General features: G+C 37.6%; 12 protein-coding genes across 14 annotated transcripts; 5 read left to right on the top strand and 7 right to left on the bottom strand.

Moving 5' to 3' along the window:
• The first annotated feature begins 13209 nt into the window (after positions 1-13209).
• LOC141656911 (stearoyl-[acyl-carrier-protein] 9-desaturase, chloroplastic) lies at positions 13210-16759 on the top strand. Of its 2 annotated transcripts, none has more exons than XM_074463996.1 (3): positions 13210-13559; positions 15271-15775; positions 15968-16759. In XM_074463996.1, exons 1-3 carry the CDS (start codon positions 13438-13440, stop codon positions 16526-16528), a joined length of 1188 nt encoding a protein of 395 aa, XP_074320097.1. In that variant the 5' UTR covers positions 13210-13437; the 3' UTR covers positions 16529-16759. The 2 variants fall into 2 exon arrangements, with proteins under 2 accessions (XP_074320097.1, XP_074320098.1); XM_074463997.1 differs by having other exon boundaries at positions 13373-13975; positions 14184-15775.
• A 433-nt stretch (positions 16760-17192) lies between these two features.
• LOC141656906 (uncharacterized) lies at positions 17193-19024 on the bottom strand. The gene is made up of 2 exons (XM_074463993.1): positions 18564-19024; positions 17193-17991 (listed from the first exon to the last, which is right to left on the bottom strand). Exons 1-2 carry the CDS (start codon positions 18984-18986, stop codon positions 17680-17682), a joined length of 735 nt encoding a protein of 244 aa, XP_074320094.1. The 5' UTR covers positions 18987-19024; the 3' UTR covers positions 17193-17679.
• A 1124-nt stretch (positions 19025-20148) lies between these two features.
• Positions 20149-28187, top strand: LOC141656910 (stearoyl-[acyl-carrier-protein] 9-desaturase, chloroplastic-like). The gene is made up of 3 exons (XM_074463995.1): positions 20149-20394; positions 26765-27269; positions 27461-28187. Exons 1-3 carry the CDS (start codon positions 20273-20275, stop codon positions 28019-28021), a joined length of 1188 nt encoding a protein of 395 aa, XP_074320096.1. The 5' UTR covers positions 20149-20272; the 3' UTR covers positions 28022-28187.
• Positions 28188-31414: 3227 nt separating this feature from the next.
• Positions 31415-36716, bottom strand: LOC141656909 (uncharacterized). The gene is made up of 6 exons (XM_074463994.1): positions 36591-36716; positions 35303-35693; positions 34911-35218; positions 34750-34806; positions 32780-33231; positions 31415-32124 (listed from the first exon to the last, which is right to left on the bottom strand). The coding sequence occupies exons 2-6, from the start codon at positions 35659-35661 to the stop codon at positions 31813-31815; spliced, it is 1488 nt and encodes a 495-aa protein (XP_074320095.1). The 5' UTR covers positions 35662-35693; positions 36591-36716; the 3' UTR covers positions 31415-31812.
• Positions 36717-40886: 4170 nt separating this feature from the next.
• LOC141656905 (uncharacterized) lies at positions 40887-45464 on the bottom strand. Its single transcript, XM_074463992.1, has 4 exons — positions 45004-45464; positions 43653-43711; positions 42426-42607; positions 40887-41170 (listed from the first exon to the last, which is right to left on the bottom strand). Exons 1-4 carry the CDS (start codon positions 45161-45163, stop codon positions 41101-41103), a joined length of 471 nt encoding a protein of 156 aa, XP_074320093.1. The 5' UTR covers positions 45164-45464; the 3' UTR covers positions 40887-41100.
• A 2482-nt stretch (positions 45465-47946) lies between these two features.
• On the top strand, positions 47947-49930 carry LOC141656904 (protein IRX15-LIKE-like). The gene is made up of 2 exons (XM_074463991.1): positions 47947-48451; positions 49242-49930. Exons 1-2 carry the CDS (start codon positions 48015-48017, stop codon positions 49732-49734), a joined length of 930 nt encoding a protein of 309 aa, XP_074320092.1. The 5' UTR covers positions 47947-48014; the 3' UTR covers positions 49735-49930.
• A 1949-nt stretch (positions 49931-51879) lies between these two features.
• LOC141656903 (transcription factor bHLH153) lies at positions 51880-57146 on the bottom strand. 2 transcript variants are annotated; one of them, XM_074463989.1, is made up of 6 exons: positions 56709-57146; positions 53996-54116; positions 53465-53530; positions 53263-53328; positions 52782-52832; positions 51880-52385 (listed from the first exon to the last, which is right to left on the bottom strand). In XM_074463989.1, the coding sequence occupies exons 2-6, from the start codon at positions 54086-54088 to the stop codon at positions 52257-52259; spliced, it is 405 nt and encodes a 134-aa protein (XP_074320090.1). In that variant the 5' UTR covers positions 54089-54116; positions 56709-57146; the 3' UTR covers positions 51880-52256. The 2 variants fall into 2 exon arrangements, with proteins under 2 accessions (XP_074320090.1, XP_074320091.1); XM_074463990.1 differs by lacking the exon at positions 56709-57146 and adding an exon at positions 54456-54636.
• A 2438-nt stretch (positions 57147-59584) lies between these two features.
• Positions 59585-64772, bottom strand: LOC141656902 (uncharacterized). Its single transcript, XM_074463988.1, has 7 exons — positions 64266-64772; positions 62348-62419; positions 62164-62231; positions 60796-60943; positions 60602-60685; positions 60089-60184; positions 59585-59983 (listed from the first exon to the last, which is right to left on the bottom strand). The coding sequence occupies exons 1-7, from the start codon at positions 64539-64541 to the stop codon at positions 59978-59980; spliced, it is 750 nt and encodes a 249-aa protein (XP_074320089.1). The 5' UTR covers positions 64542-64772; the 3' UTR covers positions 59585-59977.
• A 13768-nt stretch (positions 64773-78540) lies between these two features.
• Positions 78541-82750, bottom strand: LOC141656901 (thioredoxin-like 1-1, chloroplastic). The gene is made up of 4 exons (XM_074463987.1): positions 82466-82750; positions 80372-80548; positions 79636-79800; positions 78541-79167 (listed from the first exon to the last, which is right to left on the bottom strand). Exons 1-4 carry the CDS (start codon positions 82703-82705, stop codon positions 78889-78891), a joined length of 861 nt encoding a protein of 286 aa, XP_074320088.1. The 5' UTR covers positions 82706-82750; the 3' UTR covers positions 78541-78888.
• A 3931-nt stretch (positions 82751-86681) lies between these two features.
• Positions 86682-88044, top strand: LOC141656900 (uncharacterized). Its single transcript, XM_074463985.1, has one exon. It carries the CDS (start codon positions 86770-86772, stop codon positions 87859-87861), a length of 1092 nt encoding a protein of 363 aa, XP_074320086.1. The 5' UTR covers positions 86682-86769; the 3' UTR covers positions 87862-88044.
• Positions 88045-88405: 361 nt separating this feature from the next.
• On the top strand, positions 88406-93746 carry LOC141654935 (dihydrolipoyllysine-residue acetyltransferase component 2 of pyruvate dehydrogenase complex, mitochondrial-like). Its single transcript, XM_074462043.1, has 13 exons — positions 88406-88498; positions 88556-88597; positions 89211-89456; positions 89567-89639; positions 90236-90330; positions 90483-90568; positions 90656-90731; positions 91490-91557; positions 91667-91733; positions 91837-91932; positions 92027-92129; positions 93187-93279; positions 93396-93746. The coding sequence occupies exons 1-13, from the start codon at positions 88406-88408 to the stop codon at positions 93464-93466; spliced, it is 1209 nt and encodes a 402-aa protein (XP_074318144.1). The 3' UTR covers positions 93467-93746.
• Positions 93747-94726: 980 nt separating this feature from the next.
• LOC141656899 (wall-associated receptor kinase 2-like) lies at positions 94727-98410 on the bottom strand. Its single transcript, XM_074463984.1, has 3 exons — positions 97262-98410; positions 96268-96435; positions 94727-96104 (listed from the first exon to the last, which is right to left on the bottom strand). The coding sequence occupies exons 1-3, from the start codon at positions 98157-98159 to the stop codon at positions 94984-94986; spliced, it is 2187 nt and encodes a 728-aa protein (XP_074320085.1). The 5' UTR covers positions 98160-98410; the 3' UTR covers positions 94727-94983.
• Positions 98411-116651: the final 18241 nt, after the last annotated feature.

Raw genomic sequence — 116651 nt, 5'->3', positions numbered from 1 at the left:
TAACCATCATCGTCTTCGTTGTTCTTCACGCAACCATTATGTCGACCCAAACCAACTCGATTATTCCTAACCACGATGAACCAACAAAACCACTCATCTCCATCTCCTTCCCCAATTGCATTAAGCTCACCCCATCGACCTACCGATCTTGGCAATTCCAAATCACGAAACTCCTTCGAGGTTATGGCTTATTTTCCTACCTCGATGGAACAAACCCACCACCACCCACCACCATCACCCCACCCGCAACTGAAGCCAAACCCCACCCTGAACCGGTTCCCAACCCAGCCTACACTACATGGTTTAAGCAAGACAACCTCATCCTCGGAGCCCTAGCCGGAACCCTCCACGAATCCGTCTCACCCATCCTTCTTGATGCCAATACTTCTCATGAAGCATGGCAAACCCTAGCTATTACTTATGCTAACCCTTCCCGCGGCCATATACTTCAAATTAAGGATCGTCTTCGTCATATTACTCTTGGCGATGGCACGATCTCCGAGTATATGCTTGCCATCAAATCTTGCACCAACCAACTCGCCCATCTTGGTAAACCCATGGATGCCGAGGACATTATCGCTCAAATCATCCATGGTCTCCCTCTTGAGCAGTACAAAACCGTCATTGATGCGGTCCGTGCTCGAGACACACCCATATCCTTTGAAGCCTTTCACGAAAGGCTCATCCAACATGAACTCGTCGTCAAACGAGAACCAAGCAACACCACCTTTTCACCCACCGCCAATGTCGCATCTCGTGGCTACCAACCCCATGCTTCTCGCTACAACCACCATAACACCTACTCCTCGAACAACAACCGTACCTATCATCCAAACACCAACTCCAACCGCCACCAAAACACGACCCCACCTGCCCAAAACCAGAACCCACGACCCTTTAAAGGGCGTTGTCAATATTGCCGCGATACCGGCCATGTTATCAGCGACTGCCCCGACTTCAAACGTGACTACCCAATGGTCTCGTTTCCACCACCCAAACAGACCCGACCTCAAGCCCACACCGCCACTGCTGCATCCCCTTCCACCTCTGCCTATATCGTTGATAGCGGTGCCTCGCACCACATTACCAACGATCTCGAGAACCTAGCCCTTCACGGCCCCTATGAAGGACCGGATGACCTCATTATAGGTGACGGGTCAGCCCTTCCTATCACTCACCACGGTTCATTCACTACCCCATCTTCCTCTCGCTCTCTTTTGTTTAATAATGTTCTTGTCGTTCCAACCATAGCTCGAAACCTTTTGTCTGTCTCTCATTACATTTTGACAATAATGCTACTGCTTGTTTCTCACCCTTTTCTTTTTGTTTTAAGGACCGCTTGACGGGTGAAATTCTCATCCAAGGACCGTTTCAAGATGGCGTCTATCAATGGCAACCACCCATCACCAAGCCCCGCGCCTACTCCAGCCTTAGTTTGTCTCCCAGCGATTTGTGGCATGCTCGACTGGGACACCCTTCCAATGCTATTCTTAAACAATTAAACTCCATTTTTAATTTCCGTATTTCAAGTTATTCGCACTGTAATTCGTGTTTGATCAATAAAAGCCACAAGTTACCCTTTTCGATTTCCACATTAAAGTCCAATGCACCGTTGTAATACTCCGTATTTATAAGTCTTGGGGTACTCTATCGAGTGGGCCTTACTCTGTCGAGTAAGGGTATGTTGCGAAATAAAATAGTTTCTGACCTGTTGGGTACTCGATCGAGTAGCTGGGGTACTCGATCGAGTAGGGGGGTACTCGATCGAGTACCTTGGGTACTCGATCGAGTGTCCGGTTTTACGGGGAGTTTTCCCGGGTTTTGTTAATTATGCGATTAAGGTATTTAAGCTTCGTCGTCATTATTCTAAACCACTTTTACAAAACCTAAATTCTTGTTTAAGAGAGAAAGCAAACAAGTCCATCTTCTTAATCGCATTCTTAGCAATTCCGGAGTTCGGACGGTCGAGTTCTTGTCGTTGTTCGTGCCGTTGAGTTCCTTGCGTCGAGGGTAAGATCTATGTACCCTTTTCTTTATTTCCTTTGATTTGGTTAAACCCTAATTTAGGGATTTGGGGGTTTTTGTGTAGATTGTGATTCGGTAGTGTTTGTATGTTTGTATGATAGGAGGAGGTTTTGTAGAAGAGCCTTTTTGATACAGCTGTAGAGACCGTCTGATAATTATGCTTTCCAGGTAGGATTCCCTACTCAGTATTAGTCCCATAATGGGATGATTGTTGATGTGTGAGATTGATTGTTTGATATAGTGATTGTATTGTGACGGCTGTGATTGTGATTGTACATTGTTGATAGATTCAGACGATTGTTGATGTTGTGATTGTGATTGGTTGTCTATGGTTCTCGAGATGCGTTCTCGGCTGAGTGGAGTTACTTGCGGGAGTGACTTCACGCCCTAGTTTCGCCCTTCGTGGAACCCGCCACGGAAGGGGATGTGCACATTAATGGACAGGGTTATCGCTCGGTATGATGAGCGGGGCTTAGGTGGGAACGGCTGCGTCCCCCACTGGCGGCGGTGGTCCAGTGGACAATCGGTGATTGAGATTGATGGGATTGGAGTAGTTGTGTGTATGTGTGTGATTAAGTCATGCATGTGTATCTTCTTCATTGATATATATATATAAGTTGTGTGATTAGTCTTGACCCGTTTAAATGTTTTAAAAACTGTGGTGATCCATTCGGGGTGGTGAGCGATTGCTTGGGTATATCTTGGATACGCGTGGGATCTAGCTGGGGATGGAGTCATCACATATCAGAGTCTTTAGTCTTCCGCTGTGTTTATTAGAACAGTTCCTTTCAGTTGGTTTATAGTTTGAGAACAGTTGTATTTTGCTTACAGTTGGTTTTGTAATGTAATCACTTAAACTTATTTAATAAAGTATGTTTCTTCATTGTCTTATGATTATCATGCCTCGGGTAACCGAGATGGTAGCATCCTTATACCTGAGTGGTCCTGGTAAGGCACTTGGAGTATAGGGGTGTTACAAATGGTATCGAGCGACGATTAAAAAACCTGTAACCAATGAATCTAATGAATCTAGGGAGTCAATTAAAATGAACCCGGGTAAAGGTTGTAGGAGCTAATGCAAAGACTTGGGAGACGTCCTAAAGTCGCGAACTCGCCCTACAATTTTGAACCGGTCACCATGGGATATGTGTCGGGATCGTTATGTGCTTATTGTGTCTTTGTGTGTATTTATGTAGTAGTATGTTGTATGAATTGATGGATGAAAGATGATAATGACGTGAATTGTATGTTGGTTGATTGTAAAGCATGAAAGTATAATTATTGATACATGTAATTTGACATGTTATAATTACGTAAGGAAAAGTGTTTTGTCTATATATATATATAAAGCGATGTGTAAGTATACATGTTGTTGTTGTCGTGTTGAGTAAAAGTACGAAAGGTTAGGAGTATGAATTGAACATGTCTTTGGGTGAATATGTTGAACGTATATGGTGGGTAAATATGTGGTATGATGGATGAATTAGTGGAAAAAGATGAATCATCGTGGTATGATAACATGGTTCCGGATTAAGCAGGTTATATAATGGAAGTTATTTTATAGTGTTGTTATGTTAGTAACATGGAATAGGATTTGTAATGTATGAGTATGATTTGTCTTACGAAAGGCTATAGAATAAAAGCATGTGGGTAGTGCATGATGAATGTTGTTGCTTTGTTTTCGAAAATAATAATATGTGATTGGGGCTACTGGTTTCATGAGTATTGGGTTGTTTTCGTTTAACTTGGTTGTTGTTTAAGTTGTTTGGAAGTAAAAATCAAATAATTATGTCGTCGATTCACAAAGAAAAGTTCTTTAAACTGTTATAACTTGAGATGCGTAAATGATTTTAATGTGATTCCAATTGGAGGTGATAGCTTGTTCTTTTACGATTCTAACGATAGGTCACACACCCAAAACGACCAAGAAATGAGTGAGTTATGGCTTTTTACTAAAACGATCTTGAGAGAATTGGGGTACTCGATCGAGTATCCTTGGTACTCGATCGAGTAAGGGGGCACTCGATCGAGTACCTTAGCTACTCGATCGAGTATCCCTGGTGATTTGTTTTACGTGCTTCTAATCTTCACCTACTCGATCGAGTAAGTCCCTTACTCGATCGAGTGGCCTGTACTCGATCTAGTGACCCCTATTTTGGGTCATATGTTTATCTTTTGACTTCGTTGCATATTATGTTTAATTCAAAGGCGTTATTTTGCTTCTTTATGCATTGTTTTACATGTATGTTGGTCTTGACGCGTAAGTTACCCAATTTTGTGGTGTAAAGAGTGACACCTATGATGAGTATGAGTTCGGTGGGGAGGACATGATTTATATGTGTTGGGATTAGTAAGACTTAATTGAGGCATAGAGCATGTTGTGTGAGACGAGATGAGTGACATGATTGTATGTTGAGTAATGAAAATGTAAGTGAATGTGGGCAAGGCATGATGTAAGTTTAAGGAACGTGAGAATGAAAAGATTGAAAGAAAGGATGTGGATAGTAGCAACCTGAGATGTATAATAAATTATGGAGGGAGATGGCTAGAAATAGTGTTGAGTAAGAACATATGTAATGAAAGGTCGTTTGGAAATAGTGGTATATAGCGAACTTAATGGGACATGTCGCGACGTGGATTTGCGGTAGTGACCCGAGTTTGGAAATTTGTGTTATCGAGAGACGAAACTACTGTGTGATTTCCTTGGGTAATTAACGGTATTAAATGAATTATGATTTCTAGAGATGTAAAAAAGGAGATGCAATTGTTTGAACATTAAACGTTGATTCTATGGATAGATTAGTGGCAAGTGTGAGTGATAGCATAATAAGAGAAGATCCATGGTAAGAAAGAGTGGGATGATGTCGGTAGAAAATAATGGAATTTGAGTTTTGGAGCAACGAAGGGGTAACTGGATTTCTAAAGAGTTAGCTAGAAGGAATAAGGAGTTGAACTATTAATTGGTATTATTGAGTGTAAAGAGAAAAGAAGGATAAAAGTAAGCTGAGAAAAATATTCACCGGAGTTATGTGATATAAAGGTAAGGAATCATCGAAATGTGTGATATTATCATGAGGATGTTAGTTAATGGTTATATGGGAGCTTCAGGACAACATGTTTAATAAGGAGTTTCGAGAAATTAAGGAAAGTAAGAAGTTAGTAGAATATCTGCATGATATGAGATTTTGGTGGAGAAATGGATGATGATTCAATTAAGGAAAATATTGGGAAGAATGTTGAGGTAATTTTGTTCATGGATTCGATGTTCGTTGTTTGGGATGTTAACCAAAGATAGAAAAGAAATCATGATGTTTAGAGATGAGTGAACAGGTTTGATGTCCTGGACAAAGGTAGTGTTATGGTCTTTGACTAGTGGTTAAGGGTAAGGGTATATTAGAAAAGTGGCAATTCTAAAGAGGTGATTTTGTAAAGACCGAATTGATAAAAGTATGGTTGTCAGGAAGTATAAGACATAGTCTTAGGAGGTGGTTCCTCATAATGAGTGTTAGGCGTATGGTTATGTATGGCGGAAGGTCTTGGTGATGCGAATGGAAGAATGTGATGATGGGCATGCGAGTTAAGCTCGGACAACAGGTAACCTTTGTTGAGTGGTAACTTACGTGGTCGGGATTGACTAGTTGGTTGTGATTACGGGTCTATGATATGTGTAAATGTTTGTGTGAGGTTCCGACCTCACAAGAAGTGGTATGGTGTGATAATTATAAAGTTGTTTTATGAATGTTATGTAATATATATGTTGGACACGGTAGTTTAATTGAATGATATCCAAAAAGGTAATAATTTGATTAATTTGACATGGCTAGTTATAATTTTATGTGTATTAATAACACATGTGTATTCCGTGAAATGGTAGAGATGATGTTCATGAGATGCTTATCTGTTTATTCATATAATATGTTGCGTTGTGATTGAGTAAAGTGGATTTGAGTAAGTTTTCTTGTCCGAAAGGTTATTTCCGAGTCCGTATTTATGGAATTGTATGTAGTTGTGATGTCTATCGATGTGGTTGTGGTGCCTCGGGTGGTGATCCGGGCTCGATATTTAGTGTTGTGATGCGGGTATTTTCGCACTACGGTGTGGTTGTTGGTGGCGGTGTTGTGATGCAAATCACCGGTTGTGGTGGAGTAGGCGGGATGATTATGATACGAGTTTTCGAAAGTGCATACCAGTTATACATAGATTGTTGTTTTGTTTCTTTGTTGTTCTTTGTGAGTTTTGGTTGAACATGTAGACAGTTGTCTTGCTTATTGATGTTTTCTTTACCAGGTTAAGTTAAGAATGAGGTAGAGTATGATATGAAATAGAGTTGAATATGTTTTCGTTGTTGTCATGATATAGTGATGTTCTATTGATGGGACACGGTTGTGAGAGGTTATTCTGATAAATTTTGATCTTGTTCTAGATAAGGCTTTAGTAGACATGGTAATGGAAAATGATTCGTGGAACATGTGTTGTAATGATCTGAAAGCGGCGGGTAGTTCATAATCTTTTGTTGGGACAGTGAGTGTAGGGTGTTGGGGGAATTAGTGTCATATTAAGTTATGTATGAGTTTTGCGGTAATGAAGGAAAGAACTTGAGGATCTAGTGTGAGTATAAGTAACGAGTGTGGATCGGGAGTTATGCTTCGGAAGATCGATGCTTTACATAGCGAGGTATGCTGGTTTGCGGTGATAATGGAGAGTTAGTATGGTGATTTTGCTACGAGCCTTATGGTATAGGTTAGGGGTGTGCGATTGATTTGAAGTATGAGAACTGTTGAAGTAAGAGAGCCTTGAGAAATAGGAGTGATTATGGAAATGAGGTTATAGGCAGTTATCTTTGACATATGGTGGTGATGAGGATAATGAGATAATATAGCTAAGGGTTTAGTATTAGTGAGTTACGAGGACGTAACATTTGTCTTAAGAGGAGTAGGATGCAATAAAAGAGAGTTTCATGGTGGTGCATGCGGTAATATAATTGGAAGTAGAGTGTTAGCGTAGCGTAAAGGAGGGATTTGTTTTGTGGACAATACTTATAAAAGGCCATGGCCGTGCTTGTAGTAGTGTGATGCTTGAGTGTGGGAATATTTTATATAGTGTTGACGATTGAAGGATGATGTTAGGAGTTCGAGTAAACTTCGAGGACGAAGTTCCTTTTAAGGGAGGTAGAATGTAACATTCCGTTTGATGTCTATGAGTGTCTTGGTATTGGATTTGATAGTGGATGATATTATGGAGCTAGCAGCGTTAGAGGATGGTAGTTGGTTATGTATGGAGTTGGTGTCGTGAGGGATATATATGTGGTAGATACGATATCGTGAGTCATATTGTGGAAGTAAACATAGTTGGTGGAGTGAGTGTTAAGAGTTCATGTTCTATGTTCGGTCGAGTTCTTGAGTTCTTAGCTAAGTTGTTGTGTGTCTTGGTCGAGTTAGTATGGTTGTTTCTATGTATGGGTTGAACTTCGGGGACGAAGTTCTTTTTAAGGAGGGAAGACTGTAATACTCCGTATTTATAAGTCTTGGGGTACTCTATCGAGTAGGCCTTACTCTGTCGAGTAAGGGTATGTTGCGAAATAAAATAGTTTCTGACCTGTTGGGTACTCGATCGAGTAGCTGGGGTACTCGATCGAGTAGGGGGGTACTCGATCGAGTACCTTGGGTACTCGATCGAGTGTCCGGTTTTACGGGGAGTTTTCCCGGGTTTTGTTAATTATGCGATTAAGGTATTTAAGCTTCGTCGTCATTATTCTAAACCACTTTTACAAAACCTAAATTCTTGTTTAAGAGAGAAAGCAAACAAGTCCATCTTCTTAATCGCATTCTTAGCAATTCCCGGAGTTCAGACGGTCAGTTCTTGTCGTTGTTCGTACCGTTGAGTTCCTTGCGTCGAGGGTAAGATCTATGTACCCTTTTTACTGTATTTCCTTTGATTTGGTTAAACCCTAATTTAGGGATTTGGGGGTTTTTGTGTAGATTGTGATTCGGTAGTGTTTGTATGTTTGTATGATAGGAGGAGGTTTTGTAGAAGAGCCTTTTTGATACAGCTGTAGAGACCGTCTGATAATTATGCTTTCCAGGTAGGATTCCCTACTCAGTATTAGTCCCATAATGGGATGATTGTTGATGTGTGAGATTGATTGTTTGATATAGTGATTGTATTGTGACGGCTGTGATTGTGATTGTACATTGTTGATAGATTCAGACGATTGTTGATGTTGTGATTGTGATTGGTTGTCTATGGTTCTCGAGATGCGTTCTCGGCTGAGTGGAGTTACTTGCGGGAGTGGCTTCACGCCCTAGTTTCGCCCTCCGTGGAACCCGCCACGGAGGGGATGTGCACATTAATGGGACGGGGTTATCGCTCGGTATGATGAGCGGGGCTTAGGTGGGAACAGCTGCGGTCCCCCACTGGCGTGGTGTCCAAAGTGGACGGTCGGTGATTGAGATTGATGGGATTGGAGTAGTTGTGTGTATGTGTGACGGTTAAGGCATGCATGTGTCTTCTTGTTGATATATATATATAAGTTGTGTGATTAGTATCGACCCGTTTAAATGTTTTAAAAACTGTGGTGATCCATTCGGGGTGGTGAGCGGTTGCTTGGCGGTATATCTTGGATACGCGTGGGATCTAGTCAGGGATGGAGTCATCACATATCAGAGTCTTTAGTCTTCCGCTGTGTTTATTAGAACAGTTCCTTTCAGTTGGTTTATAGTTTGAGAACAGTTGTATTTTGCTTACAGTTGGTTTTGTAATGTAATCACTTAAACTTATTTAATAAAGTATGTTTCTTCATTGTCTTATGATTATCATGCCTCGGGTAACCGAGATGGTAGCATCCTTATACCTGAGTGGTCCTGGTAAGGCACTTGGAGTATAGGGGTGTTACAACCGTTTGATCTCATTTTTTCCGATGTTTGGACCTCACCTATTTACTCCATCGACTCTTTCAAATACTATATAATTTTTGTCGACCATTATTCACACTATTTTTGGCTTTATCCCATAAAAAATAAATCCGACACAACAATCACTTTCACTCGATTTAAGAACATTATTGAAAATTATTTTCAAAAACCAATTAAACAATTCTACTCTGACAATGGGGGCGAATACAAAAAATTAAACCCAACCCTCCTTGATGCCGGAATAAACCACCTCACCTCACCACCTCACACACCCGAGCACAATGGTTTTGCCGAACGACGCCATCACCATGTAGTTGAAACGGGTCTTGCTCTCCTTACACATGCTCAAATGCCGACCACATTTTGGCCCTTTGCTTTCTCAACCGCAACCTATCTCATTAATCGACTTCCCACATCCACTTTACATAACAAAACTCCTTACCAAATCCTTTTTGGTCGTGACCCGAATTACAAAAAATTGAAACCATTCGGTTGTCTCTGTTACCCGTGGCTCAAACCCTACACGGCTCACAAGCTAGACCCAAAATCAACCCCTTGTGTATTTGTAGGCTACTCGAATACTCAGAGTGCTTACCTGTGCTATGATCCCGTCGCCACTAAACTATACACATCTCGCCATGTTCGATTTATCGAACACATTTTCCCTTACACCTCTCTCCTCAAATCCACCCCGTCACCCATTGCCACCGCTGACCGATGGTGTGAGCTCACCATTCCCCTCCTTACCCCGGCCCTGCCCATCCAACAACAACCCCCACCAGACCAACCCCCTCCCTCTCCTGAGCCCGACAACAATCCCGAACCACCCTCCCCAAACCAACCCGACACTCCCTCCCCTCCCACCACTCCGTCCTCTGGTCCTACCACCACGGCCAGCCCCTCACCACCTCCCCCCCCCACCACCTCCTCCTCCACCCCCCTCCCGTGTCACCACTCGATTGTCCAACAACATCATAAAACCAAACCCGAAGTATGCTAAGTCGACCTCAACCTCCGCTGCCCACACCTCGAAACACGCCAAAACAGCCACTATCCCTACCCCTCATGCCACTCCCACAACCACCAAACAAGCCCTCATGGACCCACGATGGAGAACCGCCATGCTTGACGAGCATCAAGCTCTCCTTCGCAATGAAACATGGACCCTCGTCCCTCGTTCTAGTGCCCAAAACGTTGTCGGTTGCAAATGGGTATACCGCGTGAAGTACAACCCAGACGGCTCTATTAAACAACATAAGGCTAGACTAGTTGCCAAGGGCTTTCACCAACGCCCCGGTGTCGATTATTCGGAAACCTTTAGCCCCGTCATCAAACCAGCCACCATTCGCCTTGTATTGTCTATCGCTGTGACTCGTCGATGGCCCCTCCATCAACTCGATGTGAATAATGCGTTTTTACAAGGTAAGCTCACCGATTCTGTTTTTATGGACCAACCACCCGGGTTCACGGATACCGACAAACCCGACTATGTCTGTCACTTACAAAAGGCCATCTACGGTCTCAAACAAGCCCCACGGGCTTGGTACACCGAGCTCAAAAATTATTTATTACAACTACAATTTAAACACTCGGTCTCTGACCCGTCCCTCTTTATCCTCAATGATAAGACCCATCTCCTATTTGTTCTAGTCTATGTCGATGACATAGTCATCACCGGACCAAACCCGACACGCATCCGCGCCTTTATTGATGAACTCTCCCGTAAGTTCTCCCTAAAGGACCTCGGTCCACTGTCATTCTTTCTCGGTGTTGAGGTAACCCCGACCAAACACGGTCTTCACCTTAACCAAACCAAATACATTTCCGACTTACTACACAAATTTAATATGCATGAGTCAAAACCCGCCACCACACCCATGCTAGCACACCCGCCTCTTACAAAAGAACCTCATAATCCTGTTGAAAATATAGATGACTATAGGGCAATAGTTGGAAGTCTCCAATATTTGTCTCTTACTCGACTCGATATCGCATTTACTGTCAATAAACTTGCTCAATTCTTAACCCACCCGACCACCACACACTGGCTCGCTCTTAAACGTGTCCTACGATATCTGAATGGTACTCTTCATCTTGGCATTCATCTACATCATTCCACTCCTCTTCATCTTCATGCGTACTGTGACGCGGACTTCGCTGGAGACTCCGCGGATTACTTATCTACAACCGGGTTTATAGTTTATCTAGGCAAAAATCCCATATCCTGGTCTTGAAAAAAAAACAATGAGCATTATCTTGCTCGACCACTGAGGCCGAATTTAGAGCCGTTGCCACTGTCTCCACGGAACTTTTATGGCTTGTCTCTCTATTACATGAACTTGGTATTTCGCATTCTTCGCCGCCGGCAATTTATTGTGATAATTTATCAGCTACCCATTATTCGGCTAACCCAGTTTTTCATTCACGAATGAAGCACTTGGCTATCTCTTTTCATTTTGTCAAAGAACAAGTTCGGAAAGGTCTACTTCGTATTCAACATATTAATGGTTCCGATCAGTTAGCCGACACACTGACCAAGCCGCTGCACAAGTCCGGATTTCTTGATCTTTCTTCCAAGATTGGTCTCCGTCTCCGACCGTCCATCTTGCGGGGGAGTGTTGAACAAACAACCGCAGCTCAACGGAAGCCTAGTCTTCCTCCTATAATATAGCTACTTGTTTTTAGTTAGTTTTATTTAGCACATGTTAGTTATCCCTTCCCCTAACTTGTAGCTGTTAGTTCCATGATTATAGTAACCTAGCTCTAGTCATTTATATGTATAAAAACATGCATCCTGTACATTAGTTTCAATCAATTAATCACAAACAAATATTCACAACCTCTCTTATTCTTTACAATTACATCCAACACAAACTACAAAGACATGATACAAATTTGTACCTAGTCCTTTTCTAGTGAATAAACAATTTCGGAACACATTATTTTACTCGATAATTTTCTTAATAAACCTTAGTGTTAGACTAGTATAGTGATACTATAGTTAACAATGCCGGCCATACTAACTCAAAGACCAATTATAATCTACGTATAATATGCATATATATGACATATCAAGTAGCCATTTAATAAGAGACAAACCTAATTCTTCTACCATCAAAACAACAAAATATTGTAATTGTACAAACTTTCATATTATTGTAGCAATTTTTGTGCTATAATAAACGAAAGAAATGGAGAACATCTATATTACAATCATTCTTTTGGCTGGGGTGGGCTTGGTACTTGTGGGTTGGTGGGTTTTCATGCCCATGAGACTTAAGACCGTTTTTGGAGCCCAAGAACCACCCCAGCCAACCCTCCCGCCAGTGTTCCAAGCCCAACCCACGCAACAAGAGCTAGGTTCCATATCTCAAGTTGTGAGATCTGAAAACGTATATAATTCAATGAGATGAATGAAGAAGTATTTGCTCGATGAATAATCATGGTGATAATAATTCGAGATTATATCTTAATGTTTGTAAAGATTTCGTGGTGAATTGTTTTTAGTCGGTTGTCTATTTACTCTTCACCCAAAAGAATGTTTGTTGTTTCTTGTTTTATGATTTGGGGTGTGCCTTTTCGTTTTTCGAATGTTATATATGCTTTTTGTATAGATTAGTTTATCTCCACCTTAATGTTAGCCATGGGATTTACATAGTTACGACATTCCACGACCTCTTGCTTGTTTCTTAACTTCTTCATACAAGGTTTATGCAATCGTATGATTGGTGTCCATCTGACCATGATGTTCAATCTCGATTACGGAATTAGCTATAATTAGGCAATTAGTTAATACAAGCAAACTAGACTTCAGCCATAAATTTCATTATTGGAGACGCTACTTTTTTCACTTGCAGCCGTTATCGTTCAACCTTAATTAAATAAAATCACTAGAATATTTACATATTCTAATATTTGCATCGTTTCGCTCATATATAAGATAAAAAAAATGGCGTGTATTATTAACTTACGGAGGTGGCACATCAAAGCTAGATGGATATGGCGGTTGTTATAGGGCATAAGTTGAATGAGCTCTTTAACATAAGGATGTAGTATTCCATTACTGTCCTTTGGTAATTTATTTGACTAATCTTAAAAATAATTAAAATATCATTAAAATTTACAAAATTACCCTTGGTAGTACTCGAAATCAGTGCTACCCGATGAGACCATCTCATTTTCCATTATAGAAACATCATCTCATTTTTTGTATAAAAAGTACGATAATTAAAATCCGACACACACTCTTAAGCAGTGGCAATCTAAAAAACACATTTGTCAATTTTGTCATCATTTAACGTGGATTTTGGTAGGAAAGAGGAGCAAAAACTGAAAGTTTGAGTCAGACTTTTGAGTGTCTCTTCCACTTGTCTTTCCAACTTTGTGTGGTTGTGGTCACAACAATAACCAAACCCTTCATACTCAAACAACAGCCCAAGAACAACAACAACTGTTGTTACAAACACAACAAACAAACTTCAACAAACAAACAATAATCAAAATGTCTCTAAATCTTAATCCAATTTCATCACCATTTCAATGTCCTAATACTTTTCCCAAATTCCCTTCTTTTAGATCTCCTAAATTCATCATGGCTACTACTCTTAGTAGCCCTTCTCCTAAGTAACTCTCTTTCACTTTCTTTTTTTGTATTTTTTTAATGGGTTTTGTTTTATTTTTAGTATCGGGTAAGGTTGCGTACATCTGACCTCTTCTACCTCGCAATTTTGCGAAACCCCTTGAGGCATTGGGATTTTCTGATGTTATGTTTCTTGTAAATGGATTAATATGTTTATTAATTTGTTGGGTTTTTTGTATAATCCCATTTTTTGATAGAAAGTTAGAATCTTTTACTGTTTTACTTCTGATCTTATTGATTTTGCATGTATAATAATGTGATTTTCTGATATGGGCATCTCTGATATACTGTTACTGCAACCTGGTAGTTTCAGAAATGATCAGTACTCCACTATTTAGTACTGTACTTGTACTGTATACTCCGTCCGTCTCAATCATTTGTTTATTTTTAATAAAAGAAGGTTGACAAAAAAATTGGGACGGAGGGAGTATATGTTTATCACCATTTCTTGACGAATTTAAACATGTCTTCTACTCCCTCTGTCCTGGTCATTTGTTGTCCTTTTCCATATTAGCGCGTCTGAGCCAATTGTTGTCCTTTCTATTTTAAGAATAAACTTGATGAGCAATTTGATCATTTACACTCCATTTGTTCCGAATGTCATTTAGTAATTGACTCATTCCTCTTTCCTTGGTCTTTGTGCCAAAAACAAAGTACAACATTGAGATTTCTCCCAACTTCAGTTTTCTGTGCTCTTCACCATTGAGATTTATGATGGTGCGGAATAGATTTATCTAGTCGGTTTTGTGGAAGATCGTTGTATGCTTAAAATGTAGTTACAGTAGCGATCATTAAATGAATCGTATAACATAGAATGGGGCCGGCCGTTGTACGTGTACGTGTAAATGGTCTTTCAGAAGTTTTGCAGTCTATTCAGTAGCATTTATTGTATTCATCAAAAATTTGTTGGTAATTTGGGTCTTATACATTTCTGTGATATAGATAGTGGTAGTTGAACATTTATTTTTATTCTCCTGAAGTTAAGAGTGTAGTACTGTTTGATGGCAAATGCTAGTTGTGACTTGTGCATACATTTATTAAATTTTGTGAACAGATTATGAAAGAAGGCTTATTTATGGTAATCAAGATGTCGAAACTCACAGTTGGGATCGATGTTGATGTTGATTGTTATCGATGTTTTAGGTTTCTGTGCTTCGGGCACTTTTCAGTCACCTGGGTTTGTCATTTAAATGATAGGAGTATGTGAGGATGTACACAGTAAAAGTTTGCTTCAGTTGGCGGGTTACTGTATACATCCTCACATTTTTACTAGAGAGTAACTATTTATTGCGAATAGGTAATTAGAATTCAACTAGGGTAGAGCTTGATTTGCCAAAGTCAGTCACTAGTGAGCCGTTGTGTCATTAGGCTAAAGTGTTGTAAAAAAGTTATCTGCTTATCATTTGTTAACCCTGTGATTGATTTTCGAATGGTATCAGTAATTTGAGATTCAGGGTGCGCATGTCGGCGTATGTGTGATTGTGCGTTTCTTTTGCTACCCCGTTCCTTAGATTATCTGATTGGGAGTTTTTTGTTTACTGATGGTTGGACTTTCTAGCATTTCCGTTAACTCATCTGTGTTTAGAAATCTCGGTCATATACCTCACATTCCTTTTCATTTGCGTTGTGTCTTGCTGATAAAATTACGTGGCATATTTTGTGCCGTCTTCTTATGATATACTTTTGCCATTATAGGGAAGTAGAAAGTCTGAAAAAGCCTTTTGCGCCACCCCGTGAAGTGCACGTTCAAGTAACACATTCCATGCCACAAGAGAAGATTGAAATATTTAAATCAATGGAAAATTGGGCAGAAGAGAATCTCTTGATCCATTTGAAACCCGTTGAAAAATGTTGGCAGCCGCAGGATTTTCTTCCTGATCCCGCATCAGAGGGTTTTTATGACCAGGTCAGGGAACTCAGAGAGAGGGCAAGTGAGATCCCAGATGATCACTACGTTGCGTTGGTCGGGGATATGATTACAGAAGAAGCACTTCCAACTTACCAGACAATGCTTAATACATTGGATGGCGTGAGGGATGAAAGCGGGGCAAGCCCTACTTCTTGGGCTATTTGGACAAGAGCATGGACAGCCGAAGAAAATAGGCATGGTGATCTTCTCAACAAGTATCTCTATCTCACTGGTCGTGTCGACATGAGAGCCATTGAGAAAACAATTCAGTATCTAATTGGGTCAGGAATGGTATGTTCCGCATCTTTAAAATTGTATTTTTCTAATAGCAACTGTTTTAGGCAGAGCGTATAACGAACCAAACCTTTTACATTGAAGACCGCACAATTTATAGAGCGGTCTCACTAGAAATATGTGCGAGCCTGTCTCATTTGAGAATATGTTTGTATTGGATGGCTCACCTCACTGATTAACCTGATGTAGGACCCTAGGACCGAAAACAACCCTTACCTCGGTTTCATTTACACATCGTTCCAAGAAAGGGCAACGTTTATTTCCCATGGAAACACAGCAAGGCTTGCCAAGGAACACGGGGATCTCAAGCTGGCACAAATATGTGGCATAATTGCATCAGATGAGAAACGACATGAAACCGCTTATACCAAGATAGTAGAGAAGCTCTTTGAAATCGACCCTAATGATACCATCTTGGGTTTTGCCGACATGATGAAGAAGAAGATCGCTATGCCAGCTCACCTTATGTACGATGGCCGTGATGACAACCTCTTTGACCATTTTTCCGCTGTTGCTCAGAGGCTCGGAGTCTACACTGCTAGGGACTATGCTGACATATTGGAGTTCTTAGTGGGCCGTTGGCAGGTCGAGAAGCTTACTGGACTTTCATCCGAGGCCCAAAAAGCTCAGGATTATGTCTGTAGTCTTCCACCGAGAATCAGAAGGCTGGAAGAAAGAGCCCGAGAGAGGGCAAAGCAGGCACCTACCGTTCCTTTCAGTTGGATCTTTGATAGACCAGTTCAGCTTTGAGTTCATCAGGTACGAGTCATCAGTCATACGACTACATTTGAAGATGGACCGGTTTATTGCAAGGAGTCGGGGGTCAATTGTAGTAGTTTTGTAGATACGATTGCTTTGTCTTTAAGATTGGAATGTCGGGTCAATTCATTGTGTTGATTGTATTTTGATCTGTCTTGTGTTTCTTAAACATGATGTTTTATGGCAATTTTGAAAGTGATCATGTCACGTCTATTACCGTGATATCTAATTGTAGACGTCCCTTTTAAAAAACACGTATGACGATTGACGAGTTTCTGACATTAAGTTACTCGTTTGTTTTTTTGAACTTATTCCGTTTGTTCTAGATGAAAGTATACATAAATTGTTGCGTACACATCATAATCGAATACAACTAAATTCAAGCAAGGAAATTACAGTTTTGCCCTTACTCTAGTTCTCAGTTCTCAGTTCAGCACCACCTCACTTGCTACTTGCTACTTCCAGCCTCACCAACAACCAGCCCCTCGCTTCACCCACAACTTTGAGCAATTTCCGATATCTCACAGCCAACCGCCCCCTCAACTCACCCACAAGCAAACACCATCAACACGCACCAACAAATGCTGACACACGGACACCTTCAAGGGTCCTAGCCACTGTCGAAAAGCATCAATACACATGCACGACCAAGGAATTAAGGATGATGACGGAGGTGATGATTAATACCAATAAGAATAACACCAATCCATTTAAATAACAAAACCAACAAGAACAATTTAACAACTTGGAAAAGAAACAAAAAGATCTTCTACAACAAAATTTTCATCATCATCGCCGGAGAATGTGAGATGATGGCCTGCAGTAAAATCGGGCGGTAAGGACCCCTTGAGGCCTTGAAGCAAAGCACCATCTTGGATAACTAATCCCTCTAATGATCATCTTGGATAACCAATCCTCTCCATTTAGTTTTCTTCGCTTCATTACTAGTTAATGAGTGATTTGTTGGGAAAGAAAAACAGGAAATGGAGATCTCTAATAAAGTCTCAACCATTGATAAGTTATGGAGATGTTGAATTGAAGAGAAACGGAAATGATCTTGACTCGTGATCATGAACATGATCTCCAATATGTGAAATGGTCAATGAGTGTACATTCTCCTCATCTACCTGAACAAAGGGAACTTAATTTGTATCAGGCTCACATTTCAGATTCCACCCTCCCGGTGCAGCTTTGCGCTCTCCTCGCTTTTTTTTGTTCTTAGGAGGAACATCTTTTGTTATGCAAAGTTTTAGGGCTGAGGATTTTGGAAAAGAAATGTCATCTCCAACCATGGTATCTGGTGCTAATTTTGATTTAGAGGGGAGGACTAAAATTTTCACATCTGTCAGTTCCGGTTCTTGAAGCTCTCTGTTACCGGTTAAATGGTCAACAATTCCAAGAGGCGGGTTCTCTTCTGGCATGATATTGACTTGCATCAGAGAATTATCCAAAATCTGCAGACAATAGCACAAGATATTAGTTACAAACTTACATGAGATGGTTTACAAGTGAGACCATCTCATTAACCTCGTAACTGAATATGAAGTGGCGATGCAAAGAAAACACAGAGTATGTTCGAGGAGTATTGGTTAAAAAAAAATTAAAAAATATTGCAATAATGAGCTGATTCAAGAAAAAAATGCAACAATTAACAAGAGCAACAACAATCACATCGATAAAAGAATTGCAACTTTGGTAATTTGGTAATATACTTTTAAGGTTTATCACAATATTACTCCATCCATTCATTTGAATTCACCGCCCTTTTTTTGGCCATTTAAACCAATTCGCCACATTTCCCTTTTTGGGAATGTAAATGTAGCAGGATAATCTACCCTCGCGAAACTACGAGGGCTCCACTGTCCATCCATTTGCTTTTTACTGTATCAGGATAAAAACTACCCTTCTGACTTGACTCTTTCTAAAAACTTGCGCTATTCGGATATGTAGTGAATCCGAAAGAATAAAACTGAGTATAACATACAGTATCATATAAAACCGAATAAACTCATGAAAAAAGCCTCACATTTTCAGCAGACTCCACAATTTGTGGTTGATGTGGTGTGACATCCGCAGCAGACAGTAGACCTACAGTACTTTCTATTATGTCGGGAATCTGAGTGCCGTCAGCGTAACCAGAGACGATGTTCTCAGGTAAACCCAGGTCCCCAATATCAAAATCCAACAAGCTCTTAGGAGAATATTTGGCACCAAGAGACATATTGTCACCGTTACCAGCTGAGAAAGCAGGGCTCTGTGCAGCACTTGTCTGACCATCATAAGGCACAAGAAGGTTAAGATTCTCCGAGGAAGAGAACTTGACACCATTTTTCAACATGATCAGATCCAGATGGTTTCTAAGACCGTGAACTTGACACTGAACTGTTTCTATCTGTCGCAGAATCTGCTCCATGGAATCGTCGTCATCTTTCAGCCAATCGTCATCCATGTTAGGCTCATCGTTCTTAGAATATACATCTGAAACAAGCATCCCCACAAAGAAATATTAGAGATCGGTTTCAATATCAGAAAAGATAAACTTGAATTGATTAGATATGATCCTTGATATTGTGTTTTAAAAATGCCAATAGTCAAGACGTCAGTTTGAACTTTGAAGCAGCTAACTACTCGAATAAAATGGAATAAAACATCATTGAAATGAATGGTTATGTAGAGCCAAAAGGGTAACCCAAATGCCCGTGGGCCTAAGATCAATTCTAATAGGAATTGAGTCTAGATTTATAAAGAACTGGGGTTGCCTTATTTTCCATGGCAATACCGTTAAATGCCTTCAAAAAAGAAATATAGTTACATTCACATGTCCAACCTTGTCACTATCATTGTCAGGGCAGAGCAATACTCTCTCCTACAACTATTTACAAATTTCTGTATACGAGTACTCTTACTCTTACTTTAGTGTCTGAGGCTCCGCCCCAAACAAGCATCCCCAGATAGAGTTCCAAGTTTAGGTATGTAATGAAGGAGGTAACAGACCCATGGAGGACAATAGAGCAGTTCTGTTCAATCAAGTTCAATACATGGGTCTACCTTGGGAAAATCGAAAACCCCGTGTAAGACTAATTAGGCCTCTTTCACGAATCTCAAAACAGAGTCATCGTCCCATGATAATTAACGGCATCATAGTGATTAAATGCTACTCTTTTCATATAGCCTTTAAAGTCTCTAATAGAAATATGTCCTTGACAACATTTCAATTCCAGTAACATAAGCACACTACATTAGCTTCAATCTAGACATGGCTGATATGTAAATATGCAATACTTGAGACAGCAATATCAACATTTCAGGCACCAATATTCAAACCACAAACAGTGTTCATATTCGACATTTGCCCTCATATGCTCAGCAGGAGCGAATTATAGGATTTGTCTCAACTTTCAATTACCTTGCACAATTCCATAACTTCAAGGGCATTCCACTTTGCATATACAACAACAACAACATCAGAGGCATTGCAGACAAACCTAATATGTGGGCTTCATTTGTCAATTTTGTCATCATTTAACGTGGATTTTGGTAGGAAAGTGGAGCAAAAACTTCAAGTTTGAGTCAGACTTTTGAGTGTCTGTTCCACTTGTCTTTCCAACTTTGTGTGGTTGTGGTCACAACAATAACCAAACCCTTCATACTCAAACAACAGCCCAAGAACAACAACAACAACAACTGTTGTTACAAACACAACAAACAAATTTCAACAAACAAACATTAATCAAAATGTCTCTAAATCTTAATCCTATTTCATCACCATTTCAATGTCCTAATACTTTTCCTAAATTCCCTTCTTTTAGATCTCCTAAATTCATCATGGCTACTACTCTTAGTAGCCCTTCTCCTAAGTAACTCTCTTTCACTTTCTTTTTTGTATTTTTTTAATGGGTTTTGTTTTATTTTTAGTATCGGGTAAAGTTGCGTACATCTGACCCCTTTTATCTCGCAATTTGCGAAACCCCTTGAGGCATTGGGATTTTCTGATGTTATGTTTCTTGTAAATGGATTAATATGTTTATTAATTTGTTCGGTTTTTTGTATAATGCCATTTTTTGATAGAAAGTTAGAATCTTTTACAGTTTTAATTCTGATCTTATTGATTTTGCATGTATAATAATGTGATTTTCTGGTATGGGCATCTCTGATATACTGTTACTGCGAAATGATCAGTACTCCACTATTTAGTACTGTACTTGTACTGTATACTCCGTCTCGTCCCAATCATTTGTTTATCTTTAATAAAAGAATTAATTGCTTAAATCTTAGTTCTTAAATTCAATAATTAGTAATTCTATTAGAGATTTTCCCAACTTTGGTTTTCTGTGCTCTTCAGCATTGAGATTTATCTAGTCGGTTTTCTGGAAGATCGTTGTATGCTTAAAATGTAGTTACAGCAGCGATCATTAAATGAATCGTATAACATAGAAGGGGGCCGGCCGTTGTATGTGTACGTGTACATAGTCTTTCAGAAGTTTTGCAGTCTATTGAGTAGCATTTATTGTATTCATCAAAAATTTGTTTGGAAACTTAGGTCTTATACATTTCTGTGATATAGATAATGGTAGTTGAACATTTATTTTTATTCTCCTGAAGTTAAGAATGTAGTACTGTTTGATAGCAAATGCTAGTTGTGCATACATTTATTAAATTTTCGAATGGTATTAGTAATTTGAGATTCAGGCTGAGCATGTCGGGGCATATGTGCATTTCTTTTGCTACCCCGTTGTGAAAACATGCAGTAGGAAGCCATTGTTGAATGAGCTTGAAGCTTGATGAATATGATGATCAAACTAGAGAGATAAAGTTGTTATAGAGAGAGTAAATAAACTGAGTTGTATTGATTATGAATGAATAAATAAATTACAAAGTGTGTTTCTTGTTTATATACAATTCCAGTTTGTTCTATTCTAACTAACTGCCATGTCATCAATCCGTGTGCTTGTCAATGATTGGTTGTCATTAACCAACTCCTTGTGCTACTTCATTCTCACATCCCCCTCAAGTTGGGATGTGTATTCTAGAACAGCAGTCCCAACTTGGAAGCTAGGAACATATGTTGAGTGTGTCCTAATGGTTTTGTTAAGAGATCAGCTAGTTGTTGATGTGTACGAAGATGAGCAGTAGATATGAAACCAGCCTGTAATTTTTCCCTGACATAATGGCAATCAATGTTGATGTGCTTTGTCCTTTCATGAAAGACAGGATTAGCCGCAATGTGGAGGGCAGCCTTGTTGTCACAGTAAAGGGAAATAGGTAAGGGTATGAGGACCCTGAAATAAGCAAGAAGACCATGCAACCAAGTCAATTCACCAGCAGTGTATGACATAGCCCGATACTCAGACTCGGCAGAAGACTTTGAGACAGTCTTCTGCTTCTTCGTTTTCCAAGAAATCAAGGACCTTCCTAGAAAGACGCATTGTCCTGTAAGGGACCTACAAGTGGTCTGGCAAGAGCCCCAATCAGCATCACAAAAACCAGTAAGAATTAAATCACTGGTGGCAGGATAGAATAGGGCAGCAGCTGTTGTTCCCTTCAGATATCTGAGAACATGGACAACAGCCTGCATATGAGGCTCCCTTGGAGAGCAAAGAAATTGACTAAGATGTTGTGTTGCATATGATAAATCAGGTCTTGTAAGGTTGAGGTACAGAAGTTTCCCAATGATGCGCCTGTAACTCTCTGGATCAGAAAGTAAAGGACCTTGATCAACACTCAACTGTAGACCCTTGGGCAAAGGAAAGAGTGCTGGTTTACAGTTTACCATACCAGCATCCGTCAACAGATCCTGAACATACTTCTGTTGATTTAATACTAACCCTTCAGAGTTTCTGGTAACTTCCAACCCCAGGAAATAACGAATGTGCCCAAGATCTTTGATGGTGAATGATTCATGTAGCTTGTGTTTTAACTTGGCTAAAAAATTGACATCAGTACCAGTCAATAATAGATCATCTACATAAACCAATACAATGGAGAGCAATCCCTGAACTTGTCTAGTGAACAAGGAATAGTCATATTTGGATTGACTAAATCCCAGAGTGAGTAGGAGCTTGGTTAAAGCAAGATTCCATTGACGAGAGACTTGCTTTAAGCCATACAAGGATCTTCGAAGATGACAAACTTGCCCTGTGTTGGCTTTCATGTAACCCTCAGGTGGAACCATATAAACTTCCTCATCTAGATAGCAATGCAAGAAGGCATTATTGATGTCTAGTTGATGGATTGGCCAATTTTGAATGGAAGCAACTGCCAGTAGCACTCTGACAGTGGTAAATTTTGCCACAGGAGAAAAAGTGGCCTTGTAGTCTTTCCCTTTAACTTGGTTGTATCCCTTAGCTACAAGCCTTGCCTTGTATCTTTCCACTGTACCATCTGGATTGTACTTGATTTTGTACACCCATTTAGAACCTATTGGTTTATGGCCTTGAGGTAAATCAGTAATAACCCAAGTACCATTGTCTTCAAGAGCTGCAATCTCCTTGGACATGGCAGTGACCCATTTAGGATCATCTTTGGCTTGCTTGTAAGTTGATGGTTCAGTAATTTTCATGACATTATTAAGGGATTTCAATAAAGTTGGAGGATAAGAAGAGGGATCAAGAATAGAGAAGCTATGAGCAGTAGCATGAAGAGTAGGGCAAACAAAATCCTTAAATCTGGGTGGAATATTTCTCACCCTATGAGATTGCCTGGAATCAGGCATGTGATTATCAGTACTGACAGCTACTATAGGAGTACCAGCTGGAGTATTAGGTGTAGACTGAGAAGTGGTCCCACTAGTACTATGAGAAAGAATATCTGTAGTAGGTATGGTTTTTTCTGTATTAAAGGGAGCATCAGTATTTTGAGAAGTATTAGTGACTTGAAATAAAGTAGCTTCATCTTCATGAGAAGGAAAAGGAACAGTGGATGTAGGGATTGGCTCAGAATGAGATTTTGACTTATATGGAAAAATATGTTCTTGAAACTCCACATCCCTACTGATTATGATCCTTTGATTTTCTAAATCAAAAAGTTTGTAACCTTTCTGGCCATGAGGATATCCCAAAAATAAACACTTTCTCCCTTTAGCCTGAAACTTATCTCTCTTGCTCCTGGGAATGAGAGCAAAACACTGACAACCAATAGTTCTAAGGTGTTCATAGGTTGGGACACTGCCTAGCAACAGTTCATAAGGTGTCTTCCAGGTTAAGAGAGAAGTAGGAAGTCTGTTGATTACATGTGTAGCTGCTAACAAACACTCACCCCAGAATCTCTTAGGTAGGTTAGCATATAACATCATTGCCCTAGCTGTTTCAACTAGGTGACGATGTTTCCTCTCTACCCTGCCATTCTGTTGGGGAACCCCAGGAACACTTTTCTGATGCATTATTCCTCTAGCAGCAAACAACTCCAGACAAGTACTTTGAATGATCTCAGTCCCATTGTCACTTCTGACCAGTTTTATGGTCTTTCCAAATTGTGTATGAACTTAGTTAAAGAAACTCTCAACAGTCTTAGTGACTTGAGTTTTGTCTTGTAAAAGAAAGGTCCAGGTAACTCTAGAGTGGTCATCAACAATTGTTAAAAAATAATGAGCTCTAGTGATGGAAGCAACCTTATAAGGACCCCATAAATCAATGTGAATAAGGCCAAATGCATCATGAGCCCTAGAATAATCTCTTTCAAAAGGAAGTTTATGCAGTTTAGCCATGATGCAAGTATCACACGAATAAGATTTCAAATCTGAATCTTTCATTCCAGTAATGTATTTCAGCTTAGCATAAGAAGTATGACCTAGACGAGCATGCATAAGCTCAATAACACTATGTGCTTTACACCTATCTTCACTATTACAGAGCATACAATGAAATTCAGATGGAACTACATCATTGCTCATGTTATTATCATTCGTGGTCTTTCCTGCAGCACTAGCAGAAGACACACCAACATGCTTATTATGACTCAAGCTATGTAAGAAACTATGCTGCATAGAGTGATGCATGGACTTGTGCTGTAACTTGTATAGACCTCCATCTTTGTGCCCTATAGCCAAGATGTGGTCTTCATGGTCCTGTATCACACAGGTAATGGCATTAAATTGTATCATTAAGCCATTATGAGAAATTAACTTTCCTATGGAAAGCAAATTATGCTTGAAATCTGGAATGAACAACACTTCAGACAGGACAATTGTGGGACTTATGCTGATATTGCCAACAAACTGAACCATGTTGGTTGAACCATCAGGAAGACCTACCATAACAGGTGCATCTAATCTCTTAATGTTGGTGAAAAGATGTCTTTGGGAAGACATATGATTAGAGGCTCCTGAGTCTAAAATCCATTCAATTATATCATTACTCGGCTTTGGAAAGCAGACAGCATTAGAAGCAAGGATTTAACCTGCAAAATTGACAGTAGGAGTGGAATAATCAACTGATCCACTGAATCTTGCTTGCATAGCATTTAGAACTTGATCACAGACTGCATTAACCAAGGCTTTGCCAATTTTGCCATGCTGATGAGAAGATGAACCTTGCTCCATGGTATTAGACTGTCCCTGCTTGGTGTGAAACTCAAAAGGAGTGTCATCTTGAACTTCGACATTATTTGCAGCAGAGAAATTGTTGTATGACTTCTGCTTTTTGAACTTTGACATTCCTCCAGTTGTTCCTGATGATCCTCCATTTCTGTTCATATAACTGATCTTTTGATCCTCATTGAGATCCCAGCACGTGCTAACAGTATGTCCTTTCTTCTTGCAATGCGTACACCAACGTTCCTCGTATTTAGGCTTCTTTCCATCTCTCCTCCAAACATTCCAATTACCTTTGTTTGTACCAAACTTATCAACTGCAAGCGCACTAGCATCTTGTGCAGGTTGATTCAAAATAGAAATAGATTTCTGACTTTCCACTTGTTGAACAAATGAGTACACTTTGTTAACAGTTGGAAGAGGATCCATGGACAGAATATTAGTCTTTAGTGTATCAAATGTGTCATTCAATCCCATAAGAAACATCAACACTTTCTCACGAGATGCAGCATCAACGATTTTCTTCAAAATATTGCAAGTACATTTTCCACATGTACACTCAGAAAATCCTTCAACCTCTTCAATCTCATCCCAACGACGTTTAAGATTGTTATAATACTCAACTACAGATTGAGAATCTTGACCTAAATTGAGCAATTCTTTCTTCAATTGAAACAACAGAGGCGCGTTCGATTGTCCATACCGTTCCTGAATGTCATCCCATAGTTGCTTTGCTGACTTAGCAGACAGAAATCCACTCTTAATTTCTGGAGTCATAGAGCTGAGAATCCAGCATCTAATCATGTAATCACAACGCATCCAAGCCTTGTGTTTAGCTGATCCAATTGCAGGCATAACGATGTCACCATTAATGAAACCGTCCTTGTTCTTTGATCCGAGTGCGAGAATAACTCCGCGAGTCCAGTTAATGAAATCTTTTCCATTGAAAGGCGAATTAACAAGTGACATGTTCGGATTATCCGATGGAGAGAGGAAAAGCGGCTCATCGTAAGGATTGCGATAGGACGATTGATCAACAGACTCTGAGTTAGGCATTTTGATTTTTGATTGAAAATTCGATTTTTATGATGAATGTAAATTTGCAAGAAGAAAAGGAATATTTTGTGATTTTGTTGAATTTAGCGAGAAATTCGCAAACGAAGCTAATTAAAACAACGATTGAATGAACAAAGGAAGATCGAAACAACAAGATTAGGAGAAACGAAATACTGGATCAAGAGACAGGATTAACCTGCTCTGATACCATGTGAAAACATGCAGTAGGAAGCCATTGTTGAATGAGCTTGAAGCTTGATGAATATGATGATCAAACTAGAAAGATAAAGTTGTTATAGAGAGAGAGTAAATAAACTGAGTTGTATTGATTATGAATGAATAAATAAATTACAAAGTGTGTTTCTTGTTTATATACAATTCCAGTTTGTTCTATTCTAACTAACTGCCATGTCATCAATCCGTGTGCTTGTCAATGATTGGTTGTCATTAACCAACTCCTTGTGCTACTTCATTCTCACACCCGTTCCTTAAATTATCCGATTGGGAGTTTTTTGTTTACTGATTGTTGGACTTTCATATACCTCACATTCCTTTTCATCTGCGTTGTGTCTTGCTGATAAAATTCATAAAATTACGAGGTATATTTTGTGCCGTCTTCTTATGATATACTTTTGCCATTATAGGGAAGTAGAAAGTCTGAAAAAGCCTTTCGCACCACCACGTGAAGTGCACCTTCAAGTAACACATTCCATGCCACAAGAGAAGATTGAAATATTTAAATCAATGGAAAATTGGGCAGAAGAGAATCTTTTGATCCATTTAAAACCCGTTGAAAAATGTTGGCAGCCGCAGGATTTTCTTCCTGATCCCGCATCAGAGGGTTTTTATGACCAGGTCAAGGAGCTTAGAGAGAGGGCAAGTGAGATCCCAGATGATCACTATGTTGCGTTGGTCGGGGATATGATTACAGAGGAAGCACTTCCAACTTACCAGACAATGCTTAATACATTGGATGGCATGAGGGATGAAACGGGGGCAAGCCCTACTTCTTGGGCTATTTGGACAAGAGCATGGACAGCTGAAGAAAATAGGCATGGTGATCTTCTCAACAAGTACCTCTATCTGACTGGTCGTGTCGACATGAGAGCCATTGAGAAAACAATTCAGTATCTAATTGGATCAGGAATGGTATGTTCCGCATCTTTAAAATTGTATTTTTCTAATAGCAACTGTTTTAGCCAGAGCGTATAACGAACCAAACCTTTTACATTGAAGACCAAACAATTTATAGAGCGGTCTCACTGAAATATGTGCGAGCCTGTCTCATTTGAGAATATGTTTGTATTGGATGGCTCACCTCGTTGATTAACGTGATGTAGGACCTTAGGACCGAAAACAACCCTTATCTCGGGTTCATTTACACATCGTTTCAAGAAAGGGCGACCTTTATTTCCCATGGAAACACAGCAAGGCTTGCCAAGGAACACGGAGATCTCAAGTTGGCACAAATATGTGGCATAATTGCATCAGATGAGAAACGACATGAAACCGCTTATACCAAGATAGTAGAGAAGCTCTTTGAAATCGACCCTAATGATACCATCTTGGGTTTTGCCGACATGATGAAGAAGAAGATCGTTATGCCAGCTCACCTTATGTACGATGGCCGTGATGACCACCTCTTTGACCATTTTTCCGCTGTTGCTAAGAGGCTTGGGGTCTACACTGCTAGGGACTATGCTGACATATTGGAGTTCTTAGTGGGCCGTTGGCAGGTCGAGAAGCTTACTGGACTTTCATCCGAGGCCCAAAAAGCCCAGGATTATGTTTGTAGTCTTCCACCGAGAATCAGAAGGCTGGAAGAAAGAGCCCGAGAGTGGGCTAAGCAGGCACCTACCGTTCCTTTCAGTTGGATCTTTGATAGACCAGTTCAGCTTTGAGTTCATCAGGTCCGAGTCATACGACTACATTTGAAGATGGACCGGTTTATTGCAAAGAGTCGGGTCAATTGTAGTAGTTTTGTAGACCCGATTGCCTTGTCTTTAAGTTTGGAATGTCGGGTCAATTCATTGTGTTGATTGTATTTTGATCTGTCTTGTGTTTTTTTTTTTTTTTGAAGTAAAACCACAAGGGTTTTAACGTATATTAACTAAATCAAACGATACAAACTCAGCAATGTTTGGAGGAAGATCCCCATACCAAATTCTTCTCCCTAGCTGCCAGGGCCTCACATGAGCTAATTCGTGAGCCACACTATTAAATTTACGTCTAACAAATAAAAACTTAACCGACTCAAAGTAGGAACATAAATAATGAATATCGTCATAAATTTGAAAAATATCGCTCCTGCCAGTGCTCCTACTCTCCAAATCTCGAATCACGTTCAAACAGTCACTTTTAAGCTCCACCTTCTTTACGCCATGTCTTCTTGCTTCAGCTAACCCCAAGAGAACGGCTTCAGCTTCAAGATCTTGAGGCTCTCTTGCTTCCTGCTGCTGTAACGCCACACCCCACAACACTCCTCCCTCTGCATCTCGACACACCGCACCCAATCCCACCCCCTGACCACATATCCCTGCGTCCACATTAACTTTACAATAGCCCTGCGCCGGCCTAGCCCACCTCTCCTCCGGACAACATTCCTCCAAAACGTCTCCACCCTCCTTAGGCAACCCCGTCTCCTCCATTTCCTCCACCAACTCTCGGACCCTACATAACACCTCACTCACACACACCCTTCGTCCCTCAAAAATCATCTTATTTCTCGCTTCCCAAATCGCCCAGCACTCCGTCAACAACAATACACACTCCTTCACCGATGCACCCTCCATAATCACCTCACCCCACTCCCTTACCATAGTAAACCCAACTTCCCTCATCGTATCCAATCCCAATCCATCCCAAACTCCCCCAACCCAATCGCATCCTCGCACAACGTGTAAACAAGTCTTCACGTCAAACGAGCAAATAGGACAACCATCCGCTGCTCCACTGATCCGACGAGCTAAATTACTCTTCGTAGCTATAGCTTCATTACACAGCTGCCAGAAGAAAACTTTTATCCGAGGAAGGACCGGCACCTTCCATATCTTATTCCACAACCACTTTTCTCGTGCAAAATCCGACTGCTCTATCAACTCCTCTCCTTCCCCCTCTTGTGCCCAAAAAGCCGACTTCACGGAGTAATTACCATCCTTCGTCAGGTCCCAACACCACTCATCCGGATTGTCCCTCCTACTAAGGCGAATCTTCGAAATTCTTTCAACCTCGAAAGGCAAAAATAAACCCGCTAACACCTCTTGATTCCACCCTCCCCCATCCGGCAACAGTAAATCCGCCACCCTCATATTAACATCCGCATTACCCAATGGCGATAAAACAAACTTGGACCTCGACTCCTTGATCCACGGGTCTAGCCAAACCCGTGTTCCCACCCCGTTTCCAATCCGCTTCCTTGCAGCTAAACCGACCACATCTCTCGCCTCCCATATACTCCGCCATGTATAACTCGGGTTAACACCCAGCTCGGCTCCATAAAGTCGGTAGTAGGGAAATACTTCCCTTTTAACACTCGAGAAAGGAGTGAACACTTATCCGTCATGAGCCGCCATCCTTGCTTACCCAATAAAGCCCGATTGAATTTATTGAAATCTCGAAAACCCAACCCACCTTTTTCCTTCAGCCGACACAGCTTATCCCAAGCTAACCACGCCATCTTCCGCTTCCCACCCTCAGAACCCCACCAGAATTTAGAAACAATAGCACGTAATTCGTCACAAAAGTTAGCTGGTAATTTAAAAACACTCATCGCATATGTCGGAATTGATTGGGCGATCGCCTTTATCAACACTTCCCGACCCGCTTTACTGAGTAACATTCCCCTCCAACCTTGCAACTTCTTACTAAGCTTGTCCCTAATAATTCTTGTTACCACCTGTTTCGAGTGACCCACAACATTTGGCAACCCCAAATACCGTTCCTGAACCTCCACGACCCTCACCCCCAATACTGCCGCCACTCGTTGACGCCTTGCTACAGTCGTTCCCTTGCTGAATGAAACCGTCGTTTTATCCACATTAACCACCTGCCCCGAAGCCTCCTCATATGCCCTAAGAATATCCATCACCACCCTAGCTTCCCTCTCATGAGCCTTCACAAAAAAGATATTATCGTCTGCAAAGAGCAAATGAGACACAACCGGTGTCGACACAGACAAGCGAATACCATGAAGCGAACCATCCTCAACAGCTCTCCTCAGAAGACTAGACAACACCTCAGCACACAATATAAACAAATAAGGTGACAACGGATCACCCTGGCGTAGCCCTCTACTCGGGCTAAACATCTCAGAATTTGCACCATTAACCAGAACTTCATACTTAACCGTTCTCACACACTCCATAACCCGACCTACCCATAACTCATCAAACCCCATACTCCGCAAGAGCTCCTCCAGAAAAGACCATTTGACCCTATCATATGCCTTAGACATATCCAATTTGAGGGCCATATGCCCTCCCCCACCTCTCGAATTTTTCGTAAAATGAAACATCTCGAAAGCCAAAAGAATATTATCCGTAATAACACGGCCAGGTGTGAATGCACTCTGATTTTCAGAAACAATACTCCCTAAAAACACCTTCAACCTATTAGCTAAAACCTTCGAGACGATCTTATACAGAACATTACATAAGCTAATAGGCCTAAAATCCACTATCTTGTCCGGCGCTTTCTTCTTAGGTATTAAAACAATATGAGTAAGATTCAGATTACCTGTCATCGGCACACCATTAAGAATATTCAACACCTGACGGACTACAGACGGCCCCACGATATGCCAATAAGTCTGTCTTGTGTTTCTTAAACATGATGTTTTATGGCAATTTTGAAAGTGATCATGTCACGTCTATTACCGCGATATCTAATTGTAGACGTCCCTTTTGAAAAACACGTATGACAAGTTTCTGACATTATGTTACTCGTTTGTTTTTTGAACTTATTCCGTTTGTTTTTAGATGGAAGTTAAATAAATCATTGCGCACACATCATAATCGAATACAATTAAATTCAAGCAAGGAAATTACATTTTTGCCCTTACTATAGTTCAGTTATCACATCATCAGCACCTCCTTGCTACTTTCAGCCTCACCAACAACCAGCCTCTCGCTTCACCCACGACTTTGAGCAATTTCCGATATCTCACAACCAACCGCCCCCTCAACTCACCCACAAGCAAACACCGTCAACACGCACCAACAAATGCTGACACACGGACACCTCCAAGGGTCCTAGCCACTGTCGAAAAGCATCAATACACATGCACGACCAAGGAATTAAGGATGATGACGGAGGTGATGATTAATACCAATAAGAATAACACCAATCCATTTAAATAACAAAACCAACAAGAACAATTTAACAACTTGGAAAAGAAACAAAAAGATCTTCTACAACAAAATTTTCGTCGTCATCGCCGGAGAATATGAGATGATGGCATGCAGTAAAATCGGGCGGTAAGGACCCCTTGAGGCCTTGAAGCAAAGCACCATCTTGGATAACTAATGCCTCTAATGATCATGGAGCCACAATCCTCTCCATTTAGTTCTCTCCATCTCCCCTCTTCGGAAAGAAAAACAGGAAATGATCCTGACTCGTGATCATGATCATGATCTCCTATATGTGAAATGGTCAATGTGTGTACATTCTCCTCATCTACCTGAACAAAAGGAACTTAATTTGTATCAGGCTCACATTTCAGATTCCACCCTCCCGGCGCAGCTTTGCGCTCACCTCGCTTTTTTTTGTTCTTAGGAGGAACGTCTTTTGTTATGCAAAGTTTTAGGGCTGAGGATTTTGGAAAAGAAATGTCATCTCCAACCATGGTATCTGGTGCTAATTTTGATTTAGACGGGAGGACTAAAATTTTCACATCTGTCAGTTCCGGTTCTTGAAGCTCTCTGTTACCGGTTAAATGGTCAACAATTCCAAGAGGCGGGTTCTCTTCTGGCATGATATTGACTTGCATCAGAGAATTATCCAAAATCTGCAGACAATAACAGAAGATACTAGTTACAAACTTATATGAGCTCTCTGTTTACAAGTGAGACCATCTTATTAACCTTGTAACTGAATTAAGGAATAAATAAAAATTTGGAAAAGAAATAAAAATATAACTAGTGTTTATAAAGGAATAAGATAGGGTTGGCCAACATTAATTGCCATATAGAACCATGAATATGAAGTGGCGATGCAATGAAAACACAGTATGTTCGATGAGTGTTGGTAAAAAAAAAACAAAAACAAATATTGCATAATGAGCAAGATAAATGAAATAAAAGAACCGTCAAGAAATGATGTAACCGTTAACAAGAGCAACCATCAAACCGATAAAAGAATTGCAACTTTGGTAGTTTGGTAATATACTTGGCGTTTAAATCAATTCGCCACATTTCCCTTATGGGAATGTTACTGTAGCAGTGTAGCATGATAAAAACTACCCTCTCGAAAGTACGAGGGATCCACTGTCCATCCATTTGCTTTTACTTGGCGTTCTCCATCAACTTGACATATATACCCTTCTGACTTGACTCTTTCTAAAAACTTGCACTATTTGGATATGTAGTGAATCCGAAAGAATAAAACTGAGCATAACATACAGTCTCATATAAAATCGAATAAGGTCATGAAAGAAGTCTCACATTTTCAGCCGACTCCACAATTTGTGGTTGATGTGGTGTGACATCAGCAGCAGACAGTAGACCTACAGTACTTTCTATTACGTCGGGAATCTGAGTGCCGTCAGCGTAACCAGAGTCGATGTTCTCAGGTAAACCTAGGTCCCCAATATCAAAATCCAATAAGCTCTTAGGAGAATATTTGGCACCAAGAGACATATTGTCACCATTACCAGCTGAGAAAGCAGGGCTCTGTGCAGCACTTGTCTGACCATCATAAGGCACAAGAAGGCTAAGATTTTCCGAGGAAGAGAACTTGACACCATTTTTCAACATGATCAGATCCAGATGGTTTCTAAGACCGTGAACTTGACACTGAACTGTTTCTATCTGTCGCAGAATCTGTTCCATGGAATCGTCGTCATCTTTCAGCCAATCGTCATCCATGTTAAGCTCATCGTTCTTAGAATATACGTCTGAAACAAGCATCCCCACAAAGAAATATTACAGATCGGTTTCAATATCAGAAAAGATAAACTTGAATTGATTAGATACGGTCCTCGATACTGTGTTTTAAAAATGCCAACAGTCAAAACGTCAGTTTGAAGCGACTACCTACTTGAATAAAATGGAATAAAACATCATTGAAATGAATGGTTATGTAGGGCCAAAAATAGGGTAACCCAAATGTTTAGTGCAAGAGCTTGTGAAGCCTAAGATCAATTCTAATAGGAATTGAGTCTAGATTTATAAGGAACTAGGGTTGCCTTATTTGCCATGGCAATACCTTTAAATGCCTTCAAAAGATAAATATAGTTACATTCACATGTCCAACCTTGTCACTATATGGATCATTGTCAGGGCAGAGCAATACTCTCTCCTACAACTATTTACAAATTTCTGTATACGAGTACTCTTACTTTAGTGTCTGAGGCTCGGCCACAAACAAGCATGCCCAGGTACAGAGTTCCAAATTCAGGTATGTAACAAAGGAGGGAACAGACCCACGGAGGACAATACAAGTATAGAACAGTTCTGTTTAATCAAGTTCAATACCCAGGCCTACCTTAGGAAAATCGAAAACCCCGTGAGCCTAATTAGGCCTCTTTCAGGAATCTCAAAACAGCATCATCGCCCCCTCATAATTTACGGCATCATAGTGATTAAATGCTACTCTTTCATATAGTCTTAAGTCACTAGTAGAATTTTGTCCTTGACATAGCTTCAATCTAGACATAGCTGATATGTAATATGCAACACTTGAGACAGCAATACATCAACATTTCAGGCACCATTATTCAAACCAGAAACAGTATTCATATTCGATACTTGCCCTCATATGCTCAGCAGAAGAGAACTATGGGATTTATCTCAACTTTCAATCACCTTGCACAATTCCATAACTTTATGGGCATTCCAGTTTGCATATAATCGAGAATATTCAAAGAGTCGGGACCTAAATATTTAGTTCTTTTTCCTTGTATAAACATATTCAGGCTATATATATATACACGTAGTAGGCTAGTAGCAGTGTAAATCCACCTATCAAAAACATATCTCGGTTCTAATTTAAACACAGCAAAATTGGTGAACTGATACTACTCGCAAAATTGGTGTCCTAATCCCAAGAACACTAAACTGTAGTCACCATCTCTGTTCTTGGGATTGAAAGGATTTGAAACATTTTTGTTCATCGTAAAGAGATGCATATTATATAACAACGTTTATTGGTCAGAAAATTAATGTTTCCCAGGACCCAGAGCACGACTTAAATGGTTGAATCTTCTCTTAAGAGGGGAAAAAAAACAGAAAACTAAGAGACGGCCATATCTTCCCTTAAGAGGAACAAAAAGAACAGAAAACTAAGAGACGGCCATATATCCCATATATCCCATATTACAAAATACGAATCAAATTTCAGGTAGAATACAAAAAAAGATGGTAATAGTTTTCCTCAGTAATAAGCCATTAAGAGACAAAATCAGAATCATTACCTTTATTACAATCATCTTCAGGTGTTGCTGCGCTATCTGGATCAGCCTTCTTATTTTCTGCAATTGAACAGATAAAATTATAGCATTTGAAAGTTCACAAGTTTTACACGGAATCGTATTGAAGAGCTAAACAATACTGCAAACATACAAAAGATATGTACCAAGATAAGAGAAAAGTTGGTGATGAGACATATATGATGATATATCAGTGATGTTTTCCACGCGTTTTCTCTTTCTTCTTTTCATCGCTTTCTTCCTGGCAGAATGGCTGACAAAGGGAACCGATCTTGAACAGAAGTCTGATGTTTGTTGTTGTAGTTCTAACATTTTTGTTTCATGATTTGGTTCAAGCTCCCGGGTATATTTTAGTGCTTGTGACTCCAATTCCTTGATCTTCAATTCCGTCCATTTGCACCTCCACATGAGGGGCCTTACGAAATTCCTCCATTGAGTTGTCAATTTTTTTCTCCTATTAAGTAGTGACAGAGGATCAAGCATCTGACATGAACACTAGTTTTATTACTTTTATAATTAATGGGCTTGATATAGATACCTTGTTGGGAAGATACTACTATAACTGTCAAACATAGAACCCAACTCATTGTCAGCACGAAATTCTGACTCGACCTCGGCATCACTGGCTACAGATGTAATAGCACTTCTCGATGTAGTATCACCAAAGGAGCTAGAATTCTCTGTAGCATCTGGATCAAAGACTTCAGGCAGCTTAATGGCACTTGAGTTTGAAATTTCTGTGATATCAACGTAAGGCTCCTGACCCATTAGAGGATTCTGAAGCCTTCCATCCAGGAAAGCTTCCATTTCACGGAGAGTGTCCTCATAGCTCATGTTCGCCCTACCCTTTGGTATGGTGACAGAACTTTTAGACTTGTCACAAGCTACAGGCGTCATTATCGCATCTACCACCTTCCCAGAAAACAATTCTATACATAGTTTAGTATTGATAGTTAACAACGATTAGTCGTGCCAAAAAAACTAAGAAATTGCATACAGCAAAATTTAAGAGAGGCAAACTGATACATTTGAGATATAGCCATGGGAACACCTATATAAGAACCATGAACTTGTTCTTACTGCCAGTGGCAAAGCCAAATTTTGGACTTTGGGAGTTGGGGGGACGAAAAAAATTGAACAAGGTGAACGAGTAATGGTACAAGGTGAACTCGAAGAATAAGTTCCTAAATTCTAACTAAAAATTCCGAATTTTCCATCCTCTAGCAGGGACGAGCGCTCCTGTTCCCCCCCCCCCCCCCCTCCCCCCTCTTTTCCCAAGCTCCACCACCATAGACGGCAATTCAGGTATTCAACCACCATGTAAGATTTCCATACGAAAACATTACAGCATAGATATCAATCAACAAAACAAATAAAGATTCAATATTTTAATCTTGCTCAAGAAAAATTCAAGCTCCCCTAACAAAAAAAAACCAAGAAATTCAATCAACCCAAATCATCAAAACCCGAAATTAAATCCCGCGAATAATCGTAAACAAACATGATATAAAATCATGCGCCTCCTCTATTACATTACAGTGATTACACCTTTCATATACATGTCATTTAGTCTTGCAACAATAAAAAAAAACAATACGATCACGAAAATTAAAACAAACCCACAAAAGATAAGAACTTAATTCAGCACAATGCACCAAAAAAACATCAAAGAAAGCTGAAATTCATACATTACAATAAATCAAGTGAAAGTTCTGCTAAAAAAATAAAAACAACAGGAGAATTCATACAGTTAAGAGTAAAGAAGAGTGAATTATAAGATTATAAAGCGAAAAGAATGTAAGAAGAAGAAGAGGGAAGAAAGTTACGAGATGTAAAAATGGCGGAAGGAAGACAATGGAGGGAAGGAGGCAAGTATGTATGTTGGGCACCTCGGCGGCTACTACTACAAAGGAGGGAAACAACAAGAGGAGGTTGTCTCTCGATTGAAGAAAAAGTTAATCTGTACGATTACTTTAACTCTTTGGTGAGACGGTTTTACTCTAATTTAAGATACGAAAAATTCTTTGGTAAAACGGTTTTACTTGACATTGGAATTGGAAAAAGAATAATTGTAAGGAGAGTTTAAGGTTATAGGGTTGTATACTTAAGTTGCACAAAGTCTCGTGTAAGGTGATCTTAAAATCTTAAATGGTTTTTCTTAACCGTAATTTCAGTTTTTGGTTTTTCATTTAAATCAATACTAGTTTTAATCCCGTGCACGAAATGCACGGGTTGTCTTTTTAAATATATTTTTGAGTATATGGTAGTCGATCCTTTAATAGTTAGCCGTAATTTTTTTGATTAAAATTTGAATGACACTGAATTAAAACGATATATCGTGTTAAAGTTTCAAAGTCGTGCAAATATAATTGCACATGATTAATTGTTCAATTGTTCATCTAAATAAATAGGTATTTAAGAGTTTTGTTATAGTGAATATCAGCCGTTTAAATATATTACAAATATCCACATATTTATTTGTAAATAAGATTTCCTTGTTGCTTATTTCGATAATAAATTTGAATTATAATATGCGTAGTCTATTTCTCTATTCGTCCTAATCGTTTGTTAGTCTCTTTTATTCTTTATGAGGGTATTTTAAGCAAATGCAAATTAAAATGGAGGGAGTATATAATTTTAATGTCACGTCATTGTTGTATGATTAAATTTTTTATAATTATTTTTATAAAAGAGTAAATTAACGAAAGCAAAGTCTCAATTTATAAACCGAGTTAATGATCTAGCCTCGTAACTAAATCAGCCCAAATGTCAACACCGTATCCGCTAAATACCAACCAAATAAAAAAAAATCATCACAAATCGAGTTAATGAATATAAAATTTATCCGAACCAAATAAAAAGACATAATCCTTTGAGCAAGTCTCCTTTAAAATGGATACATCTTTTTAATTATTAAAACTGGTCAAATAACATCTCACTTGTGTATATAAGACAAATATAATGTTATTCCCTATGCACTCTAGTCTCTACTTTTGTTTTATTCTAACTATATTTGACTCGTCTTAAGATAAAAACGGATATAAAACATTTTAACTGAGAAATTTGTGTAACTCTTTCACCCACTAAAAGAGTGAACATATATTTGGGTCAACTCATACATTTACGGTACATATATTATACAATAATATTTAAGTCGACTCATTCATCTCTTATCGGTCCATATTATATACCCTAAATTTTTGCACAATATATATACACTCTCTCATTCACTAATTGCCCTAAATTTAACACTTTCGATCACTCTCTTAGTCTTTCCGCCGCTCCCCCTCTCAATAATCAATTTCATCTCATATTTTCATTTGTTTGCTCTCTCATCTCGTTGATTACCGTTACCCGTTTTATTAGAAATATGCAAAGTTCTAATCTTATCCTTCAATTTAATAGATATAACAACTATACTCCCTCTCAATATTTGGATCAATTTTTCATAAAATTATTTTTATCAAATTTTAATCTTATCACCTGTTTTGGATGGCCATGCAATTACATGATAAATAATATTGAAGAACAATATGAAATTGTGATCAAGATTTTAGTATTGTATATTATCTCAACGAAAATCGAGCTTTAGTATTTCCCAGTATTGATTTTTTAATCCTTACTCCCTCTTATCCACTCTTTTCTTCCCTATTTCCTAAAACGGATTATTCAGGTTTTCTTCCCCTTTCCTTTTTAAGAAAGTTTTTATTAATATTATACTCTTACCTCTTTCCACTCATCAAACCCCACTATATACTTTATTAATATTTAATTCTAATTATTCCTACCTCTCTCCAATAACCAAACCCCACCTATCTTCTTTATTAATATTTAATCATAATTATTCATACATCTCTCCAATTACCAAACCCCACTCATATATTTATCAATATTATACTCCCCACCCTTAATCTCCGTGCCCACTTCAAAAGGGAAAAAAAAGATGGATAGGAGGGAGTATTTTTTTTTCATTTAGTATTTTATATGATATTTTGGTTTTTTTATATATTTTTTTCGTTCCTTTTACACTAATCTTCAATAATTATGATGTCTTTCAGTCTTATTAAAATTTTTATTTTTAAATTTAATTATTGTTGTTTTTGAAGTACTTTTTCACTTTTTTTTTTGCGACTTGAAATGTATTTTCTGATATATTTTTCCCAAGAAATGAGTCTTTTTTTACCTTTTTTGATTTTAATAATTTTTCACTTTTTATTTAATGTATATTTTGCATATATTTAGATTATTAATATTTTAATATCATTATAATTATTTTTTTATGCAAGAGTTTGCAAATCTACCATTTACTTTATTGTTTGCAAATCTACCATTTAAGTTAAAGACGATATAAATTTTGTGGTCTTATTTTGTTTTTTTCTACAATTTTCAAATTCGTGGTCTTAATTTTTTTTTTATTTTTTTACGAATTTTTATTTGCCCATAAATGCTATTTTATTTTATTTTATGTTTTCTACTGATTTTATCAAACAAAACAAAACAATTTTCGATAATAATTTTTTTTTATACTTTGTTTTGATTATATTGGTAATATTTTAGGAAATGTAATTGTATTACCTATGATTCTAAATAGTTTGTATGTGATTTTATAATCTATAGTCTTACATAATTCTTATAAATTAAGATCATAAGATAAATTAGGAGATTATGCATTATTTATTACTCCGTAATAATTTATATTTACGTAGAAACATAAACATTTACGTACAAAACATGGTGGTTTTCGAGAAATTAATTCCAGATTCTTTGTTGCGGAGCCCACATTAACTATTTATAAAAAAGAAAAAAAATTGCATTTGATGACGTGGGTGAATGTGGATGCTTTAAATGTTTCTGTATTTATAAAGATAAGATGGTTTACGGTTTTACACAAGTTTTGTATAGAATGATTTGTTTATAGTAGATTAATAAAATTATTAAATCCCTAATTTTGGATCGTGTCAGAGCAATCATCTTCAAGTTCAAGTCAACTTCAAATTGCATTTTTCCGATTAGGACGACCCTGGTCTAGGACCTAGTAAGCTTTATTAGGTCTCGTTTGACACTTTGAGGTTTGATGTTCGGTATGTGGTCGAGCTACGTGTTACGGAGTAATATTATTCGAGAGTAAAGAATTGTTAGTTAATTGAAGTAAATGTTATGTAACAAATAAATTATAATGACTACTTAGAATTTGGAATGTAATGAAATTAGGTCATGAAAGTAGATAATTCTTAAATTTTGGATACAAATTGATTTAGCAAATATCAAAGAAATTATGTGTAACTTATTATATTTCGAAGCACCAAAATTGAAATTTTACCTAAGAAACTAAATAACATTGAATTAGGCCATGTTCTCTTATATTTAATTTCGACTCATTTCAGTTCAGTTCTCCCTCGTTGGGTCAAGGGGTTCGTGGGTTTCTTGAAGACGTGTATCACAGCCAAGGAGATGAATCTCCGAGACGCTTTTTTGGGTCTTGTTGTAGGTATTTCTCTGAAGCTGTACCGTTTAAAACGAGTAAAGACGAGCTTATGGGGGCTCTTTGGTCTACTGAGGAAGTATATCACAGCCAAGGAGATGAATCTCCGAGACTCTTCATTGGGTTTTGTTGTAGGTATTTCTCCGAAACTTCATCAATCAAGACAAACACAGATGGATGTCTTCCTTTGGCCAGCGTTGCTCGTCTATCGAAGATTGTAATGGATGTTTTTGAAGTCCAAGTCTGTGGCCTAAGTGCCGTCGTACGCCACCAACACATTATTGCCAGCCGATACATTTACCTTGTTGTTTTAGATTATGTTATTAGTAGTACTTTCGTGTTTTATGCTGTTGTTTATAGGTATTGTTTAGTAAACTGTACCACCACAATGTAAAACACTTTCTTTACCGTTGCCAAAAAAAGAAAAAAAAAAGGTTCTATTTAGTCAAGTTCAGTTCATTTAAGGAAACTACACTAAATTAAACACGTCTTATTGGCTTGAAGCATGTGTAATAATTATTTATTTATTTTTTTAAAAAAGTGACCAACAAACTAGATCTACATTCCTTAATATTTTTTTTTTGGTTGTAAAAAATTGGAGCAGTTTCAAAGAATCAGGAGTAGGTCAGAAGAATTGTGCTGAAGTGTCAATGACTAGTTTTTACCTTTAATATAAAATAATTTCAAATAAATTACTCCGAAAGTTTTAATAGTAGTATACATAAACAGGAGCCGGACACCAAAACTAGTATCAAAGCTAACAAGTTTACAGACTGTCTCACAAAGGCGATGCATGTTGTACTGGCTCCTTCAATAACAAGAAAACAATATAAATCTATCAGGGCGCGATATAATTAGCTTGTTGCAGATTTGAGCTTTCCTCGAAGAAATTGCAGGATGTGCTCACGTTTCCAGTTGTCGATTCTGTTAACAAAGAGCAACACAGACAATTTAGAAAAACGATGTTAAACAATGGACTGCCATAATGCCTTTCTTTAATACAGGGGAGAATTGTGCATGGAATAAAAGGTTGCTAGTATGCTACAAATGACGCACAGATGGAGTCAGTTGAGCATTGCACTTGAATTCACAGGCTTTGACGAAAAAAGTGGTAACGTAATTTAAGCAACAGGTCAAAAGAGAGTTCCTCTCATGGACGGAATCAGTCAAGAGATATATACTTCCTTATTTTGTTGCAAAGGGAGATCGAGAGCAGTTTTCATGCTAACAAGTTCAAATCCAGGTCATTCATGAATATACCTGATAAAAGGGTCATTCGGGTCAAAGGTCATTTCGTGTGTGTCAAACTTGTAATGAAACGTTTCGGGCATTGGGTCATTTGTGAACACTAATTATGAGTATCATGACTATCATCGCCACAATGACTAACATTTAGATATAGTGGACATCTGCAACGCTCACTAACCAGAGAAATCGTGGCAAGCTTTACATTACAACCAAGAACCAATTCACAAGTTCAAACCGTGAAAATTGAAGAAACTGTTTTAACATTCGAAAAATTAACTAATATATTGACTCGAATTCAAAATCTATTTCAGAAACTGTCCCAAGTAAATATTCGAGGTTTAAAATTTTCATAAGCAGGTGTCCTAAAAACTGTTATACTCCCTTCGTCCCATTTTTATTGTCCCCCTTTCTCTATTTGGTAGAATTTAACGAAAAGTAGCAAACTACCTATTTTACCCCTTAAATTTACGCGAATTGAGATATTAATCTTACGGTGGACCGGTGGTCATGGTGGTGGTTGGTTTAACTAGGGGCAATATCGGATAATCAAAGTTTTTTCTTACTAATTTTGGAAAGTGGACAATAATTTTGGAGGAAAAGAGGACAATAAAATTGGGATGAAGGAAGTAGTGTAACAACAATCCACTATGACTTTGTGAGTCACTACCTCTTTACAAAATGACAGACTTGTGGACATCCTGAACGCAACAATGACCTAAATCATAAACCTAATTTTATGATTGAAAACACTGCATATATGCAGCTGGATCACAGAACAAAAACTAAAGATTGTTTATACGGAGTATATATAAGAAGGCTATCAGTAAAAATCTACCAACTTGCCTAAAACACAACCGTGATGATAAAGCAAGCACAAACATAAGCCAAATAGTAACCTATTAGCGCTCAGAACAGATGAAGCAGCACTCACCTGATAGTTTCAGCATGTTCACCATTATCATCCAGCATGATCATCTTGGGAGGTGAGTTAAAAGAATACTGAACTTTAACAGAGGGAAATTTCTCCTTCTCTTCTTCGATAAAGCCAACAATCTCAGGGTAAAAAACCAATTTTCTCATGCAGACCTCCAACAGTGCACCAGCATAAGAAACCTGCAACATTAATAATTTAATATCATTGAACCTCAGAGTTAGCCACCTACTCACCTGGCAGGCTGACACTAGTTCCTGTAGCCGAACAGTCATATACAGTAATGTACTCCCAAAGAGTTTTAGTCAATCACTTTTGTCATGCTTAGGGGTGCTAACGAGCCGAGCCGAGCCCGAGCTTGGCCTTGCTCGGCTTGTGCTCAAGAACCAAAACTCGAACTCGAGCCGATCTCGAGCTTACCCGAGCTTCAAAAAAACGTGCTCGTTATAAAGCTTGCGAGCTTTAACGCGAGCTCGAGCCAAACTCGAGCCCAAATCGAGCCTATATAAAACTGTTTATTTTTTATTTTTTTTCTTTTAATATTTTTAATAACAAGGCTCGAAAATTATATGTAAAAATATTTCGCAAATCAGCGAGACATTTGTTATGTGTGATACAAAAATATACTCATGATAAAATATTTTTACAAAATATGAGTAATATCTTATGTAATCGCACAAATTCGAGCTGCTCGCGAGCTTTTCGAGTCGAGCCAGCCTTTGCTCGGCTTGACTCGTTAAGCTCTCGAGCCGAGCCCAAGCCCGAGTCGAGCTCGCACGAGCCGAGCTTTGACCGAGCTTTGACCGAGCCGATCTCGAGTAGCTCGCGAGCTGTCTCGGCTCGTTAGCACCCCTAGTCATGCTTAGAACTTAGAAGAAGACCTCACATAAATGACCTAATAATAGCTCACCATAAACAGACCGAGACAATGACCCTACCCAATCAAAGTCAAGTCCATAATATACACGGAATGATCCAATCGGAATTGACTAGACTCGTATAACGTCCCAGATGTCTAGTTTGCTAGTTTTATGAATTTGAAAGTTGTTCCTGCTATATAGATTTTGACCAGTTTATCCACACGCTTGGAGAGCGACAGCATATAAGAATAAATTCCTAAAAAGAAGAATATTCTAGCATAATATTTGAGGTTTCCGATGTGAGACTTTCAAGAAGTAAGGCCTTGCAACAGCAGGGGTTCAAATTAGAAGCTGGAGAACTTCTTACCTTGCTCATTGAATCATCAGAATCCTCCACACAGCACTTAAAGCAATCTGATACCAGTTCTGAAACAGCATACAAGACTAACATTATTTCAAGCATAAGTGAATATGCATTGCAGCATGAAGATTTCTTCTAGCAATGTTTCAATAATAAAAGAAACTTCAGTTGAAAACACCGATTAAGATTGTCAAGAGGAAAGTAAAAAGTAGAAAACACCCAGGTTTATGTAAACAAGCTTTACTTGCCATGGTGCAGTAATACTGCAAATAAATAGCAAAAACTTAAGATACATTGTTCCACAAACACATTCATTTGCCTGACAATCCTGAAGTTCAACTGGAAAAAGCTATCGTCTTTCCTTTTTAGTTCATACACAATTTTATGGGCAAGGCCTATCTATCGCTAATCCCTAAAATAGAAAATGATATGCGAACTATCACATACATAGAACAGAAAACCTAAATGACAGCAGTTCAACCAACTAGATTCACTGCTGTAGCTCCGCTAACCTACCAAAATCAGCCCTCCACTCATAAATCATCATTTATACCAATATAAACGTATACGCCTTTCAAGTGACATGACTTCCTTGAAGTGAATGACTGCTACGGCGGAAGCAAGCATAACAATCACAAACACTCGCCATTATATTCCTACATCCTATAAGAACTTAAGAAGTAGCTCCTTCAACTAGGGATCTCTTTCAAAATGGTACCTTTCTTACAAACACAAACAATTTGCTACATTACCAATACCTAAAATGACTATATGTCCTCCATGACTAATGTAACACTCCTGCTTCTTTCAAAGCGAACACCGTACCTAACTCTCATAAAAACAAACCCAGTAGTCACTGATAACAATACTCACTTATACCCTAACACAATTATATTCCCTTAACCCGATACAGTTCACTCAATCGACATCCAACCGACTTAAAATTTTGCTTTTCCTAAAACAAAGACTATCAACTAATTGATTAACAGGTCCTTGGCTTCATCTTCCTTGCTCAGGCATAGTACAATTACCACAACCTATGCCCTAATCATGAAACCTATAAACTATAGTTTACAATTAACCATTGCCTCAATGGATCCCGCAAATTGTGGGGTAAGCAGGGTCCGATATAAGCCCCCTTACCCCTCTGTTAGCAACACAAAGAGGCTGTTTCCGAATGATCCACAACCCCGAACACATACAATTACAAAAACTACAATCAAATACAAAACCATCAATTAAATAAACTCAATCAAGCAAATAATCATACATAAACAAACCCAGATAAAATAATTGAAATCTACATTAAACCCAGATAATAAAAAACTTAAATGAAAGAAATTAAGAGAGAGAAAACCTTGATCTTTAACATACTCAGAAAAGGTTTTACAGTCAGAGCAAAGTGCAAGACCAGTAAACCCTAAATTCTCACATTCTTTTGAGCTCAATTCTTGTGCATATGATTCTATCACCATTGTTAATACTAACATCAACATTAAGCATATTACTCTACCCATTTCTTAAAAATGAATTTGTTGAATTGATGAGGAAAATGGGAAATTTGGGGGTTTGAATGTTGTTTAATTGGAATATTTGCTCATCAATGTTTGAAGATGTAAAATTATGGAGTTTGGAGTTGAGGATGATCAAGTGGGTTGGTCCATGGGGTTTTGTGTTGAGGCCTAGTATTCTTGACTTGTTTGTGCCTTTTAGTTAAGTTTGGCCCATGGTCAAGGGTCAATTGGTTGAGTGTGGGTTGGGTCGGTTCAGATCGGATTATTTTTGATGGATTTGAGTTGAGTTATTTCGAGTTTGAATTATTTTTTGATTATGTTAATTTCAGATTAGGTAGAGATAATGGTTACTGTACAACAATAAATATTCGTGATGAGTTATATTGATCCGGTCAATTCGAATCACTGGCCAAGCTCAGGTGTCGAGTTGAGTTATTCAAGTCACATCAGTGTTGCCAGGTTTGGATATTGGGCAAGACGGATTTAGTGAGAGATTGGTTGAGATATGATACACAAATTCTCACTATAGACGAAAGATATTCATCTATAGTTATAGACAGACCAAATATTCACTCACTTTAAGCATAAAATGCGGGGCTCAAAAATATCATCACTTTAAGCATATTTGACCCGTCTTTCACTTTAGATGGATATATCCGCCTATAATGAGACTAATTGAATATGATAATAGTCACATTTATTGAACTTTATTTTGATATAATTCGTAATTGTGACATTGGTTAGTTTTAAATATGTACTCTTTTTAATATTTCTTTCATCCGTGTTTTAGTCATTATTTACTTTTTTATATCGAGAGTATTTTTAAAATGTAATTTGACCATCTACATAACCTATTGTCCCATTAATCACTCAACCAGAACACCTCCAAATAGTTCCTTCCCCTCTCTTTTTTTGTACCAGAACACATTAATAAGATTAAGGATTTTGTAAACACATTTTCGTGTTATTGAATTGAACTTCTCTCATAAGATTGTCAATTTGTCATATACAAAAAGTTACAATGATACTTTAATAATATTAAATTAGACTGTAAAATTATTTTACTCGAGACTTACACCAACACCTAAAGTACGTAATTAAAAATACGTAGGGATACTTTTGGAGGAAGACGGGGCAACCAATAATAAGTATGCTTGGCTTGAGGCCGCAGCTTGTACATTTGCTGGTTCAATGTGTACATCTTGATCATGACTAGCTAGCTTCACTACATAATTAAGCTATCCACGGTTTCTCACTTCACCACCTTAATTTGTGTATACTCTAATTCTTCATCAAGGTTGTCAAATACGAGTCCCTGCGTGTCACATAGTGAACGGAGCAAATTCTCTCTTCAATTTTCGTATCTCATTTACTATTAGTATATTCTAACACTTTTAGCCTTTGACAATTGACAACATATTACTAGCTATGGGATAGTTTATCCTTTTTTTTTAGTGATTAGTTTTTATGTGCCAAAAAATAAAAAAGGTTTGAGATATCTAAGAAGGAACAAGTATATCTAAATAATTTGAAATTTCACTCGTTATTTTTGAAATGTTATTTACCAAAACTAGAGTATTTTAAGCGATGAGTGTGAAAGAATTTGAAATATTTTTTACGTGTATAAATAAGTACTTATATAATTCAACTATTATATAATTTATATTAACGTGTAACTTAAACCCTATTTAAAACAATTCAAATTTCTAACAAAATCATACAATTTGTACCAAGTACGAGTATATATTTATTATTTAACACAAGATTTATTAATTTGTTTTGTTTTTTTGACGACGAGGAAAACCATAGCCGCTACCTTTAATGTACACTGGGTAAACCGTAAACCTCAGGTATACACCAGGTAAACGTACATCTATCCATGACCCATATGGCCATATCCGATGCTACGGAGTACGGACTATGGAGCACCAACCAACTTTGAATTGCACTTTTGTCATGTTCATCATGTCTTTTCCATTTTGTCATAATTGTGATTTTGTTTTTTTCAAATCAAATAAGAAATGATTGGATTAGCTTTTTCTTGGGTACAAAGAAATGATTAGACTACATAACCACCATAATTAAAACTATCACCAAATATTCATTCACAAATAATCCCGCGAGATCGTTACATAACGTTCAAACAATTTTACAATACTGTAAATTTAAAATTACAAATTTTACACTAAAAAAATAAAAATTTTATACGTGTCATACATTTATACATGCGTGGAATCTAAATTAAACTAAATACTAAGTATGGGCTGGGGAGCTTCCTTACGACATTGTTGATGCTATTTCTCGTGATATTAATGATATGATTTAACCTCTTTTGGGGTTTTTTCCGCAAAAAAGTATGGTAAATTAGGAAACTTTAGATGTACCCTAAATAATTATTAAATCGTGGGTATTAACTATTATATATGTCACGTTTTCCACAATTACCCTAATCATTTGACTATAATTCTTTACCTTGCATGTATGTCCTCATTACACTAAACTAGCTAAGGAGTATTAATCAACAACCATAAACTATTAATGTTTCAATTCCAATGTCACCTTCATTCTCTAACTTTCTACTCTTTTCCACTCCAAGTTTCTTCCAACCCCCCTTAATTTAATCACAAACTTCCTTCCCTTTCCACATATTTTATATTCTTCCCTCAATTCAGTCTCAGTCAATTATTTACCTTTGATTAAAACACCATTCACACAGAATAAAAAACGTAAACAAATGATCTGGTCGGAAGGAGTAACATATAACTATATATACCTAAACAAAAATTCATTTCCAAACCAATAAACCATCCTTTTTCCCTTACATTTTTCTCTCATTTACAAAATAAAAATAAAAATGAAGAACACCAAAGAAACAAACAACAATAACAACACAAAATTAATCCTTCTACATCCATACATACTTAAACAAGGTACATCAAATAGACTATGGCTATTAGCCTTTCTATCATTATTCACCCTAATTTTCCTCCTTACACTAATCTACACAAGGACCACCTCCACCACCCCGGCCGCCCCGGTCACCAGGATCGCGGTGGCCGTGTCTGCTACCGGGTACCCGTTGCCTAAGCATGTTATGAGTACACTACTACATTACTCATCTAATGCTAATACTACTGAAAAAATGAGTATTTCTGATCTTAAGCTTGTATCGGATGTGTTACGTAGGTGTCCTCAGCCTTGTAATTTTCTTGTTTTTGGGCTTACTCATGAGACTCTTCTATGGCGTGCTCTTAATACTCATGGTAGAACCGTTTTCATTGATGAAAATAGGTAATTTTATTGAATAATTTTAATGAATTTTTGTTAAATTTATTTTACATCATTGCATATTTGCATGCATGCAGTGGGTGGAGCAAGAGAGGGGTTAGCAGGATTTTTAGTTAAAAATTTGAAACTTTTTAACTAAAAATTTCGAATTTTTCAAACTTTAGCGGGGGCAACCGCCCCTGCTAGCCCCTCTCGCTCCACCACATGCATGTACATATTACAACTTTTTTTAACCCAAAATAAACCGGCCACTTGCATTTATATATTACGATAAAAATCTGCGACCTAATGTTCACGATACTTCTATCTTGACCATTAACGTAAATCATTGGTTACTTAAATATATACTCGTACATTAATAAACGCTAGTGGCATATATTAATTCACGATCAATTTTTAATCTCTATATTAGGTTGTTTTACACTTTGTTACGGCAAATGAAATGTTTACGTTAGAGTCTCTTAAAGAGTAAGACTCTTGTAAAACGATTTTATAATAAAATATTATAAAACCATATTACAAATATCTTGATGCCCTTATCATGAAAATGTGATATTTTTTAAAAATTATTTTTGCAGGTTTATTTAGGTAAAATATTACTTGATTTTAAGGTAACACTTGTAAAAACGATTCTGTACAAGAATTATGGTCAAGACATGCACTAGTAACATTAGTGGGTATATATGTAAGGCCGTAAGGGTCATATATTAGTTTATGTGAATATATTTTCGTGTAATTTCGCTATTCCGAAACTCAAATTCTAGATCCGCCACTAAAAAAATGTACGTTATAGGTATTATGCAGCATACATGGAAGAGAAGCACCCACAACTCGAAGCATACGACGTACAATACACAACAAAACAAAGCGAATACAAAGAATTAATCTCTTCCGTAAAAGAACAAGTCAAGAACGAATGTCGACCGGTCCAAAACCTACTCTTCTCCGAGTGCAAACTCGGCCTCAACGACTTACCCAATCAATTTTACGACGTAGATTGGGACGTCATCCTAGTAGACGGTCCCCGGGGCCATTGGCCAACGGCCCCAGGGCGAATGTCGTCTATCTTCACCTCAAGTGTACTTTCTAGGAACAAGAAATCGACCGCGAAAGGGAAGACTCATGTTTTTGTGCATGATTATAATTTAGACCCTCAAAGAGTTTCAAGTGAAGAGTTTTTGTGTAAGGAGAATTTGGTTGAGAATAATGGTATGCTTGCACATTTTGTGTTGGAGAGGATGGATGACAACAATTTTGAGTTTTGTGCTAAGAAGAAATCTTCTTAATTAATTCTACATGAAATTGAATTTATGAATTGTTATGTTTTTGTTTTTAAAGATGTAAAGATTTAAACCATTTGCATGGTTTTTAGTGGAATTTCAATTATGCCAGCATGTTACAATTTTATTGATTTCTTATGGGAAATTGCTTGTAAAAAATAATTTGGTGTAGTTTAATCAAATATTCAAATTTTTGACGCAATTTTCATCTTGGATAATTTGAAAACAGTGTCATTTTTCTCCAACAAGGGATGACTCGGTGCAAAATTGCTAAGAAAATCCCATAATCACAAACCACGATTCATTTGTACCAAAAAAAAAGAACAAACCACGATTCATTCTTATGTCTTAATCTAGTGATTAATACCGAGATATTGTAAACATTAGATTTTATGTCAAATAAATCTGCTAACAGTGAGTTAATTTTAAACCTGAATCAATTACATATAACAAATTCAAAGAGTTATATGTGAATATGTGTTAACATCGAGAAAAACCTATATATGTTACTTTTGACACTTTACTTAGCTGTTGTGTCGCGTGTCTGACTCTGATATGAGACAACACTTTGCTTTAGATCAAAGCATTGTAATTTTCACACAAAATAGCCGTATCCAACGCTCCGACTCAGACACTACACCGTGTCGAAAGGGAAAGAAATGCATGTAATTTTGATGTTCCCAAAAATGTTATTACTTCATAAAAGTCAAAAAAGTGTTGGATGACATAAAATGATGATGGTGTTTGTTGTGACGGGAAGGTGAAGGAAAGAATAGATGTAAACAGATGAACTAGCAATAATGCGTATGACTTAGCCATTTCACCAGTTTGAGGGACCTGCAACATTGACTCCACTGTCACCTACTTTTCTCTGATTACAACATTTGCTTACCTAAAAACAAAATATTTCATGTCAAGTATTTTCAGCTTTAGCACTTTTAGAAGCGCCTTTAGTTTTAAAATTTTAATTACTAGGTTAATTTTAAAATGTCGTCCGAAGCGTGCACTTAATCACAAATATAATAGAGGGGAGAGGGGATTCGAACCTAAGACCTTTGGTGGAACACCATCATAATAATAATGTGGCTATAATAGAGACCGCTTTGAGAAGCTAAATAGTTCAAAACTCGGTAACACACGTAACAATTCGGGTGTTGTTTGTTTTTTGAGTTTTTTCCTTTTATTTCAAGTGATACGAAAGTTGCGCGGAAGCGGTTTTAAAGAATAAGGACAATAATAGAATGAGAGATATTTGCTTCGAAATCTGTCTAGAAATCGGAATAATGGGATATTTGCGCGATCTAGACCTATAGATCGAACAATATTGATTGAATCGCAAGACCTATTGTTATCAATCGGGCTAGAGTTTGAAACACGTCAAACAATAACAGGGTTGGAACAAAACGCGTCGATCCGAATAGCACAATTGCAACAGCCATTCTGTTTCTTTTCTTATTCAATATTCAATGATCTAACTAATATATTGGCAACTATTCTGTCTTTATAGACTCGAAAAAGGCTGTCTTAAGGAAGGAAATAACAACTAATTGCATAATAAAATAACACTAGATAATTGAGATCTCGTTTTTGTAGCAAGAAACGTGCACCACCAACTTTATTTTGTATCATAAAGATAAACAAATGATTGGAATAAAGGGAGTAACTAAGTATGCGGCACCTAATTAATATTATGCCTAATTGAGTTTTGGAGTCTAATTAGTGGAGAATTTTGGCAACTATTTTTGCAGCACAGGAAAACTGAGAGATTTGAGAGACGAAAATGGAACGCTAGTCGCACTAGCATACGAAGCTCAATTCATGTCCCGGACATATACATATTATAATATTCAATTATTTGGCCAATACGCGCCGGCAATGAACATCCAACATGACTCCTCCCCCAAAATCAAACAAAATAAAATATTCAATTAGTTGGCCAGGGCAAGTGATGATGTGATGCAGTACCCTATAACGCCACACGATCACCAATTCTTGTTTAAGACCATCGTAACTTAAAACGGCTCCCACATCCGACTACAATAGAGGTGCAAATGAAAAGAGGTTATGAGAGATCTTAAGTTAAAACAGTCTTAAGCAAGACCAACTGAAGCAAGATACACCGAAATCATGAAATGCATGGCTTTGTCCAAATTTGAGCCTGAATAGTACTAGTATATACTATCTGACCTCATTAGGTTACCAAATTACATGTTCGGAGCAGCCCAAACTTAGCTTAGCATTAAATTTTACATGATTAAGAGAGTTGCACAAAAGGTTTTTAAGTGCAAAATTGAGCACCTTTAATTTACATTCCGCATTGTCGGTCTTACCACAATCGACCACCAGCCAACGAGAACTTTTATATCTACTAAGTACTAACTAACCCATAAGCTTAATAGTGCAGACGTACCGGACTTGGTACTTCCCATCAATTGAATCGATCAAAATCTGGATTTGAATAGGGGAGAAAATCGATCTTCAGAAGGCGATCGTTTGTTAGACAACATACTGCATTAGTGATGGGAGAGCTAAAACCTCGGGGAAGTGGTTTTGATGGGTGCCCAAATATCGGCACCATTATTTCGAGCCATTCCATCAGCATGTGAGACTGGTAAAAGGCACAAGCCTTTGTTTCTTAAGTTATATTGTCCTGCACCCTGGCAGAAAATACGAGTCGAAATAACTAGTTAGTGTATGATAAGGAATAACCACACAACGTTCGACTTCCATTATTACGGAAAATGCACGCGGTGCCCTTGAAGTTTGATATTTTGCCCGAAATGCCCAATTTTTTAGTACGGAGTACATGATACTACGGCGACTAATGTACTCCTTATCAGAAGAAACTTATCCCAACATTAATATGTTCTCTATCATTGAGGCGTGGCACTCATGATCTCGTTTTCAAACCCATCAGAAACAAAGTACCCTTGTGGCTCCGTTTCCAACAAAAAGAGAGCATGATTTCATAAAAGGCGTCCCCCGGACCCCAATATAGTCGAGTAAGCCAAAATAACAAAGATTCACTATACACGGGAGTCGACATTACTTACCTCCATATTTGTGACTGGAGTATTATTATACAAGTATGGAGCACTCAAGACCTACAAGTACCAAAAGTAGTTAAGACTTAAGAGCAGTAACAATCAAAAGCAAGTTTCAAACTGCGCAACACAGCAGAAAAAACTATGTAGGAATGAATATCAAAAGTCGATTCTTAGTCTATTATATTCTTTAGCGGTACTCAGAATGTAAATTGATGGTTACGATGGTATTCATAGGTCATATGTGAAATCTAATCCGTGAGCATAATAACTGCCGTTGTAGCAGAGGAAAGTAGCAAAGTAACATGCTCCGCAACTTTCAAAACTAGATTCAGATTCATAAGCTTGTCGTGGAATGGAAAAATTATTTCTACGCCTTCTTAGGCCAACTCTTTGTCAATTATTCAGGAAAAAACTTAAAACCTAGTTTATCCAGAGTTACCACCTTATATATATACTAGTATTATCAGGAAACTGAAGCATATCTAACCTTTACTTGCTCATGTAGAAAACTGATGTATTCCATCGCCTCTAACAGGACAGAAGCCGTATCAGTCTGCATCAAAATTTCACATGAAAATGTTGTACAGGACAGAAAACTGACATACTAGTGATAAGAACAATCAGAAAACTGTACACGGAGCAAAAAAAAAAAAAAACAACTAAAGAACCAAGATTAATGTGAATCATACCTTGCCATAAGGTGACACAAGCTGCTGAAGCATGGTTATCTTTTCACCGAGCTTCTCTTTCCTTTCCTGTGTCCATGAAGATTATTTCACAATTGTATTCAAGTATTGGCAAGCAGAAAGAACACGTCATGTGAAACTAGTGACGGCGTCTACCCTTCCCAACCTCCAACCACAACCACAACATACCCGAATGGCTCAAGGGCTCCCACAAATGGTTGAAGAAGGGAGATTCAAATTTACTCAATCCTACCCTAGTGTTAAAGGGGGAAAGAGGTTGTATCCATTGTATACGGATGACCCGTGATGAGGATTGTACCGATTGAATTATATTTCTCAATAAAAAGAAAGGTATCACTTCAGTAAGTTATTTTGCTTTATTTCATCCTATTTAGAACCAAATAGAAGAGAATCTTTGAAAGACAAACTACGATAAAAATTAGTAAAAAGCGTGTAACTTAAAGAGCATGGTAGCGACTAGCAAGACAGCTTTTCTGTAAGTGAAATGGTTACAGTATAACATGAAGAACCAACCTTGCTAGACATTGATATACCGATCTTCTGACACTTGGATGATGATGTAAGACTCTCTTGATCAACAGGCACACCCCTCTTCAGCTCAGTCATTTCAGAATTTTATCCTCTCCGTGGATGACTGATATACACAAAAATAAGTTATAGCTAAGACAATTGAATCATATAGCTACAAACACAAAAATAACTTTTCATGCTCCAAATTCAGTGAAGTGTGATATATGTTAATCGGACTCGAGTCCGCGGATCGGATATAGATACATACATAACCTTCAGATCACCTACGAGAAAGAGAAGCAACAAACGGAAAAAAGTACTGAAAACATTTCGTTGTTCCAAAAGCCACAATATGTAACTCATCCTATTCTATGATACTACGAGAGTTAATTACATATAGACTGAGTGCTACACGCTTTATCCCCGACACACAAGTGAAAGTGAGAAGTTTAAGAAAACTTACATCCAATTGTATGCATCTAATAACAATCTAGAAATGTAATAATATATGCAACCGAGGTTAGTCCTCTGGAACACGTAATCTAACAAAATAGTCCATGAAACAAGGAGCGGAAGCATAATATTAAACTACTCAATCAAATACACGACGACTTGAAAGCATTTAAAAATGCCATAATCCAGCTATTTAATTAGCTTCAGTCGTCATATTATATTGATTCCGAGAAACACAACGAGCTTTTCACTACAAGCATTCCAATCCACTGAAGAAAGAGTAAAACATCTATAAACTGAAGCTGCTGAAAGGCTCATGTCGGTACTAAACAAGAAATACAGCATACAAATCCTATTTGTTAATTATGAATAAGATTGATATTGACTAAGGAAACATCCCAGGTCACAAGCATCCATGCAAATATACATAAATTTATTGATCTTTTCAGACAAGCCGTAGTTATCGATTATGACTAGACCACGCCAACCCATCATATTATATTACAGAAGCTCTTATTATATACATTGAGCTAGAGACACCGAACTCAAGTTAAAGATTAAACTTCAGCATAATTGCTAACAATACCTAAATTCAAATAATTGATAGAAGATTAACTATATACAAATCCCAAAGGATACAAGATACGGAGTATATTTTATTCATCAGCTCATTGACCAACAATACTTACCATTAACAAACGCAATATCAAAAGAACCGACTTTTTTTTATTCTTTTGTTTGTGTATACGACTCACCTTTAACTAATCCCATCCAGTATTCAATATACAACAGACAAACAACTTCACCACAAATACTCATATTAAATCGTGTAGCTGTCAATACATCCCTCGTAACTTACACGGAGTATAGTAGAGACACAATCATTTGTTTATATGCAACTTATCCAAATCAAAGACATTAGAGCTGAACAACACACCTAATACCAAAACAATGAAGCCCACATATTACGTTTGTCTCCAATGCCTCAAAACTTCACGACGTGGTAAGAGTGTAAGATGTACGAGTCTCACCCCTAGAGTGTTTCAACATTGAAGGGTTTTCGAAGAGAATCACATTGATCAACGACTACTTCACAACTATGTTACTCCGACAGTTCACTTAGTTGTCGTGTCGCATGTCCAACGTGTCTGATAGGACACCACACTTCAACACTTCACTTTAGACCACAAAATAGAAAACTTTGCACAAAATAACCGTATCCCACTCCACATGACACTGTGTTGGAGAGTCGGGGTAACACAGCTTCACAATATATGAAGCACAAACAATTTCTTGAGTTGTTTCGCTTTATTCCATATTACGAAACAAAAGAAATACTCCATAGTTAACATTCGGTTTTCATGGAAATCGGAGAATCCGATATTAATTCAAAATCTGCAATCCTTTATTATCAAATTGGAAAACAATAATTTTTACAATAGTACTAGTTTAAGCTAGTTCAGGACCACTGAAACAGACCATCAAGAAGCATGCACAGGAAAAGTCATCAAACAACGATAATAACCCCACAAAATACACACAAAACTTATGAGTAATTAAGTACACTTCTATATCACAACACCTAAAATAACTAAGTACTGACAAAATGATTGTGTCAATGAATTTCCATTAATGGGTACTTCAATAAAATCGCCTACCCCCCGGCCCCTCCGTCTCAATCATTTGTTTACCTTTGATTATAATAGTAAACAACCAAACTAAGGGCAAATAATTTAAATTAAGGCCTAATCTTACATGCATATATCATATTAGTAGCAACAAAATCCAAAATTAACTAACTATAGTACAATCACTAATCATAAAAATGTGATCTTGATAATCTTGGATGCATAAATTATCTATTATAAGCATTCTCCTTGACATTTTAAGTAAAGTTTCAATCTTTTCCCTTGTAATTTACATGTTCTAAAGTGAGTACTTTGCTAACAATCAACAAGCTTCCCTTTGACATTTCCCTGGTAATTTAAATATTCTAATCCTTGACAATCGAGAATAAAAAAAAGGTAAACAAATGATCAAGGCGGAGTTAATACTTTGTCAACTCTCTAGTGGCATCTACAAACACATATTATAATCATGCATGCAATTTATCAACAAATACCCAGAAAATTAAGAACCCATAACAAACACCAATATTAAAAATAAAAAATAAAAATCCAACAATCTTCAATCAATAAACAACAACAAAAAAAACACATTAAATTAACAAAATATTTCTAATTAAAATTAAAATTATACTTACATTGAGATCATAGGATGAATTTGATAAAAACTCAAGCTTTGTGTAGTGAGTTCTCTTTATTTATGTTCCAATAAAAATAAACCCACATAAAAGCAGAGGAAAAACAGAGCAAAAAAGCCAGAAAAATACAAATTTTTGTGTTGAATTTTGGTAAAGGTTGAAACTTTATTAGCAACTTGGTCAGTTATCAACGCATTATCAGCTTAAAAGCAGAATTTTAGTTAATTTTGATTTTGGGTACCCTAAAAAACATCATTATTATGAGAAAATTTGATTTTTTTTTTTTGGGTGTATTTAGGTGGAAATTATGAGTTTTTGGGTGAATATGTGTATATTTGTTGTCATAAAAAAGAGGTTTTATGTGGGTATGTTAGAAATGAAGGTTTAAAATAAGGAGAGGGGGGAAATTGGGAAGGTAACATGAATTAAATGAGAGGAGATTTATAATATAATATATAATCATAATCACTAGGGAGAAAATAATAAAGGAAGAAATTTAATTTTTTTTTTTCAATGAAGCTGGATTAAACTGAATTGAGATTTGAAGAGATTAAATATAAGCTGAGGACTGAGGTGAAGCGAGTCGAATGAGGGCTGAAATTAAGTTATAAAGAACAGGGCTTAGTGTTACTTACTTCGTAATACGAATTATTTAGGTGCGGGTTTTTAAGACTTGTTTTCAGTTCACTTTAGTTAGTTCAGTTACTTATAATATGTTTTAGTTTCCATTAGTTCGGTTTAATTTAATTTTATTTCTGTTTAGGTTCAGTATTGCAGTTTATGTTTATATTTATGGGGAAGTAAAAGAATAGGAAGAAATTTAGTGTTACTTGATAGTTGATACTCGTGTAGTCATGTTATTTAGGTCCGCTTTTCAAGACTTAGTTTATGTTCAAGTATAATTTTAGTTTCTTTTAGTTCAAAATCGTTCTACTTTATCCAAGTTTTAATTTGAAGAAGGCATGATTTTGATATAAATGGTTTTATATATTGTTTTAATCCATCAAAATTATGATATCTTGTGATGTACAAGTTTGATAAGGAGTCCAAGTTTAAAAATCTAATTAAAAATTGTTTTTTATTTAAAATTGAAATTTAAGTGTAAATTTAGCAATTTTAGAATTTGTTAAATAATAGGTGCACTTTTAAAACTTTTTCTCACCGGTGTGAATATAATAATAAACCCAATAAAACTCCAAATCGTACATTCTTATCGTAACAACATTATTTTAATCATTAGACTAAGACCTTATCAATCGCAAACCCGTCTCCCCTCGAATGACAGCTAATTTACAACCATGTAAAGTAGTTATGATGGATTTGAGAGAAAATTGAAGAAATTTGAACATATTGGTTGTTACAGAAGGTGAAGTCATTTTGATGTAGCAATTTGAGTTGAAAATAAGACCATTTTTTAAGTGTTGTATGAAAAGGACTTGTTTATGTCATACGCGTTTTGCTCTCCACATACAAAATGTCCTTTTCCTTTTGGACTTGATCCTTTAGAAAATTTTGTCCATTTTTTTGGCTCATTAATTCAGTTTGAATTTGGACTTATCTATCTGTTTATATAGAGTACAATTTTGTGCTTCTTCTTGGATACATCATGTACATAGTTTTACTGAATTCTTTTGTTTGTTTATAATTTTTTAACTTTGGTAAATGTTTGGTTTTTGTATTATTGGGTGTTTGATGGGTAGTTTTGAATTGATTTTTCAACCTTCGCCACATATAGAGATGGAAGTGGGTTGTGCCTTGTGACGATATCTGTGCCATTGCCAGGTTTGGGAAGGTGAATTGGTGGGTTTTGTGTCGTGTCTGTGAAATAAAAATTACGGCTCAGACACAACCTATGTCGTGTCGTGTCGTACTTGGGCGTGTCATGCCCAAATGAGTTGTATCGTGTCGGGGATAGGCAAGACCTTCTTTCTCAAACTTCGGCTCAGGCACGACTTATGTTGTGTCGTATCGCGCTAAAATGGATCATGGGCCGTGCTGGGACATGCTAGCCCAATGGCTTATGTTCCCAACTAGCGCCACTAAACTCTTTTTGGGTTATGATAGCTTATCGGTGCAACAAATGCAAGTGGCTAGAATATACTATTTTGTCTCGCTAGGAGAGGGGAAGATCGAAAAGGACTTGAAAGAGTCTATCCATAGCCTCGCTCGTATTTTATTCATAAATTTGTTGTGTATTAAACAAAAACAATCAAGAGTTTTATAAGTAACATTATGGTTATATGGTATTAACACTATAAAATTTATGGTTATAAAATTTAGAATTAATGATCAGTGAAGAATTTGAAACACGGTAATGAAGGGAATTGTTAAGTACGGAGTACCTAATTCAATAAAATTGAATCCTTTTTTTATAGGATTATTTCATAACAATAATCCATACTATTAGTGGTTTGCAATAATCACTAAATCCTATCAATAATCCCAATTAAATCCAACCTAAGCACCATACCTTCTAATAACGAACCAACTGATATTTTTTTTAAGTTTATGTTGGAATATTTGATAGTTTTTGGACAACCTAACTGGTGGTATATGTGATGTTTATGTGTAATATTTTCAAGTGATGAATCAAATACTTAGTTTATTTGATACACATAAACATACAAAAATATTAGCTGGTTCGTTATTGGAAGGTATGGTGCTTAAGTTGGATTTAATTGAGATTATTGATTTTTTTTTTTTTTGGTACGCATTGAGATTATTGATAGGATGAAGTGATTATTACATACCACCAATATGATGGATTATTATTATGAAATAACCCTTTTTTATATTCATAGATGGTATGCTTTCAATTTTAATATCTTTTTGTAGATGTCATGTGAATTACTAACAATAAAATTGAACTTGATGTCGAAAAAAGAAGCAGCAACGAGCAATAATCGCAGGCTAAGAACATTTCTTACACCCCGAATCAGTCTTATATGGCTACAACTGACTTTGCCGATCCATACCATCAATTCACAGCTCAAATACATTTACTGTTAAACCCGAGTCTGAATCTCGCTTCTCATGAATCATGGGGTCGTAAATGAACCCAAAGCGAGAGCAGCAAGTGATAAAAGGACACTATTTTTTCATTTACAATTTTCGCACTTTTTCCTCTACAATGCATAATTTGAAACATCTAAATCGCGCTAGCTGGAGAAACGAGTAGTCGTCTCCAGTTGATACCCTCTGGACTCTTTGAGTCTTCTGAAAGATTAATGTGGCGGATTGGTTGGTTAATTTGATTAAGAATCAACGATTTAGCCCTAGAAACCAGAAACCAAATGTTGATTAGTTTCTGTCCAGTGATTTCACAATTTAAATTGAATTTCAAAAACCCTTGAAAATCCGGAGAATGATGCAAAACTAACCTGTCGTCTCCGTCTGGTATGTAAAATATACCATGAGCGAGCCAAGACGTAGCATGGAAGAAGAAATCCCGCAAGTTGCAGGAGGGAAACCTGAAACTGCATTAACAGAAACAAAGATTAGTCTGTTGATTCAGTAAAACCTTCCAAACCAGCGGGTCTGCCTCGCATAGGGAAGAAAACAAAACCAGTGATGTATTAATGTCCGCTTTACAACCATAGAATTCTACAATTTACGATGGTCGACGTCATTGAAAACATCAGCAAAAACCCCATGTTTTGATGGCATTTTGCTGAAGAAACATTAAAGAAGGAAAACCAGATATATCAATACAATACACGCTGTCTCTACCGTGACTTTTTGTCCAAAGACGAAAGAGAGAAAGCAAACGGAGGGCCAGTAGGTCATTGTACATCACAAAACTTGATCAAAATGGAAACTTCAACAATTGAATAAGACGCCACAAAGAAATACGTAAACAACTCAACATAATGAAGAGTTGATGCCAAACTTACGTTGAGAAATGCCGAATACCCCTCCATAAGCCCGAAATCTCTAGTGATCATCAGCACTTGGTGGATCATCAAGATAAACATCAACTGAAAAATTCATACATCAGACCGTAAGCTTCGGAGGATATAAAACACAAAATTCAATCAAAACAGTTCATACGAAATAACCAATCGTAGAAACTAGAAAGAAGTCATACAATGATAGCAATTGAGCGTAAACATGTGACATTGCCAGCAGTTGCAACTGCATAATCGTCATATTCAGATTCCAGTAAACGACGCTCAGCCTCAGCTAAAGCCAACAGATTGTGATCGTGGAACCCGTAAGGATGACCCCATGCTTGTCTGCAACAATATATAAAATAAATTACTCAGAGAATGACGAGAGATCATTGACAGTACTTACAAAGTGATCAACAGTACACTATGGCCAATTGGCCATGATTTAAACAAAGATACTTTACGGTGGTTTTACACAGGTATTAGTTCAAAGTTAAAAGTCGCGTGTTGTTTACTCAAAGGTATGATGTAGTTACCTTAATAAGCATATCATTAATAAATCAAGTGTGAGGAAGGGCAAGCTAAATAATATTGGCGGTGATACACGTCAAGCGAAAATAAAAGACAACCAGTGTGAAAAAGACGAAATCGATGTGGCCGCTTGATTATGAAATAGTGTGAACAGAATACTTCAGGGTATCTTGTCCAAGGCATCTTCCAGTTCAAACAACTTAGAAATAGACAATCTCTACCAAACATTGGTATCGAAAAATGCAACTGAAACCAAAAGGTCATACTCCCTAGCCAATTTTCACAGCACTTTGAGACTTATCACTTAGCAGTAAGCAGTTATTCTGCAGGACTCTACAGTCTGGATGTTTTAAATAGCATAAACATACAAGAATATGACTTCAATGATTCCATGAAGCCGGTGTACATTAACTTCTTGCATCTTCGTAAGAATTTAATTCTAGATTTCAAGATTTTAGGCAGTAACACAATCACCAGGTAATTTTTGGATTCACATTTAGGCTTGTCTAGACTATTATCATCTACATGCAAACATATCACATATCTTGCGAAATTACCAACTTATACTTCATAGCACTCTATCCCCGGTTTCTCACAGGTTATAACTCTTGCAGGGCGAAAGCTTGGTGTTTCAACATAGATATACAGACAACTTCTTTTGAAGTTGTATCGCAAGTAGTACATCCAGCTCATATACAATGAAAAGATCTACCCGGTCCCGCAAGCCTTGCTAGAATTCGGGACTATGTTACTCAAATTTGGTTGGAAGAATCCGACACGGGAACATGTCCAAGCGTCATACTTGGCTATTAAATGAAGAGCTAATGCTTTTGGTTTAAATTGAGGTGGCGAAATGCCACAACATGTCCATGTATCAAGTGGAGGACACGCACACATCAGGGTAAGACAAATTCTCAAGCCTTCACCCAGCATTAAAGTTATACTACTCCGTATTTCAACTTCTAAGTTTCAACAACCATAGCGAATACGAGAAGAATTTGTCATCAGAGACTTGAGCCTCCATAAGAAATTACCTTAAATCAACTGCCATGACATCGGGACTGGATCTTGGTGGGGGAACTGAATAATTGGGTGTAAAGACCTACAAAATCAGATAATTTGACTAAGAAAAACATTAATCACACACTTGATTGTCTGGATTTTTTTTCTACAAAAACAACCGCAGAAGGAAAATGATACAGGGTATATGATTCTGACCTGGTTGCATATCTCACAGGTGATATCGCCTTTTTTGTTGCACCATTTCTGAATGCATTTCCTATGAGCAAACTGTTCACGAATGTAAGTTTATTTTAGTACAATGTACATATTACCATAAGTGCTCACGACTAAAGATGATGATAATCATATACAGGTACACAGTTTGTGTTTTACAGACAGATATTTCCGCATGAACAAAGAACAAAAATGCAACACTGAGGCCTCGTGAAAAAAATTATGCCTTAAGCAACTTAATTAGCTACTATATGACTACATGAAGGAAATCAGTCATTAACCAAGGACAGTAGCAAAGCATACAACAATAGCACTACGATACGGATGAGGCAATGAGACTGTAGACATTGAAAGAACTATTTTTTAGTACTACATTTTTCCCATCTTATTGTCCAAGGTTGCCTAACTCCATATGAATATCAGAATATGTATTTATTATAAACATCATAGCGCTCTAAGCTCTAGCACATTCGCAATTCAATAAGGGTTGAGTGAATATGTAAATGTGACATTGTCTTCTCCATTCGATTTCTTGGTGAAAATTAAACAACTTTTTCACTTAGTTTCTTTGAAAACAGATAGCTTTATAAGATAAAATTGGTAAACACTCATTTCATCTCGTTTATTTGTTTAGAGATTCAATATTAGAGTGTCTCATTTGCTTAACTTTCTATTTAAAGAATTGAAAATGTGTTTTTATGACGAAATTAAGCATCAACCAGCATAAATATACTCATCCAAAACCAATAGCTATTAGCAAGAAATGGTTCTCTCCCTCTCTTCTTAGTCGTTGTACTAAAAACAAACGGTAAATAAATGAGCAAAACCGAGGGAGTATTTGCAAATCAGTTGATCTCTCATGTGACGGGTCAGAAATTGTGACACAGGAAATGTAGCCATTTTATGATAAAAACTAACCATCCACAAATTCTTATTTATGAGTCACATAACTGAAAATGTGTTCGCAAATTTGAGATTTTTTGGGGACCAAACTCAAATGGGACAATCAAGTTGTAACTTGTAACTACAAAGTACAACAATACTTAGAAGAAAATTCAACAGAACAACCAAACCTACCAGCAAAATAATTGATGGGAATTGGTAAACCTATCCACAAACAAAACACAACTACTATACCAATTTAATCCACTTTGAAAGCTACCTTTCATATACATAATTTAGTGAACACAATCTTCCCTTAAAAAATCAATTAAAATTAATAAATAGAATTAACCATATCTGTAAGATAATGTTTCTAATCTAATCCACACCCAGAAAAAGCCAAACAAATAAATTGATTACTCCTTTTTTTTCAATCTAATAGCTTAATTAATCCCATCTTTAATGCTCCACATTTGTTTCAGCTGTTTTACTACATAAATTCTCCAGTAATTATTACGTGAGATGGTCTCATATTGTGAGTCGTGGGACGGTCTCATACTGTGAGACGGTCTCACAATGTAAAAAAAAATAACTTATTTATTACCACTTTTTTATAAAAATGAATGTGAGACCTTGTTATTCTATAATTTGTGTAAATTCTCGCATAAACAACAATCAATAATATAAAAATAAAATCCCCAGAAATTGAAAAATAAAACCCATTTCAGAAAAATCACTAAACACTCAATTTTTTTTAAAAAAAAAATAAATAAATAAAATACCCACATGCCAGAAAATTACAATCTCAACATTTTTGCAAAATACCCACATAAGCAATCAACACAAACAATACCTTCAACAAACACAAACTATAGAAATAACTCAAATAAGATGGTCTAACACAAACAATACCTTCAACATTTTTACTGTATAACGGTCTTACACAATAATTATGGACAAACAAAAGAACTCCCAACTTAATTAAGAAGAATTAAAAGGGAGAAGAAAAAGAAAAAACCTTTAAAGTGCCATTACAAGAACAAGGAGATTCCAAATTAACATCATCATCTTCTTCCTGACAAATTCTACATTCTTTCACCTCTTTCTGAACTATTCCACAAGACGATGATGATGAACAAATACTACCATTATCACCATTATTATCCAAATTTTTAGCTCGATCATCATCATTAACAAGCTGAAAATTCCCAGAATTTAATTTAAGTTCATCAGTAGGATGCAAGCAAGCTGAAGCAATAATACGATCAACACAAACCATAAAATCATTAACCATGATAATAAAATTAAGCAAAGTTTGAAACTTTGTGATAAAAATGAGAAAAAGAGAGGGAAATGAGAAATGGGTATTGGAGGAAAATTGATGAAATGAGTGAATTTTATATGAATTTGTATGAAAAGAAGGGAAGTGGGAGAGTGTGTTTATGTGTGTTTGTGTGTATGTGGGTTTGTGGGGCGGAATTTACGAAAGTGGGTGGGAGTGGTTTTGGACTATGTCTATATGTCTACTTCTATTATTGTCATTATTATCTTATTAAAATTAAAATGTTATTGATATTTAAAATGTTAACATTTCAATATTTCACGGTTGGAGTTTAAAGTTTTGTAGCACTATTGTCTATGGAATCAATGAATCATCACATAAACAATGTCTTTTGTGACATTTAGGTCATGTTTTTTTAAAATTAAAGTGATTTTTTCTAAGTTGAGGTCGATTCAGTTTTAAAAAATTCGGATTGTATAAGTTCAATTCAGTAAAGTTTAGGGTATGATTATTGATAAGACTCACCAAAGTCGTAAGATTGTGCCACATCAGTTTTTTACTAATTTTTATTATTTTTTTATTGTTCAGACTTAGCTCAGATTCTATACATTATTAGTCAGACTCACCCTAAACTCTACTTTTCCATTTCACTTTTTTTTTCACAAACTTTAAAAAAAAAAGGAACAAAAAGAAATGACACACGAGATCAACTCATTGGATAATTTCTTTTGAAAGCGGAGTCAAGACTCATCCAAAGTCTTAAGTTGAGTCTTGGAAATCGAAGACTCAACATAAGACTTTGTTAAGAATTTGATAGATTATTGTCCAATACTCAACTTAAGACTTTGTAAGAATTTGATAGATTATTGGTAGTCTTGAGCGAGTCTTGTCTGAAAACGTGCCAAAATCTTGTCTCAAGACTACCAATAATCTTAACTTAGAATAATATTCATACCCAATTTCCTGTAAGTTCAGTTCCTGTAAATTCAGTTTAGAATAGTTCAGATTCTATAAGGCTAATTAAAAAAAGTTTAGTTTAATTTCATACCTAATTTTCGGTAAGTTCAGATCTTACAAGTTAAGTTCAGAAAAATTTAGATCATATAACTATATAAATTTAACTCAAAAAAAAAAAGATTATATACGTTCAATTCAAAAAAAAAAAAAAAACCTCTTATAAGTTCAATTTAAATTATATAAATTCAGTCCATACATTTTGAGAAAAATAAAGTTCAAAAAAATAGGGCATTGATTGTCTTTTGTTGATTCAAAATTGTTTGAATATGATTGTGTTCCGGGTGTAATTCCAGAGCAAGTATCGTTACCACCCGTGGCTTGTAGAATAATGTCTTGAGTTGAACCCTTCTTGCCTCTATCGTTCCTCTCGGCTTCTCCTGCAACAATGAACGAACTGAGGGCTTGGCTTTGTGCCAAGCGTACTCACTCCGACGCTCAAGTCAGTAAACTTAAAGGATTAAATTGTGTTACTTGGCTAGGTATGTATTGTAGAGAGATAAAGAGGATATTACCAGATGAATAGTGTATTTAGGTTAAGTTGTGGGATCCTTTTCTCAATGAAGGTTGAGGAGTATTTATAGACTTTCACCTTTTGTCACGTAGTGGCCAAGTGGCCAAGTGGCTAGCAGGTGGAAAGACCGTTCTACCCTCGGCCGATGGACCTATGGCGGGCGTGACGGGTCTTGGATATGAGTACGCGGATATGTGTCCCATTGGCTAGGCGCGCCCGGGCGGGACCAGTGTGAGTAGATGGATTGCGTCGGCTAGGTCAGTTCGATATGTTGACTTTCTTTGTGGATGTCTCGACCTTGCTCGGTGTGTTGACTTGGTCAACGGTGCAGAATATGCCCCATCAATTTGCCCCAGCGTAGTCTATGCCGTGGTATGGGCTCCGATGTATCTTTGAGCATATATTCTGCACGAGTAATTTTCACAAATTTTTCTGTATCGGCTTCTTCTTGTGCATCGGCGTGGCTCTTGTTAGGCCGTACCATATACCATATCCCCCCTCCACATGGATGCGTAAAGGGCATCCGATGTGGAAAAGAACATGACGCTGGCCGAGACCAGGGCTGAGAGTGCCGGTTGATTTTGATTGCCCCCGGCCGGTGCTTCCTAGCTTGGTTGATCAGGTGGCCGGCGGAGACTAGATACCTAGGAATTTGTTGAGGAAGATGAATAGTCGAAGAGATGTGAATGGGCGTGTTGAAGACGCTTGGTCACTGTTGCATTGATTGACGTTTAACTGTTGCGACGATTGACATTCCGTGGTTGCATGCTCGACACGTGTCTGCTCGCTGATTGGCTGACGCTTCATGGGCTGTTCCCTGATTGGCTCTTCTTTATGGGCTTTTTCCTATAAATAGGGCAGTTTTTTCGTGATTTTGGTCACTAATTTCATTTTCTCAAATTTTCTCCAAAATCTTCATCTTTCTAAACTTTCAAGGGCTTCCTTTTTCTTCCAATCTTCAGAGTCTTTGATCCGGCGAGTGTTTTTTCTTTTAAGGTAAACAAACGAACTTTTTCATCTCTTATTTCGTTAGTAATTGTTGTGAACATGTCTTCTGCTGATGCCGGGACTAGTACACCTGCGTCGGGGGGCCCTAGGTCTCCTTCTCCCGAAGTTGATCCTCAAATTCTGGAGGAATGGGAAGATGATGATTCTTTAGGTGATTTTGGTGATGACTTTGGTGATGATGCGGAAAGTTCTCGTCCTAATGAGGGAGACAAGATGCGTCATGGATCACGGCGATGCCTGTAAGGTTCGTCTTGACCGTGCTTGGTCCCATAAGCTTGCCGTTGTTCCGTGGAAACTTTTCGAGGACCATTTTTTCTTTGGTAGGGGATACAAAATTGTTATCCCCGAGGAGGGTCAGGCCGTATGTTGTCCTCCGCCGGGCTATACTGGCGTATACATGCGGCATTTGGAGTACGGGCTCCGGTTTCCGCTGAATGGGTACGTTATGGCCATAATTAGAGCCATGAACGTTGCCGTTGCCCAACTGCACCCGCTGGCTATGAGAACCATAATCGGTTTTGTCTGGCTTTGTCTCTTTAAGGGAGAGGCTCCGACGGTGAATTTATTCCGCCGACTTCATCATCTTAAACCATCAATCTCTCGCGCGTCGGATGGTACGATGTGCAAACGGAGCGGGTTATGTCTCTGTTGACAAACTTTCTTCTTGCAAGGACCGGCAAGGTCGGTGGGTGTACGTTAAAGTGCTTGGATGACTATCCGCTGCCCCGCTCCTTCCAAAGACCAGGTTAATTTGCGGTGTGAGACTAGGGCGGAGCATGACGGATGGGTCACTCGGAAGCATCTTAAAATGGATGCCAGCGGGGTCGTTCTCAAGGAGGATGAGAGGTCGGAATGAGGCTCTTTGAGGTGGACAAGAGTGGGATGCCGAAAAGATGGATTCCCCAAGACGCAGATCATTCTTCAGGATGAGCCGCTTTGCTATGTCGGCCTCATACCGGCCCTAGCACGGGGTGAGTGGGGTCGGTGTGAGGCCCATCACCGCTCTCAATGCTCCCCGCTTTTCGAACCTCGATTTATTTCCTCTACTTGACTCTTGCTTTGTTTCTTTTGCAGACCACTTTGGACCGGACCTATCTGAGGATATCCTTCGGAGAATGGGGTTGCACAAAGATAAAACCGTTGCTAACTTGCATCCCAAGGCTCTAGCCCATGACCACGGGACGTCGCCGAATGATCTTATGGAACAAATGGGAAGGTCTTGAGCAAGGAGGAGGCGCAGGCGAGGGTTGTTAGCGGCGTAGTGCGTCGGACGCGGAAAACAAAGTTTTCGGCAAGAACGCGTCGACACCTGTTCCAACTCCCATCCCCTCCCTTAAGAAGGTGGAGATTGTTTATATTCCCGATGAGGGGGGGGACTCGATGCGAGGGATCTCCCCTTATCCGTAAGAGGAAAGGGACGCCTTCTACCGCCGGCAAGGAAGTGCCTCCTCCGGTCAAGAAGGCCAAACATGGTACCTATCTATCCCGTGGCTCAAATTTAGTCGAAATATGTTGATGCTGATGCCTTTATTAAATTTTTGTAGATCAACCGCTGCCGGCTTTCGCTCTCATTGGGCAGCAAGTGGAGGGGATCTCTGCGCAGGTCGGTGATCAGGGCGTCACTGTCAACTCTTCATCCCAGAAGGCTTCCCTCTCTCGGTGCAGCCTCAGTGGTCGGTGGTCAAAGTGTCACCACCGTCCCTCATCCCGAAGGCTTCCGTCTACCAGCTTATAGAGGAAGGTACGAAGGCGATTAAGGAGCTGGCGAGGTGGATCGTGGTTACCGGTGCTCGTCTCGTGGAGCGGGGAGAAGGCCGTTGCTCAAGCTGTTTTTGAGCGTAATGCCACTAAGCGGTGGTCTGCGTCGGCGAAGCCGGATCTCCTTAATGAGCGAGAGGCTTAGGGAGATGCTTGAGAAGGCGCTCTTGGATGAGAGAAAACTCAAGGAGGACGCCGAAAAGGAGGTCCTTGCGAGAGAGCCAAGACCAGAGGCTCGCGGCAGCTGAAGCCGCGAAGCTTTGGAGAAATGTAACCTTGTTCGGGCGTGCCGACCTCTATCTCCAACAGAGGGACGAATCCAGGGGCCTGTTTAAGGCTCGGTGGAGGTGATTCGGGGCAAAGAGGCCATCATCAAGCAAAAGGAGGAGGACATTGAGATGCTCCAAACCGTCATGCTCCCCCAACCGTGCGCTTGAATTCCGGGATTTGGCCGAAGAAGTCTGCTAGGGAAGTGATCGGGGAGCTTTTCCCTCTCGATGGTTCCTTTCCGTGGGGCCAATTTGACGAGCTGCTTGATGATAAGCTCGAGGCTAAGGAGAAAGCCGTGGCGGAGAAGGCCAAGGAGGCGGTGAAGGCGAAGATGGAGAAGGAGGCGGCCGCGGAGAAAGCAGCTCTTGCTGAGAAGGCTAAGGCGGCCAAGGTGGAAGCCGAGAGGATGAGGGCAGCTGATGATGCCGAGGCCAAGGCCGAGGCTGCTAGGAAAGCTGCTGGGTTGCCCCTTGAAGAAGATGCGGCTACCGCTGCTGATGGCAAGCAGCAACAGTCATAGGGAGACGGGCGGCGGTCACCAGGCTCACCTGGCGTCTCGGATTGCCTTATCTCTTCACACACTACTATGTGCTGCTTGATGAGAACAAGTTTACAGCAGATCTGTTTCAGCCGTTCAGGGGCCAAATACTAAACCCTTCCTCTCTGCCATCTTTTGGCGCTTCAAATGATATACTTGTAACTTTTGCTTTTCTTTCCTTGTAGTTTGTACAACTTTGGCAGGTTGTGTTTTGGCTCATCCCAATGGGGACGGCCATTGTCTGTATTCTTTGTAATTTGCTGAAACATATTTAATAAGAGCTCGTTTCCTCTGCCTCCGGCTTGGCCGAGGTCTTTTCTCATCCTTGTCTGATTTTTTTTTTTTATGTTATTAACTGGGCGCCTCCTCTGCTTCCGCCTTGGCCTGGTCGAGGCAGTCTTAGAGTGCGTTCCTCAGCTGTGCAACGCTTCTGAGGCGTTTTGATCGCTTTGCGAGTATCAACTGCGCTGGTCGTGACCGTCGAGGTGTTTATTTCCTGAGTGTGATTGCCATTCTTGCCGGTGTGACGGTGTCAGCCGGCGAGTGCTCCATGTTACTGACTGCCGCTCTTGTCGGTATGACAGTGTGAGCCGGCGTCTATTTCTTGATACTGACTGCCGCTCTTGTCGGTGTGACAGTGTGAGCCGGCGTCTGTTTCTTGATACTGACTGCCGCTCTTGTCGGTGTGACAGTGTGAGCCGGCGTCTGTTTCTTGATAGCGTGTTACGTGGCGTCTACCACTTGGAGTGACTGCGACGGCGTCTACCTCTTGGGGTGATAGTGGCGTCTACTACTTGGGGTGACTACGACGGCGCTTTGTATTTCTTCATAGCGATCGCCGCTCTTGTCGGTGTGACGGTGTGAGCCGGCGTCATTTCTTGATAGCGTGTTACGTGGCGTCTACCACTTGGGTATGCGACGCGTCTACCTCTTGGGGTGACTGCCGTGGCGTCTACTACTTGGGGTGATCTGCGGCGGCGTATTTCTTCATAGCGATCGCCGCTCTTGTCGGTGTGACAGTGTGAGCCGGTGTCATTTCTTGATAGCGTGTTACGTGGCGTCTACCACTTGGAGTGATCTGCGACGGCGTCTACCTCTTGGGGTGATCTAGTGGCATCTACTACTTGGGGTGACTGCGACAATGACATTTCTTCATAGCGACCGCCGCTCTTGTCGGTGTGACAAGTGTGAGCCGGCGTCTGTTTCTTGATCTTGATCGCCGCTCTTGTCGGTATGATGCATGTGAGCCGCGTCGGCTTCTTTTAAATAACTGATGGGAAAAATTTACTTTGATGGAAGGCTTGGATGGTTTTTCATTAGGTAAAAACATGCGTTGGGGTGTCCACAGCTATTTTGGACACCTCCGCCGCTACATAAATTTTCACGAGATTACCAATGCCCTAATGGCTCATCACAGGCGCACCTTCCCAGTCAGCCACTAGTTGTATCCATGAGGTCGCCCTCCTGCTGTAAGGACGGACTTTTTCCTTTTTCGGACTTCTTCGCCTCTTTGAGGGATTGCATGTTGCATCCTCGGGCGGTATATCGGACGTTGACCACCTCATCCTTCTCGTCTTTGGAGACGAGCTTATGCGCTTCCCCCCGGTCCGAGACATACATCAGTGTTAGGGCCCGGATGGACATCACTGCGTCGGCCTCGCTCAGGGTGACCCGGCCTATGAGAACGTTGTAGGCGGACGAGCCGTCGATGACCACGAACTCAGCTAGGACGTTTTTAGCCGCATTCTTTTCGCCGAACGTCACCGGGAGTCTGATTGATCCCAGCGGTACCAGTAGGCCCCGAGAAGTCGTATAGGGGTTGGTGCGGGGCTCAAGTCCTTGATCTTCAGCCGAGGCCGAGAAAGCACTCTCTCGAACATGATGTTCGTGTATACGCCGTGTCAATCGGGCACCTCTTGACCAGGTGGTTGGATATGTCCAAATTGACTACAAGCGGGTCGCTGTGAGGAGCGATGACCCCTTCGTAGTCCTTTCTTCCAATAGTCATATCGGGGATATTTGCAGAGGGGATCCCTGAGTTGGGCACAAAGTTGATGGCCTGATATAGCTCGTTCAGGTGTCGTTTGTGCCCATGAGCGGACCCTCCGTTTTCGTTGCCCCCGATGACAACATGAATCACTCCTATCCGCTCGAAGACGGACTTCTTATCTAAACTGCCGCGTCGGTCTTTTGGCCTTTTAACGTACTTGCCGAGGCTTCCTTCCTGGATCGGTTCCTCATGGCATTCTTCGGATGGCGGCGGTCGTTGGTTAAATGGCCGGTGTGGCCGTGGTACTCACAAAGATCGGCTCGTGTCACCGTCACTTTTTGGCTTGGGGGTCTCTCCCACTTCTGGCCCTCGTTTTTGCTCAGGGCGAAGACCTCGGCGGCTGATACGACGAGAGGGGTTTTATCGCTATACCGCCTCTGGTGGTACGTTCCTGAATTCCACCCGGCGCCCGCCGAGTCCTGTTTCCGGTCGGATCTGTCCGACCGTGACCTATTATTCTCACGGCGTCTTTCATCGGACCGCGACCCGTTGTTGTCACGCGTCTTTCGTCTGGCTGTCCTCCCGCGACTCTTCTTTTCGAGTGCTCGGCCTCGTTGGGATCTACCCGTGTCTTGTGATAGTCCTCCACCTTGATGGCTTGGTCGGCCAACTTCCTGGCGGCGTCCAAGCCCAGGCCTCCGCTCTTGATGAGCTCATTTTTAAGGCTCCCCTTGGGAGGCCCTTCATCGCCGCAAGGCCGCCACTCGGGATTAATTTCTCGAATCTGCTGGACCTTTCCATCAAACCTCTTCACATAGCTCCGGAGAGACTCGCCTCCCTCATGTCTGATAGTCAGGAGGTCAGATGTCTCTACGGCTCTTCTCTTGTTGCGGGAATACTTGGGCTAGGAAAGCGTCCTTCGGTCGGCGTAATAGTACACCGAGCCGTCGGGAAGCCCTTTGTACCAGCTCTGAGCCATCCCATGCAAAGTTGTTGGGAAAATTCGGCACCAGACCTCATCGGGCAGCTCCCATACCGACATGTAAGACTCGAAAGCCTCAGCGTGGTCGGCTGGATCACTATCTCCCTTGTATGACAGAGGTGGCAACTTGAGCTTAGTCGGCACCGGGACTTCTAGGACGTGGGCGTTGAGGGGTCGCCTAACCACGTGTCGAACGACACGCGGCGATCGGCTCCTCGCATCCCTAACCTGGCTCCTCCCCCGTAGCGGGAGGGCTCCTTCTTCGACTCGGACTTCTTCTCCAACTCTCGCCGAGTCGGACTCCTCCGCTCCTTTGGGGTAAGCCTCGTTCGTGTGGCGGGGACGCCGTCCTCCCACGAGTGCGGGAAGGACTTAGGTCTATCGCGCCCACTTTGGGCTCCCCGCGTCTTGACCGGTCGGCTTCTCCCTAGTGCTCCGTTCAAATTTCTCGAGTCACGTTTAGGGCCCTGGTCTCTGGGCCGGTTTCCGCCGCTCTTGTCGGCGTGACGGTGTGAGCGGGCGTGTGCGATTAGGTCCAGGCATTTTCGGTTTACGTCAACCACATGTCCCATGATGGTGACACAGTCGGTGGCGGGCGCGCGTCGGGTATCATTGGCATCCCGAACTCGGTTGGGTTACTCCGCGGTGGAGGGCGCACGACTCGAGTTGTTGAAAGCATCATCTTGGTAGAAAGCGGTTTCGTCGGTCACGATTGCGTCTTGTTGTTTCGACATTTTCTTAGCTTTTTGGGTGGGTTTTTGTTGTTTTTTTTTTTTTTTTGTTTGGGAATGAATGTGACTAGCTTCTAGTGTCTTAATTCCCACAGACGGCGCAATTGTTCCGGTGTAATTCCGAGCAAATATCGTTACCACCCGTGGCTTGTAGAATAATGTCTTGAGTTGAACCCTTCTTGCCTCTATCGTTCCTCTCGGCTTCTCCTGCAACAATGAACGAACTGAGGGCTTGGCTTTGTGCCAAGCGTACTCACTCCGACGCTCAAGTCAGTAAACTTAAAGGATTAAATTGTGTTACTTGGCTAGGTATGTATTGTAGAGAGATAAAGAGGATATTACCAGATGAATAGTGTATTTAGGTTAAGTTGTGGGATCCTTTCCTCAATGAAGGTTGAGGAGTATTTATAGACTTTCACCTTTTGTCACGTAGTGCCAAGTGGCCAAGTGGCTAGCGGTGGAAAGACAGTTCTACCCTCGGCCACGGACCTATGGCGGTCGGCCGACGGGTCTTGGATATGAGTACGCGGATATGTGTCCGGCTGGCTGGCGCCGGGTCGGACCCGTGTGACAGCCGATGGATTGCGTCGGCTAGGCTGTCTGATATGTTGACTTTGCTGTGGATGTCTCTGACCTTGCTCAGTGTGTTGACTTGGTCAACGGTGCAGAATATGCCCCATCAGATTGAATTCAGCTAATAAATCGAGCTGAAACGAGTTAAATTAAATAGAATTGAAGTTAACTTAAATATAACTAAAATATAGTCCAAAAGAAGATGTCTTAAATACTATAAAAAACATGAAAAAAAAAAAAACAATGTTACAACACTTTCATTTTCTCTCTAGAAACTCTAGCCTCCATCAATTAACGCGGGGCTCCCATCGATTATCAATCGATGATAAGCACCAAAATTGTTTCATATTTCAATTAATAGTATGCATATCTATTTTCTATTCAATAAAAGTCTCCCTTTTGGTGAGAATTGTTTTTCAGTCCCTTATTTCGGGAGTTTTCCATTTATTCGTGGGTTTAGTTCCATCAGTAATATAGTTAAAAGTAGTTCGTTGATGGTTCATGAAGTGTTTTTTTCAAAGGGTACAAGTGATTTGTCAACGATCTTTGGAAGCATTCAGAATTAAATTTTATCTCATAATAACGAAGGATCCTCTCAAAAACTACATGAAGATAACGATAATAGGACGAGCCAAATTGTCAGATCATGTTTTAAGATCCCTAGTTTATAAGAAAATTATTATATTGGTTTTCGATTATACATATCCTTTATAAGTGTCGTATGACGTTCTATTAATGAATTGTTCTTTACTTTAAAACAAAAATACTAAAAAACATAACATTTTGTGACACTTAAATAGTTAAATATTAACTCCTTTCCATTTATTATTATGCATTTACCTTTTATACAAGTTTTTTTTAAGAAGATAGGGAGTATTCTTTTATACTTTATCCAAGTCTCTCAATTCTTCCCTTTTTTTTTGTGCACAAGAATTAAGAAAAGGAATTTAGACCGCACAAAACACATGACCCCAAATTTAATTGAATTTCAGCCGCACAAAACACACAATCCCATATTCAAAAAAGGAAATAGAGAAGAAAAAGTGACTCGAATGAAAAAGAAAAGAGGAAAAAAAATGAGAAATTTGAAGGGAGTATATTCTTACAACTTGACCTTAATCTTATCCAAAATCACCACAAACTCTTTCTAGTCCCACCAACCTTCACGCCAGTTGGTGTAACTAAGAGAGGGTGTTTGGTGGTTAAGGATGGTGGAGCTTGTAACTTGTAATGATAAGAAGTGGTGTAGCCGTGTAAGGTGGTAGCGATTAGGATTGGAAACTGGTGTTGGCTATGGTTGGATGGATAGTATGAAAGGAGCTGAAAGAGAGATGAAGACTTTTTAGTCTTAAAACTTACTTATAAAGAAAATGTATAGAATTAAATGAAATGTTCAAAATAGATAAATGTATAGAATTGAATGAAATGAAAGTAGTATAAATAAACATAAAGTTCTAAAAACGTCCGCTAACTTTAATTGACAACGTCATAGGATAGTGCTTATGACATTTTTAAATATCGCACGCTATATAATTTATGAATGTGTTAATGATAATTTTCCATAATCTTTGTTTCATGAATGCATTATGGATTCATGAATGATCATAATGTTCTCAAAAGTAAACTTTAGTAAAATTAAAATATGTAGTGTACCTTATTTCAAAAGAGAAAAGTGTGATTAAAAAAACAAAGGAGTACAAACATTGGAGAGTCATCAAAGTTGAAAATATCTTCAAGAGTTAGTACACTACTACACACATTAATTATCATTAATTTTGTATATACATCATCACAATATGAGTGGAGTGGTGTGACAAGTGCTACAAAAAGTTGAACAAAGATGCTCACAATTTTGACCAATTCATGTAGGGTGTGCCTTCAAGTAGTAAGTAGTGCCTCCCTAGAGCAATGAGAGAGTAACGTCTCACCTTTTAGACCAACTGGTGGTAAAGGTCAATATTCTCATTTAGTTGTCCATATATAATTTCAAATCATTAAGTAGTAGTGAAATCAAGAAATTAAGGAGAAAATATAGGTATTTTTATGTTTGTTGCAATGAAGTTTTGGAGGAGATTGTTGATCATTTTGATAATTGAATTGTAGCTCTCAACTTTGTAACGATACTATCATAAGCAACGATTGTTATATAACACCACATTACCACCTTTTAAATAGGCTCTTAAAGTTTCAATTATCTTGTAGTTTCCCCCTTTTTCTAATATATAAAATGGGTTCTCTACAAGAGAAACTCTTTAATTTGTAAATCAATGTATATGGAGTTCCTTACATGGATGTAGACCTGACAACATGGCGGACCAGCTTGGCCTAACCTAGCCCCCCACATCGGGCTCAAATTCTATCAGCTCGACAACCCGGCACAACATGACAACCTACCCCCTACCAAGGTTGGGCCATCCTTTCATAGACCAACCCGTTCGAACCCATAAAACAAGTAAAATGACTATCTGGGTCGGGACCGAACTAGACATAAAGGAGCGTGACCCGGTCTAGCTCGCACCTTCAAAGGACTAGGCCCGGGTCACACTTTCACAACCCAACCCCACTTCTAGCCTGCCTCGACTCTATGACCATTAAGGGTGGTTAAACGGGCAGGACAGATTGGGCGGGCTGGGTTGAGGACGGGCCGGGCTTTACTTGGTGAACCCGAAACCCGCCTGAGATAGGGGCGGGCTACATGCATGCCGTACAGGTTAGATAAAAAGCAATCCGAGGGGCAGGCTTAAGACGAGTCCGGGTTGAGGGCGGGTCGGGCTTGATTTGGGAGGCCAGAACCGACCTGAGATAGGGGGTTAGTCGGGCCGAGTTGGCCTTTATGTCTGACCAACCCTAATGATCACCATACATAAAAAAAGACTTCTTATTTTCGAAGTATTTGAAAATGATTTAGTATAAATCCAAATAATTTGAGGAACTAATACATTATGTTCCTAAAATTATTAAAAAAAAAAACATAAATAAAAAAGATCAAGAAGAATCTAAATGATGAGATATTGAATCACCATCCACCAATGATAGGGATGATTTTAAGTCATAGTCATAGAATGCAAAGTTTACAAGTAGACGAAAACAACAAATAATTATTGGAATGGATAAGAGCGAGCGAGCGAGCGACAACTTGGATAATCTTAACAATTGCGTCCGCACCAAACGTTGTCAGCTCGTCACCTACGATTTTATCTTAAAAACACTCGATTTTTTTGTTAGGTATGTCGATTGTCGACAACACTAATACTTGTATACGACAATCTTATATACGGTGACATGAGTGACATTACGTATTATACATGATAATTGGCTAAATTATCTAAATAGAATAAATGACATCATTTTATAATTAGTAGTATTATTTTAATGATATATAGTTTAACACTTTGACACTCCACCACGATGGACTAAGATAGTAAAACTAGAGCTGACCAATGATGCGGTCCAGCTCGACCCGACACGCAATTTTTGAGCCAAAAAATGTCGGCCCGTCCAACCTCAGCTCTGGTTTAGCACGGCCCGGGTTCCCTACTGGACCGAGCCAGTACCAGCTTTCCCTGGAGTTGACCTGCTCTATCAATAAAAAAGAAATTAAAGCGCCCCCTAAAAGTTCATCCCGGCCCGCCACTCATTGGGATGTGCTCGGGCCACAACCCGCCATTGATTCGCCATTTGATCCGATTCGATGGCCATCATTCTAAAAGACCATATTTTCTTAAAATAAATAATTTAATTCCAAAAAAACGGGATCTTAATCCTCAAGTCGACAGCTCGATGTACCATGAAACACATGTTCGATTCACATGTAGAGTTGAACTAAGTGATTAATTTAAGCATTAACACTTCCAAATTCTCAGATTAACAAATGATCATCAACCAAGTTGTCCACTAATTCAATGTCATCATTAAAATTCTCCGTCAGAATAATATTTCTCCACGATTGTTGCCATCCAAATATATTGCGTTCTTCTTAATTAATTGATTTTGTTTTTTTTATTACATGTTAATTATTCACTTTTATAGTCAAATTAGTACAACACTTTACCGATAGCAACTCCATCTTTCGGCTGATTAAAACTAGATTTGATAGAGTTTCAAACGTAAGAAAAGAGGTCGACAATGATAATTTTGGAAAGGCCGGGACGACTACCCCGAACATTCAATGTATTTAAAAGCTAATGAGACGATTGTATGCATACACTGTCACAACTCACATACTCCATATTATGTAACCATACCCCGAATGGCTTAGAGTTTATTCCGAACTTGGGAAAAAAAGCTTACTTGAACCGATTTGTGATCATAAATTTCTACCCGATCACATTTTGTTAATTAATTGTATGTTTTTGAGAATTTACGGAAAAGATAGTTCGCTACAAAGTAGTAGCATCAAGGGAGGCGTAATTCTGAACATCATCAAGGGTTTCGAACTTGAAACAAGGCTTACAAGGGTCATCAGATAGCCCTCTTTACAATTTGAGGGCGGTTGTCCAAGAGCCTGACACGGAATTTGTACTGTCCAGGGTCCTCCATATAAAACACTTGTAAACATCGACTAATACACAAAATCCGTCTCTAATATCAATTCTACAGCTGCTAAAACCACAGAAAACATCGACAGACCGAGTGATGATATATTCAAGTTACTGGATTTATTATCGATTACAACATCCGATACAACGAGAGAGCACATTTCCTGATGTGCATCACTTATATTACACACAAGGCAGAAAACAAGCAAACAGAATTTAAACAAGTTATCAGTTTAAGCATTCACCGACGTTTTTTCCTTTTGTACAGGGATCAAGCTAGTCAGCTTATTATCTAGACGCCCGATCTTGACAGGCATTCTTGGGCTGCAAAAAACCGCCCCAAGAACTGCTCTGCTATAGTTTCTTCACTTCATACACCTAAGTATACATCACTGTACATATATTTAACTGTGTTTCGCGGTGGAGACTGGAGACGCTAAAATTCATCTCCCGGCACTGACCAAGGTTCTGTCCTCGCTGTCTCGAGAAGAGTTCGTGGTGGTTGATGGGTTACACGGAGATGGGGCTTCGCCTGCGCCTTTTGCTTCTGCCTCCTGATATACGGGATTGGGTTCGCGATTGACTGGCTTTGGTGTGTAGGTGAGGGAAAGATCTTTGTTGGCAGCTAGAGCAAGAAGTTCCTTCTCCTCTAGACCCTTTGGTGGGCCAAGACTGCACCTTGGCGCGCTATACTTGGCGAGAGCATCCTTAAACTTCTTAATCTGTGATAAAAGGAATCATCAGATTAATTGAAATTGGGACAGACATTATCAAGTATCAAAACAGCTATTTTCGACAGTGGCACATGTTAGGAATAAACTGGATCGAGGTTACCAGGAACAGCGGTATACTCAATCTCACCAATGACGGGAAAAGGGAAGTATAAAGCAGTAGACTGTACTAATCATACAAGTTGATTCAATCCAATTAAATATTTAGATTGTCTGGGTCAAGCAAAAATCTAAGTTTTCACTTTCTTTTCGTATGACAAATCTCTAAGATTTCGATGAAGGGTTTGAGGAGAACAATTTCCTAGTTTAATAAAGTAACGCGATAAAGAATTTCCGTTAACCGAATTCTCACCAAGTATAAGTAGCGTATTTTTTTCCATATCAATTTAACAAAAGGAACCTCGAATGCAAATCTTAACAGCATAAAAATGGAGATAAGTCAGAGAAACACAGACTCACCGTGGCATTGGTACAACTGAAGCTACAAACGCGACCTTCAGAACCTCTGTAAAATCGGAAGAAGGGAAGAACGTGGACGTTAAGGCTATAACACATTGATTTATGCTCCTCATAATTGACATGGAGAAACTGAACATCAGGATTCATCTGTGCCAACTGACATACCTGCAGAAGATCACAAAAGACAATTACTTACACATAACTATCGGAGACTCAAGTCACTCAACTTATCAATCTCCGACTATAACTCTACAAGTAGTTAAGCCTGCATCCTATTTATAGGATTGGCATAATGCCACGAGACCTATTTCTGCATGACCAGGACAGACTCTTGCATTTGCTGCATTAATTTTCGTGGCATTAAAGGGAATGGCCGTGGAAATATCAACTCCCTATTTATATTGCCCATATGACTCAACTCCTCGCATCAACATTTGGGATATTTACTCACTATATAAATTAACTACCAACTATGAAAAAGTAATCGCTGAGACAGTTGTTTTGATAAATCAAATTGACATTTTTTAATTTGCATTTCCTACATATAAATGGAAAAGCTAATGGTCAAAGTTGTCATAGCTTGGCTATCCAACACATGGAAGGAGTAACATTCAACTAAGAAACAAAAGCAAGAGTCATAAAAGGACGAGGAAATCTGGGCAATTATCGAGTTATTTTTCTGAGACGTGGCCCCTTCACGCCCCTCTCCTTCCGCTATAGATAAGCAATATGATACCTTAGGATGAAGAGCTTTGCACCCTCCACATCCAGGAGAGAAAAAGTCGACCACAACCAATTGATCTCCAGCTTTGAGCAACGAGCTCACTAGTTCTTCCGCGTAAGTTATCTCTTTCATATTAGGTTGAAGTCCCTTCTCCCACCATTTCTGCGCTTTACCAATGCTAAGACCCATCTGTAAACAATGAACACTTCAAACCATCTAATCTACCTAACACAAATAAAGTACATAATATACTAAAGAATCCATTCGGCACATGCTTTTATGAAAAAGGTTCGATTTAAATCTACCGCTAACTATTCATATTATCGCCATTTGATTTTGTTGGTCAAACGATTTTAATATACACTACCTACAACTTTGTTCAAAGTCATAATGTGAAAATAGGGATTTCAAAAAATCAAACATGTGTATTTCACATTTAAATTTTACCTACATGATGAAAATTAATAGTCACAATCGGCATCAATTGACAAGTAAAGTCAAATGAGAACAACAAAAATGAAAAGAGATTATTCTTCAAGAATCCACAAGTAATATCACTACCTTCTACAAAGAAAAATATATGTTGGGTTTGTGCCTTGATTCTGTTAACCGTCGCTTCGAACGACTATGCGGGGGGTCCGAGTCTGGGTCAGGGGCGAAGCGCCCTGGTTTAGGGGTTCGGGGACGCAACGTGGTCCCCGAAACGTGAACGGTATCCGTATCTGTTATTGGGCTAGGTCTGTTTTGGGCCTTTATTAGGTCATTTTGTATTAGGTCTTAGAGAGTATTATATAAACTCGCTAAGCCTTTACCTAGCAGTCATACCGTCTGAATCTGTAATCTGAAAACTCCTCACATATCAATAAAACTCTCTCCCTTCTGCCCTGTGGACGTAGCTAACACACCGTTAGTAAACCACGTAAATCTGTGCGTTTGTCTCTTTATTGTTCTTTTATTAGTTCTTTCTTGCTTCTGTTATAACAATATCAATACCAAATGCATGAACAAATTAAACTCAAAATAACTACTTCATGCATGAACTGTTAAAGTTAATAAACCATTACAAAAAAACTCCATCTCTTGGTAAGTTCATACATCATCAACCATTTCTAAAAGATACAAAATAACTACTCCCTCCTATTTCATATGATGTTCCCCTTTCCCTTTCAATCCAATTTCATTGTTGTTCTCTCTTTCCTTTTTTGGATAACTTTGTGTGGTCTAAAATCAATTTAATGTGAGGTCATGTGTATTGCGTGGTCCAAATTGATTCCTTTAATTCTTATGTCAAAAAGAAAGGGAACAACAAATGAAATAGGAGGGAGTATCAATTAAGTCTCTCTTAGGACGGCAATATCCATCTTTAGATTAAAACAGGTCAAATATGCTCCATTTGCATATATAGAACAAACTTTTTGTTAGTCCCTAGACATTCTCCCTTTGTCTCATCTACCATTCTTCACCCATTAAAGTTTAAGACATATATTGCCATGTTAAACAAGAGTTTGTTACCATCACTAATATAGCTAAAAGACTAAAATACATTCTCATTACTCTCATAATCTAGACTAGAAGTAAATTGGAGGAGACCAATAATCAAAATACCAAAAGCGGGTGACAAACCAAAAAATTCTTAGGTACACCCGGTGTATGATGACGTGATACACCTCAAGTCCCTAACCAATTAAAAGTCTATACATAAATTCTCCTTAGTTATTTACGGAAAATGATCAGAAACCCAATATTCTCATTGGTTTGGTGCACGATAATTTTCTACTAGAGGTAAACTTTAGTTAGAAAAATCGAATCTTTGTCCTAAAACTGTCAATTTTTTCAATAAACGAGTGGGCAACCGCCCCTGCTAGCCCCCTAGTTTCGCCATTAGTAACAAATTCATTTGAAACCCCAGAAAAAGAACATACCTTTACCTTATACGAATAAAAAGAGTAAACAACTGATCGAGGCGGAGGGAGGACAAACTAATTTCTAAACTTCTACTGTAGCAATAATTTCAATCAATCAATTGAACAAAAAATAACTGTTAAGAGCATAAATTACAACAATAAAAACGGAAAATTGAATTGAATTGAATTGAAAATCACAAACCTTCGCATCAATTGATTGAGATTTCCCTCTTTTATAAGACCAAGTATAATCATCATCTCGAACAATAGCGATTCTTGAACCTATAAAATCAGTCTTGAGTGATGAAAAACCCACAAAATTATTTTGATTTTTAACAACAATTGAACATGAGATGGGACAAATTTGGGATTTTTTATGGTTATGATTTTGATGATGAGAAATTGGGGAAAAGACGGCTGATTTGCTAGCAATTTCCGCCATTGATGTGTATACTAAATCAAAGAAAAGAAATTTTTTAGTAAGATGCAGGAAATGGGGTTTGTTGAATGAACTGGAAAAGCTACCCGCTTTTTAAATTGTTACTCGTCGAGGGGCCTGGGAGTTGTTAAAACAGTTTGTTTTTTTGGCGGTTTTTAAGACGTACTTTAAGTGAAGAATTTTGATAACGAATACTCTTTCTGTTTTATTTATTTGTTTACAAATTTTTTTTCCCTTTTTAATTAGGGTTATTTCATGGGAATAATCTATCCTATACTCCCTCTTCTCATATTAATCCATCCTCGTGTTTAACTGGGAAAAATCCAATCTTTGAGGTCATTTAACTTCTATTGAACTGATCACATAATTTACCTGATATCACCCATTTCCAAACAGGTCATTATGTGGGGTCCATTTCTTTTCTATTTTTCTGGTTTCTTATTCATATCTTCTGCTTCCTTTTTCATTTCTTGTTCTGCCTTCTCCATTTCTTTCCCTTCTTTCTTTTATTTTGTTCTTTAATTCTCCCCATTTTCACCTTATTTATTTCCTTAATTTATTCCTCTCATTAAATTTAACACAAAATTAGACTGAAATGATAACATCACTAATACCAATTACCATCTAAATCTAACATAAAATATCCCAAAAACCCAGATGGGTAATTTAATAAAGAAGTAATGAAAATTAAGTTTTACCACAGTGGTTGTTAAAAGAGTACTAGGAAATCAAAACTTTTCATTCTCTTCAATCTGCGGGGCATAATCTGGTTCAGAGAAGAGGAATTAACCCTAATTTGATAAAAAGAGGGAAAATTTGTAGATTTTATGTGGTTTTAAGATGGTTCAGCTGAATAATTTCTGGGTTTTATTTGGTTTTTGTTTAATAGATTGTAATAATCAAGCTATGGCGATGGTAATTAGGGACAAAGAAGTTGGCTATTTATTGTTGAAGCTCTTCGAAACCCGCGTCATCGCTTATCCTTTAAATTTCGAACAAATCCCCTTATAATTTGGGTATTTTGTTTGAAATTTGTGCGTATTTTTGGCGACAATTTGTCTTAATTATGAAATTTTGTAAATTTGGCTCTTTATGTGAAGGTTATACATGTGATTTTGGTTGATTTGAGCTTTGAGTTGTGAAGGAATATAGCTGGGATTTTTGTTTGTAATCTGGTTTGTCTTATGTGATCTTCATCGTTTATCTCCTGCACCATAGATTATTAATTATTAAATCAAACTTTCTAGTTTGGGAGTTACGATTTTTTGTGTTTGGTGATTGATGATGGAGTAAAGGGATGTAGATTGAAGATGATGAAGTTCAGGTTGCCTAATTGGGGGGGGGAACCGGTTGTTTAGGTTTCCCTTCCATGAGTTCATTGTAAGTTAAACGATGCAATAGGTAGGATTATTCTCAGTTAAACACGGGGATGGATTAATATGAGAAGATGGAGCATAGGATGGATTATTCTCATGAAATAACCCTTTTAATTAAAGGTAAACAAAGAGGTAGTCACTATAGTCAGCAGTTTATAGACTATACATCTGAGGTAGTACCTCTTATTGTTTATTTTCTGAGTTTTATTTTAAAGTTTTTGAATTCTGATTTAATATAAAGTTTTTGAGCACATTTACTAAAACATTACACTAAAAAAAAAATATAATATTACTCAAAAACTATATTTATAAATGGTAATATCTTTCGAAAAAAATGTGTATATCTTTCAAAAAACTACAAGGTGCAGTACTACCTCAGATGCGTAATCATTTTTCTCCTATAGTCAGGGAGTATAGATATACAAGTACCGTCTTGTATAAACTCTGTTTTAATATTGAGGCGGTTTTAAGGCGGCTTTCAAGATGACAATTAGTTTTTGTTGCAATATAAACTCCATTTTGATAAAAAAAAAAAATAGTTATATGAGTGTTATTTTAATTTTTGATTATTTTCTTATAACAGTATACACTAATTTTTTTTTGCAAAAACAATATACCTTCAAATTTGAAATTTTAAGCTCCAAAAAATAACAGGGTTTGATTTTGCAATGGATAATCTAAGAAGAATTCGTCTCTTACAATACTATTTAATTGTACGAAGTACTTCCTCTGTTCCGATCATTTGTTTACCCTATTACTCCATTCGCACAGAAGTGTTCTTCCCATTTTTGTAATATATATGAGTATTATTTTATTAAAATAGGAAGAACAAAGGTAAACAAATGATCGGAATGAAAAATATATTAGATAAGAAAATTTTATTTCTTGTCATTCTAATTTTCTTAATTTGTGTCCAATAAAATAAACGTATGTTAGGAAAGTCGATAAACAATTTACAAAGCGTAAAAAGACGGTTGTAGGAAATGTAGTGGTTGGTTTAATCGGACGTAGGTCCTCAAATTTATGTCCGAGATTTGTGTGATCAACATTTTCCAGGATAGAAGGCATGAGCTAAGCAGCAAGTCTCCTTGTGATAGATAATATTCATCACAATCTTGCGACGAGTTAAGTATTATTTATGCGGGTAAATAAGATTCATAAGCAAAACAGATTGCTACTTTTTATGTACTTTTTTTTATCTTATCTACTTACATGAATAATACTTAACCCATCACAAACTTACGACGGATATGCCCGTTATAAATGAGAATTTGCATAAGGCAAGTAGTTTCATTTTCCTTTATATGGTGTTTGTGACTGAGAATATTTGGCGAAATGGATGATGAATGTTACTGACTACGTACGTGTGTGGTAAACACGTCGGTTGTGGACCGACATCGATGACTTGCAAAACTAAAACTAAAATACCCACTATTGTTTCGTTTGATGGTCAAACGATGGGGACTGACTGGAGACCGTCTTCGTCGGCCATCAAATATCACGAAGTTTTCCTCCCTTTATTTCACAAATCACAGCACTTTTGTGACCCGATCTTGTGTAGATGGTTTAATCTAATGTTATAATTGTAAAACGAATTCAAACACAATTTTATTAACCGGCAAATTTGAATAAATAATTTCACACAAGTATTTGTATACAGTATTTTCGAATATATGAAAAAATTATACAGAGTACATTTAACAATTTTACAAGTGCCTTCAAATATACAAAATGATGTATTTTGAGGGTATTGTATATTGTATAATGATACATGTGGCCATCTGGGTCAAAGTAAGGTAAGTTTTATATTTGTATGATTAATATCCAATCAACTGAGATGTTTTTAAAGATATTTGAGAAGTAACTAGATATTGAAAAATGGAAGGTTAAGAGAGACAGAGTAGACTCTTAACATTGTCGAATGCAGTACAATTTCATTCAACCCGATTCATTTTGGGTTTGTAAGAATTCAGAATGTACTGGGTTGGTCGGGTTTTTTCGGATTCATGTCCATTTTCGAGTATGTTATAATCAAGTTTTCAGGGATAGGGGCAGGTGCAACAATTAAAATTTTGCTTCGGGTGAATGAGTCAATTTGGGTTATAAGTCAAGCTCATATCCCCGCCTCCTCGGTTACAGAGCCCATCTATATTGTCGGGTCCAATTTTAGCTACATCATTATCCAATCTTTTATCGACTTACTTATCATAAATTCATCACGTAAGTCTGAATATGCCAACATAACTCGAGATATGTCACTTGAACTAATTAACCCTGAAAATGATTTCTATAAAAAAAGGAGAAAATTTTAGTTAATGAGCAAATTTAAAATGTGACAAAAAAATACATACAATGACAAATCGAGCTTGATTCATGTTTTTTTTTTTAAATACATATAATGATAAATCGAGCTTGATTCAAATTTTATCGCTATTCTCTACCTCATAATTTCGAGTCGATCTCGAACCCGTGTCCAAAACCCACCACTAAATGGGCCACAAAAATCAATCCACAGCTCCATACGGACATAACATAATATGCAACCCATCCTCTTTAACGGGCCGGATCGTCAAACCCCAGCAACAAAATCATTAAAACCCCTCCATAAACCCTAATTCTTAACCTAAACATTTTCCCCCAATTTCTCCATTTTCTTCCCCAATTATCTCTCTCCGCCGTCAAACCCTAACAATGTCGATCCAACCACCGCAACAACCACCGCCGAAAGTCCCAACCGTTGCCGTCTTACGTGCCGTCGACGCCCTCCTCAAGCACAAATCGCAAGAATCAGCTTCCAAAAAACCCCAATTGTTACCTTCTGATGAATTCCTCTACCTAATCCTAACCCTAACGAAAATCCCCCAAAAATCTCGCGTTAACGCCTTCAAAATCCCCTTACCGAACTCCTTATACTCGCCGGAAAACTCGGAAATCTGTCTGTTCGTCAATGATGCGAACTCCAAGATCGCGAAATCGAAGGTTGAGGAGGAAAAGCTTCCGATTGCGAAGGTAATTAAGTTAACGAAGCTGAAGAAAGAGTATAAAGCTTATGAATTGAAGAGGAAGTTATGTGATTCTTATGATTTGTTTATGGCGGAAAAGCGGATTATTCCGTTGTTGCCGAATGCAATTGGAAAGGGGTTTTATAAGAAGAAGAAGATTCCGGTACCGATTGAGATGAGTAGAGGCAATTGGAAGGATCAGATTGATAAGATTTGTAGTTCGGCATTGTTGTATTTGAGTACTGGGAGTTGCAGTGTGATTAAGGTTGCTAGAGTTTCAATGGAGAGGGACGAGATTGTTGCAAATGTGGCGGCCGCCATTGAAGGGATTGCGAATGTGGTGCCGAAGAAATGGGGGAATGTTAGGAGTTTTCATTTGAAATTAGCTGAGTCTGTTGCTTTGCCTGTTTATCAGAAGGTTCCGGAATTAGGGTTTAAGATTAGTGGCGCCATTGGTGATAGTGAGGAGAAGGAGAAGACTGTTGTGGTTTCGGGGAAGAAGGGAGAGGGATTGGTTAAGTCGAAGAAGGAGAAGAAGAAGACGGCGAAGGGGAGGATTCATGAGGTGAAGTATATGGATGAGGTTATGATTGGGGAAGAGGAGGTTGACAGCGAGGGGGAGGAAGTTGTCGACGAGGAGGAAAAGGCGGTGAATGTCGGGAATAAGAGGAAGAAGAGTGATGGTGAGGAGAAGAAGGTGAAGAAAGGGGAGAAGAGTTTGAAGAAGAAGAAGACGGATTTGAGTGGGAAGAAATCGAAGAAAAGCAAGGTGTTGGCATGATTTAAAAGTATGATCACAGTGTAATTGTGATGGGTTTTTGTTGCATTTAGTTTATGTCTGCGGATTATACATCCTAATGATGTTTTAAGGGATGCTTACTTATGAAAGTAGCTAGCTTTGTTCTACTGAATTTTGATAAATTGTTTTAATGAACTAATACAATTGAGTTTTAATCGTTTTGGTTTTGGAATTTTCTGCTTAATTTGCATCTGGTTTATGCGTATCAAGCTCATTGTGGTTATTTCGTGGTTGATTTGTTTCAAACTGCAAGTGTTAGCTACTCTATGAAGCTATGAATGCTCTGATGTTTTGGTAGCTGACTGATGATAGCCTGATTGCTTTATGTTGTGACAAGTTATCTTATAAAACCGTCTTAGTTTGAGATAATGTTTGACTCTGAGTATCAATTCATGTGCCAATGTTCATTGATGTTTGCTGTGGAGCACGCCGTTTGAGCATGCCGTAAATAATTGCTGTTTTCAGGTAAGGAGCCGGTTTGAAGTAAGTTGACTGTAGATACATATAAATATATAATGCTCCAACTATGATCGAAGTGGGAATCAAACTGAAGATTAAATTTGTGTCTTTTGTTTTTGAGTTCCCTTTCTCCGCCACCATCGATCTTTCTTTGTTTACTGTTGGTACTTGACAGTTAAGACAGGTAGAAGTCACTAGGCATAACTGAAAATGTAAGCTAGTTCGAGGAGATGGCTCTCAAGGAATTCAAGTTGGCGAGGTACTAAAACATCTCTATCTTCATAATAAATTTGTATTTATTAAGATTGACCTTCATATGCACATCTAAGTTATTTAGGTGTTTGCGGATGTGACATTTTTTTCCGTGTATGACAGTTTACCAATTTCATCTTGAGTTGGTTTTTATTGACACCGAATGCTCTCAGACTAGAAGTCTAGAACACCACTCATTTCATCTTTAAAAACCATGTTCAGAGCCCATTTCCTGTTCATTGGATATTGCAACATCATTTTATATAACTATGTATTGTGTGTAAGTAGCAAACCAGTTGTGCAATGAGCTCTCCGGCTCACCATTTCGTCAGCGGCTCAGCCGTTACCTCTCATCCTCTCTGTAGGTTCCATATACATACAATCTACTAGTACATTGATCAGATCCCCAAGAGGTCTTGGATATTTAAACCCATAAACGTTCTTTATTTTCTGAAATCCAATATGAACGGTTTTACTCAGACTCGTTTAGAAGTATCCGACACGGGTGTGTGTCCAAATGTCGGATACTTGATGACTCCAATGCGATGCAGGGAAATACTTGATGACTTGTCAAATAATTTTTTCCTTTCGACCTTGGCTTCCTTTCTGTGCTGTTTTAGGTGATTGCCATCACCGTTGAAGAGGAGGAAGATATTCAAAAGTTTAAAGATTTCTCTCCTTCAAAACCTGAAGCTGCTGCCTCTGAAACTAAAAAACCTGTTGAGACTCCTTTACCTAAAGAAGAACCAGCTGAGCCACCTGCCAAGCAACCAGAGCCAAGCTTTTCGAAGCCTAGTCAGACAGCATCAACCGAGGATCGCATTTTTGCTAGTCCTCTTGCAAGGAGCTTGGCTGAAGATAACAAGGTGAGCTATGGAGTAGAATATATTTGTTGACTTTCTATTTCTTTTGTTTTAGCAATTTTCAGATTTCTAACTTGTGTTTTTGTCTTTTGCTTTTTCCTTTGGCTATGAAGGTTCCTTTATCAAGCATCAAAGGAACCGGTCCTGATGGGCGTATTTTAAAAGCTGATATCGAAGATTTCTTAGGTAATGTGTAGTCTCGATCAACAAGAGAAATGTGCTACTTTTTGTCGCCAATTTTGGAATTACCATGTCTCTATCATACAGCTCTGCATCGCTGTGATTGTTCGTTAGTATTCTGTCACCTCACTTATTTACCTATTACATACCTACCTGGCCTTAGTTAGACCTCAAGAACCTAGATATCTGTCTTACCATTTTTTTTGGTTCAAATGAGCGCATTTATGTCGCAGGTGAGAATCGAACCCCAAACTTCATGGTTGGAGTAAGAGAGCTCTTACCACTTGAACTAACTCTTGTTCTCAATATCTGTCTTACCATTGAAAACACAGAATTTGAAGGAGTCTAATGAGCGAACAAATTGATAGCCAAATAGTTAATGTTTTGTTCATAATGTGCAAAGTCTGGGAGTTTCTAAACAGAAAAGGGTCAGGCACTTATAATGCATTTGCATGTTTTAATTATTCTGATATTTTCACCCAATTTTTTTCCCCATCTGTATGTGCAAGGTCTGGCATTTTAACTAAAATGATATACGGATGTTAAAGTAAATTCAAGCAAACAGTTTGTCAAAAGCACGATGATGCTTTTTCTGTGTGCAGCTTCCCGGGGCAAGGAATCAGCAACACCAGTACGTAAAGCTGCTGAAGTATCTGGTCTGGACTATTCTGATATTCCTCATTCTCAGATAAGAAAGGTAAATGTTGGTTTCGATATTCCATCATTATCATCTTTTATCTTTAATGTTCTGTACATATCGGCTTTTGTCACAGTAGTGTTGTAGATCACTGAAGCAATGGCAAAGCTGTGTACATTGTTGATACTAAACTCTAATTATAATCTTCTCAGATCACGGCTTCACGGTTGTTATTGTCGAAGCAAACCATTCCCCACTATTACTTGACAGTTGATACATGTCTTGACAAACTTATGGAGTAAGTATTTAGTTTTTTATACCGTTGTCTTACCCTCCAAGTGGCTGATGTTATAATGTTATCTTACCTTGGTGTTATGTCCCTCAGATTGAGAAGCCAATTAAACTCATTACAAGAGGCTTCTGGGGGAAAGCGAATTTCTGTCAATGATCTCGTAATTAAGGTACTTGCACTTTGCATCCTCACGTACTACTATTGTTTCTGGTTTGCACAGTGATTCGTAAATGTTATGTTTTGGGTGTCATGAAGGACTCACGGTTCTCTACTAGAACCTAATTTATAACTGCTGTTTGTAAGTTGGTAGCAGCAGGCCAGCTGTGGTCTTGGCAATTTGTAACAAGGAACAATTTATGTTTTCCCTCACATTTAAGACGTTTTACGCGTAGATTTGCTGAGCACTTAAAGTTGAAGGCTCTTAACAATGGTTGATGGTACCTTGTTTGACATAATGTATAATAGTGTCTTATAGGTGGCCATGGTATTAATATTGTTGTTAGCCTTCATCTCAGAATCAGAACCTGTGGCTTCTCAGAATTGGCTTCTCAGATGTTGTCAATGCACCCAATGACTTGCGTGCTATTAAATTTCATGAAACATGATCTAGAAATTGGTAGCCACCCGGCACCGCAGTCATTGCGCCATAATTGCCTCAGTTCTGAAATGTAGTCACTATCTCACTGTAACCTTTAAGATAACTAGATTACTGCATCACAGTCCAGATCTGATGTGATGATTTTAGCACACTTTCAGTAAACGCGGAAATATGTCATGCTAAAAAATGTCTTTTCATTTTGGCACTATTTACCATTTGTTGCAACCTTTCACCAACTTCCTCTCCTGTATTTTACAGTTTAAAATTTGTTTGTAGGCTGTAGTTTGTTTTGTGGCGGATATGCTAACTCTAGTTGAATGTGAATGCAGGCTGCTGCCTTGGCGCTCAAGAAAGTTCCACAATGCAACAGTTCTTGGACCGACGACTACATACGCCAGTGAGTGTAAAAGTTTGAGTGCTGCTGATTATAATGTAACTTTGTTTTGTAGGTTGTTATCCTTTTCCTGAACAAGAAGACAATGAGTATTTTTTTTTGGTGCAAACAGGTTCCACAATGTTAACATCAATGTAGCAGTGCAAACTGATAATGGTCTATACGTCCCAGTGGTCCGGGTCAGTGGCAAATTCCTCTATTGCAATCACGATAACAAAGAATTTCGAAGATTCAAATAAGTTTGAACGCATCCCGAATAATGTTTCTCTGTAACCTGTGCAGGATGCTGACAAGAAAGGCTTGTCTAAGATTGGTGAGGAAGTCAAATATCTGGCACAAAAAGCCAGAGATAATAGCCTGAAGCCAGAAGATTACGAGGTACACCGTTTTTTTCTGCTATTAAATGTCCTAAAGGGCTGACATATTGCTCTGATTTTTTGTATGATTCTCGGTCATTTTCGCTTCGCTGTAGGGTGGTACATTTACCGTCTCGAACCTTGGAGGTGCATTTGGAATCAAGCAGTTCTGTGCCATCGTTAATCCGCCACAAGCAGCTATTCTGGCTGTTGGAGCAGGTAAGATTCTCACAGCATCACATGTAGCTCTCTTTTAGCAAAAAGTAATATAATGCTCCATTCCTTCATATTGCCCGCTCTTGACTTTGGTGGCCAAGCAATACCTACCTTCTTTATATTTCCACAATTCTCAATAGTTTAAAAAAAAGGAATTTGAAATTATTTTTTGATGAACATGACAAGTTACGCGGCATCTCTTCACATACTTGGAGAAAATAATTACCAAAGTGCGCTTTGGTTGAGCACCAAAGTACTGCTCGGCTTTCAGCTCCTACAGATATGAAATACAATGTCCATACTTAACTAAAATACACAATAAGATAATGAACTTGTTTCTCATTTGACACTTGTGTAGTGATGTGGAAAACAATGTTACTAGTCAAGAATTCGTATATTATCCTTGCATCTCCAAATGGACATCATTAAATCGCCTATAGCTGGTTTTTAGAGGGATATATTATTGACGACGATGTTTCCAATTCTAATGGAGCCAAGACTCCCCACTCTTTGGTTCTGGTTTTCTGGATTGCGATGGAATGAAGCATAATGGCTTACTAAACTGTGTAGTTTTTTTGTTTTTTAACACTATTGTTCCGTACATGCCATATGGTGCAATTCTCGACACAATTTTCATCCGGAGTTGAGGACTAGTTACTTCTTTTTGGTTTTGGATTTTTTTGTGAAATACAAGATGCATATTGAATTGTCACTGAGTCAAAAAATCATGAACCTTGGGAGACTGGTAAATGTTGTCATTGATTGTATTATTAAACCAAGAGTGCTGATTATCTAATTTAAATTCTTAAGTTTTTATAAAAGAAATCCGGACTTGATTTTAAAACCTGTAAGTTTACCTTGACTTTTCTATTATGTTTCACTCTCCCCTTTTGTTTTGCACTTTTCCTTTCTATATTTTCGCATTTTGAGGTGTGCGATCATCACCCATAAACGGTTCTAAAGGATGATTCATGTCAGCCGACCCCAAATCATTTTGGGATTAAGCCTTGTGATGTTGTTGTTGTTGTTGCTGCTGATTATCTAATTTGCCCTTGTGTAGCCCAAAAGAGAGTTGTACCTGGAATAGATGATCAATTCAAGTTTGCTTCCTTCATGTCTGTTACACTAAGTTGCGATCATCGAGTCATTGATGGTAAGCATTGCATAGCATTGTTAATATTTGTTGACCTTAATTAATTATAATGTATTGTTGTTTCATTTAATCTTAAAACCTCTTAATGGCTTGTGATCTTCCATTGTCATGTGCAGGTGCCATCGGTGCAGAATGGTTAAAAGCATTCAAAGGCTACATCGAGAATCCAGAATCTATGTTGCTTTAAACATTGAATAGTTCCCTTTCCTTTCCTTTCCTTTAAAATGCTTCCTTTGTCGATGAATGATTGAGGGTTTTCAGAGTTGATAATTTGTTTTTTGACACCACGACGACGACGACGTTGCAATAAGTCATGGCAACTTTTAGGCTCTACTTTAGAAGAATGTTCAATTTTGTAATAATTGGAAGTTTTGGGCCATATAATGAAACAAACTCGACAGAAACATATTTACCTTGAATTTATGGTAAATATTGATTGAAGAATTAAACATTTATCCCTTGTGTCATTCTGTGTGCTAAAAAGTCTACTGAGGCACAATGCTAGATGAAAGATTTGAAGACAGATTCTAAATTCTGAATATTCGGAAATAAGGAGCTTTTAACTGTGCAATGACATTTTACCTATACTACTACCGTACACAACCAACTAAAAGAAGGCACATAAAAGAGCGCTGGTCAAAGACTGGCTACGGGATTGGTTTTGGGTCACACTTATGGTGTTGCTTTATCAAGCAACCATCCAATTACAAAAATCGACAATCTGAGCCAGAGTAACTGCTTGGGGTGATCAAATCAGTCATACTACATCTCCTACCTGTTAATAATGGTGCTGCCGGTGTTGGAGAGGTGATGTTGTGCATGAATATGGCAGCTGCTGGAGAGGTTGGAGATATACCCAAAAGCTCTGCACAAATATTCATTCATATTATCAGACTTTCATTTACTCCATCACCATTCACCTACCTGTTAATCAGTTTCTTACTTTCTACAGATTATTTTGGTATAAGACATGTAGCATGCTATTGCTAGCTAATAACCTAAGTTACCTAATTTATTTAATGATTATATAATTAATTATTATAGAGAAGAGAGAAGGTAATTACTAGGACATTCAGCAATACTAGCATTAGTAAGGTGACATGCAGAAGGGAGTTCCATAAGCTTAGCTTCCTGAATACCGAGGCTCTTAATCTGCTCACTTCCATTATGAGCTTGTCCTATAATAAAGAAACACAAGCACACCGCGGCTGCTTCTCCTTCATGCTGCTCACCGCGGTACAGCAGTCCTTTGTGGGCAGTCTTTGGGATGGAGGCCTAACCGTCTAATGAAAGTCGTAGCGAAAAACCAATGCAATCGCACCATTTATCCCAATATCAACCACATTGGTTCGGCTACACAAGGTATGACATGTTTCACTAAGTACACGAGAAGCGAGTCCACCTGATTTGGGGACCGCGCGCATTATACGAAACACTCAATCTTCTCTGTCAGCCGAAAAACACCATTACCGTTTACTAAATAAAACGGAGCTTAAAAAATACTGATAACAACCAAGGTGTTCAAAATACGACATCATAAGAAACGCCTGTTCTTTATTTGCACTGTTGTACAGAGTATCGACACTCAATTATGGCTTACGAACTAGCCGGAAGAAACAATAATTCACAATCAATTACTTCCCATCTTCCATGGGTGAAACCAAAATTATGGAGATTGTACAAGTCGAGTTCTGACCATCACCATCACCATCTTTCGCCAACTCTTGCAAGAAGATGCTCACGATCTTCTTGCTCATCAAATGATTTTCCATCATTATGCCAAGGATGTGAGTTTGTTGTTCCTTTGATCCCCTCGAGTTCCCTGGCGACTTCCTTCATGGTTGGTCTATCGTCTCCATTCAACTTCAAGCACCATTTTGCTAGATTAGCCACTGCCTTTATCTGCTCCTTTTCTTCCTCAGTTTTTCCTATGTTTTGGTCAATAATGTCGAATAAACGGTCCTCTTTCATCTTAAGAAGAAAGTGCATAGAAAGGTATCGCTCAGCTTCTGACCTTTGGCTAGATATCGCCTTTTCCCTAGTCAATAACTCAACCAACACTACCCCAAAGCTGTAAACATCACTCTTGTCGGTTAATTCGCTTGTTTGCAGATACTCGGGGTCCAAGTATCCAAGGGTTCCTAGCACCATAGTGGCTAATTGGCCTTGATCCAATGGAACCAATCTTGACGCGCCAAAATCAGCAACCTTAGCCGTGTAACTTTCATCTAAGAGTATATTCAGCGATTTCATGTCTCTGTGGATAATCGGGGTTGAGATAGTGGTGTGTAGATATGCTAGTACATCAGCGACTTCTGATGCTACACTTAGACGCAGACTCCACGTAAAGACGGATGCTAACCCTTCATCTTGCAAGTGATCATATAATGTGCCATTGTTGATAAACTCGTAAACCAGTAACGGTACTTCAGTCTCGAGACAACATCCTAGCAATTTGACTACATTTCTGTTGTTGATTTGTGCCAGTATGATAATCTCATTGATGAATTGCTCAACTTGATCAGGATCGACTTGAAGAGATCGTTTGATTGCCACTTGTTGATTATTCGGAATAACTCCCCTGTAAACAACCCCAAATCCGCCTCTGCCGATTATGTTCATTTCATTGTAATTGTCAGTTGCATAATCTAAATCTTCTGCAGTAAAAATCTTCAGATCATCCATTCTAGAGAGTTTTTGATGCAGTATCAGACCTCCGTTTTGACGGAAAAAGCTTTCTCGTAGCAGTTTGAGTTCTCTTTTCCCGCGTTTCCGGTGCAACAGAAACGCAGCCACAAGCAAAATTATAATACTTCCACCAATACCTACACGAAAATTACTCTTTCAGAACATTTCAGAAAAACTGTGACTTGAAAAACAGCCTGTCACAAAGATGCAGCTGCCGTAATGATGACCACAAGCAAATCGATGATATCGTTTTGGCAGCATTAAAACTCTGCAAATATAAACTGTCTATTGTATTAGTACCTGCCGTAATGATGACTGGTTTTAGCCAAGTCTTTCTAGAGATGCAACCTTCAGTAATTGTAGCATTCCCATAATATCCCTTTGGGCATTCGCAAATGTAGCTTCCGTCAGTGTTGATACAATATTCTGCTTTCTCACATTCATTTTCTCCCTTACACTCATCAATATCTGATCACATTTACGAAGAAAAAAAAATCACCAGACAAATTAATTCCACAACAAAAATACTAACAGGATGTAGCCATTATACAATGCACTGTAACATGCATATCAGCATATGAAATAAACAGCAAAAATGCTCCGCTCCCTCTTTGCTGCAAAAATTTGTTAGCAGATAAATTTTTGTCTCGAAATAACTATCCTGTATGATCTTAATTTTATACATGGTTGACAGGGCTTTTTTAGGCTGAAAGTCGGGTATTACAGACTTCCGCTAATCCAATCCATTCTACCTGTACTTCAAAATATGGGTATATTTATCGGTTTGGATAGGATCGGAGGGAATCAAAGCTGCAACCAGGAAATACCAATAATGCAATTCAGCCAAGCGAACACAGCAGAACCGGAAAACAGAAAGAAACAGCACAAACAAAACTAAAACATAGGTTCCGGGTTCGACTCCCTACACGGAAGTGCTGCGGTTACCTGTCATCCTAAGGGATATCTTACCTGGCACACGTGGTTTGCAGGGTATTGCAAGTGGCCGGGGGATTAAACCCCTCGTCATCAAAAAAAAAAAAAAAAAAAAAATCTCACTTAAGACGGGTATATAACCTTAAAACAGGTCAAGTATCACACATAAGACAACCTACATTGTCACCACAATGATCCTTCCTCAACTGCATAAACAAAATTTATCATTTCACCAATGCTGAAATCCGTCATCAATAACTAACATGTAAGACCGTCTCATACTCCTTTTAAACCCGAAACAAATTAAATTCAACAAAAAAAAAGAAGTTGACTTTTGAGAACAATGTACATAATTTCATACCTTTGCAACCTTGAGGAAGGTAAGGATTACCAAAATACCCTTTTTTACAATCGCAACGATATCCATCTTGATCCGGTTTCAAATCAGAACAAACAGTATTATTCTTACACAAACAACTCCCTAATTCTTTAACCTCCTTACAACTTTTCCTCCCAATTCCCCAATTAAACACAACCGGCTCAATCCTCAGATCCGAACCAGAATAAAAACCCGAATCCCGACTCAAATCCTCTTTCGAAAAATTAAACCCGTCCAGTGCCACAGGAAATGCGACACTGCACGGGTTAAATGGTACCTTAACATGATTAGAAAAACTATAAACTTCAGTAGTCATATTAGTTACCCCATCGGGTATCGACGCCTCGCAACATCCGACCCCGTTACATTGCCCGTCTACGACATCATTTAAATCGTCACATTTAGTCATACAACCCGTATAAAATGACTGACCGTGTCGCGACCCCGTAAACCAAGCATAACTGTCACACCCTATGACTACTAACGTATTTTTTGTACTTGAAATCGTAAATCCAGCTAAATTGACCCGTTGGGTATGATTTACGGTCGATTGGCCTTGATTGTAACAATTATATGATACGTAGTTGTTTATTTGTATTTGCGGGTTTTGGACCGAAATGTTTATTATTTGGATGTTTGATTTTAGAATTGGTTTGGGTGGATTTTGGGTACGATCACATGTGATTTTCATCATCGGGTGGGAGACGGGATCGTCTGGATCGATATAGTAACACCCGTCTTCTATGCCAAATGGGTACGGAATTGTGACATTACCACATTTGGAGGTGCAATTTGGGGAAATCACATATGATATGATTAGTGGTGTTAATAAGAAATTAATTAGGATTATTAGGAGGTGATTTGGGTATGGTTTTGCCATGATTAAAGGGTTTGAAGTAATTATTAGTGTTTTGAATTATGAACCATTTTTGTAGGCAAGAATTTTGTAGAGATTGATGAATAATATGGTTGAGATTGTTGAAAATGATAGGAATTGAGCAAGATGATAATGGTGATTGGTGAAGATGGTTGATGTTGAAAAAATCTTGTTGAAATTAAAGATTTAAGAAATTGTGGACAATTTCACTATCAAATAATGGAGCAACTTGTTTATGAGTTATGACATGATGGAGCAATTTTTAAAGAGAGTGGTCAATAATATATGTCCCACTTTCCCTTTGACGAATGGGTTATTCGGGTCGAATTATTTTGGATCAGTTCATTTTCAGAATAATAATTATTGGCTTATTTAGTAGGTTGGATCATTTTTTGTCGGGTTGCTCCGAATAGGGTTATTTTAGGCCATTTGGGTTATTTCAAGTCAGAGTTTTGCTTAAAATAAGTCATTTAAAGTGTATTTGGTCACTCTGATCACTTCAAGTTTGGTCACTTTAAGTTGGGTCATTTCTTTTTTTTTGAGGTGTAAGTTGGGTCATTTCTGGTCGAGCGAGTTATAATCTATCGGATCAAGTTTGAGGGACACTTTTCGGGGTCGGCCTAACCTATCTAGTCTCTTCCCTGGTTTTTAAATTTACACATGCAATTGTCTTATGATAATTTATGGTAAAGATCATTTTAGTGATTAAAAATTGTGAATCTTTCAAATTTAGCGTACTTTTAATCTTTTATATTTAGTACAAGTAAATTTTTTTTTTGTATCTTTTCATATTTTATTGACTTTTAAGATTTGTTTATATTAATTTTAAAATTGTGATGTCCTTGTTTTTGCCTTTATGCCAAAAACACTTCAAAAGTACTTGGTGGGCTGTGGTGGTATGGAGCACGTCGGCAGTCTAGCCCAAATGATTACATAAACTTACTCAAGGAGTCAAGGCAAAGCTCACTTGAGAAGCGATTAGGATCCTCCTCTAACTTACATTTTGGGCTCCTAGGGCCGGGCCGTGCCATGTCCACTTCTCTTCTCTGGTTATTTAAACTAACCTACTAAATATCGTCGACACATATTACTAATTATCGTCGACAATTATTAATGAACTTCCTAAACTACCCCTCCCTCACACTCCCCCTTATATTCACATTTTCTCCAAAAATCACTATTTCACACTAAAAATTTAAAGAAAAAAAAACCCGTCTCACATAACAACGAAAACACCGTCTTCAACCACATCATTTCCATCATCAAATTCAAACATTCAACAAGGTATGTATTCTTTAGTAATTTTATTTTTAATATTTTCTTAGTTTGTATGTTTGTGACGGAATTAGGATAGATGCCTTTATTTGAGACGGAATTAGGATAGATGCCTTGATTTGAGACGGAATTAGTCGGATTTGCAACGTTTTATTCGAATTTTTATAAAAAAAAAAAAGAAAAAAAAAATACACGAACTGGGCTTGGATGAAGAACATTTTCGTCCAAAACCAGGCCCAGAAAAAAATGTTCTTCGTCCAGAATGGGCATTGGACGAAAAATATTTTCGTCTGGGCCTGGTTTTGGACGAAAATGTTCTTCGCCCAAGCTCAGTTTCGTGTAAATTTTATTATTATTATTATTATTATTTTTAAACTTATTTTTCCGTCTTATTTTGTTTTCGTTAAAAAATAATTAATTATTACTAATAAACCCCGTCCGGACCTAATTCGTTGTATTTTTATTTTATTTTATTTTTTTAATTTTTTTAAACGGGCTTGAGACGGGCTCCAACGCGATTTTCTTCATAAATCCGTGCCCAGGCACGGCACGGCCCAAGCACGGTGGAGTCCGGCACGCACCAGGCACAACGGGCGTGGTCGGTCCGGCCCGAAGAATAGCCCGTTGATCATCATTTATTAAACAAAAAATACACTAATATTTAATAAAATATATATTTAAACCATTAATCATCATTTATTAAACAAAAAGTACATTAATATTTAATAAAATATATATTTAAACCATTAATCATCATTTATTAAACAAAAAGTACTAAAAATATATCAATTATATAATTTTTTTTAAAATAAAAAAAAATATTAAAGCACATGGGCCGGCCCACGGACAAGACACGAAAAGCCCATGGGCCAGACACGACCCGAGCACGAAAATGACCGTACCTTGAGCGGGGCGCGGCGTAGGTTTGGATCAGTGGGCCTGGCACGACACGGCCCCAGGAGCCCAATATCCGTGCCTGGGCCGGGCCAATTTTGGAGTAAGGCACGACGGGCTGGCACGCGGGCCGGCCCATCACGGCCCATTGCTTACTCTAGGTGAAACCTCTGGTATGAATTATTGTGTGATGATATATTGGGTGAGAACATTATATAGTGCTAATATTCAGAAGTTTCTAAAATTCTCATTTGAACGTATAAAATATTTAATAGGGAGTAGCTCAATTTTTTTTATGAAATATTAATATTAGTTTCGGTTACCATAATCTTCTCCAAAAACCCCCTATTAAATCTTTGATTTAATGATCTCAAATTAGGAAAGGATAATGCGATTGAATAGAGTCGTGATATTTTTGTCATGGATTTAAGTTTTAACAAGTGATACGTGATATATTATTGATTCTATGATAATATGCTGATGATAACACAATCTCGTTTTATGGCAATATTAAACTATCCTGGTTATTATGGGAGGCCAATCACAGAGAATTTTCCTCAATTAATGTTGTTATTATAACTTTCTCTTATAATCATGCTAATTCTTTTTTTAAGTTCTACGTATTATGGGAAAGAATCAATAATTGATATTTTATTTTAGTTTAAAAAAATATGAAAATGAAAATATAATATATTTTGTGGGAATGACACATGGCAATTGGAGAGGGAATGACACGTGGCGATTAAAGGGGTAGCTGATTGTTGCTTTAATATAATATACTCCCTCCAAGTTTTTTCAATCCTCCCTTTTACTTTTTGCACCAAAAATAAGGAAAACAATAAAAAATAGATAAAGTAGTGTGAGTTGTGGAGAGAGAAAATAATAAAAAATGAATAATGGATAAAAAATGAATAAAGTAGGATAAAGTAGGGAAAATTGTTGACTTTTTAGGAGAGAGGATGAATAAATAATGAATAAAAGATAACCAAAAAAGGAAAGGGGAAGATAAGAAAATAAGCTCAAAATAGAAATAGGGAAGATTGATCAAACTTGGAGGGAGTATGATATATGATGATTATAATAGGGTTATTTAATGGGAATACTCCAAACTATTGGGGTGTTTCTCAAAATACTCCAAAGTGTAATTTAACTACCAATATAACCAACTATTACACACCTCCGCTTTTAATAGAATTCGCCCATTATTAACCTGTAATAGTAGGTAAAAAGGCCTCACCTTCCTCTCATTATATACTATCTTCATCTCCTTCCTTTGTCCTAAACTAAAAAATCTGAAAATACCGAAAAAAACTCTACTTCAAATCAACATAAATTCAATAAAATCACAAAAACGCCTTAATTAACCTAATTGTTATACGCAGGGGCAGAATCAGCCTTATTTTACTAGGGCTATAGCCCTAGATGAATTGTTAAATATTATTAAGTGCAATAAATCAATAGATGCTAACATGGTGAAGGTGGTACTTCTGTTGTCTACCATTCGAAATGTCATGGGATTGAACCCCACTGCCAGCTTTTTAATTGATAGTTTTTCCATACCAGGAAATGCAATTATCAAAAGTTTTCAAGCGGTATGTTGACCATTGGAGATGAAAAACATGCTCATGCTTATAAGCAAGTGTAGCTCTACCAAGCTACATGTTTAACTTGTAGCTTAACTTTTAAATTGTAAAAAAAAGTAATTAAAAAATCCAAAAATAATTTAAAATATATGATTTATTATCATGTGGGGTATTGCAAGCTACAATATGTTGTAGTTCACCATTGGAGAACGATGTAGCTTAGAAGGTATGTTGCTTAGAAATATGATGTGAAAAGGCAAGCTACAAGGTCTTGTAGCTTGCCATTGGAGTTGCTCTAATATTATTTATTTGTTAAACAAAAAACCAATTTTATTGGATAATCTATTATGTATATATTACTATATATGGTAAAACATACTCCACTATATTTGAAACGAGTAATTATTATTGAGTATGTTATACGGTCATAGTATAACATACTCAATAATAGTATAAAGTATTTAAATGTCAAGACACATTTTTTACTTATCTTTACCGGTATAAAGTACTCCGTATTCAAGTGTGTTATGCTTGCTTTTTTTTTAGTATCCATTATGCATGATAAATTAAAATCATTAATATCCATCCGACCATCTCAATACTAAGGTACGTTTTGAGTTAAAAAAAATTTATCCGATACATTTTCGGAGTCTATGAATATAGTCCTAGATAAATTTAGTTCATAGCTCCGCCCTTGGTTATACAACACTACAAACCCATAATTACCAAATTGCAACAACAATTTTAACAACAAACTAATAGAGCTTCTACTGTGTTCATATGAATTTGGACTCTCCTCCATTAAACACTCACCCTTCTTCTTCTTCCCAATCTCACTCTCCGTAAAAACACTAAAATCGTAACAACTAATTAACCTTAAAAACATTACAAATCCAGAATACCAAATCTGGTGTTTCCAATTAACAACACAAAAATTTGTTCCATAACCGTACCATGTTGTTAGTTTGGCGAGTGATAGTATTGTTGAAGATGTTCTTGCTAAGATCGTTGTTGTTGTTGTTGTTGTTGTTGTTGTTGTTAAGGACTTAAGGAGAGAAAAAAAAATGTAATTTTCCTTTTGAAGATGATAAATGTGGTTTTATGGATAATGATTTGGAATTGGGCATGAATGTAGAGGTAGATGATGATGAGGAGTGAAATGAGCGAAAGAAGGTTGAAGAGGTAGATGATGGTCATGACTCGTGTGAATGAAGATGGTAAAAATGATAAATTGGAGAGATTAATTGGTTTTTAGTGTACTGGAGAAGAAGGGATTAATTGGGTATTGGTGTTCTGAGAAAAAGAAGTGATTAGATGATTAATTGTGTTTTTTATAAAGTTAATAAAAATAGGGGAAGAAAGAAAAAGATAGAATATAGAGAAACCGCCTGAGCAGGTCGCCCCTCCACATATTTTAGTTAAAGAGAATAGATATGATAATGGGTTATTTAATGAGAATACTCCAAACTATTGGGGTGCTTCTCAAAATACTCCAAAGTATAATTTAACTACCAATACAATCAACTATTACACCCTTTCGCTTATAATAGAATTGACCCTTTGTTAACCTATAGTAACAGGTAAAAAGTGTTGGAATATGTGTCCTTCGACAATAATGCGATCACGACTGTTGATCATGATGATCACATGTTTAAGTCTCATCAAAATGAATATAATTGGGAAGTAATTTTGTTACTGTCAACTGGTCAACATATATCGGTAATGATTGGCTTACTAGAGTTTGACATTACTGTCGTGTGACGGTGGTGATCAGTTGACCCCCTAGGTCATACCTAAAGGGCAACCCTCTTAATTGATTATTTAATTAATCGTATAATGTTACGAGTTAATTAAATTACTTGAAAATTGACGGACGATTTTGGAAGTAAAATTTACGTATCATATTGAAATGTGATTAAATGAGATACGGTCTGAGTAATTGAATTGTGTCATTACTCGGATGAAATAAATTGTTTAATGTAACAATTATATTTGAATGAATTGTTATAAATACAATCTGTTGTGATTTATAAATGGTAAAATATTTTGGCACAAGTAATTATGAAATTACTAAGTCAATTTTTGTATGTGACGTATTTTTATTAATACGTTGATTTTTAATATGTTAAAAATACATAACAAATATATGTGACATATGACATGTAACATATAGACAATTGACAAAAATAATATGGATTCCATATTATCAAATGGGCCGAAAATTAGAAGGGATTAAGCTAATTATATGTTGTTTGTAATTAGTGGAAAACACAATGATTAAATAGCCACCTAGCCATGCAAGCCTATTGTTTTCTTGTGAAGAACAATTTCTCCATGCATTGGCTCCCCTTTGCACTCCTCTTACACGGTTTTGAGAAGAGAAATGTGATCATTGTTTTTCTTTAATTTTGCCTAATAATATACTAAAGGTAGTGTGTTATTTTCATTCTTATTCCATCATCAAAAATTAGAGATTTTCTAGAGAAATAAAATCCTCTCTTCCTCTCTCCTAATAGCCGAAAATATTCAAGTGTTAAACAATATTTTTGGTTCAATTTTCTACCTTGATTAATATTATACTAGTATTGTAATATTAATTTTATTAAGAGAAGCCTTGGGTATAAAGCTTAGGGAGAGATCTTACACTTAGATCTTCATTCTTCCATTGGAATAAGCTCAAGAACAAAAGAGAAAGGTGATCTCTTTTGTGCCCTAATAACCGAAATTCATTGTGTAAGGACATGATTTCTCCTCTATTTATATTATTGTTTGCATGCATAAGATCCGTTTTAATTTTATGACAAATTAGTTTAGACATATATGAGTATGTTAACATGTATATGAATCTACATTTCCTTCAATTGGTATCAGAGCCACGGTTGTTTGCATGCAAATTGGTTAAAAGTTTTTCCGAGTTATAAGAATAACAAAATAAAACTTGTAAAATTTGTGTTATTATGATATATCACGAAATCATTACATGCATGTTAATATTTCTGGTCCTAAAGTGTTTTGGGATTTTTTGGTTAATTTTTCGGATTTTTATTGTTCATAATTTACTATAATGACATTTAAATGTGATTTTATGAGTAAAAATGTCATTTTTGGTCGAAAAATAGCTATACTTCGAATTTTTCATTGGTTCTTGGATATGTTGTGATAAATATTATTTTGAGATAACCTGTAAATTTTCATAATTTTAGGACTTGTTATGCTCGAAAAATGGATTTTTCAATTTTAATTCGGTTTTAAAGTGAAAAATAGGTTAATATGAGTTAAATTTCGAATCTGGTCATAGAAAATTAATATGTTGTCACATGCAATTTTACAAGATGTGTGTAAAATAATTGGCTATAAAGAAGTCTTTTAGCATGATTTATGAATTTTTGAAGAAAAATAGCATAAATAGTGACATTATTAGTGAAAAATTAATAAAACATAATCTATGACTTAGGAAAAACGTCTAATGTTGCATTTTATTATCTTTTTCAGATCTAAAATTGAAAAGTTAGTGAAAATAATTTTTCCTCATGTTTTATGATTATTTTATTATAAATCGATAAACCGCAACATTGTTTTTCCGGAAATTTCGAAATTATTTTTAACCTAAGATTTTGAACATTATGAGTGTCATGGATTTTTCCAGAATGTTCATGTATTTAAATTTCAAATTTTGAATTCATTTGAAATTTTTTGGATTTATTTGAAGTTTAATAGCTTATTTTTATAATTTTTGGTCCATTTATGAATAATTTTGTAAATAAAGGTTAATTATGGTCAAATTATTAGTGAAGACTATATTTTGAGTCCTAAGTGGTTAGGGTAATTAACTTATGCATAAATATGAGTTTATGTATTCTTGTGATTGTAAAATGTTGAAATCACGCAAATCCGTAAAAACCGAGTAATATACGATATTGGCAATTTTAAGGCGATTTAGCATAAAATTGAGCATGTTCATACATATTATAATGCTGCATTTTCTTTATGATTGTCATAATTTTAATTTATGTAATTTTGAATTATGTATTTTTACTTAGTATGGCCTTAGATTTTAATTGGTATTTCCCGAAATGTATGGGAGTATCGATTCGGTTGTATTTTTTATTGTGATCTCGTATCACCGTTTTGTAATTTAATAGATTTATTTTATTTTAGTTACAAATGTATAATAGGAATTATGTAATTTATTATGTATTTTTAATTCATTCCGGAGTTCCCAAAGACGGATTTCTTCAAGAATAACGATACATAAAGACGGTGTTACCTCGAGATGCGTGCCACAACCGAAGTTCAAGGGACCAATGGAGTTGGTTTCCGAATATGTAATAGTTAAAGAGTTTTTCTATTTTAGGAAAGGCCATACTAGGATTTATTTATTCTTTTATGCTTGCATTTTATTTTATGTCACATGCATTGCTAAATCGCCATAACTAAACATGCATTGTCTTTTTATCGAGTTTATCGACCGTGTCAATTAGAATTATCGTAGTTCACCGCTTTAGTTCACTTAAAACGTGATAGATAATAAATTGACATGACCTCTCGCTAAAACAATTAATTGAGATATAGCCTTACCAAATAGTAGAAACCATGAAAACCTATTTCGCGAGGGAGTGCACTCGGCCCTACCGGGGTACAAACCTTGTTACGTAGGGGAAGTGGGTGATGAATGTTAATCCACCGAATTCATGTTGATAAGGGATGTATCGGCCCTACCGTGCCCAAGTTGATATGGATTTGGATCATGGACACATTTATTCGAAATTTGGATTGAACTCAACAAAAGTTTTTGATAAGGGATGTATCGGCCCTACCGTGCCCTTGTCGAATGTGTTTTGGGCTAAAGATAAATGTTAATGTAATATTATCGACCAAGAGTTCTAAAAGTAGAATCGATTAAACGTTAATCCACCGAGTTATATTGATAAAGGATGAATCGACCCTACCGTGCCTAAGTCGATATGAATTTGGGTCTTGGAATCATTTATTCTAGTTGGGTAGAGGTCACTAGAAAAATGCATATAACTTGTTTAAATCATACATTTTTACGAGTATTATTAAAACGACATTTGTTTTACTCCTTATATTTTGTTTTGTAGACCACTTCTTATTCATAACAAATGGCAACACCGACTCCTAATGCTACACCACTCGCTAGTTCGTCTTGGCTCCGATCCTTTATGGATCGATGTAAACTTGAAAAGAATGGGTCAAATTTCTCCGAGTGGGATGCCCAACTCAAATTAGCCGCCGAAGGTGACGACAAGCTTCGTTATATTACCGAGGCCTCTCCACCCGAGCCCTCCACTAGGCCCACCGCGGCCACTAGGGAAGCCTATGAGGCTTACCAAAAGGAGTCCGCCGCAATGAAAAATGTCTTAATATTTGCGATGGAGGCGGAACTCCAAAGGAGAGCCTTCAAAATGGGCAATGCTAATGAGATTTACTCCAAACTTGTGACCATGTTTTCACAAACTCCGCGGATCGTCCAATATGAGGCGGCCGCGGCATTCTTTGATCTCGACTTCAAAGAGGGCCAAAAGGTTAGCCCTCATGTGCTCAAACTCATGGAGCTTGTCGAGACCTTGAAAATTCAAAAGGTTGAAATCCCCAAAGAACTCATCGTAGATAGGATTCTACACTCCTTGTCTAAAGTCAAGGCATATGTGCAATTCCGGGTGAATTTCAATATGCAAGACAAGGATGTGTCTCTTGAGGAGTTGCACAAGCTACTTGTGCAAGCCGAGAGGGACATGGGGTTAAATGTGAACCCTCCCAAGGATGTGCTTAACATAAGCACAAAGAGTAAGGGAAGTTCAAGAAGAATGGGAGAAAGGGCAAGAAGCAAGCTCCCACATTCACCAAAGCTAAATCTTGTGAAGCTAGCACCTCCAAAGTCAAGAAGGGTCCTCTTGATAAGTGCCATTATTGTAATGGCATGGGACATTGGAAAAGAAATTGTTCCAAATACCTTGGTGATATCAAAGCTGGAAAGATCACTCCAGTAGGTAAATGACTAACCTTCTTTTATGTTTCTAATTCAACTATGGTATTATGATGCAAAGTTGTGATAATGTATCTCCCTTTTTATTGTAAATAGGGCCTCCACCAAGCAAAGACAAAGGAAAGGAAAAGCAAGCATAAGAAACCATGATGAAGCTATGGATAGCTTTTATGGAGCTTTGTTTTTCCATTGTCTTATTTTAAAGTTATGTCTTGAATTTTTAGAACTTTAAGTTTCCGTGTTCGACATGGAAAGGTATTTTGGATAATGGTTTGTATTTTGGATGATGGTGACTTGGTTTGCAACCCAAGTCACCCGTTTTATCATTTATCCTTTTAATGTTCTAAATTTCATCTTTAAATTGCTTGCACTTTGAAACATAAGATTAGTTACTTGAAGTGATCTAATAGACAAATATAATGACGGGTTTCATTATATGTCCACATGCTTAAAGCTTGTGTATGATCATTCATAAAGTAAATTTGAGTCTATGAACTCTCTTAAAGGATGTCAATCACCAAATACACTTATGAAATCCATAATAATAATTAGTCAACCTATGAGGTAGTTCTCTTTATACTTCAACATCATTAATTTGTGTCTCATATACTATCTTTGAATCTATAGTGTATTTATTCTAAAGATAGAGTGGGAGAAAAATGAGGACACAACACACAAGGCAAGATAAAATTGTGTACTTGTGTAAATGAAGATCTACGCAAGAGAGAATGATTTGAATGAAGGTATAGCTATTTACATAGTATACCCAATAGATGAGATCTATGGTCTCAAGTAAGTTCTATATGACTAATGAGACCACGTGAAGTACTCGAAAGAAACATTCTTAAGAGTACTACGTGAGGACACCAAAAGTCAGTTTTGGAAGAAATGACTAATGTAAAGTCTTAACAAGTTTTTGACTAAGTTTATGAAACGTTTGACCAATAGTTTCAATCATGAGTTTTACTTAAGAGCCTAAAATGAATCAAAGTGACATACTAGTTATGATCAAAATCAAGTTGCAAATTGATATTCCGATATCTTCTATAGCCAACGTTTTAACCCTACAAATGTCATTGCTTAACCTCCCTATGAAATGGTTAAATCTCCTTCCAAAAGGGTATTTGCGAGGGACGTATTCTAAATATTATTTATATTTGAATAAAGACATTACTACACATCATTATGATATGTGTGAGTTAGATATTAAAATCTTTTAATAAAGGTTAAAATGAGACCACTTCAAAAGGGTATTTTGAAGGGATATGATGGGAACATATATGGTTCTATATTAATGACTTGGCAAATGCAATTCTTCGATTTCAATTCCTTAAAAGTTCCGATTGAGAAGTCAATTACGGAACATGTGGAATTGAGTGGGAGCTAGGCAATTATCATGTGAAGACATGGAATTTAGTGGGAGGAATCATCTTGAAAAAAGTTTATAACTCATCACTCATTGAAGAATGACGAGCTAATACCTTCCTTCATAAAGGAAGATTTGAGTTTTCAATTCTGGATGAAAATGGACTATGATGAATCAAATTGCATCAAGGGATGTTGGATCAGTATTGAGAGATACACATCACTTATGTATAGGTTATTCATATGAATGAAAATGGAATTACCATTAGCAGTCATGGTCATTCATAGAACCTAAGAACGGTTGATCTCATGATTATTAGTAACTAATGTTTCCGCCATTAGAATTATCATGTACATGTCCAATTATGAATCATATGCATAAGAGCATGATGATGGATTGTAAGCCATAAAAGAAACGTCATGAATTCTCAAGTAGAATCCGATGAGCGATTTCGGTGCTTGACGGAATACTCCATTATGTGATAAGAGGTTGCACATATTGTAGAAAATCCGAGCACATATGAGGATTTATGAGAATCCCAATTCTTTCAAACCTAGAAAGTGAAATGAGAAGTTTTGGAAAGATACTTGATTAAATAAAGAGGTTATTCAAAATCAATCTTTCCTAGTTAAGCTAGGACTTGTGAGAAGTGCTAAGCTGAAATATCTTGTCAATTGTTACAAGATGCTACGATACATATACCTAGTGCATTATGTGTGAATGGAATACTTGATCAGTACAAGTTGTATTATTCATCACAAATTCGTTCGTTATGTGATAGTCGATAAGAAAGTTCTTTCAAGTTAAAGAACCGAAACCAAGGTCAGAAACCTTGATGTGTGCTTGGTGAGATTCATGCTATGAGAGAGAACGTGAATGTGAAGGAAATAGCAAGTGTAAGAAGTTTGAACACATGGACACATGGCATGTTAAACTTCTATTGCAATCCATAAGTGTTTACACTTAGGATATACATCACAAGGTTGTAATATGATATTGACTACCCGAGTGTGATGTCGACATTTGTCGTTTGAGTTATTATTATTAACTCACCTTGAACATTGTTATGTCCAAACGGGTTGTAGAGACAATTGAACCCCGTTAAAGTGAACATGGATTAACATTGTTTTTGCCCATAGTTACTTATATGAGGTGACGTCTCGGAGTGACTAGAGTGTGATGCGATTGATGGCAAGTTCAAGTGCCATAGAGTCATGTGAGATGACTAGTCGATCACATAGGCGATCATTAGGAACATTTTGTCGGGCCTTATGACCGCTTATAGAGTTCTCGCGATTTATATAGCCTGGTCGTGGCGAGAGCTACTATAGTATTCAAAATGAGTCGATTCTTTTGACTAAAGACTATTCGCCTAAGATGGCACGATTTGATTAACTTTGATTTGTGTTACTACGACCTTCGTAAATGGGGTCAAATGGGCATATTTTGGGTTATGATGGCTGTGGCTAGTCGAAGGGAATGAGTGCAATAGGAATTGTCCATCCCTAGTCGTGGTTATAACAATATCTCGGGGCCACTCGAGGAGTAATGAATGGAAATGCGTGGCCACGCTCGGAAGATATCCGAGTGGATAAATCCGGTCAATCGCTTATTCTCCGGATCGAGGAAACCACTCTCGATATGATCACTTGCAAGTACGACCGAAAGACACCTTGCATTGAGTGGGAGATAGTAATAGGACAAGAGAATTGGTGACGCACACTTGTCGAGGACAAGTGGGAGATTGTTGGAATATGTGTCCTTCGACAATAATGCGATCACGACTGTTGATCATGATGATCACATGTTTAAGTCTCATCAAAATGAATACAATTGGGAAGTAATTTTGTTATCACAACTGGTCAACATATATCGGTAATGATTGGCTTACTAGAGTTTGACATTACTTTGTCGTGTGACGGTGGTGATCGATTGACCCCTAGGTCATACCTAAAGGGCAACCCTCTTAATTGATTATTTAATTAATCGTATAATGTTACGAGTTAATTAAATTACTTGAAAATTGACGGACGATTTTGGAAGTAAAATTTACGTATCATATTGAAATGTGATTAAATGAGATACGGTCTGAGTAATTGAATTGTGTCATTACTCGGATGAAATAAATTGTTTAATGTAACAATTATATTTGAATGAATTGTTATAAATACAATCTGTTGTGATTTATAAATGGTAAAATATTTTGGCACAAGTAATTATGAAATTACTAAGTCAATTTTTGTATGTGACGTATTTTTATTAATACGTTGATTTTTAATATGTTAAAAATACATAACAAATATATGTGACATATGACATGTAACATATAGACAATTGACAAAAATAATATGGATTCCATATTATCAAATGGGCCGAAAATTAGAAGGGATTAAGCTAATTATATGTTGTTTGTAATTAGTGGAAAACACAATGATTAAATAGCCACCTAGCCATGCAAGCCTATTGTTTTCTTGTGAAGAACAATTTCTCCATGCATTGGCTCCCCTTTGCACTCCTCTTACACGGTTTTGAGAAGAGAAATGTGATCATTGTTTTTCTTTAATTTTGCCTAATAATATACTAAAGGTAGTGTGTTATTTTCATTCTTATTCCATCATCAAAAATTAGAGATTTTCTAGAGAAATAAAATCCTCTCTTCCTCTCTCCTAATAGCCGAAAATATTCAAGTGTTAAACAATATTTTTGGTTCAATTTTCTACCTTGATTAATATTATACTAGTATTGTAATATTAATTTTATTAAGAGAAGCCTTGGGTATAAAGCTTAGGGAGAGATCTTACACTTAGATCTTCATTCTTCCATTGGAATAAGCTCAAGAACAAAAGAGAAAGGTGATCTCTTTTGTGCCCTAATAACCGAAATTCATTGTGTAAGGACATGATTTCTCCTCTATTTATATTATTGTTTGCATGCATAAGATCCGTTTTAATTTTATGACAAATTAGTTTAGACATATATGAGTATGTTAACATGTATATGAATCTACATTTCCTTCAAAAAGGTCTCACATTTGTCATCATAGATGATCTTCATCATCTTCTCCTCCCTATACTAAAAAATCTGGAAAACTCACTTTAAATTGCAAAAAAAACAAAAAAAAAAAATCAATCAAAAACACAAAGCAAACACTAATTAACTAATTAAATATATGATAGTACAAACCTACAATACCAAATGAGTGAATCACAACAGGTACCTTGAAAACAAATTAGAAAGAGCTTTTATCGTGCTCAAAAATATTAAGACCTCTCCCAACATTTCTGCAAATTTTATTGTTAGTTGTATCAAATTGAAATTTACCCCCAAATTGAAATGGGGATCTAGGGTTTTAAAATTGAAATGGCGGTTCAAGGCGGTTCAAGACGTAAATGTGCTTGATAGTTGAAGATGGTGTCAGGTTGGTGTTGATGAATGTGCTCTGAGCTTTGTTTGATGATGGTGCACAACGGATGCGGGTGGCGTTGGCGGCTTAACGTGAGTGTTGCACTTCCAAATTCGACCTTCCTTACAAACCTCACTTCTCAAAATTCACAATCATCAAATGTAAAGCAACAACCACCTCAAATTCAGACCCAATAACCTATGAATCCACCCAAAAAACCCGGATTTCAGAACCTCAAACCAACTCCGAAATCGAAACCTAAACCGTATGATATATACGGTACTCAATAGCAGACTCGTGAAATTGATGCTCCTGCGTGGTAATGTAAATTTAGATGCTTATGAGTTTGTGAATTTGAGAAGTTGTTAATTTAATTAGTTGAAAGAATTTGTAATTGGAAAAAATGAGATCGACAAATAGTTGAAGAATTTGTAATTGGAAAAAATGAGATCGACAAATAGTTGAAAGAAATTGAAATTGAAGAAGGCGAGATCTTTGGAATTTGCGTAGGCCAGGTGTTGTCGATTTTTCGTGTTGTTTATTGGTGGAAAGTTGGTTTAATTGATTATTTTGATGTTTTATAGTATCAAACCTTCAAGATTAAAAGGGGAAGTAAAGGGGGCAGTGCTTGTGGCGACGATGAGCTTGCGTTGGTCGGTGGCAGATCGGGGAGAGTGGCATGCGGTTATGTTAGGGTTTCAGTGGTGGATTTTAGTGGTGAATTGAGGCGTTGAAGGGTTGTGGATGGTATAGGTGGTTTAAGGTAGGGGATGAAGATAACTAAGGTAAGGGATGAAGATGAAGGAAGGTAATGAATAAAAATAGACAATGACTTGTTTATCAGGTAGTCGGTCACCCGATATCATTTTGAGAAGAGAGTATTAAAAGTTGGGTTTATTTTGAGATTTATTAAAGTTCATAGTATTTTGAGAACACCACCTATAGTTTAGAGTATTTACATTAAATAACCCTATGATAATTGGGTATATTGGTAGTTAAAATAAAGTCCAGAGTATTTTAAGAAGCCTTCAATAGTTTAGAGTATTGTTACGGTATTAAATAACCCATTAGAATATGAATTGAGTTGAGGAGAGAGGGTAATTAATTGGCATAACATGGCGGGACCCATATGTAGATTATATTCCTAAACTCATCAATCAATCAGAATGCAGGAAAATACTTGACTTTTATATTATGTAGATTTCTAATGCGATTATACGAGGATAGATAAATTTCCGATACAATAGTTTCTCGATATTGGCTCCCTTAAATAAGCAAAAATAACATTTTTTTTCCTTGATTATTAAATCAGTATGCATTTTTGGTAAAAACAGATCGTTAAAATGATTTATGTAATTTGTAGCTAAGACAATACATATATCAAGAGGCCCTTTTTTTTTTGGTACAAACATATATCAAGAGTTGAGAACTTTATTTCGTAACATCAAAATTAGCGGGTGTAGATTCATTCATATTCACCATTATCCAATATAAATTATCTTTATCTCTTTTATTTACGTTTTCTCAATATTTCTAAGAAAATAAAATCTAGTGGGGAGTAATGGATTAGTACTCAATTAGTGAGTGACTGATATTAAATATAATAAAATACGTAACCAAGTAGAATTCAAGATTTCAAGTGCACGATGATTTATCATTGAAATATTAAATACTAAATTAATTTGTAAGGACTTTTCATAAAATTAGAAATGAGTTATATAAACTCAAAATAATACAGAGTACTTGACAATTAAATAACAAATAGTGTAGACTCCGTGCATTACATGCACGGTATTTATAGAGTTCTAGTTTTTAGTATATTATTTATAGATTATAAATTAACAATTCATTATTTTGTAACGTTTCTCATTATTTTATTTGATTTGAGAAAATAATTTAAAACAACAAAATGAAATGCATAACTGAGTAGAATTTAAGACTTTAAGTGCAATTACTTTTCGTAGAAATAGAAATGAGTTATATAAACGCCGAGTAATACAGAGTTGTTTCCGTGGTTTTTCACACCAAAAAAAGAGTAGTTCTCAATCAAATAACATCCAGATTTAGACTTTACATACATCAATAAAACTCATCACAACTATTACACAGTCTTCTTGTTTTGATTCCTGATGAGTCTTGAAGATTCTTCAAACCATTTCATGAAAAGCGACTCATTACCCAAAGCACCAACAAAGGGTTGAGTCTTCACTAAGAAAGACATCCTCCCAGCAAAGAAAAATTTCCTAGAGTTCACAAACGATTGCACATTCTTCTCCTCATCCGACGGAAGCATGTTATGGTACATTATTATACCAACAACATAACTCCTACACTCCTCTAACCACTCGTCCAATAATATTCCGGGCTCCACTTTACCAACGGACACGTTACTAATCTTCACTACCACGGACATAATCCTAGCAAAGTCTAAACTTTATGACCTAATTAAACCTTGAATGAAGACCCGAGAATTGTCTTGATGATCATATGATCCAAGTTTTGATAGATGATGTGTAATCTTGTTGTGTTCACCTTTTACCTGATAAAAAACCTTAAATCGTGGATTTGTCAACCAAATCTGTTTGACCGTGATTCCTAAAAGACTCTCAGACCAACGTTTGAAATGGTTCTTGTCATTTATATACAACATTGTGTAAGAGGTCATGGAATCAGTGACAAACTGACATTCCGCCACGGAATGTTCAAGAGCCAGCAAAGTGGCATAACAAATGGCCGACAGTTCTGCCGTTGGAGCATCACATTCTTTCCTAAATACTTTAAACTTTGAAGGCAAACTTTGCTCCGGGTACAGGAGATTCAAATCGATCTCACAATACCTCGCAAACAACACCCTACCATCCCTAAAACGACCAATGACACCTAACATCGTCTTGGTAAAAATGTTGTGAAAAAACGCAGCATCAAGATATGTGATAATCGGCCCCTTAGAGGCTGAAGATGCCTACCCATTTTACAATTCACATGAATCAAAGTCCCCGTGTAATTTAGTGAATAACCAAACGACCCCTTATAGAATTCATCTTTACCACAATTTAACAGAATTTAGCCACGTTTTATTGTTATTATTATGAATTTGTCGCAACTATTCAAGTTTATTAATATTTTGCCACGATTATTGTTATTATTATGATTTTTTTGCCATTTTCTATTTTTTTGTTTTCTTTATTTTTCCTAATTTTTTTTATTATTAATCCTCAATAAACTAAAAGATTAAGAGTTCCTTAATATTTTCCCGCTTACTTGATTGACAAAGAGTGGTCCCACATGGAATAAATCAAGGATACTGCATTGATTGACAAAGAGAGTTGTGCCACGTTGAAAATATCAAAGATATTCATAATATCTTACAAAATAATAAAATAAAAAAGATAACATACTGATATTTTAAAAAGATTAAGTATCTCCCTAAAATATTTTGCAATAATATTTGTGAGAGGTTCTATAATCAGGAGTGAGAGTGTTTTTAAGTAGGGGTGAGCAAATTTAGGTCCGGACCGGAAAAATGGACCGGACCGGACCATTTGGTTTGGACCAAACCCGGACCGAATTATTTTGGTCCGGTCCTCGGTCCTCATTTTTTCAAGGTTTGGTCTTCGGTCCGGTCCGGTCCAAGACCGGTTAATTTAGGTCCGGACCGAATGGACCAAATTTCATGTTTTTAATGACGCAACATTAAAATATTATGAATAAAATTAATATTTTATCTTCAAAAGACTTTATAAATTAGTATTGTCAATGATTTTCATAGAAAGAGTCAATTAATTATTTAAATGCATTTTATTTAGTGGAATTAAAATGTAATTATCGTATACAAAATAGTGAAAAAATTAATTTTAGGTCCATTTCGGTCCAAGACCGGACCGGACCAAATATTTCGGGTTTGGTCCGGTCCAAGACCGAAAGTTTTAGGTCCGGTCTTCGGTCCATTAAATTTTTATTTTCGGTC

The sequence above is a fragment of the Silene latifolia genome, chromosome 5 (genome assembly GCF_048544455.1).
Source record: "Silene latifolia isolate original U9 population chromosome 5, ASM4854445v1, whole genome shotgun sequence".
Lineage (NCBI taxonomy): Eukaryota > Viridiplantae > Streptophyta > Magnoliopsida > Caryophyllales > Caryophyllaceae > Silene > Silene latifolia.
This window is presented reverse-complemented; position numbering and strand designations above follow the sequence as displayed.

Bases quoted from the DNA above. Each gene is read 5' to 3' on its own strand.
- LOC141656911 (XM_074463996.1), top strand. From the start codon at position 13,438: ATGTCTCTAAATCTTAATCCAATTTCATCACCATTTCAATGTCCTAAT. The intron at 13,560-15,270 runs GTAACTCTCTTT...TTGCCATTATAG, and splicing joins CTTAGTAGCCCTTCTCCTAA to GGAAGTAGAAAGTCTGAAAA. The intron at 15,776-15,967 runs GTATGTTCCGCA...AACCTGATGTAG, and splicing joins ATCTAATTGGGTCAGGAATG to GACCCTAGGACCGAAAACAA.
- LOC141656906 (XM_074463993.1), bottom strand. From the start codon at position 18,986: ATGGATGACGATTGGCTGAAAGATGACGACGATTCCATGGAGCAGATT. The intron at 17,992-18,563 runs GTGAGGCTTTTT...TATTGTCTGCAG, and splicing joins TTGTGGAGTCTGCTGAAAAT to ATTTTGGATAATTCTCTGAT.
- LOC141656910 (XM_074463995.1), top strand. From the start codon at position 20,273: ATGTCTCTAAATCTTAATCCTATTTCATCACCATTTCAATGTCCTAAT. The intron at 20,395-26,764 runs GTAACTCTCTTT...TTGCCATTATAG, and splicing joins CTTAGTAGCCCTTCTCCTAA to GGAAGTAGAAAGTCTGAAAA. The intron at 27,270-27,460 runs GTATGTTCCGCA...AACGTGATGTAG, and splicing joins ATCTAATTGGATCAGGAATG to GACCTTAGGACCGAAAACAA.
- LOC141656909 (XM_074463994.1), bottom strand. From the start codon at position 35,661: ATGACGCCTGTAGCTTGTGACAAGTCTAAAAGTTCTGTCACCATACCA. The intron at 34,807-34,910 runs GTACATATCTTT...GTTCAATTGCAG, and splicing joins CCAACTTTTCTCTTATCTTG to AAAATAAGAAGGCTGATCCA. The intron at 33,232-34,749 runs GTAATGATTCTG...TGCTTGTTTCAG, and splicing joins TGAAGATGATTGTAATAAAG to ACGTATATTCTAAGAACGAT.
- LOC141656905 (XM_074463992.1), bottom strand. From the start codon at position 45,163: ATGGGTAGAGTAATATGCTTAATGTTGATGTTAGTATTAACAATGGTG. The intron at 43,712-45,003 runs GTTTTCTCTCTC...ATGCTGTTTCAG, and splicing joins TGAGTATGTTAAAGATCAAG to AACTGGTATCAGATTGCTTT. The intron at 42,608-43,652 runs GTAAGAAGTTCT...TTAATGTTGCAG, and splicing joins CTGATGATTCAATGAGCAAG to GTTTCTTATGCTGGTGCACT.
- LOC141656904 (XM_074463991.1), top strand. From the start codon at position 48,015: ATGAAGAACACCAAAGAAACAAACAACAATAACAACACAAAATTAATC. The intron at 48,452-49,241 runs GTAATTTTATTG...TGTACGTTATAG, and splicing joins GTTTTCATTGATGAAAATAG to GTATTATGCAGCATACATGG.
- LOC141656903 (XM_074463989.1), bottom strand. From the start codon at position 54,088: ATGACTGAGCTGAAGAGGGGTGTGCCTGTTGATCAAGAGAGTCTTACA. The intron at 53,531-53,995 runs GTTGGTTCTTCA...TCATGGACACAG, and splicing joins GTATATCAATGTCTAGCAAG to GAAAGGAAAGAGAAGCTCGG. The intron at 52,386-52,781 runs GTAAGTAATGTC...ATTTTCTGCCAG, and splicing joins CTCCAGTCACAAATATGGAG to GGTGCAGGACAATATAACTT.
- LOC141656902 (XM_074463988.1), bottom strand. From the start codon at position 64,541: ATGGTTAATGATTTTATGGTTTGTGTTGATCGTATTATTGCTTCAGCT. The intron at 60,944-62,163 runs GTAATTTCTTAT...ATATTGTTGCAG, and splicing joins GTCATGGCAGTTGATTTAAG to ACAAGCATGGGGTCATCCTT. The intron at 60,185-60,601 runs GTAAGTTTGGCA...CTGTTAATGCAG, and splicing joins GGTATTCGGCATTTCTCAAC to TTTCAGGTTTCCCTCCTGCA.
- LOC141656901 (XM_074463987.1), bottom strand. From the start codon at position 82,705: ATGGCGGAAATTGCTAGCAAATCAGCCGTCTTTTCCCCAATTTCTCAT. The intron at 80,549-82,465 runs GTTTGTGATTTT...CATTGTTTACAG, and splicing joins CTCAATCAATTGATGCGAAG to ATGGGTCTTAGCATTGGTAA. The intron at 79,801-80,371 runs GTATCATATTGC...GATCTTCTGCAG, and splicing joins GCAAAGCTCTTCATCCTAAG to GTATGTCAGTTGGCACAGAT.
- LOC141656900 (XM_074463985.1), top strand. From the start codon at position 86,770: ATGTCGATCCAACCACCGCAACAACCACCGCCGAAAGTCCCAACCGTT.
- LOC141654935 (XM_074462043.1), top strand. From the start codon at position 88,406: ATGATCGAAGTGGGAATCAAACTGAAGATTAAATTTGTGTCTTTTGTT. The intron at 89,640-90,235 runs GTAATGTGTAGT...TTCTGTGTGCAG, and splicing joins TGATATCGAAGATTTCTTAG to CTTCCCGGGGCAAGGAATCA. The intron at 91,558-91,666 runs GTGAGTGTAAAA...TGGTGCAAACAG, and splicing joins ACCGACGACTACATACGCCA to GTTCCACAATGTTAACATCA.
- LOC141656899 (XM_074463984.1), bottom strand. From the start codon at position 98,159: ATGGCAAAACCATACCCAAATCACCTCCTAATAATCCTAATTAATTTC. The intron at 96,436-97,261 runs GTATGAAATTAT...AAATGTGATCAG, and splicing joins CCTTCCTCAAGGTTGCAAAG to ATATTGATGAGTGTAAGGGA. The intron at 96,105-96,267 runs GTACTAATACAA...ATTTTCGTGTAG, and splicing joins ACCAGTCATCATTACGGCAG to GTATTGGTGGAAGTATTATA.